Genomic DNA, 111,488 nt, shown 5'->3' with positions numbered 1-111,488 from the left:
GGGCTTATTCTTGCAGCTCTTTGTTAGCAAAACATTTGTTTACACCTTCAACAGAGCAACACAATGAATATCAACACTCCTTTTAGCTCTGGTTTGATCTGCACCAGGTCCTGAGCTCTTCACCTGCTGAATGCTGCAGACGAGACTGAACAAAAACAGCAAAACTGGTCCTTAAATATCAAAAAATGAAACGCTGCAGAGCTGTGAGGAGCTGCATAGTTGGATGATCCTGTAGCTAGGACTATAACAGAAGGTACAGGTGGTGTTATCACTTGTGTATGGGCATAGATACTTAACCCCTCAGGTAATAATACCGGTGGGTTTAGTGATCGACTGTGCGAGTTACAGGGATGAGTCAGAGCCGGTGTTTTGGCCCAGTCACTGGTCTGAGGCAGGCGTGTCTGAGCCCTGTCCTACTTTCCTCTGGCTCTCACACACACAAAGGTCGTCACAACATCACTGTGCTTTAGTAACCGCTGTTGCTAAGGAAGTTTTAATGAGAGCGAGGCTGATAGGGATTTGTCAAGGCTCCTTTTCTTCCATCCTCTGTCACAGACTGTACGATGTTTAGCTGCAGACAAACGGCTGAGTGTCGTACAAAAGTCAAGTAGGAAAAATAATAAAATACTCTTAGTGTTGAACCAAGGATTTACATTGATATAATGACTGTACTGTGACTTGTAATGTGTTTTTATTTGCTTCATGTTCTTTATTTTCAGAATAAAACATGTAATGATTCTACAGACACACTCTGACTCTCTCTCTGCAATTTAAAGAAATATTACAGCGTTTTATGAGGCCTCCCCTCATTTCCCCTACTTTCCTCTCTAGTTTCCCCACTCCTGTTTTCCTCTCGTCTCCCGTTTTCTCCATTCCTCCTCTACTTTTTTCTCCTCATCCCCTCCTCCTCCTCTCTCCTCTATTCCCTACATCCCCACTGTACTCTCCTCTCTTCCCTCCCCTCCTCTCCTGCTGGATTTGTTTTTCTCTCAGTCTAGAGCACATGAGGTTCAATGTGACCGGGCTGCAGAGGGCGGAGGGGGGGAGGAGAGCTGGCCATGGAGCCTTCTCATTGGATGAAAGTAGGTCAAGCCGGCCCACTCATGTGACCCAGCATTCCTCTCTGCAGTGTGTGTGTGTGTGTGTGTGTGTGTGTGTGTGTGTATTAAAATATTCAAACGCATAAAAAACTGAATGGATTCTTCAGAAAACAAACTTTTATTTTGGATCTTGTGACATTAAACTTCATTTAAAATGTGACAAACTCTTTTATTGTGACATTTAAGAGTTGGATCAGTTCTGTTGTTGTTTCAGTTTAATCATCATTTTAAACCAGTGAAGATCCATCAGCCGCAGTATTACTGAGCATTTAAATGAATGTAACCATGTAACTGTAACCATCCACAACCATTAATTAAGCAGTTTATTCACTGTAACAACTTTTATTGATTTATTTTCTCAGTGTGGGATGTGACACAGCAGCAGTCCTGCAGTAAATCCTCCTTTCATCAAGTTTAGTTTGTGTTTGTGACAGGTGTTCCTATTATTTAGTTTTTAATCAGAGGGTTTTAAATAGTAGAAGCACCTCTCTGTTTGATGCAGACTACGTCATACAGGTGAATCACCTGTCATCAACACGATGACCTTCATGACTGGTGTTCCTAATAAACTGACAGCTGAGTGAATATCAGAGTAAAGGGACTAAACTGTGGATGGTGGAACATGCAGCTGAGCTGGGTGAGGGAGGGGGGAGGAGGGAGGGGTGTGGAGGTAAGGAGGCGGGTGTTTGGCTCGCGCTTTGACGTCAGCAGTCCTCAGTTCTCACACATGGGATCGGTGCTCGCTCTGTCCACCTCCTGCAGCCCCGGTCAGCCACCGCCGCACGCGCCCACAGCACGTCCCCGCGCCGATTCATGTCTTTAATCTAACACGCGCTTTTTTTGATTTGGTTTCTTATTTTTCATGTAGAGTCCAGACCTGGACCTCAGCACCAGCACAGCTGATCACACTTTGCTTTTTCACGCAGATTTTTGCCTTATTTTTGTTCCTGTTTTGTTGTTGTTGTTTGGATTCACCGGCTCCAGATGCAGGGAGGCGTGATGGAGAAAATGTCCCGACACCCCATCCCGCTCAATCCAAGTTTCCTGCCCCCGGCGACGCACGGAGTTCTCAAGTCCCTGCTGGAGAACCCGATGAAGCTGCCGCTGCATCATGAAGGTGAAGTGAGGAGAGAAACGGCCTGCAGCCTTTATTCACGGTCTGTGTGTCAGCCTGTAGTTTCATGTGGAGAGAGCAGTTCATGGGGGATCAGAGCTACGTTAGTGTGTTTCTCTGCGCTTTCACTAAGTCACTGTAATGGAGGCTGCAGAGACACTTCACCTGTCAGCTCTGTCTGAGCCGCAGGCACAAACTTCTCACGCCCAGCAGGGCGTTCATGCTCCTTCACAGAGACCAATATGAGTTTCCTGCCTGTTAATGCTGATAGTGACACTTCTATCATATATATATATAATATATATATATATATATATATATGTGTGTGTGTGTGTGTGTGTGTGTGTAGCGATAGAAGAAGTATATACTTCTACATTTATATAAAATGTAATATTTAACAGCTTTGTTATATTTTTATCACCCTTAATTATGATCTGATGATCTGAATTTATGATATGAATTGTTGTGCAGCTGCAGCTTACAGTGTATTTGAAATATTATTTATTCGGATCATTCAGTCTGTTTAAGAAATAGTGAAAATCCTCCATCAGTATTTCCCAGAGGTCAAGGTGACGTATTCAGATGATTGTGTAGTCTGAGCAATGGTCCAGTTATCATATAAAACAAAGTAAAGTAGAAAATATTTACATCTGGAGAAGTGGAACCAGAGAATTTTTGGTGTTTTTACATCAAATGTTGTCAGACTTGAATTTCTGGTAATCAATTGTTTGACTTCTTGTTTCGGCTCTGCAGTGTTGCAAAACTTTGCACTTTTAGTTGAGCTTTTGATCTAAAACTGAAGTGGTTTAAATCAGCCTTTTCATATACTTGAGACTTTGATGAACTATATCCTAGCTTCAGGCAATGTCCAAACAATCTCAAGAAAAAAGAATATTCTCCTGGTTTGGTTTTCTGTGTTTTCCAGTTTGGATTAGGAATTCCTGATTACCTGTCAGGACTTGACAGGTTTTGCTGTTGATTAGGTGTCCGATATGTGAGTAGAAATCTGTCTGGAAAGAAAAACACTCGTAATCAATAATCATGATGTGGATTCCAATGGGAGAGATCCATCTGTCCATGGCAAGGACACAGGGTCAGGTATTTGGAGCTGATAGATTATAATATGTGTGAACACATATTTTAACCAAACTCTCCTGTGTAATCTCATTTTAAGTTTCCCTATAGTTCAAGTTGTTTCCAGTCATAATATCTTCCTCTTTATATCTACAATGCCTCTTGTTCGGTGGTTTTCAGTGCTCATGAAGAACAACACAGACCTCTTAGAAGACAACACAGACTTTAAGGTGTTTTTAATGGCAGCTTGATCCACTGTTTATTGGAGGAATAGGATGAATTCTTCAGCAATAATCCATCGCTGCCACTGTCAGTGGTAGATGGATTGGTCAACAAATCCATGACAACAACCAATTCCTAACCTTAACCACATTCTTTCAGGACCATGCTCTTTTTTTCAGCAAACACTGACAATGACAACTATGTTTTTGTGTTAACAAGAATGTAATATTAGAAAATACTCAAATAATATGTCACGTTATAATACTAGAACTAATTATGCATGTTTAAGCTAAGTCTGGATGATTGGACCTTCATTGGACTCGATCAATTCTTTGCTGGGCTTCCACAATAACCCAATAGTCATAGTTTTGTGGTTTGTGCTGACTGACTTTGTTCTCCCCCTGTTAGCTTTCAGCAAGGAGCAGGAGAAGGAGAAGAATCTGGAGGAAGAGCGCAGCGCCCCCCAGTCGGCCTTCCTCGGCCCCACGCTGTGGGACAAGACCCTGCCCTACGACGGAGACACCTTCCAGCTGGAGTACATGGACCTGGAAGAGTTCCTGTCTGAGAACGGCATCCCCTCCAGCCCCTCCCACCACCACCACCACCACCACCACGACCAGCACCAACCACACGCTCCGCCACGCCAGCCGCCAATCATGCCCCCAACCCCACCCACACCTGCGCCCTCAGTGATGGACCTCAGCAACCACGCCTCCACCTCCGTACACACGAGCGTCGTCTCCCCGAACTGCCTGCACAGCAGCCCGGCAAGAGCAGGTAACACCAACTCACACAAACATGAGTGATGAGAAATTGCCCAGAATTTGGTCATCAATTTCAAAGAAGCAGAGTATCATCAGCGTAGCAATAAATTTTTTGTGCTTTTGATTTAATTGTTCAAGAGAAAGCTCAAGTATGCAGAAAATAACAGGGTACTGGATGGATCCTTGTGGAACCCTACAAGATATACCAAGTAAAGAGGACAATAAAATACCCCAAATATCCTAAAAAGACCCGTCAGTACAGTTTAGTCAGTATTATAAGTAGTAAAAAAAACAACAATTTAAATTGTTTCGTTCAATCACCAGTCTGTAACTCGGACACATTCAGAGTACTATGACAAAAGTCTAAGACAACTTGCATTTTTCCAGTGTTTTGTCTGTCAAGCAACGAATCAACAAATTGATTAAGTGACTAATTGTTTCAACTCTAGTTTCAAGTGACTGCTAATAGACTTTAATAGCATACAAAAAACAATGGAAATGGCTGTCTGGAACTAAAGGAAACATACACTGATAAATGCACACACCTACAAGATGCATTTGAAGAAAATTTGAAGTTTAATGTGATTTGTAAGAGATGAAACTCATTAGTTTGTGCCTTTAAATGATCACATGCTCTTCACGAACAATTATCACTTGACAGTAAAGGAAGCTACCGGATCACCAACCAGTTTTTTTCTTGGCTACCAGTTGTCTCCTGCTGAAGACAAAATGAAAGCCATTTGTCACTTTCATGATGAGTAGCAGCTGCAGTAGGAGGACAGTCTTTCAGCTCCTTTCTCCTCTTTGAGTGATTAGCAGTGATGGATGAGCAGAAAACAGTCAGTCAGGAGGCATTCAAGGCCGGAGGGGGGATTCAGTCTTTGTTTAGAAAAATCAATCAGTTGAGTGTTGAAATAACTCAGTTGACCGACAGTTTGATCTGCAACTGAGGAGAATGCATCAGTTTAAATGAGACTGTTGCTTAAAGATGAAAAGATTTCTTGATTGGAATTAACCAGACATTAGCTACCACTTACTTAAAGCTGTAGCTGAAAATCGATTGATATCTGTTCAGATTAGATTTTTAACGTATTCTTTGACCAGAAAGTTCATGATTTAAATCTAAAATTTGTCCTTGTGCAGCTACTTGTGTTTATTTTTATCTAACATTTGACAACTTTGACTTCTTTTGTTAAAAATGTTTATATTCCCCAAGGTAATGTATTGAAATAGGTGATAGTTTTAAAATTGGCACTGAAACTCAGATATCACTTATTGAACTTGTGATGGATAATGTATAGAGGGACCTCCTGGCTGCAGCCCTGAATGTCAGGTGACTGAATCAATAAAACTTTTGTTTCTTGCCCTGAGGCAGACGTGTCTACCAACATTCGTTGAATTCAGGAATGAACACCTGCGGCAGTCTACCATTGAAAGTCATTATGACCATTTCATTCAGTTCACTGTTGATTTTAGACGTCTCTTTGCACGTGAGCCTGTAAATCCTCTGTTTGTGGGCTCTTTCACCACACAGAGAAAATACTCTTAACTCTGCTGAACAAATAGCTCAAGGTTCAAATCCCTGACCTTATCACAGCCAAAAGTGCTGTGCAACAGGGGAAAACAGTGCAAAGGTGAGATGAGCTCAGGTGTGCTCGGTTAAGTGCTCAGTAATGTAGGGGAGAGGAGGCTCAGAGTAGTAACACTCACTGGACACTGCGAGGAAAACATGTCCACCCCAAACGCCACGAGTGAAGAAAGTGTCAGATTCAACACCTCAACAGATTTCCTGGCCTCAGCAAGCATGTGTGTGCATGTGTGTGTGCATCAACATGCATGGGTGTGAAGGCGAGAACTTCCACTTTGACTCTCTTACTCCCTCCATGTTCCTCATGTTTATAGAGAAAGAAAACAAGTGGTCCTCTCACAGCATGCAGAGACATGTGACTGGACTGTGTGAGTGTGTGTGTGTGTGTGTGTGTGTGTGTGTGTGTGTCCCTGCATGAGATCAGTGTTTTAAGAACATAGTGTTCTCTGCAGAAGTAGGCCAGGAGGCGGCAACCCTCACGTCCACACATCCACACACACAAGTTTCCAGCTCTGTATTTACACTCAAACCAACTAATGATTCTGTCACACACACACACACACACACACACACACACACACACACACACACACACACACACACACACAGGCTTGCAGTGTATGAGTCAGTCTGGGATAGTCCTCCTGGCTCAGAGTGGAGTTCGCAGAATCAGCTGCAGGAGTTCAGCTGATGAGTGAGTTCTTGAAAGCACATCCCTCTCAGATGTCTCCTCCTTCACTGTAAAGTCTGTTTTTAATGTGCACTGTAGTTCTTTAAGCTTCTACATCACAGTGTAAGTTTCCCTGGACTGCAGCAGATGCATCTGAAAACAAACTCTGCACTGACATTTTTCTGCTTAAACACTCAAACACACAAATAAAGTAACACTGAGCTGAACAGATGTATGACTGAAGAGAGACTTTACCTTTTCTCTGAGTGTTTAACCTCCAGGATTAGATCCCAGTCGAAGTGTCTGAAACAGCAATGAGACCATCAGGGGGGAACTAAAACACAGAAGCTGAATTAACTGATTTATCATCTGACATATATTCATGTCCAGTATTCTTTCTCTCTAAGCTCTGGTTTTGGTCTCTATCAACTCCTGAGGGAAATATCAGGCTCTGGAAGGATCTTCTTTGGATGTTCAGTGATGTGTTTAACAATCTCTGCAAAGTTCTTGAAAGTTTTATGGACATAGATCATAAACTCTGAGTTAATTTTCTATCATGAATTTTGATGAAGATCTGATAGTTTTTTGTTTCTCCAAAATGTAATATTATCTTCATCTCTGGTCGTGACTCTCTACATGATACCACCACAGCATAGCTTCCCCCCAGCAGAGGCCAGCATTAATCTGCCGCTCTGACATCTAAATATAGCAGAGTAATCTATGGCATAATCTGGCATATTTGTATTCCCACATGGCCCCCGTGACTGTCCAGCAGATAAGAGGGCGGGAACAACCAGGGTTACCCAGGGTTCACCAGATAATGAAAAACAAACTGAGAGAGAGAGAGAGGAGGTGGAGAAACTAAAAAAGCACAAACATCCTCATCCTGCTCGTTAGGTGGAGTCACTGCACAACCTCAACTGTTTCCTCTTTTTTAAGTGAGAGTGTGAAAATCAACTCCGACCTGCACAAACGTGTAGATTTGAAGCCTCTAAAGTGACTTTTGAAATCAGTATCTCTGCTCACCTCTGTTTTTATCCTAACTCTCCTTTTAATTCATGATTTTGCCTTTGGGCAGATTCTTATTTTTGTCCCACTCTGCCTCCTCTTTTTTTTTTTTTTTTTTTTTTTTTTACAGTGGTTGAAGGTTGAAAAAAAAAGATGTATTTTCATGAGATTGCCCAAAAGTTTCTTGAGATCTCACAAGATGTAATTTTGCAAGATTTCCAGAAACGTTTGCAAGATCTTGTTAAACTTCTGCGAGAGCTCAAGAACCTTTTGCGAGATCTCAAGACCTCAAGAGCCTTTTTGAGATTTCAAGAAATTTTGACAAGATCTCATGAAACTTTTGTGAGATCTCGACATCAATGAGATTCTGCAATAGTTTCTCAAGATCTTGCAAAAGTACATCTTTTCTTTCTAACCCTTTTTTCCCCGGGCTCTATATCTTACCAAGTTCTTTTACTTACTAAAGCCTCTTGAAACAGTCCAAAATCTGATGAGAGAAGAGAGGAGCTGATAAAAATGTCACAGTAAAACACATTATGGATTAATGGAGGAAGTTTTTAGAGGCACGAAGAGCTGAAAGTCCTCCAACCTGAACTCCCATCTGCCTGAGGTCGTGTCACAGTGAAACCTAATAATAAGCTGCACAGACGATTTGTGGGGTCATTGTTTACAGCAGGATGGTCTAAGACATCAGGAACTACGACCCAGCAGCTCACGCAGATTAAATGTGCTCATGTTACACACGTTTACACGTGTCAGGATGTTTCCCAGCGTCACGTTTGAGGCAGTGAGGAGGCTGCTGCTGTTCAGCTCCCACCTGCTTCCATTGTCAGAAAATTCACTTCCTCCTGTTTCCCCGTCGTCCAGCCCCGAAGGGTTTTGTCAATTAACTTGTAGAGTGAAGCCTCATAGAACAGCTGGTGCGTAGTTCACTGACATCACCTCACAGGATTTCTGGGTTTTTCCTTTTAAACCTGTGGCTCGTTGAGTAAATCACCAAAATGTTGAACATTTTCTTTAACTTTACTGTCACAGCAGCCTGATGCCAGTATGAACAAAAAGCTTGAAGTTTAAATAAAACTTTACATCTTGTATTAAAAAATTAATTGTGTACCCTCATCCTGGGTCGAGGCAGCACATTTAAGTGAGGATCATTGCATCTCAGTCTCTGAACCCTAACCTTAACCTTTTTACAGACGTCATTCAGCTCTGAGACTACCTCCACTGCCAGGTTAAAGATGGGGTGCCTCTGTCCCTTTTATACAGAACAGTGAGGCAGAATAACAGCAGAATATTCCAAAAAACCTTTTCTTGTGTCAGAGTTTGGGCTTTGTCACATTTCTATTTACTCTGATAAATCCAAAATTCATTTCACAGATATTCACAAGAGCTGCAAATCACCATTATTTGACATAGATTGATCTGCCGACTATTTTCAGATGCCAGAAAATATTTAAAAACACGATATTAATCTATTTAAACCATCTAAAACCCCAAAATTCTCAATTTACTGTCTGGTCAAACCTTAATCCTAAAACCATGTCTGAACCTTCAAACAACCTGTTGACGCTCAAAAATAAAACTCTAATTTGTCCTCTCTCACACACACACCTGGCCCTGACCTCTGCAGGACCAGCTGGAGAGGAAAAACAAATAGTCTCTTCCAAGAACTGGTGGTAGGGCCCCTGCTGCTATGTAGGAGGGAGGTGTGGGGAAGGGGGGGCTGGTCTCAGTCACCTTCACTCGTGACTCCATTGAGACGTTTTGATTGGGTAGTGCTGGTGGTGGTGAGTGAGCGATAGGTTCATGAATCTGATCTTCGCATCTTGTCAGACCTATGCGAACATAACAAAGGCTTCAAGTTCTTTTCAAGTTCTGATCTTTTATCAGCAGGTTTGTTGAGGAGATGCAGGGCTTTTATTTTGAAGGACACAGCTCACAGTTTATTCCTGCATGAAAACCAAAAATATACATTAAATAGTTAGATATGAGAAAAATTTAAATAAATTAATTACATTTTTGGTCCAAATAATGAGAATGAAAAGGGAAACTGACAAGAAAAAAACCCAGAAACATCAGTTTATCAATACCACACTCCACTGACAAAAACAGGAATTTTTCTAAGCAGAAAATGGGGAGTTTGACCGCCTCAGTCTGTTTGTTTGTCTTATTGTGTGGTACTTTCACTTCAACACACAGTATCTGATTACTTCTTCCACCACTGAAAGTCACACAGCAACACAAAGAAAGTAACAGATGGAGGCAGTGGTATTCCAGCAGCTCCCAGTAAAATTCCTGTTTTTGTCAATGGAGTCTGGTAGTGATATGTAGCAATGTTTCTGCTTAAACAAAAAGGATCTTACTCTTCAATAAAAAGCTGTGTCTCTGTAGGAATCTCATCTATAATGTTGTCAACTTTCTCCTCCTCCTGTAAATAAATGATGCAATGGATAGTGAAAAATGTCTTCAGGCAAAACAAGCAGAGAAACTGCATAACCTCAACTTTCATCTTCAACATATCTGAGATCTTTAGCTCTTTGTCAAAGGGAGTTGGTTAGATGTACAGTATATTCACATATTTTATATTTTCACAAGGTTCATCTTCCCACCTCTAGGATTCATCCTTGCAACTCATAAAGGTTTACCTTCAGATCTGTCACCACCTGGTGGCTGCCGCTCAACACTGCAGCCTTACATTCTCTGATCAGTTACTGGAGCTGGAGAGTAAGAACCTATTGCTTTTAGTCGGATGTCTTATATGATAATGTAGTGTACTGCCCAGTTTTATTTTTCAATTAATGTCCTGAATTTTAAGCCTTTTCTCCTATGTCTTCTTTCGATGTTCTTCCATTGACATAGAGCCTAAGAGTTGAGTTTCAGGTTAAATTTGTAGTGGAGGAAACATGAGGTTAAAAAAATATACTGTACGTTGTTTTTTCCATCTCCTTACATTTTTACAGTTGTTTGTTTAACTGTTTTGAAAGTTTCTGACATACAAAGTCACCATTAGTTCATCTCCGTCTTTCTCCAGGCCTCCCAAACTCCAGAAACACTCCCAGCCCCATTGACCCAGACTCCATACAGGTTCCCGTTGGGTACGAGCCCGACCCAGCAGACCTGGCTCTGTCCAGTGTGCCGGGGCAGGAGATCTTTGACCCACGCAAACGCAAGTTCTCGGCCGAGGAGCTGAAACCACAGCCGATGATCAAGAAGGCTCGCAAGGTCTTCATCCCGGACGACCTGAAGGTAATTTGGAGTTGGTTCTGACAAGACGAAGGTGGTTGGATGCTGCTGGAGGTGTTTTTCTGGTTTGGGTGCAGCCCTGTATTTAGGTTTCAGTTTCAAGGGCAGAAGATGAGTCTATGACTGTGTTCTCTCCATTAATTGAAAGATAAAAGCCTCAGTAGAGAAAGTGTGAAAGTACTGAGCTGGCACTTCTTCCTCTGGCGTTGATTTTTGACTGTGACATACAGTCAGACTGAACCATTACTGCTGATTATTGTTGACTCGGCTTAAACCAGCATGGCATGCTGGGATGGAAAGAGCGGGTGGAGAGGTGCATTCGCTGTCTTTCGTTTGTCTGTCCATCAGCAGCCTCCTCTGCTCTCAGATCCCTGCTCTCCCATTGGCTGTGTCCTGCTTCAGAGAGGGGCGTGTCCTCTCCTCTCCCCGGTTAAGAGGCTTACATCAGACTGAATGATGAGCGCTGCTGATCGCCACCAGGTCGAGCTGAGAGGATTTAGCTTTTAATTTGTTCAAATAAAAAGTGGATCTCTGTGTGGCTGCGGTCCAGTAATGAGCGGCTGAAAGCTGATTGTGAAAGCAGCTCTGCAGAGACGCTGAGGCTCTGAGACACTGACGTGAGAAGTTATGAGGTGTGGCGGCTGTGTTAGCTGGTGTTTGACCACTAGGGGGCAAAAAAACTTACTGAGAAATTCTATGTTAAGTGCTGCAATTTTAGTATCGTAATCACACTTAAAATCACAAAAGATTATGTTGCTTTCATCTTTACTAAAAAGAGCACATTCTGCCCCATCTTTTTAGAATATTTCCAGGAGAATAAAAATAAAGCAAAATTTATCTTCTCAATCTTCTCAATCCATAAAATATACAGATAGTTGGAAATATTTTTTTTCAGCCTGATAAGGATCGCCACTCTTCTTCTCAGGCTGTTCACCACAAAAAAAAATTTTTAAAAAAATCCTGGAGTCTAACTTCTGACTAGGAACTCAGATATTCTGACTTTTGAGTACTACTGGAATGTACCAATAGCACAGAGTGCATCCTAAACTACTGAAATCTGTCTGTGTCGCACTGTTTACAGTGTATTGTCAAATCCCTGCTGACAGAACAAATGGGCAAAAAAACAAAACACAAGTCTCTGTCTTCTGTTCTCTCCTGTGTTTGCCTTCCTTTGAAGTAATCCCCCCTTTTATCATGTCTCCTCTCTCCTCCTTTGTGTCCTTCGAGCAGGATGACAAATACTGGGCCAGGCGCAGGAAGAACAACTTGGCAGCGAAGCGGTCCCGGGACGCGAGGCGGCTCAAAGAGAACCAGATCGCCATCCGAGCCGGCTTCCTGGAGAAGGAGAACTCGGCTCTGAGGCAGGAGGTGGCTGACCTGAGGAAAGAGCTTGGACGCACCAAGAATATCCTGGCCAAGTACGAGGCACAGCATGGGCCGCTGTGATAACACACACACACACACACACACACCCTATATATATATATATATATATATGAAGCTCATATATATATATATATATATTTAAACACCAACACACACAGTGAGAATGACAACCCCACCTCCTCCTGATCCACCAGAGACCCCCCTTTAACTTCCTGCTCCACAAATAAAGTCCTGATGACTCGACTCACAGCAGGTGAAGGGTTAAGATCCAAATAAATCCAAAATATACTTCAACTTTTCCTCCTCTGTGTTCTGACTTTGACCAGGAGGTGGAGGTTACTCAATGGACCAATGATAATTAAGTGCATAGTCCATTAATATAAACTCACATGTGCTCATTTTACAGGAGTATGCCCCCTGATGGTTATTCTCTGCTGCTGAAAGTGTTCGTCTCTCAACACTTTCAGAAGAAATCTATCTCAAAATTTGTTGTAATTTCTTTAAATGGACATTTTAGGTTTTAACAAACAAATGTGGAAATAGTGGGTTAGTTTGGGACTATTTTCTGCAGCGGATTAATCCACGTTGGTTTGAGTCTGTATATTTTATTGTTATATTTTGGCACTACTTTATTCCCTCTTTGCAAGCCAGGAGTCTTATAAACAAAACCTTTTCACCTCCTTTTAATATTCTCAACTTCACCAGCTGACATTTGTCATCCGTCTCCATGACAACAGTCACCCAGCAGCCGCTTAAAAATGTGCAGGTCACCTGCTGCATATCAAGCCCATTATTCAGATGAATGTTAAACACACACATACATAGACATGTACACACACCTGATTGGCCGTCCCCTCGGCCCTGTGAACTCTCCTCACGGACACAAAAACTTGACCTTTTACCCCACCCCACCACTCCTTCCTCAGTGTATGGTGACAGCACTTTACAACCACCATATGCCTCACTCTCTGCCAGCCCCCCTCCCCCTCACAAACTCTGCCCCCTAGCAGGTCCCCCCCAAAATGCACCTGTTCCATGTGTACATACCTGCCTTCGTCCTACCCCTCAACGACTCTGTATATGAATGTGTATGTACCGCCTCCTGCTCATCTATTGGTCGATCAGCCGCTTTCTTTTTTTTTTTATCAGGACCGGTTCACACCTTCTTTGTCCCTAATCAGTATTTTTATGGATATGTGAAACTATAAAAAGTACAAAGAAATATAAGATATCATAACTTTAAGATGCACTCGCTGATTTTGATATAGCACCGAAAGAAGCCAAGAAAAAATTTATAGCAACTAGAAATTTGTTATTTTTTATAACCCAATTTTTTTTATAACCCCTGAAAATGTATTTGTTATAATCCCCTGATTTGCTGTGACAACATCAGGGAGTGTATCTTTAAATGCTTAAACAAAAACAGTAAAGAGAGGAATCCAAAGAGAATTAGCATTTTTGCATTTTTGAAGCCCCCTGGTGGCTGACAGGGCCCCCCTGCAGCCTCGTGATCTGCTCCTGCCTCAGACTCTATATTAATTTACAACCAGGCTGGAAGGACTGCTTCAGCTCATGTACAGATCGGATCAGTTCACACAGAGGACGCTGCAGGAAGAGTTTAAAGACGATGCCATAGATGAAGTCAGCTGCTGTGCTTGTGAACTTTGTTGATTAATGTGACATTTTCCCTTTAGTTCAGTATCTTCAGTGTTTGTAGAATTGATTGATAATTGAACACCCTCCTCTCAGACTGTATCTACCTGTTCATCTGTCTGATGTTTGTCTCGTTGTGTTTGAGATAAGCTGTGTTTGTCACTGTGCATGTTAAAGTACTGACCTCGCTGTAGAAAATCCCAACACTGCTGTCTGGAAAAATCGACCTTCACTGAAAAGTGTAGCTCATTAGCTTCAGTCAGTTCATCTCATACAACTTTTCAGAAAAATGAAATGTATCAGGATTCACTTCAGACGACAGATACTCCTCTGCAGCTCTGCTTTTAGCTTTCAGAATTGTCATGAAACCTTTTGACAATGTTACAGCTTCATTTCACACTGCCTGCTCTGTTTAATGGATGATGGGAGTCATCCTTCTTGCAGGATGACGGAAGTATGTGCAGGGATTTCTGCAGTGAACCTGCTGTCCGTATGGCAGTGTTACAACAGTGTTACACCAACATAACAGATGCAGTAACAAAGAAAGAGCTGATTTTGTTGTTTGTTTTTGTCATTTTTCAGTTTGAGCTGCCTCATGCTTTCAGATCTCCAGGACAGAATGTTTTTGTCCGTTTAGATGTGATCAGTTGATTCCACCATCACACAGTGAAGGAAAACCCCACATCAGTCAGCTTTTTTGTCTTTGAATGTTTAAAAAAAAAAAAAGGTTTTTATAAGCTCAGGAGGTGGTACAATATTTGTCAAACTACTCAGACTTGTGTCTTTTCTTCACTATAGAAATCAAACCTGTTCCCTTCAGTGCAATAGATGGTTCTGTACAGCTTTGGCATGAACTTATTTTTATTTTTTTTTGTCATTTTAAGTGTAGCTCAGCAGTGAGTGCGCTCCCCGGTGGCCGAGTGTGACATGAATGTATATTTGAAACAGTGCGTTGAGTGAGTGGTGTTGTCTTATACTGTGGAACCACTTTAGTACTCTTTACTACAGACCAAAAGAAAACAGTATATAAAGGATATATTGATATATTAAAGGTTTTAATGTTTATACAGAGCTATTCTTCTTGTTTTTGTACAGTCTTTTTTCCTACATAGATATTTCCTGTGTATTTTGGAAAGGGTTACATAAATATAAGCAGTATATTAACACATATAAATAAAAATATATTCATACCTGTTACCAAAACGGCGAGCCCAACCAGTCTGGGCGATGCATGGGCATTATGAAAATCCTCTGAGGTTCATTTCCTGTCCGATCATTTCCTCCTCCCTTTGTAGTTGAAATACCTCACCACCCCCCACCCGCCACCCCCACCCTGAGCAGGTGCCACATCATACAGCTGAGTCAGTTCTTGGCTTTTTGCACCAGGTGCTCCACTTTTCATTTTTCAGCAAGGACAGAGTCACCTCTACCGTAGATGGTTATGTATGTATAGTTTCATGGCTGTATTCAGCCTAGAGGAATGTATTCACCCAACCTGAAGCACTTTTCTTTTCTTGTTCAGTTGTTCCTTTTCGTTCGCTGTGATTTATCTCTCTCCTGCATCCTGGTGTTCAGTTCTCTCTGCTTCTTCAGAGCCTCTGCAGCTCAGATCTGTTTGATTCTGTGTTCAAAGATATTTTTCCTATATTTGTCATTGATTATGTTTCTCATGATCAAAATAATAACAAATAAATAAAAGTTAAAATCCACTCTGTCTCAGATTTTTTCAGCTTTATCAGCTCTGATAAAGAAAAGAGTGAAAAAAGACTTATTGAAAATTCTGCAGCTTCAGGGGATTTTAAGACATTTATTAACATGTAGATTAATTGAAGCTTCATTAATTAATGTATTTTAGCCTTTTATTAATGTGAAAAGAGCCATAAAAACCACCACCAACTTTTTATGTTGTTATATTACATGCTGTACTTTTGTTGTGTACTGTACTATTATGGTGTGTGTTGTGCAGCCATAGCCATTATATAAAACAATATATTCAACATCATTTTATCTTTTGGTCATATGGCATTTGTTTGTAAACAACTTTTTAATCCTTAAATATGAAAATGCATCACCATACCAGAAAAAAACAACCTAAAACTAAAACTAAACTAAACATCTCCATAAATCTGGAGTCAGTGAAAATGATGTTCAGTGTGATTTGACTAAAAGTAAGTCTATCGATGACCACTTGGGGGCAGCACCTCCACACCAACTGTGATCACAGCAGCAGGATGTAATGAAGATCACCATGAAAGCAGTCAGTGTGAAGAGTGTGTGAAGAGGCTCTTCACTGTTGTGGAAAATACCAATGAAAATCCCTGATATGTTATTTTTGTGATACTATAATTCATTCACTGCCTTCACTCTTCTCACTCATCTCAATACATTTGTTCTTCTCAGTTTTTTCCAACAGATCAACAAATCTTTTCTCTCCATCATCTCTCCATTAGATGTCCTCAGAGTTTCCTGCTCTCTGTCTGCCTGCACACCTGACCCTTTTCCCTTTATTGAACCACACCTGTACCTTGTTCCTTCATCAGCCTCAGCTCATATAAACCAGGTCTCCTGCTCCTGCTCCATAGAGTCTCTCTCTGGCATAAACCTGTATTTAGATCTGTTCAGACTCCAATGTTTCAAACCACATGTCTGTGTACATGAATATAATTGATTGGTTTTGTGTTTGTGGTCACGAGTTTATCATTTTTGCTGTGACAGTCAGTACAACCTGCAGTTCATCAAATACTCCCAACATTTAATGTACTGATTCATTTCATGGACAGAAACCATTTCTTTTTGTGACAGGAATTTGTAGTGATGACAGCAGTATAACACTAATTTCTGCTTCTGTTTAGTTTCTCACAGCTTAGTTTGGGTAAGGGAAAAATCCTGGTCAGGTTTAATAGAGAAAAAATTCACAGTAAACCCTTAAACAATGTTCCCCATTTCTTCCTACGAACCTTTAACACAGAACGGTGAGGTTGAATTACAGTGCAGTGTTCCCTCCTTGAACAGGCTGTGGGAGTGACTAAACCACAGACAGGACTCTGAATATGAACTCAGTTTTCTTGTGTGATAGTTGTCCACTTCGTTCATCCACCGCCCACCTCAACCTGCTGCTTTTCAACACTGCTTCCATCAATGAATGTAGCATTTCATTCAAAGAATACATTTCCAGTTGAGATACATCAGTTTGAAAATTGTACTGACTGTCACCAAAAAAAGGCGAATTTATGTCCATGTCCATGAAATCACTGGATTATATTTCATGACGATTTCACTAACTGCTGTGGCAGCAGGTTGCATACTGAGGTGTGCTGAGGTTGTGCTCAGTGCAAGAGGACTGCAGGTCGTCATTAGAGAAGTCGTGGTTTCAAACTATCAATCAGCCTTTATCTAAATATAAAATTTGTCTCAGACCAGAAGCAGCTGGCGTAGACTGTGACACACTCGGTCCAACTTGGTCTGATCAGTCATGATGTTCTACAAAACAATAATCAGCTTAACAACTGTGTCTATCCCATCCAATATGTCTAAAAATATCCTGCTCAGTTCCAACAGATCCTCCACAGGTCCTCCTCTTTTTGTCTGAAGATGTGAAATGAGTGTCCTGTCCAAATATCCAACCCTGCAGCCAGAGTCCCGATTTAATCCCAGTGTGTACACAACACTCTTTTGATTCATTTTGTCTCATATTTTAACCTCTGGAACACACCACTAAGTTGGAATTGCCATTATGTAATACCATTTTCTCAAAGTGAAAGGGGTAGTACATCAGGATATTCTGCTAATCCCACAAGTTCAGACCATCACACGGCAACAGCAGAGGAATTTTTAGTGCTGGTTCAAAATCTGAAGGCCAGTTGGAAGACTATGACGTGTCTGTTGTGTGTTAACAGAAAAAATATTTTTTTTGTTTTAGGACAAATTAGTTAAAACCTAAAGTGTTTTATTTAAAACCTAAAGTGTCTACCAGACTCCGTTGACAAAAACAGGAATTTTAAGCAAGCAGAACACGGGCTGTTGGAATACCACTGCCTCAACCTGTTAGTTTGTTTGTGTTTGTGTTGACATCAGTAAAAGTACTACACAGCAACACCAACTAACAGATGGAAGCAGTGGTATTCCAGTGGCACCCCGTAAAATTCCTGTTAATGTCAGTGGAGTCTAGTAGAGATATATATTGATGCTTCTGATTAAACCAAAGGATCTTACTTGCATTACTAATAGTGGCAAAAACAAGAACATTAGTGGACCTACTTTGACATGACTTTGGTGGGGTGTACTGTTCTGGATCAATATTACACTGATCCCAAAGATTTTGGTCCCTATCAATCATTTACACACAAAAACATAAGATGAAAAAATACTAGAGTTTTCCTTTAAAGCTGTCACTGTTTATGACCAAACAAACCTTTAACAAGCTTTCGTAGCTCGCTCTGCATTAACCTGCAGAGTTACTGTAACATAAGTTTTATTCGTGTTTGTATTAAACACCACACTTCGGCTTCTTTTTTTTATTGATTTACACATTGTTTTTGGGTTGAATTAGACTTTTAATGCACATTTTTCAAATTCTGGTCACATTATTATCTTTACACAGTAACAGATTCAAGAAAGAAAAAAATATTCAACACCTGTTTTCAATATGCAAATTTTTTTTTACTTTGACAGCAACATTTTCAATCCAGATTTATATTTTTGACAAAGTAATATTAAACCAACACCATGAAACCCAATCACCTTCCAGGACCACCAACAGCCACACCACCACCACACTCTATGCTTTTTAACTTACTTTACTGTTGGCATTTTTAAAGCTCTCACTTTCTAGGATATCTGGAGATGGCATCTGCAGAGTGGTTTAAGAATGGGAACAACTGTGGTTGTAGATGAAAAGACAAACATTAATTTCAGTTCTGTGACAGAACAGAAACTTAGATGTAAATTATCAGATAGAATCGTCCTGTATGCAGATGACTCCTCAGAATTCATCAAGGTCTCACAACCTTCATCAGAGGAAGGTCTGATGAGGATCATGACACACTTTATATCACTGAAATAAGTGAGATTTCTTGTTTTCGTGAATAATGTCTGTTGAAATTAATTTAAATGTATTTTGCAGCAGAGATACCAGAGCAGAAACTATCTAAACTCTGGTGTTCTTGTGTAAAGACACAAGAATGTGTCTGATATACCTTACAATATACATTTTTTATACTTTTTATGCACAATAGTATTTCTGTTTGTGTTCTGTGATCAGAGAATTATTTTTGGGTTTTAATGGCTGCAAATGTGTTTCTGACACTGAAAAAAAACATGAGAGGGTGCAGACTGATGATTTATTGTTCAAGGACATGGTTAAAAACTGCTTTAATCATCTAAAGACCGTATGTTAAAGGAAAGCACCATGAGTCTGGATCACATCTGACGTCACAGACAAACAGACAGGGGTTGGTTAGTTGGTTTTGCCTGTCTGGTCCTCGGTCAGATCTTCGGCGTTGCGTGCTGCAGTGATCCCGCTCTGTGAGCCTCATGTAGGCATCAGATGAGCCATCAGGTCACGCCTCGACACGGTGACATGTCAGCCCCGTTGACAACCTGAGGCTTACGTAACCCCTCGCCACTGGACAAAAAAAAGCACAGGGGAAAAACAAATACATAATACATGGTTCTAATACGCTGCAGTGGTCAGCATATAATCCACAAACATGAAAAATAGGGGGGGTAATTGTGCAATTCATATTATGGATGGGATGCAGCCATTGGTGGGTTACTCAGCAGCCGTGTGCTTTTTTTCTTTTTTTTATGTAAGGGGATTTGTCCCTGCGAGGGCCTCTGTGGCACGAGTCCTCTAAAGAGTTGGGGGTTGGATCATCTGTCAGATGGTGCCAGAGCCAATGAGCAGAGGGGATGGAGCCTGACGTTGGGGATGGAGGGGCGAGAGTCTTTTTGGTCGAGGAGGATTTTGTCGTTTTAGGAAGGAAGAGAGATTAAGCCAGTTTGCCATTTTTTTTTTTGCACTCCACATCTCTGCATCAGGAAGCAGAGGTCCCTGCTTTGTAGTGAGGGGGGGCTCTAATTAAAATTTGACCTCTAGCCTCTGACCTTCAACCCTCCAAAAAAACATATGTTCAGTAATACCCTCAATTTCTGACATTTAGAATCCGTCAAAGAAAGAAAATTAACCTGTTCTGTACAGTCATTCTTACATTAAAAAAAACACATAAAAACATGGGATACTGTCACTTTAAGAAACACTCCCCAGTTTTGTCTTAACACTCCCAAATCCCAAACCTTCATGGGTCTATAACATCCCCCAAATTTAACCATAAACAAATGGACTTGTTGCAGAATGTAGTCCCCAGTTTTTCAAACTATGTGTGATAATTTGATGATCACAGATTTACTTGGAAATAATTGAAAAAGTAATTCAATAAACTGCCTAAGAATTGTGGGCAGGGCGTCTGGGGCCCTTGAGCCTTGGAACAGCTGCCCAGTTTGTTTAAGTAATACAGGCCTTACTCCTAGCTGACGAACACTAGCTGCTACAACATAATCAGGATGTATATCTCTATTAACTCAAATTAGGCATATTCATATTTACATTTTGTTCAGTTCTCTTCACCCTCCTGCTGTCACTGTTGGGAAGTTATTAATTCATGCAGAGATTTAAAAAGCCTCCGTTATTGAAGATTCATGTGTGTATTTGTGTATACATGGGTGGTTTTCTGTGACAAACCAACTCTAACTTTACTGAGACATTTCTATGTTTTAAAAATTTTAGGAATCATATTCAATCAAATGATTGGATTTTGAAGATTTTGAATAATGAGATATGTAGCAGTAGACTTTTCCTACCCTAGAGAAAAGCTGTATACTGTTTAGATCTAAGTGAAAATATGAAAATCACCAAAAAGTGTATTGGAGTGCTTTTCACATACATGCTGTTAATCCAACAAAAGTTTGAGCAGCAGTTTTATGGTATTGTCATATTGGGGATGATTTGGTGTAAACAGGGGGGAAAACAGCCACAGAGGAACAGGGGTCTCCTTTCATTAATCAAGTCTGTGTAGTATGACTCAGTTTATTCACGTTGACCACCGTTCAGCAAACTGAACGACGAGGAACTGGATCTGGCACCACCTCAGTCCCAGTTATTCATAAGCTCCAGTCTTAAAAGCTGAACAGGAACAACACAGTGACGAATCAAAGCTCCTACACCACAACCTCTGCTGTTTCTGTATTTGGCAAGAATCCAGCGTCTCGAGTTTCCCAGAGGAGAATTATCCCTTTGTGAATCTGACCCGTTGGACACTGTTGAGTCCTCGGCATCCTGCAGCGGGATGTGATTATGTTCAGGCAAGGTGGATGGAAGCTGATCGTGGGAATTCAGGGGGCTTTTAGGATTTAGTTTTTTCATCAGGTGTGGTTCACACCCTGGAAAAACAAGGAAAAACATTATTATTAAGACAGATTAAAGAATACCTCCTACACAAGTTCATAAAAAATTAATAAAGTTTGGTGCAAAGTTCAGCTAAAGCCCAAGGGAAAACTGACTAATGTGTGGTCTAGGTAGTGCAGTACCCTCCATTTAAAAGCTATGAAACCTTGAGGTTTGATTTTGTTGTTTTGTCAGCACAAATAAAAACTGTTTTCCAAAACCAGTTTCTGTTGATTTGCAAGAATGTCCACTGATTGAAATACGTCACCAACAACTGCATGGATTTTCATGAAACGTTTAAATTTGTTGAATACTTGAATACCAACTAATCTCATATCTAAGAGCCTACAATGTGTAGACATAACACATGAAATGTCCTTAAATTTGGTGTGCTATTTATACACCCATGATATCACATTGTGCTGTGGAGTTCCCTCCAAACAAACATTCTTTTAACACCATCCACAAAATCTCTGTTAACACCAACATCTGCTGCATCAACATCTGTAAACCTTAACCATCGCACAGAGGCCACCAAAGGGTTAGTCCTACTGTCCAGCATACGTCAAAGGGATGAGTGACGAACATGCATCTATCCATCCATTCATTATTTCCCTGTCCAGTGAGGGTTTATGTTGTCAGTGCACTTCATCTCGGTGATGGAGGGGGTGGGGTCAGGCAGGGGATTTACAGGCTGCTTCAGAGCGTCATGCAGCAGGACGAAGAGCTTAGAGTCTGGGACCTCAGGGTCCAGAGTTTGGGGGGAGGGGAGCTACAGACTCACAGTCTGGTGCTGCTGATGTTCTGCTGTGTCCACTCTGTATGTTAATGTTTTATATGTTTTACACAGGAGGGTTATCAGAGCTTCAGTGGTTCACAAACTGTTTCAGTGGTTTGAGCTCTGTGGATGGCAGGATCTGTTGGTCAGTTCACTACTTATGTGCAATCTGAAATATATCAATAGATTTTTGATGGATTGCCATGAAATTTTATACAGATATTCATGGTCGAATCCCAGCAACTTTGGCAATTCTCTGACTTTTCCTTTAGCGCCACCAACAGGTCACGGTTTGCACGTACTGTATGAAACCCCTAACCCTAACCCTAACCCTTTATTTCATGTCTCATGTCATGGGACCTCAAGCAACATGCCCTTACCAACATAGCCCCATGTGTTATTTTAAAATTTTAAACATACATACTTTGGTAAAAACCCCAACTGTTCATCTAGCATAACCAGCACAATGACATTTAATTCCTCCTAATTAGTTTTGCCAGTTTTGTTTTGAAGAAAATGAAGAAATTGAAGAAATGTTGTTTTTGCCTGCATTATGTTCCATGGAAACACTTCACTTAGAGTGAAGGAACTGCTTTAATTGTCTGTTCACTCACTGCCCACCCCGATCATGCTTTAGTTAGTAGGAGAACAAATTAACATCTTTACAACAGTGCATGTATGTTCATTGTTCATATGTTCATTCGTTTCTTTAATTCATTCATTCATTTATTCATTAACAGATTTATAGGCTACTTCTCAATGACTGAACTCATTTAAAATACTGGCACAAACTTGATTCAGTTCAGTTATTTATTGATAAGATGCAAACAACTAATGTTTAAATGCACACTGCATTTTCAGAGTCAGTCAGTTTAGTTCTAATGAACAAATACTAGACTTTCATGATACTTCTTATTTGTTTCCATGGATAAATGGAGGCTTATTTATAGTCAACAGCTGACAACACTTCCTAACCTGTTTTTTTAACGAGTTGAAATGTGATGTTACATAACCTGAAAAATGTTTTGGTCACTGAGGTTTAACTCATTCAACGACAATATAGCCACCACCCATTTGTAAGTCTAAAAGTCTGAGTCAGTTGTTTGAGCACATCTATACCATCTGATCACAGTACTCAGAGATCATGAGGCAGTGGGCGGTGCATGGATGATAAAGCTGCATGTACATAAACATTACAAAGAGGTTTAAAATGATTAACAAGAAACATGCCAACTATATTTGATTCATGATGTTTCTACTGTGAAAATAATTATCCTCTTTCCAAATGTTCTTCAGGATGGACAGAACATGAGCAGCTGTGCTGAAGGCAGCCAAAGCATACATGACATTTGTCTTGAACATTTCCACATGTTGGAAACCAAGAGCTGCATGTAGTGAATTTGCTTTGAAAAGTCAGAGCACAGCTTGAATTTTCAGAACAACTGAAAGCAAAGAAATTTGAAATTTGAGCACTGTTAACTTGTAAATAACAGCCCAGTATCTCAAAATAGTTTGGAGTAATGTTATAGTTTTAGTTTAGTTTTTAACCATTAATCATTGTTCATCAATCATTGTTAATCACTTTTCATCCCTGGTATTCATTTTATTTTAATTCATTCACTATATATCCTTGAATATTATTTGATAATATGTGAATTTTATTCTTATTAGTCTTAACATCAATGCTGCAACTAAGGCAGTAGAATTTTAAAAGATATGATGCAGTCACATCTAGATATTTAAAACATCAACAGTAAATGCTCACTTTAGTACCAGTCCTTAAAAATCAGAGTCTGAAGCTGCCATTTTAAAATGATGTTTCGACAATCATAAAAATCCGCCCAAGACAAACCAAAACCACACAGATGTAGATCTAGGTGAGTTAGAAAGTGTGTGACTAATGAACAAAGCATGACCGAATGCAGGCCTGAAACTAATTAATCAGGTTTTGATTTGCTGTTAATCTGATTAAAGGGAATGGGACCAATCAGCTGCTCAGACTCTGGGTGTTGTGACAATGGCCCTGATTTGTGTCACACACTGCGACGCATATCAGTAATAATTGATTTCCATGCATTTGCTAATGCGTGATGGATTACAGTTGGAACATACAGAACACTGGCACGACACACTCTGTACATGTACTGTATGGATGTATGGGATGAACAGATGCCCTTGACACACAATGAAGTGTAATATCTGAACATATGCAGATGTTCACATGCAGGGTGCTTTATGTTAGAGACGCACTAATCTTTTTTTGCTTCATCTTTTCATCTATTTTGACCCTCACTCTAGTTTTGTCCTCGTTTTGAAACCTCTGAGACAACATTTGGATCCTCATGGGATGCTGGAAACACAAGTGTTAGGACTTTTGTTGTTGTCATGGTCACTGTACCATAACTGATATTTAACAAAACAACAATCTGGCAAACAGATGTGTCAGTTTAACCCAAAGAAGCCCTCACACAAACTTCCCTCACCATCTCTATGGGGACCTTCCTCTACCCATCCCCCTAACAAGCAGCTAAACCTACTTCCAGCCTTTCCCCAATAATCAAGACTTAACCCCAAAGTAAACAGTTTACATTTTGGAGAACCATCTCCCCTGTCCCCACAATGCAGGAGTCCCCACAATGTGGTGCACAGTTAGGTTGCATCCCCACATTGTGGTGGGCTGACAGGTGTCCCCGTAATGTGCATTGTCATTTTTCGCTTATTGTTTAAACAGTAAGTTGATTAATTAATTAGTTGATTGACAGTAAACAGCCTCAGTGAGTGATGTCAAATGGTTGTTTCCAGTGTCTCAAATTTGAGGATTAAGATATTACTTTACATTAAGGATTAATGTAAAGTAATATCTTTGGGATGTCTTTGTTAGACATAATTCTACTACTTGCACCCCTTGTTTTGTGATGTAAACCAGGGGCCCAGACAACTGCTTAGGTTTCCTCAGTCACCACAGCATCCAAACAGGACTCAAAGATGTCCTTTTTTTGGGGTCAAAACCTAAAAAAAACAGTGTGATTTTGTTACTGTATAATAGTGAGATGAACTTTTATCTGTACTTCCTGGACCAAACAGGAATTATTTAGGTTGCAAAGATTAGAGTTGCAAAGATTAATCAGTTGGTCAATCAACAGCATCTTTTATCTTGTGTTTTTTCTTTGGATTTTGAACCATTGATCAGACAAAGCAGGCAATTTAAGACTTCACCTCAAGCTTCAGGAAGTCATGATGAGCATTTTGGTCTGATGATTATCAGAAGTGAAGTGTTGAACGAATTTGAAGGCAGTGGGGGTTCAGGGCAGGGGTGGGGTCATCCTTCTGGTTTCTTACCTCCTGCTGACCTCAGCAGCTCATCGATACCATCAAGGGAAGTTAAAAATTCAACATAAGAGTCCAGAACTAAAAACACTGGCAAAGAGATACAGCAGCACTTCATGGTTGTTAGTCCAAACCTTCCTCTTCCTCCTCCTCTTCCTCAGACCAGAGTACTCCTCTTCTCCCTCTCCCTCTCTCTTTCCCGCTCCCGGCTCAGGTCTGGCGTAGGCAGTTCGCCGTGGCCCGCCGCCGAGTTGTTGGGTTCGTGGCGGGACGAAGTGGGTGAGTTCTGCATGACCACCAAGCGTATGGGTGACTGGCTGGGCGGTGCCGGCGTGTTGTCAGGCGCATACTCCTTGGTGGGGTCTTTGCCCCGGCAGTCGTACAGGATGCAGGAGATGAGGAAGACCAGGAGCAGGATGACATAGCTGGCGACCAGGATGATGAGGTTCAGGGTGACGGGGTCAATCTCCAGGTAGAATTCCATGAAACCCATGGTGCCGCTTCATATCTCGCCTGGATCCAGAGAGGGAAGAGAGGATGGGAAAATCAGCAAAAAAAGAAAGGAAATATGGGGAAAAGAGAGAGAGATATTTGGGAGATGAAAGAGAAGAAACAGCAAAAAAAATACTGATGATAGACGAGGGATGGACAGCTGGCTGGAAAGAGATAGAGAGCAAAAGACAGCAGAGGACGACATGAGAGAGATGAAATGAGGAGAGGGATCAGCTGAGAGAGAGAGAGAGAGAGGGAGAGAGAGAGGCAGTGACAGCAGGCCAGGGTGGATATGAAGCTTTGTGCTTTAAAGGACGTTAATCCTCGCTGCTCCTCCAACCTTGAATTTCAGCAGCCAATGATTAAAGCTGCTCAGTTTTAATAACTTAAGCCACCATTTTGATTTTCCTAACTACACATTACATGTAGTGACAAAATTATACCCAACCAAAATGGAAGACAGGACTTCTAACACATACCTGTCAGCTTGCCACGAGTGTCGCTCTGGGGGATTTTGGGAGTCATGTAATATGTATTAAACAACTGCTTTATTATGTCACTCTGAGTGATTATTTTTACATTTCAAATTAGATTAAAAGCATATAAGGTCACAGAACAGGCTGCGGTCCAACTCGAAACATGCAATTTTAAGAGTATTGCTGTTAGTACATCCTGGTTATGACTTCTTTTGCCCTGAGTACAGCCTCACAGACAGAGCTTCCTCTGACTACAACTGTCATCCTTTCTCACTGGTGTTGACTGAAACTGAACCACAGTCCAACCTCAAATATTTAGTGTCTTAATTTGTTCTAATGACTAAATTCACTCCTGCAAATTAACAGTGTTCATATTGATTCATATGAACTGTTTGCTTTTCCTCGTTTCCCTCTCTCAATCATTTGGGATTTTATCTTGACATGACTTTCTCAAAATATAATGAAGAAATTGTGACCTTTTTTTGTGGCTTAATTCCAAAATATTTCAACTTTTTTTCTTGGAATATTATGACTTTTCCTCAAAATATGATGACTTTATAGTCTAAAAATACACAGTGTAACTAACTCTTGGAAAGTAGAAAACTGCAGCAATATCCTGTAATTTTGTAACAGCAACCAAATATGGGCAGGATGTTATGGTTTGCTGACTGATGCTGGACCTCTCCCTCCTCTTTCTCCTGTCGTTACAGTAGCTTGTGCTCATTTTGTACCTTGTCTGTGTCGTATTACTCAAACCTGTTGAGTAGCTGGTTTGAAGCATACTGAAATCTATTTCCCCACAGTTTTTATTTCCAGGAAAACAAGTCTCTCAATCAATATTTCAAGTAGACACATGCTCTGCACTTTAAACCCTATTATTTCAACCTCAATGAAGCATTATTAATGATACATTAGAAATGTTTTGTATTTTTATTTCATGTATGCTAAGTGCCTGCAGGTGGTGCTCTTTTCTCTGGCTTCAGTTGCCAACCTCTTCTGTTTTTTCAAACAAATTGTCACTGAGCACCAACAGGAACATGTATATACACATATACAGGATATATGATGTCATGTGACCCCCATCAGCCACATATATATAAACACACACAGGTTCCACATGAAAGTCCTGGTTCTCTGCTTTCAGTCAAAATGCTTCATCTTGTTTGGATTCATTCTGCATCTGTTCTGCATTATGCATCAGCTTCTACAAGCTTCTCATGTGTCTCTGCATCTACATTCACATGAAGCCTAAACTGCAGAAACAGATCAGTAAGTTCACAGTAAGAATCTGGGCCATGTGTTGCAGAAAGACTTTAGATTCAGTGTAGATGCACTGTCTCTGGACGTCTGTCCATCTTTAAACCTCTCAACCCTTCTCCTGTCTAAATAAAACATAGAAAAATGAAAAGAGGATATCCAGTCTCTCCAAAAAATGTTGTAAAATAACAGAATCAGGAAATACCTTTCAAGCCAGGGACACCTAAACTACTGTCCTCGAGAGCAGATGGTGAGCGCCAGGGGAAAAAAAAGGCGGGGTAAAAATAACAGAGCAGGAAAAATATAGCAAAGCGGATATTAGACTTTAGAGAGAGGACACCCAAACAAGCTGAAATGACTTGCTAATGGTATAAGTTCAGCCTGACCCACTAAACAGTAAGACAGGCTGTGAAAAGCAGAGATCACCTCTTAAAACTGAGACTTTTGAGGGAAGAGGATAAAGATGCAAAAATTCACTTTGAACATTTAAAAGAATCACAGAGAGAGAGGACTGTGCAGAGAGAGATGCAGCATGTTTTTTTTTTTATCTCAAAATCAGGTGATTTCCCTGAATAGAATCCATGAATCTGTTGGTCAGTGTCTTGAAAGATGAGAGGATGGAGCAGTTTTTATTGTGAGGTTGGAGAAAATGTCAGCAGTGGGACAAAGTGACCAGACTGCTGCCAGAAAAAACCATCAGTGTTATTAAAACCTGAAAAACACAGAGGATTAAAGACGGGAACAGAGAGGGGAAAAGACTTAACATGTTTTTCATAAAGTCCTGACACTCATTTTCACAAGCATGAAAGAAGCTCAAACAAATCTGACATTACACACTGGGTGGTTTCTTCTCCTCTAGCTGACAAATGACTGAGCTAGATTTTTGTAATTAACCAGGTCAAATGTTTTTTCTGATAAACCTTTGAACAGAGGATTTGCAGTAGTGGATCTTACTTGCAGTAAAAGTATGTGCAAGCTCTGCACATGCGAAAGAAAAGGTCTGATCTTGGCAGCATTCTTTAAATCAGTGGTTCTCGACCTGGGGTCAGGACCCCACAAGATTAACCTGAGGCGTCACAAGATGATTAACAAGTTAGGAAAATGACACCAGGTGGTTTCACCTCTTCAGGCCTCCAGAAATATTTCAAATTAAACAATCTGAGAAGGTAACAATCACATTTTGTTTGAAATGTTTACAGTTATATAAAATATGTAAATTCTGACAAAGAGCTCCAGGTTGAATTTCCCTTTTTAAAGTTTTAAAATGTCCTTTGTTTTAAAGGGTCACATGTCAAAAAGGTGTTCTGGTTCTGTTCTGGTTCTTTATATGCAGCTGGAAAGTTAAAATTAAAGTTAAATCAGAGTCAACAAGAACACATTGAGGTGCTTCGTGCTTGGATATTGTAGCAAATTGAAGGCACAGTCTCTCTCTATGATGTTTTGGATCAGTAAGGAGGATCTCTGTGTTTTGGGTCATCCATAAACTCAAGTGCAGTTTTCAAGGGAGTGAAAGGAGCTCAGGTCATCAGAATCAACAGCCACATAGACCTGGGTGTCATCTGCATAGCTGTGAAAATCAAAACGATAATTTAATCAGTTATTGAAATGAAACCATGTGAGAAGTTTAGTGTGGTACTGGTACCAACTCAAAGACACATGACAAGGAGCGACAGACAGAGTTTTCATGTCCTCTTCTCAGGGTCAGGGGATCATTACCTTCTCGAAATGAACCCACATTTTGAATTTCATGCCTGACATGTAATTAAATAAACATGGGGACCAGCTGTGTTAAAGATGACTGGGTCTCTGCACTTCCTGTGGAGTTCAACCAATCAAAACTTGGTCAGCTCAAACTCTTCTCATGGACTGACGTTAGGTCAACCATCAGTAGTCCTACTGTTAGCAGTTGTCTAGATGTAGGTATATTCGCAACCAAGCTGCATGTGTCCTTGTGTTTTTCTGATTGGGCTTTATGGTGTCAAGTTAAATATGGTAACACTCTGCACACTGTCTCCTGTATTGACATTGTGAATGTTGGTGCTCTATGGAATCAATCAATAGGAATTTAATTCCTGGAGCTGTGGATTCATATTTGGTATCTTTCCTAACTTTAACCAAACACAGAGCTGTTCATGGAGAAAAAATGGGATTTTTAAATATGGGACAGCCTTGCTCGCTGGAAGGCCACCCTGTCACTGCCTGTGTGTGTGTGTGTGTGGGGGGGGGGGGGGTAAACTCCTGTCAGGAATCAGGCTAATTCCTTGCACACTCTTTGCTGTTCTCCATCTGTAGAGGGTTTTTTTTCTGCCTGACAGACAAAGGAAAAACAGACGACAGATGGACCAAAAAAATTATCTGAAGGAGCGTAAACTGGGACGCACAGATAAAAAACTATTCATATCCAAACTACCCTCAACACTGGCTATATATCGTCTAGAATTTGGCACTATTCTACCTACAAACATGAAAGCTGGTGTAAGTGCACTTGAGTGTAGGTATGTGACTGTGCTGTGAACTTAGACACTACCTCTGTTTCTCCAGGGTTTCGAGCTCATCATTTTTTACATTCATCTCCTTCCTTCTACCAGCAACTGGTTTTAATCAGTTTCAATGAAAATCGACCCACGGATTCATCACAGCAGGTTGCATTAGGCAGAGTGCAACACTATGAATGTCAGACAGGAGAAAATGTCTGAAAATGCTGTCATCCCCACATTGTGTCTGATGGACATGTAAACTAGCACCTCGTCTCAAGATCAAGATCAGATCAAAATATTTTTATTGTCAATTTCTCTCTATGTTCAGGACATACAGAAGAAAAAAATGTTTCTCTCTCTAGTAAAAATAGAATAAGAACTAACTAAATGCAGAGAGAGAGGGGCCGTTGCATCCATTCACGCCATGTGTCAGGTGACATGTAAGGTATGCCGCCATCAGCGCAGACCACGTGTCCTCCTTCCTTGACCATGTAGCCAAGATGGTGAGTGTTGATGGTGAAAAGTGTCCATCATTCCACACGTAACTTTTGGACTGTTTTGACTCACCATCCCGGTACTTTAAGTGCACTGTGAAGAACTTGCACACTTAAAATAAGAAGTGTGTGTGTGGTATAAGTACAAGTACAAAAACTGAAACACAGCATAGTTCCATTATTGCACAACTTGGATGTTTCCCTGATTCATGAACAAGACCCCAAGATACTTAAACTCCTTCCACTGGGGCAGAAACTCACCCCTAGTGCTTAGTTTTGCCACAACCTCAAATTTGGATGTGCTGTTGAATGGGCCACCTCACACTCAGCTGTGAACCATTCCCATGTGCACACAGGCATGGATGGTTTATGAAACAACGGGCACAAATATGTAAAATTGGACACAAAACTGGAGACAAGACAAGAAATGAGAATGTCGTGTAGGTGTGATCGCGAACACATCACCATCACTCCACGCTGACCCTGCAGGCTTGAGAGTTAAGGTCCTGGACTCCTGATGGAGAGCATTGTGTTATTTAAAGGAAATGGAGTCACCTCTGTGCTTCAGTCTTCTTATCACAACCTTTTTTGGTGGCAATCAAAACGGGGGGTGCCATTCTTTTCAAACACAATGTGAACTTCCTGCGTTGAGGCAGCACCGCTCCGTGCACCCCTCCCATCTGTTACAGCACCCACCTCGGACAGGGAGCTGCAACACCCCCTATTATTTCAATAAGCCTTTAAATCTGTCAGCACACCACAAAATGAAAGAAACACATGCAGAGAAAATGTTTGGAGGGAGAGAAATGGATTTTTGAAAAATGAAAGGAAGTGCCTCTCCCTAGTTAATGGGGCCATTTGGGGGCCTTTTGGGGTCTCTCTGCGATTGTTGGCCCTGCTGGTTGGTCTCCCTCAGAGGCTAAAACCAGCTTCTATCACAGGATCTTTCCCACCACAGACCAGCTGGAGCCACTCAGCCCCGCAGACAACGCTCAGAACCACATCCTGTATCCACAACACGTTCACGATGTGTACGTGAACGTGTCCAACGTTTCACTACAAACAATCCCTGCTTCTTTTTTAACATCAGTGAAATTCAGAGATGTTAGTCTGTTGCTTCATTTGAAAATGTAACCTACCTTCCAGTTCCAGAGGTTTAACGAAAAAGGAGAGGCTGTCCTTACACTGAGACACTGACCTGCAAACTCCTTATCACTGCTCACACCTTCAATTTCATAATTTCAGCAGAGAGACATGACTCCCGTAAATGGACATGTGAGGTTTCCATCACATTCCAGTTTTAGCTGCAGAAAACAGGAGGGTTTCAGCACAAGTCTGTAAACGAGCTATGCTGCCTCCCAGCAGCTCTGACTGACAGCACCATCCACATCCAACCTCATTACCGAGTCACAGAGCCTGTCAGCAACAGCTGCAGTTTGTCTGCTGACAGGTAATTAAACCTCACCTCAGCACACACCCAGACACTCTCTGCCTGAGCTTTATCTCTAATGAGCTTTGCTTATTCTGTGTGTACAGTAGAGACCATTAAAACGGCTCCAGTTTGAGACAATCATTAGTTTAAACAGTCAATTCTTCATTAATGTTTCACCACAGACGCACATTAATGCTCTGTTGCCAAAAGACTCAACATCCTCTGAGAAACATATTGTAGGGCCTCAGAACAGTTATGACGGCTTGAAGTTGCCTCATTATTGTGTCACCGAACTGATTTTGTCCCATCTACTCCTTAAAAATAGGTATCTTCACTCATGTCTTTGCACCTCCACAAGTTAAACACCAGACCTATTTGAATCGAGGGAAAGAATCAAAGATGGGCACTGACTCTGGAACCAGGCTTCACTGTCTTCAGGCTTGGGCCAACTCCTCTGACCTTGCAGCTCCTCTGATGACAGTACAATCACACGCCTGCTGGGGAATTAGTTCAAAGTTTTGGTAAAGGGTGTGTAGGAACAGAAACTCCTTCCTGTTCTCTGGCTGATCCACTTTAATCGTGCCGACTCCCTGTCTCTTTGCGTGCCAGGCCCTTTCCGGCTGAGAGTCTGGGGTGTGTTTTAGGGGTTGGATGGGGGAGGGGGGGGTGACACTGCCACTGTGTTACACCTCTGGTCACTCAGCTGGTCAGTGTGTTACAGGATGGGAAGGGAGGGTCGGGATTTCCCCTCTGTACCCTCCTCACAGAGCCTGAGCCGATACAAAACAGTCTGAGAAACACAAAGAACCAGTGTCAGCGTTGATTCATTTGGCCACAGTTCAGAAAGAGGTTCAGTTCCCCATCATTTACCTCCAACAAAGAGGTAAATATGTCAGAATGGACAAACCACAAGAGTTCTGTTTTTATCCTCGCTAGTGACATAGCTCTGGAGATGGCAGTATGAGTCTGTCTGTCCATTGAAATTTTGTTCAAAGAAAGATTTTCCTAAGAACTAACTCCAAACAAACTAAATCCTAAGAACTCTGACGATTCTCCAACTTTTCCTCTAATGCCACCATGAGGTTGATGTTTTTAGCTTTTAATAAAATATCTCAACTACTATCAGATGGATTGGCATGAAATTTCGCTCTAATATTCTCATTGTACTGTAAAAACTTTGGTGATTCTCTAATTTTATCTCTAGTGCCATCTTCAGGTCAAGATTTTGATTTTGTCCAGTACTTTGGTTTATGACCACATAATAATCGATGTGTTATCATGATGGTTTTTGTGCCCCCTCTCTTATGCATTTTGTTTTTCCTCGTCTGTTGTCTGTCCATGAAATTTCTGTCAACGTAATCTGATTAATGGCACATTTGTTAGATCTTAAGTATAATATCACCTGTTCTGGTTCCTCCATCCTGTGGACATGAACTGTTTCAGTTGTAAAGTTGTGTTTTATCCAATGACTTCCCTTTATTTTCAGCAGGTCAAGTCATTACAGCATGCAAACCTCAGGACAGGTCGAACTCTCAGGCTGCAACCTGCAATTATATGTCAGACTTTAAATTCTTAATCAATGTTTAAAAAAAAAAAAAAAAAAAAAAAAAAAAAAAAAAAAAAGGCCATCCATCATTCCCCATTAAATACATTCTAATTTCCTTTTGGCATTTGAGAGAATTTTTGGCATTTTTACTTTTGTTCTAAAGACCTGGTTGGTTTTTGGATGAACTGACCGACAATCAGGAGGTTAATCTAGCTCCGACTAGGGGAGTCACCAGGAGAGGTGGAGCAGGATGTTGAGAAACGTGATCTTGATCTGATATTTAATCATCAGAGGGTGGTGATCTATGTCAGGGCTTCTCAACAGTGACTGTGGTTCCACATCCTGTGAGGTTGTGATTTTTTCCACTGTACTGTTTCTATTTTCACCCCCACAGCTCCTCAGAGGAGCTGAACCTCCTCACAAACAAGACTGAGGATCTGCTCAAGTGATACAACTCTGCATCCACCACTCTCTCTCTCTTACTTTTTCCACTCTCTGCTTGTCTCTCACCCCACCCCCCATCCCCATCTACCATCTATCCCCCCTCCCCTTCCTCCCACATTCCCAGGATGCTGCACTCCGGTGGAGATAAAGTTAGCACTGCAGAAGTGACAACGCGTTGTAACCGTTACCCGTCACCACCACCTCCTCCTCCAAATGACGCAACCCCAGTCTGCCACCCCCCCAACCCCCACCTCCCCTCCTTAGTTTATTATCTGGTCGTGTGTCTGTGGGATGCTAGGCAACATAAACACAACTAAATATAACAGCCGAGCTGCTATAACTTTCCAGCCCGTCCTCAACCTGCTCTGCAAACAGAAACCTCAATGAGTAAATTAAAAAGAAGAAATCAGGTTGGCACTTGAATCTTGACTTTAATAAAAACAAATATATTCCACTTATATATCTGTTGATACAGAATAAATAAGACTGAGCTACAGAGACAGTTTCAGACTGACCCTCAGTTCAACAGTTACACTTATAACTACATGTGAGCTCTTTAATATGGTGGAATACATGAAGTTTGGTTAGTTTTCATCACTTTGGATCATAGTGCACTAGTTTAAAACATACAAGGTGGCATGCATATCAAAGAATATCCCTGTTAGTGACCTCCCAACTCTGTCTATTACTTTGTGATTCATCCACATAGCACTCCTTTCATGTTTTCTACCTGTTATCCTGCAGCAGGTTGTATATTCAAAGTTATTTTCTTTATCCCATAGATTTTAAGTTCCATATTTCCTCCTCAATATGACTGAATCATAGAGTAACATATGGATGTCACTAACAGGGCCAATCAGAGATGACTGTATTTTGTCTCAGAAAGAGAAATGTCAGCAATAGAGTACCTTCTTAAATGTCTTTTATAGCTTATTAGCAGCATTTACTTACAGATAATGTACATCATCAGTGAGCTTTGTAGAGCTATGACTAACCTTCATCTACATCACATCAACTGGTGCCTGTAGTTTTTAGTCGAGTGTCAGAAAAGCAGGAAAAACGTAGCTCAAATATCCATGCAAACCATGAGTTTCGGTGCATTCATAGTGATAGGATGTTTGATAGTCTGATGTGGACCTCTGACCTTCAGAATAAAAGCAGTGGGGTGTTATATAAACTTATGGTAATGAAATGTGTTATTCTAACCCACTGAATGAACCACATATTGATAATCAATGTCATATACTAATATATGTGTCCTCTCTCTCTAGTCCAATTTTGATTGTTGATGCATATTTTACAGTGGCTTCACAAAGTATGTTGATACCTTTACTTTTTTGCATCAGATGTAATTTTAAATTGATTAAATTTATTGTTTTAGCATTTAAAGCAGAAATTATGCTTCTCCAAAAATGACTGATGTCCAGAAACTCAGCATATAGCATATTGGATATCATGTTTTTTTTTACACTGATTATTAGTCTGTGCTTTCATTTAGCAGCTCTGACAATTAAAAGCTGCATTAGTGATTCAAACTCCCAGTTTTTATTCTGACTGATATAAATATTCCTTAAACCATGTGTTCAGTTTAGAAATAAACAGATATCCATGGCAGTATTTTTTCTACCATATGACCTCTGGGGGACTCCAGAGCTCAATGTGATGTCTTCAAATGTCTTGTTTTGTCCAGTCATCAATCCACAACCACCTGTGACCCATAATAGGAAATCCAAGAAGCTGAAACCAGATAATGTTTGGCACTTTTGTTTCATAAGTGACGTAAACAATTGATCAGTTATCCAAATTGTTTTCAGTTGACTGTTAAACTCGTTGTGTCCACAGTAGAGCTTGGTAAAAGAAAGTTTAGTCCTCCTCCATCGTCCAACATGGAGTAGTCAAACTGAATGATCCTGCAGGCCACCATGTCTCCAAAGCCTGATCCTTTAAGGTTTCTGCACAGTTGCCATTGCCTGAGCTTCCAGGTCAGTGAGTTTAATGTCTGTGTCTTTACTGTTTGTGAACATGTCAGTGTGGTGCGTTCAGACTCACTGTCTCCCTGAAGTTTATCATGTGGACTGTATAGATGTCCAGAGCTTAAACTTGACTCTTCTAAAGTTCCTAACAGGTGTTTTCATGGACGGTGATCAGGCCACACAGTATCCGTGACTGGCCATGAGGGCAGTCTGGCTCTCCCTGCGTTTGTCCTTCTTCTTTCTCAGTCGAACCCTCCAGCAGATGGCGCTAGACCCCAGCAGTCCCACTCCAGCAGACAGCAGCACCAATCCCAGCACCGAGATGGTGGACCCGTGAGAGTTGAAGGTGTACGCCACTGCTGTGACCACAATGCCGGCAATGAAGACAACCACGCCAAATGGCACAGTGCAGCGGTAGCAGGACATCTCAGCGCCACCTGTGGCCGCTGTCAGCTGGACCTCATTGACATGGGGAATGTGTGTGGTCACGATGACGCCATGGTCCTTCCTTGGCTTGTCCTGGTTCAGCCTCTCAGCAGAGATTGATGTTGGCATCTTCATGGCGCTCCTGGGAATCCTGGGACCACCTTTACCGTGGAGGTCGTCTGGCATGGTGATCTTACTAGCGAGGAAAAGGTGGGCCATCTTGGTGCTGGTGTCAGCAATCAGCCAATCACAGAACAGCTAGCTGGAAACAGAAAATTAAAGGGATGTTACTGATTCTGTTTCTCTGACCTTAATGAAGAACTTCAAATATCAGCAGGCCTCTGGTCTAGCTATGGTTGCCTGCAATGGACATAAACTAAGACTGAAATCCAACACCACGGTCACATGACGTCAACGTCTCCACCACTAAGCTTCCAACTGGTCATTTCATTTAGCTCTGAGCTCTTCTACAAAAGCCTTTCTTCTTAGAAAGTTAGTGAGAGTTTGAAAGAGCGTGAGTAGAAACACAACGAGGCTGTAAAGGTGGACTGGTGAGTAGATGGGTTTTCATGTTAACGTCCCCGACAACCTCTGTAGTCTCATTTAGACACTCGTTAGCAACCGCCTTTTTTAAGACACGTAAAAGCTTCAAACATCAGGAGTGGGGGATTTACTGACCCATTTTATGTCGGAGAATAAAACCTGAAAATGTCTTGAGCTTGTGTTAAAACCACAGACCTTATTTCAGACATTTAACCAGAAACCTATCGACTTAATGATGACTAAACAGGAAGTAATGGATATCCAGGTTTTAGGACTCATTTCCTGTAGCTCTCTAATCTTAGTCTGTGCTATATTTTCAGATGAATAAGTAAATCATGACCAAACGTTATCACAAAAGAATATTTCCAAAGCAACAGAGTGCACTCCCACTCATCCACAATGACAATGAAAATACATCTCTTTCTCTGAGCTAGAGAAAGTTAGTCCGCCTGCTGCTGTGCTTCTGTGATGTTCAGCTGCTGTTAATCAAACTTTAATGTGAAACAGATGAATGGAAGAGACAGGCGTTTCATCAATAGTAAATTCAGAATATGTAGCAGGGAGGTGCCTCATTAAAAAACAGGGAAAATTAGGAATAATGGTCTCAATAAAGGTCCAGATTGACTGTGACTCAGTCCACAGTGTTCACCTCCATTTATCATTAGACAGCAACAAACTGTGTGGTACAACAATCTCAGGAACTACACACCAAGTTGTCTAGCTGAGAACATTTCACGTGTCATGTCTACGCATTTTAAGCTTTGTGATGGCGTACAGCCATAACGGAAACGTGTTGTGATAACACCGGAAAGGACTGAGGTGTTATTCATACACCAGACTGTGTGATCCATCATCTCTGTAGTGACGTATACCTGAGCTTACGTCCACCTTAACTGAAGATAATTTAAGATTTCAGGAGGAATGTGAATGGAGGGAGTCACTTTAACAACTCACGCAGTTTTGGGTGTAAATGATTAATATTACAGTTAATGAGCGACAGTGATGGAATGGGATTTTTTGCCCACAGTTTTGCCTCCACTGCTGGGCTGAAAAAAGCATGTTCATCTCCCCTAGGTTGTTTTAGGTGAATATATACTTATACTGTGTTTTTATTTACACTAATATTCCCTTATAAACCAGCTGGAATCAAACATCAGTGGAAGAGCTCTTTAGTAAAGATGAAGACATCAAGTCTCTATGAGGGAAACTAAACATGATTTCAGGAAATGTTTGTGAAAAAAGAACAATGTAATTGCCAGGTCGGTACAGATTCAGAGTTCATTGTGGTTTAAAATATCAACGGTAATGTTATTATGCAGAATGACCCACATTCAATTAGTGGATGGTTGTTATTAGTATAGCTATATTCACATTATAGTTTTACTGTTGTAGGTCGTTCATCTGTTTTTATCTGTAAAATCTTAATCTGCAAAGTAACTAGTAACTATAGCTGTCAAACAAATGTACTGCAGTAAAAAGTACAATATTTCTCCATGAAATTAAGTACTTCAAACTTGTACTTCTGCACAGCACTTGTACTTAGTCATGTTTCACAACTGATTTCACTTCAGTCTGAAAAAGAAAATTTATGGAGGTTCATCTGAGATCGAACAGTTTATATGGATGTGAATGGAGAAGACACACACACACACACAGATCTGATAGTTACTGCTGGTAAACCTGTCTGGCTGTCATCACTGCAGTTTAATAATGCAGCTTTCTCCTGCTCAGAGAAAAATAAAAGCACCTACTGTTGAAGTGTGCAGCGCTTCCATTCCCTGCAGCTCTTATTTTCTTATTTTTCCATCCACAGAGATGAACTCACACCCTCACGTTTTTCTCCTCAGTGTGGAGGCTCCACAGGTCGAGTCTCAGTCTTCAGTTTCCCTCTCTCTCTCTCTCTCTCTCTGTCTCCTCCCGGCTCGTCACTCTGCATCGTCCTGACTGCAGGAATAAATGGGGGGAATATGGCTATCAATAGAAAAAACGGGGGGGACCTCCCCTCCTAACTCCCCTCCACCACCACCCCACCCACCCCCTCTCCATACCACCTCCTACTGGACCAACAGGAAAAGTTTTAACTCTTTCCTCTCTTCAGCTGGTACCCTGTCTGTCCAGCTCTGTTTCACATCCATACAGATACATAACATCTCTCTGTGAAGCTTTACCAACTCACATGTACATTAATATCCCCCTTTAATTAATGTAATGGTATTAATGGAGTAACTGATGGAGGAGAAAAACAGATTGTGTGTGTCAGTTTCTTAAATCTTAACAGGTACATTCTTTTTTTCCATCATCATTTAAGTTGACATCATTTTAACATTTCGACATTATACAAAAGATTACAGTCTAGCTGGAACCGCTGACCATAGTTAGACCAGAGGCCTGCTGATATTTTAAGCTCTTCAATAAGGTCAATGAAATTGAATCATTAACATCCCTATAACTAATTTTACATGATCACAAGTCTTTTTTTTCTTTCTTTTTTTACTTTTGTTAATTAACTAACAGATGGAGGCAGACGTATTCCAGCAGCTCCTATTCTGTAAAATTCCTGTTTTTGTCAATGGAGTCTGGTTGTGAAATATAATGATGTTTCTGGTTAAACAAAAAGGATCTTACTCTTTAACAAGAAGCTAGATTCGATCCATAATGTTGTTGGGCACATAAAATAACATTCTGAGTCTGGCAGTGGCAAAAACAAGAACTTTAGTGGACATGCTCTGATATGGAATTGTCAGGTGCACTGTTCTTGTTCAATACTGCACAGATTCCAAGGATTTTTGTTCCAATCAATCATTTTCACCCAGGGAAAAATAAGACCCAGGTTCAAAAATACCAGAGTTATCCTTTAAAGCTGAGTCACTCCAACATTCAAAATGTAGACTTTTTACCCACAGCCCTTCCCACCTTTCCAGTCACCTGATTCCTCACAACCACCTGCTCACCTGTTCCCCATTCTCTCTCATGAGCTCCAGCCTTTACTCCTGGTTTCCATCCTGCCCGTTGCTGACCTTCCTCTACCAGCCTCTGCTTTACCCATAATAGAGGTGAGCTGAACTTTTTATCAGCGTCTCTGAGTTGTGACTCATTTCAGTGGGTTCACTGCTGGTTGAATTTGAAGTAAATTCCTGTAGAACAGAACTTAAATCCTCTGATGACTATTAGTAGTAATGCCATAAAACTGAAACTTTACATCTGATAATGGCAGTGATGGAGTCACTTTTCCTCTCCCAGAATCCTCCTGCTGGTCCCTGGGAGGCCTCCACCCTGCAGCTGAAAACCCACAGTCAGCTCCAGACCTGCAAACTGTAACATCTGGGAGGAATCAGCTGACAGAAACAGCTGAGGTTTGTTTATTGTGCTGATCCTGATGTTGTCCTCTGAGGCTCCATACGGCTCCGGTTTCACATCCACGGTGGTCCACTGAGGACCGTGAGGTGAAGAGAACTGTGAGCGTCATAAACACTGAATCCCATCACAGAACTGCAGAGTAACTGTGATAAATATCGTATCTGTTAAAGCAACACAACGTACCTTTACCAATTACCCATGATCCCCTTCTCATTCTGGAGCAGGAAGTGCTGTCACTGTAACAAACACACTAAACTCTGTTTCTAACTCTTGATATTTGCGTCAGTTTCCTGGCTGGATATCAGAGATGAACACTGGTTTTTAACTGATCTACAGTTCTCTAGAGGGAGATCAAACCTGAAAAACCAAAGTTACACAGAGAAACAGGTGTTCAAATGGCTCCATTTTTCCTGTTACACTGAACCATCACAATGATCAAGAAGCTGAGATTTAAAAGATTAAATAGTCACATAGTGTTGCTTTAAAGTAAAGTTTTTGTGACTGTAGATTTTCAGAAACTTATTTCTGATTGTTAAAAGCTTCAGATCGTTAATATATGAGGTGACCTGTTAGCAGCAGGTGGTTCTGGTTCTGGTCGACAGTTGACCTTGTTCAGGTCTTGTCTGTAACAGGAGGTTTTTTCTGCTCCAATATCCTCCCCCTCCAAACTTACAGCCAGCTCTCAGTGCAGCTGCAGCCTAAATAGCACAAAGGGAAGTTACAGTTGCACTTTTTGATGTAGTTCTGCTGACTTCACGCTAAAGTTTTCCTCAGATCCCAAAGAGGACAAGTTACTGAAAAAAAAACTCCCTGCTCAGCCACCGACACATGAAGCCTGGTTTCTGTGTGTTCAGGGTCTCTGTACTGCAGCAGTCACACTTATCGCTCATCATTCAGGTGGAAACTGTTTAATTACAGTTGGCCTTAAGGAGCACCTCTAACTGAAATAATTCTTGGCTTTGCAAAGGAAGCAACACATGTGAATGAGCCAATCTCTAAAAACCTTTAAAAATCCTTAAAATAGAAACACAACTGAGAGTTCACATACAAATTGTCCAAAAATCAAATATATAATGGTGTTTCTGGTCAAACAAAAAGGATTAATAAAGAGCTTTAATAAGAAGGTCTGTCTCTGTAGGAATCCTATCCATAATGCTGTCAGACACTTAGAATAACAATCTGTTCTTGATCAATACTGCACAGATTCCAAACATTTTTGTCCCTATCAACCATTTACACCCAAAAAACACGAGAAAATAAGACTCAAAAAAGGCTCAACAATACCAGAGTTATCCTTTAAGTTTCCGAGTTTACAGGCAAATAAAGTTGATGTCTATACAAAGGACAATTTGGCTTCTTAATGTTGCTGCTGCACAGAGAAGCTCAACCAGAATCAAAGTTTTCTAAAAGCGCAGTTTATCTGCCCCCTGCCCCCACCTCCGACCCCACCCAAAGAGTGAGTTGAAGAGGCTCAGCAATCAACAGAGAAAATCAGTGACAATGGAGGAAAAAAAATGTTTTATGAGCTTTAATGTGACTCAAATCTCCTGTAGTGTCCAGCTGGACACATCTGGCCTTATTTTCAAACTCTGAGCAGACTTTGCTTTTGCAGATGATCCTCTTGGGGGGGCCCAGATGAGGCCTTTGATCTGGAGAGAGGGGTCACCACAGGAAGGCCTGAGAGAGAGGTTGGAGCCCCCAAACATAGTGACCTGGAGAGAACTGGAGAAACCAAACAGAAAGTCAGTCACTTTATATCTGTCATCACCTTCCTTTGTGGTGATTATTTTAAATATTTGCACCAGGAGAGTAAGAGCTTGTCAGAGCTAATTTACATCCATGTTTTCAGGAGCCAGATGAATGAAAGAAGCTCTCTGTGCTCACATCGTATTATTTCCCTGAAGGAAATGTGGTGATGTTTGAAGAGGCTCTCTCTACAGTAATCAGGCCAAAATGAGATGTTTAATGAATGCATGGAGATTGATTTTCCTTCCTGACCCATTAGACGGATGTCCAGGGATGGAGGACAAGTGCTAAATCACTTCCTTCCCGGATCCATTTCTGGGTTAGGGATGATGTGAGTTATTTGCTTTGGATCCATTTCTCTGGAGACATCCTCCCCTGCTTCCTCTTTGCAGCAGATGGTTACAGACTGTGCATGTAAAGTGGTGAGGTTAGCAGCTATTGGAGCGCACAGGACTATGTTTGTGCTTTTCCTTTTCTGTTCCTTCCTGCATACAGGTGTGCTCAAACTGCAGCTTTGTAGTCTCACATGTTCTTCATTTTCGTTGGCTCAGATCAAAGTGGAAACGTTGACTTTGCATCTTGGTAGCTTCACACGGCCCAGTTACTAAGAACAAACCCACTTACAGAAGTGTGTAGTCATACCAGCAGCCCCCTGAGGCTTCAACTGAACAAACTGTTGAATTGATAAAATATGAAGAAAAAAAACTTTTGTGTCAAGAGATTCTTTCCACTGGTGGGGTGAAAAAATTTTAAGCTTTTCCTGAGGGTGGCGCCACAGAAATCCAACCTCTGCTTCAATAAAGTGTAAATCTGCTGTTGATCTGAATTTTTCTTACTGTCCTCAAGTTTAGACTCAAACCAACAATATGTTCGTTCGTCACTTTCTGATTACCCTTCTCAGTCTGTGGCTCTCCACTCCAAGGCCTTTGGTTCCCTCTGAAGACATAGATCACAGTTACATACTCTCACTGGCCACTTTATTAGGTACATCTGTTCAACTGAAAATGGTTCGAGGTATGAGTGCATTCAGAGGAAGAGGATATAAAATCAGAAGCTTTGATCTACACATGATGCTTATTAGTAGGAGACGCAGTGTTGGTTTGGTACTGCACATGAGATTTGTTCATAGGAAGAAACTTGTATCACATCTCCAGAATTCATTTTACCTCCACAAATGATCTCTAAACAATCCAAAGCTCCCTCTTTAAAAGTAAAAACACTAAAGGAAAAAAGTTAAGCACAACAACAGGAGCCAACAGTCGAAGAAAAACAGGCAGCGCAGAGGAGTGAAGGGGATGTGACAGAGGAATACAGGATGTGTGACTGTCAGCATGATTATCATTTGGTATTATTAGGATCAGAGGAAACTAAGGATGTTATTAGAGAGAAAAAGAGATGAGCCAAATGGAGAAAGAGTGACAGGATGTAAAAGACTGAAGCAGATCAAATAAAAACAGGGCAGGTCATAGGCGCTCGATGAAAGGTCCTGATTATGTCAGATAAGTTGACAAAAATGCACGACTAAAATAAAACCTGTTGATGGTCTAGAATTAGCTTTTGCAGTTCTGCAGTTCTCTCCAAGTCATGCAGTTCCTCTCCATGTTTGCACATGGAGAGGAACTGCAGAGAAAACTTAAGAGCAAAACAAAAATAAACCTGATTCAAAGCCACAGAGAAGACATAATGAAGGAGGAATGAAAACCAGATGAAGAGAGGAAGGAAGAGAAAGTGTCAGAGAGAGGAAGATACAGAGGGAGCTCCAGGTTTGGACAGAGGAGGAAGTGTTCCCATAATTCATTGTTTTCATGTGGGATTTATCATGTCAGCAGCGCGATTACCTCACTTCCTCCTGCTCAGCGTCAACACACCGGCTGCAACCCTGGAGAGCCAACAGGAAGGGCTTCCAGTTCAGAGGTCAGCAGGTCGCAGAAAACACTGCAGCTGTCAAATCGAGGTGTTGTAGAGACGTTTTGAAATCCATTCTTTAGTTAGGATCAGATTCATCTGCTATCAGTACAGGCCGTTCTCTCCAAATACTACATTTCCCATGACCCTTTGCTGAGGCTGGATTTGTTTTGGTTGCAAGCCTCTGAAATTCTGCGCACATTTCTGATGTTCACTGATTCAAACAGGTCTGACCCCTGTTTCACCCAGCTGGAGAATCAATCCACCAATCAGATCTTGGCAGGCTAAGATGGTTAAGATGGAGAATCTTATTGTGCATCTACCAAGCTTCAGTCATGGACAATAGCAACAGACAAATGGTGCCAAGTGTGAATGACTTGATTTATTTCCTCACATTAATTTCACAACCAATGTGTGTGTGTGTGTGTGTGTGTGTGTGTGTGTGTGTGTGTGTGTTAAATGATTTTTTTAAATTTCATTTAAAAAAAATTATGTTTACTTTTGAATACTTAGGATTCCATATTTGCTCCCGGTAAAGTGAAATAGTTTAAACTATCTGTGAATTTTTCTGACAGAAAATCTCTCTGGTGAAATCTGTAAATGTTATCAAGTTCCATCTGTTTTTCTATCCATGTCACAGTAGAATATTTCTGTAAAGAGGTTTTATATAATGTTGTTTTCTTTAATGTTCTTTATGTGGTTTAAGTAACATGCTGAGTCTCAGTCTCAGTGAACCCGCCGTATGTTTACACAGGTGCATTGCGACACCTGGCGGCCACATTTGGCGGCTTTTTCTCCTCCACAGTCAACATGGAGCCGCTGCTGCTGCAGAGTGAATCTGTTATTAAAATATCTCATGTAAGTCCTACACATGTCGAATTAATGTCCTGTCATAAAGTGAAATAATGTGCAGACTGGTCCTGATACGATACTGGAGAACTATGGGAGCTAACTGTCTGATTTAACACCGTACACCAGCTCTGCTGACCTGTGTTCTGACTGCAGTTAGCTAACTAGTACCAATCAACTAGTTGACTCACTTTTCATGTAGACTTCACACAGACCCGCCGAAATCAAGAGCAGTATATGTAGTTATGTTTTTAACTGAAGATGTTTGTGGATGTTCAGTCATTTATTTTATTTTTCACGTTCTTCCAACAATTGAAGGTTTTTGTTGTCAACTACTCAGGAAAACTCTGCTGTAAAGAAACATCCTGCCATTTATTAGAAGTAGACTAGAGGGTGGGTGGTATCATTAGGATCGATCAATATTACCACTCTTATCATTACTAGTTCGATCCAATACTCTCTGTCTGGAGTCCAGGCTGTGGTCTGTCTGCTGCCACCTGCTGGAATAAAGCAGCACTGCAGATGTGTGGACGTCACTCTACATTAAAACTGATGAAATAATTGAGAGTGGGAGCTGAGAGGAACAGGAGACTGATCACATTTCTGCTTCTCCCAGCAGACTGAAGACTCAGGTCGAGGCCAGAACAGTCAGAGGAAAAGTCTTCAAGCAACAAACTCAAAGTTCTTCAGCAACATATTCCTGTGGTCAGTTTGATATATGGACATGATAATGCTACATTTAGAGGCTTCTGCTGAACAAAAACTAATTGTAGGACTAACAACAACTGATCTGACAGAAGTTCTTAACATTGTACTAATAATAACAATAAAGCTGATGGCTGTAATGTTTCCATTTATATGTCTGACAGTAAACCAGATCCATGGAGGCCCATTCCTGCAACCCACAGGACCAGACACCACAGGACACTCCCAGAGATCATACAGAACTGAAAGCTGCTGTAGTTGGAGTTTATGAGGCTCCATCTCATCATGTCCAGGTACAGTTAACATTATTTAATGATATTATTAATATTATTAACATTAACATTTGTTTTATATTGATTATATGAGTTCAGGTTCCTGGTGGCTCCAAACACTGTTAATATACTGTTGACTCTTCATTCACTCAGAAACACAAACAGTGTAAATCATTGTTTTCAAGCTGGCAGCTTGTTCTCTGCAGTAATATGTGAGATAGTATGAACAAGTCTGAACCGTTCTCCATCAGGTCTGCTTCAAAAGTTAGGCTTCAGGTCGAGGTATGGATCTGAAGTAGGAGAAAGGTTAAAGTGTTACTTCAGTTTAAAAAATCTTTTTAGAAAAATATATAAAAACATATATTGTGATTTTTTTAGTTACAAATATCATTATTATTAACATGTTTTTTCAACAAACTTTTTTGAGGTAGAAACAAAGAAATTAGTTAACATGCTGTTAGACATGCTTTTTAAATGACACATGGGTTTTGGTAACAGGAGTGAGAAACAAGAAACTGTCTTCTGCTTTGAAGCCTATAAAACATTAAAAACAGTTGCTGAAATTGACCATAACACATTCTGAATAGTGTGTGTGTGAATGTGTGTGTTACTAGAGTTGCAAGAAGCAAATTGAGAGAGAGAAAACCTCTCTTCATTTATCTAACTTATTAAAGAAAGAGCTCTGAACTCACAGGTGAAGTCAGTTGAAAATGTTCTACAGTTACTCACAGCCCTCAGGTTGATGTGCAAGTGGCCCTCTACCTCAAAAACAGAAAATCTAAAAATACAAATAAACAAATAATGATGCAATTAGTGTTGCAAAAGGAATATTTTGCAACTCTAGTGTTGCAAAAGGAATATTTTGCAACACTAGTGATCATACAATGTCATTATGACTTTATAACTCCCTAGGGGGTTAATCATCACTGTACAACACACCAATTCATAGACATATTTTTTAAATTCACATTTTCTATAGTACTGTGCACTGTCTTAGGCCACCAATAGCTTTGTTGTTTTAGCAAAGTTTTAATGACCACCCTTGTTTATTTTCAGTGTCTTTATTAAGATACAAACTGAAAATACAGGAGATATGTACACAGAATTTAAAAAAACACAACATTTTCAGAACAAAACGGCTTCTACAGCAAAAGCACATCTTGAACTTTTTTGAGGAGACTGTCTTGAGGTTTTCTGAAGTGATCATCTGGTGTATTATACCAGGCTTCTTTTAGCACTTCCCAGAATTGCCTTTTAAGTCTTTCTCTGTCCAGGTGATCCCATACTGCCTCTATAATATTCGGGTCTGGACTCTGTGGAGACCAGTTCGTGACTGTCTGTGTTTTATCAGCTGTTCTTCTCTCCAAATATGATTTCACTTAAATACCACATCTTGAGTATCCAGTTTGTTTGTGGATTTCCCTTTGAGAGTGGCCTGGCTGATGCAAAACAATGTCTGTCAAATTCTGTGATCCGTGGCATTGAAAGGTGGTCTTATATCAGCAAGTTTCAAATGAGTTAAACTTATACATGTGTAGGTAATGCTCAAGCATGTCTTGCACAAACCTGGTGTAATATGCCTTTTTCACAGCAGTCATTTGGACATGAAATAGTAGGACAAATACAGGTGTTAGCAATGACATTAATTAGGGTTCCTTTCCATTTAGATTCAAGAGAGCCAGGTTAGTGCTACTTTTTTCTGTTTGAATACTGCATACACATTTCCTGTATTTACTGATTGTATTCTAATAAAGAGAGAAATAATTATATATGACCATTATAGTATTGCTAAAACAACAAATCTAATGGATCTAAAGACCTGCACAGTATTGTATCTTTTGGAAACATTTGGATGGCCTCTCTGATTTCAGAAGGTTAAAGATTATTTTAGATGATTTTACTGAATCTTTCTGAGTTTATAAGCCACATGAATTCCACTGTGTATCCTCCTCATGACCTTGAGAGTGTGGAGGCTGCTGCTTCATTGCAACAGTTTTTAGTTTGTAGTTTGCTTATTGTGCAAACAAGAAAGGTTTCCACATGTTCACTCAACAATTTCAACAAAAACTTGTGTAAGCAGTTTTTCAGTAAAAACAGATTGACTCCTTTTCTGTTCTACTTGCCAACAAATTCCTGAATTCCTGAAAGATGCAATTGCCCAGGGTCATGCAGAGAAGGTGCCATCAAATGATCATCACTCAACAAGCAGACTTGGCCAACTCTCTTCTAGGTGTCCTGCTGAGGTTCTGCCAGGAACAGATTGCAATCATGACAGATGAATGGATGACCCACCAAGTTCAAGATCATGAGGAGGATTCAAACTTGCTGAGATTTCTGTGGTGGCCAGATGGTGACACAAGCCAAAGTTTAGAACAATATCGAATGAAAATGCACCTGTCCAGGGCCATCTATTCCCCAAGCTGTACTAATTTTGTTCTGCAAAAAACTGCAGTTAGACAGAGAATTTGATGCAATCACAGTTGACACCATTAAACCAAATGTTTCTGTTGATGACTGCCCTAAATCCATAGCAACAGAGAGAGTAGCTTGTCAAGAATCTCAGTGAACTGTGTGCTAAAGGAGGATTTAAACTAACAAAGTGGGTTAGCAATAGCCATGTTGTCCTGGCTGCTATGCCAGAGGAACACAAAGCCAAGCACATTAGAAACCTGGACCTGGGCAGAGAAAAGCCACCTGTGGAAAGGGCTCCTGGGATGTACTGGAATATTGAAAATGACACATTTGGATTCCAGATTACAATCAGAAACAGGTGTCTCACCAGATGAGCTATACTTTCTACTGTCAGGACATTTTACGACCTGCTAGGTCTTGCTCCCCCCTGTGTATTAAAGCAAAACAGATTCTCAGAGATCTTTGCAAGGCTAAGTGCGGATGGGATACAACCATCCCTGGTGAAGTCTCCAAACCATATGAAAAATGGTTGACTGAACTGGGACAACTTAAGCATTTCAAGGACAGCAGATGTCTGAATCTTGGGGATTTTGGCCAAGTGGAAATAATGCAGTTGCACACTTTTGTGATGCAACGGCATTAAAGTGAGGTTGGACCACTTTGAAAAGTTGGGGTGTAATCTTCACTTGCCTTACTAGCCATGCAATCCAATCTTGAGGTTGCTAGCAGTTTGGACACTAACCCCTGAAATATGCAGATTTCTATTCTGTTGCAGTACTGTGATCAATCACAAAAGGAGCTTGAACAATCAGTAAAAGAACTTCACCATGACAAAATCCATAGAAATCTACTCCAAGAAGGAATACAGTGGATATTTAATCCAGCATCTGGCGCTCGCCATAGAGGTGCATTGGAGAGACTCATTAAGTCATGAGGCCTTGTAAACAGTCTAATGTAAGGTGGAAGCAATAATGACAGATGGACATACCACTACGGTAACAAATGACTTTGAATGATGTGGAACCTTTAACACCTTATTACCTACTTCTTCTCAAAACTAACCCTGTCATGCCTTCGGGGCTGTTCACTAAGGAGGACCTGTGCTCTAGAAGGAGATGGTGACAGGTACAAGATGTAGCAGCTCTTTTCTGGAGGAGATGGGTCAGAGAATACACTCCAATCATGCAACAGAGAAATAAGTGCAATGCACATACAAGGAATTTTCAACCTGGAGACCTCGTTGTTATTGTGGATGATTCTGCTCCCAGAAGGTCCTTGGTTTTAGGATGGATTTTAAAGACCTTAAGTTACAGTGTTCTAGTTAAAACTATAACCAGTGCTCTATAGAGACCTGTCAGTCAACTGTGTCCACTCCTGTTTAAGGAATTTTGTAATAATGATTACAGTATCAAAATGTATTTTTACTGTTAACATGTAAGTTGTACTTGACCAAGGCGGTTTGCCAGCATTGTGAAATGTTGTTGCTGTAATACTTATCAAGAGTGTGTGAGCGTTGGCACACACACCACACAACAGTTTTATTGAGCCATGATGTGTTTTAATTCCAATTTCATGTACTCTTCCAACATCACCATCATGTTACTGCTGTAACTTAGAGTCCAGTGATACCAACCCCTTCCTCATGTTTTAAGTTCTTTTTATGTCTCATGTGAGCTCGTTCAAATATTGAATTATTCCAAAGTTTCCTCTTCTACTATTCTGCAAAAGCATTGAGAACAAACTTAGTTCTGAGTTTCTTAAATTTACAATCATCCCTTACTACAGTGCTGAAGAAGGGAACAGAATCTTCAGTCAGTTCAGTTTTAAGCTAAATACATATATGTGTATTTGTAGATGGTCAGAGAGGTGTGACATCACTGAGCCTTCTGTAGATATAAGTAGTGAAGCTGTGAGAGTTTGTCAGACTGAAGGAGAAGCAGCAGTTTGTCTCTGTTTCCTCTGAAGGTGAAGACACAACGTCTCTTCAGTTTGACCTGCAGGTGAGTTCAGACAGGTGAACATCCCACCAACAGACATCACACATGACTTAGATGTAGAGTGAGCACTAATATCATCAGCTCCTCCAGGGTCTCACACAGGTCCCCTGTGATTTTTAAAAAAAAATTAAAATGTCTTAGTCAAAAGCTATATTTCCAAAATAGGTTGAAATAAAGTTTGTGACAGTTTTTTGATATCGCAGTAAATTACACTAAATTTGAGCCACACAGTAAATTTACTGACTGAACTCTGTTTTCTTCTCTTCTTATTTGATTGTGTTTTCATGGCTTCCAGACAGACCCACATCAGGAGTTTGATCACCTAATTTCAGCAGACAATGAAGGTAAGTCATACTCAAGCATGACTCCATAAAGGTGCCTTTTACCATATGCAGAGGGAAACAGTCCTGTCTCTGTATCACACAGAGAGAGGCTGGGACACACAGTAGACCAGTTTGCAGTGGGGACAGTTGATTATTCGCCTGGTGTGGCTACAGGCACTGAGGGCTGCTGGTGACTCTAACAATGCTGTTGTCTGACTTGGTGCACTGAGATTTACACTCAGAAAGATTCCTGAACCTTTCTCAGTCTGTTTCTGTATGGTCCCTCAGTCCTCAGTTTTCCCACATCATGCCACGAAACTAGAAGTCAACATGATAAAAATGTAAAGGTTTCAAACCTTACTCCAAGTCTAGATGACGACATCTCCTCTGTTCCAGATGATTCCACTCATCATCCTCCTCTTTGCTCCGCTGTTGATCAGCGGTGGTGATCTCATCCACCCGATGGACTGCAGCGACATCCATAAAGACAAGAGCAAACCCAGTGGAGTGTACACCATCTATCCAGTTGGTGGAAGGTCTGCTGTCCAGGTACACTTCACCTGTCTGGGACACATGTGCTTTCATGTTTAGATGATAAAGATGTTGTTCTGAGATGAGTCGTCACCATGTGAAGACACTGATCGTCTCTGACAGCAACACAGTCAACAAGCACAGATACAAGTGGAGATAGCTTTAGCATCAGCAGCAGTAGTAGTACAGGTTGTAGTACATTTGGATGTAGATTCAGCTGAAGGATCACATTTACTAATGAATGTCTTTGTGTGTAGGTGTACTGTGACATGGAGTCAGTTGGAGGAGGGTGGACGGTGAGTACTTCATCAAGTCACAGCTGAGTTGTTTTCAGTACAAACACTTGCTGTTGGACTGTCACAATAAATCTCATACCTGTAAAAACACTGTTTTGGAAACATGACCTGTCCCCCAGGTGTTCCAGAGGAGGATGGATGGCTCAGTGAACTTCTACAGGCCCTGGGACCAGTACAAGTTCGGCTTTGGTAGCGCTGCTGGAGAGTACTGGCTCGGTGAGAAACTGATCCAAACAGTCATGAGACTACATGAAACTCAGTGTGATAAAATACAAATATAAAACTCTACTGTGTAAATCCAGAAACAGGACTGTGACAAAGTTTGTAACTCAAGTCTTCACATCAGTTTTCTTCATCAATCTCAGTGACAAAGAAGTTTTCATTGAATTATGGACAGATCTCAACAAAATGTTAATCTGTACTCAGTTTGTAAATGTGTGTGTGTGTGCAGGTCTTAAAAACATCCACTCCCTGACAAATGAGAGAAAAAACGAGCTGCTGGTCGACATGGAAGACTTTGATGGAAAGAAAGTGTTTGCTCGGTACTCCTCGTTCTCTGTTGGTACAGATTGTGACGGATACAAACTGCAAGTGTCTGGATTCATTGATGGAGGGGCGGGTGAGTTAAAAGGAGAAGTTAGAGCACAAGGACACATGAACAGTTGTTACCACTGTCACTGAACAGACAAAGATAAACCAGCTTTGAGTCTACAGACAGATCTGAGGTCCACCCAGACCCCAGTTTATAAAAGAGTCGTTCAGTCGGATAAAGTTCTGTACTGAAGTTCTGTACTCTGTAATGATCATTTCATGAGCACTGAAAGCTGCTGGGAGGAGAATCATTTCTGTGATAGAGTGAAAATGTTTCAGTCCTACACATGAGGAGCTTTCAGCTGGGCTTTAGTATCTGATCTGAGCTCAGACTCTGACGTCTAGAAGCTGAGTTGTTGAAGCAGCTCTGAGAGCTGCAGTAGTAACAGCATGAACAGGACCTGGTAAAGTGGTAGCATAACAGCCAGTAGTCCTAAGTACTATTAGTATTAGTAATGTAATGTGATTATACACCTGTGTTTCTGTAGGAGACTCCCTGAGTTATCACAATGGACAGAAGTTCTCCACCTTTGACAAAGACCAGGACTCTTCAAGCTCCAACTGTGCCAAAAGCTACCTGGGGGCGTTCTGGTACAACGACTGTCACCATGCAAACCCCAACGGTGTTTATCGCTGGGGGGCTGATAGCACTTTAAAGCATGTTGGAGTGGAGTGGAAGCTTTGGAAGGGCTGGAACTACTCCCTGAAGACCATCAGCATGAAGATCCGTCCTGTGCAGTAAATCTCCAGGACCAGCAGAATATCAGATGTTGATCTCTTTCTCTCTTTTCTCTCATCTCTGGTGTAATCTCACATAATCAATAGAAACAAACAGACACATAGACTCTGATCAGATGCTAATAGCTGCATTAACTTCCAACACAGTTTGTTAAAACATGAATCAATAGTTGACATAAACATTTCCAGCTTAGATAAAGTCAGAGTTTGACTGTGTGTGTGAGCAGCTGCTGTGTGTAAAGTCTTGTGTCAAACAGCTGTTGGTGTAGAGAAGTGATTGGACCGGTGGCTCTCCTATACTACTCAGTTTCAACACAACCTTTGGTGGAGGTTTGAACCCTGATGTGAATCATTATCTGCTGGACAATGACAATAAATCAGAAGCAAAGCAAAAACATGAAGAGACCTGATGTCCTCACTTTGTCCCCTGTGTCTCTCTGTCTGGTTCTCTGTTGCTTTACCTCCTGATGACACATCACTGCCCTCTGCTGGTCACACTGACAAACTACAACTATACCTTCTTCACATAATACACATATTAATACTTAATATTGTGAGAGGTATGAATTCTGGTATTAATTGTTATTTTAATGTAAATACTCTAAATATACACTCAGTTACAAAGAAATGGATTTGGATGGAGTTTCCTCACACTGTCACACAGTTTGTAATGTACAGATGTGAACTGTATAAAGTTTATAATAAAGTTCAGTTTTTAATTCTGTACAGTCTAGAGACAGATGTTTGGGAGGGATAACTATTATCCCTCCCAAACATTTGAGTTTAGTTTTTTCAGAACTTCTCAGTAATTCACTGAATTTGTCACATGGTCACAAAAAGTTATGAATTTAGTGTAACTTAAAACAGCAAACAGTCCAAGAAATTTGAACAAATCAAAGGATGTCAGTGATAATATGACAACAGATTAAAGTCAGGGAATAAAAATCTCAGAAGTCACTGAAACATGACTGACTGCAGCCTTAATGTGCAAGATGTGATACACTGATACATATCTGTGGCTAATTTTCAATTTTTAAAAGATTTAAACAAAAACAAATGATATGAAAATGTTTACATTGGTTGAGAGTTGACAAAAAATTTTAAAGAAAAAATACTGACAAACTGACTCCAGAGAAAATATCTAGGTATACCTGAGACACCTGTAGACACTTGAGACACCTGTACACTTTTATGTATAAAATCATCTGAATGCATCTGAGACCCTTGGACGCACCTGTGACACCTGAATGCAAGGAAAGTGGTTAGGAAAGACGAATTTCTTGATTATTCAGTCTCAGTGAACCCGCCGTATGTTTACACAGGTGCATTGCGACACCTAGTGGCCACATTTGGCGGCTTTTTCTCCTCCACAGCCAACATGGAGCCGCTGCTGCTGCAGAGTGAATCTGTTATTAAAATATCTCATGTAAGTCCTACACATGTCGAATTAATGTCCTGTCATGAAGTGAAATAATGTGCAGACTGGTCCTGATACGATACTGGAGAACTATGGGAGCTAACTGTCTGATTTAACACCGTACACCAGCTCTGCTGACCTGTGTTCTGACTGCAGTTAGCTAACTAGTACCAATCAACTAGTTGACTTACTTTTCATGTAGACTTCACACAGACCCGCCGAAATCAAGAGCAGTATATGTAGTTATGTTTTTAACTGAAGATGTTTATGGATGTTCAGTCATTTATTTTATTTTTCACGTTCTTCCAACAATTGAAGGTTTTTGTTGTCAACTACTCAGGAAAACTCTGCTGTAAAGGAACATCCTGCCATTTATTAGAAGCAGACTAGAGGGTGGATGGTATCATTAGGATTGATCAATATTACCACTCTTATCAATACTAGTTCGATCCAATACTCTCTGTCTGGAGTCCAGGCTGTGGTCTGTCTGCTGCCACCTGCTGGAATAAAGCAGCACTGCAGGTGTGTGGACGTCACTCTACATTAAAACTGATGAAATAATTGAGAGTGGGAGCTGAGAGGAACAGGAGACTGATCACATTTCTGCTTCTCCCAACAGACTGAAGACTCAGGTCGAGGCAGGAACAGTCAGAGGAAAAGTCTTCAAGCAACAAACTGAAAGTTCTTCAGCAACATATTCCTGTGGTCAGTTTGATGTATGGACATGATAATGCTACATTTAGAGGCTTCTGCTGAACAAAAACTAATTGTAGGACTAACAACAACTGATCTGACAGAAGTTCCTAACATTGTACTAATAATAACAATAAAGCTGATGGCTGAAATGTTTCTATTTATATGTGTGACAGTAAACCAGATCCATGGAGGCCCCATCCTGCAACCCACAGGACCAGACACCACAGGACACTCCCAGAGATCATACAGAACTGAAGGCTGCTGTAGTTGGAGTTTATGAGGCTCCATCTCATCATGTCCAGGTACAGTTAACATTATTTAATGATATTATTAATATTATTAATATTAACATTTGTTTTATATTGATTATATGAGTTCAGGTTCCTGGTGGCTCCAAATACTGTTACTATACTGTCGACTCTTCATTCACTCAGAAACACAAACAGTGTAAATCATTGTTTTCAAGCTGGCAGCTTGTTCTCTGCAGTAATATGTGAGATAGTACGAACAAGTCTGAACCGTTGTCAGGCTTCAGGTCGAGGTATGGATCTGAAGTAGGAGAAAGGTTAAAGTGTTACTTCAGTTTAAAAAATCTTTTTAGAAAAATATATAAAAACATATATTGTGATTTTTTTAGTTACAAATATCATTATTATTAACATGTTTTTTCAACAAACTTTTTTGAGGTGGAAACAAAGAAATTAGTTAACATGCTGTTAGACATGCTTTTTAAATGACACATGGGTTTTGGTAACAGGACTCAGAAACAAGAAACCGTCTTCTGCTTTTGACCAACCATAACACATTCTGAATAGTGTGTGTGTGAATGTGTGTGTTACTAGAGTTGCAAGAAGCAAATTGAGAGAGAGAAAACCTCTCTTCATTTATCTAACTTATTAAAGAAAGAGCTCTGAACTCACAGGTGAAGTCAGTTGAAAATGTTCTACAGTTACTCACAGCCCTCAGGCTGATGTGCAAGGGGCCCTCTACCTCAAAAACAGAAAATCTAAAAATACAAATAAACAAATAATGATGCAATTAGTGTTGCAAAAGGAATATTTTGCAACTCTAGTGTTGCAAAAGGAATATTTTGCAACTTTATTGTTGCAAAAGGAATATTTTGCAACTCTAGTGATCATACAAGGTCATTATGACTTATGACATCACACCAATTCATAGACATTTTTTTTAAATTCACATTTTCTATAGTACTGTGCACTGTCTTAGGCCACCAATAGCTTTGTTGTTTTAGCAAAGTTTTAATGACCACCCTTGTTTATTTTCAGTGTCTTTATTAAGATACAAACTGAAAATACAGGAGATATGTACACAGAATTTAAAAAAACACAAAATTTTCTTGCTTCTACAGGCAAAAACACATCTTGAACTTTTTTGAGGAGACTGTCTTGAGGTTTTCTGAAGTGATCATCTGGTGTATTATACCAGGCTTCTTTTAGCACTTCCCAGAATTGCCTTTTATGTCTTTCTCTGTCCAGGTGATCCCATACTGCCTCTATAATATTCAGGTCTGGACTCTGTGGAGACCAGTTCATGACTGTCTGTGTTTTATCAGCTGTTCTTCTCTCCAAATATGATTTCACTTGAATACCACATCTTGAGTATCCAGTTTGTTTGCGGATTTCCCTTTGAGAGTGGCCTGGCTGATGCAAAATTATGTCTGTCAAATTCTGTGCTCAAGCATGTCTTGCACAAACCTGGTGTAATACGCCTTTTTCACAGCAGTCATTTGGACTAAATAGTAGGACAAATACAGGTGTTAGCAATGACATTAATTAGGGTTCCTTTCCATTTAGATTCAAGAGAGCCAGGTTAGTGCTACTTTTTTCTGTTTTTGAATACTGCATACACATTTCCTGTATTTACTGATTGTTTTCTAATAAAGTGAGAAATAATTATATATGACCATTATAGTATTGCTAAAACAACAAATCTAATGGATCTAAAGACCTGCACAGTATTGTATCTTTTGGAAACATTTGGATGACATCTCCGATTTCAGAAGGTTAAAGATTATTTTAGATGATTTTACTGAATCTTTCTGAGTTTATAAGCCACATGAATTCCACTGTATATCCTTCTCATGACCTTGAGAGTGTGGAGGCTGCTGCTTCATTGCAACAGTTTTTAGTTTGTAGTTTGCTTATTCTGCAAACAAGAAAGGTTTCCACATGTTCACTCAACAATTTCAACAAAAACTTGTGTAAGCAGTTTTTCAGCAAAAACAGATTGACTCCTTTTCTGTTCTACTTGCCAACAAACAAACTTTTACCCTGATTACAGTTTTAACCAGTGGCATCAGTAAACCGTATTTCTATTGAACAACTCAAAAACCCTCTTGTAAACCAGTACCACCACATTTGCCAGAGTGAGAGTATGAAGAAAAACCCCAAATGTCAGCTGAAGACCACAAATTTATGCAGGTGGTATCAAGTGTGACCTGAAAGTGCCATTTCATAATAGTGATGTCATCATGCCCAACAACTACCATATAGCTGAACCCTGAGGTCATTACCTTGCTTAGAAATTCATAAAGATGATGCCGGTGAGGAAGAGTACAAGGCTTTCATGAAAGATGCAATTGCCCAGGGTCATGCAGAGAAGGTGCCATCAAATGATCATCACTCAACAAGCAGACTTGGCCAACTCTCTTCTAGGTGTCCTGCTGAGGTTCTGCCAGGAACAGATTGCAATCATGACAGATGAATGGATGACCCACCAAGTTCAAGATCATGAGGAGGATTCAAACTTGCTGAGATTTCTGTGGTGGCCAGATGGTGACACAAGCCAAAGTTTAGAACAATATCGAATGAAAATGCACCTGTCCAGGGCCATCTATTCCCCAAGCTGTACTAATTTTGTTCTGCAAAAAACTGCAGTTAGACAGACAATTTGATGCGATCACAGTTGACACCATTAAACCAAATGTTTCTGTTGATGACTGCCCTAAATCCATAGCAACAGAGAGAGAAGCTTGTCAAGAATCTCAGTGAACTGTGTGCTAAAGGAGGATTTAAACTAACAAAGTGGGTTAGCAATAGCCATGTTGTCCTGCTATGCCAGAGGAACACAAAGCCAAGCACATTAGAAACCTGGACCTGGGCAGAGAAAAGCCACCTGTGGAAAGGGCTCCTGGGATGTACTGGAATATTGAAAATGACACATTTGGATTCCAGATTACAATCAGAAACAGGTGTCTCACCAGATGAGCTATACTTTCTACTGTTAGGACATTTTATGACCTGCTAGGTCTTGCTCCCCCCTGTGTATTAAAGCAAAACAGATTCTCAGAGATCTTTGCAAGGCCAGGTGTGGATGGGATACAACCATCCCTGGTGAAGTCTCCAAACCATATGAAAAATGGTTGACTGAACTGGGACAACTTAAGCATTTCAAGGACAGCAGATGTCTGAATCTTGGGGATTTTTGAAATAATGCAGTTGCACACTGTTTTGATGCAACTGTATTAAAGTGAGGTCGGACCACTTTGAAAAGTTGGGGTGTAATCTTCACTTTTGGACACTAACCCCTGCATCAATGAAATATGCAGATTTCTATGCTGTAGCAGTACTGTGATCAATCACAAAAGGAGCTTGAAAAATCAGTAAAAGAACTTCACCATGACAAAATCCATAGAAATCTACTCCAAGAAGGAATACAGTGGATATTTAATCTAGCATCTGGCGCTCACCATGGAGGTTCATTGAAGAAACTCATTAAGGTACGAAAACAAGTTCTTGATGATGAGGCCTTGTAAACAGTCTAATGTAAGGTGGAAGCAATAATGACAGATGGACCAATCACTACGGTAACAAATGACTTTGAATGATGTGGAACCTTTAACACCTTATTACCTACTTCTTCTCAAAACTAACCCTGTCATGCCTTCGGGGCTGTTCACTAAGGAGGACCTGTGCTCTAGAAGGAGATGGTGACAGGTACAAGATGTAGCAGCTGTTTTCTGGAGGAGATGGGTCAGAGAATACACTCCAATCATGCAACAGAGAAATAAGTGCAATACAGATACAAGGAATTTTCAACCTGGAGACCTCGTTGTTATTGTGGAGGATTCTGCTCCCAGAAGGTCCTTGGTTTTAGGATGGATTTTAAAGACCTTAAGTTACAGTGTTCTAGTTAAAACTATAACCAGTGCTCTATAGAGACCTGTCAGTCAACTGTGTCCACTCCTGTTTAAGGAATTTTGTAATAATGATTACAGTATCAAAATGTATTTTTACTGTTAACATGTAAGTTGTACTTGACCAAGGCGGTTTGCCAGCATTGTGAAATGTTGTTGCTGTAATACTTATCAAGAGGGTGTGAGCGTTGGCACACACACCACACAACAGTTTTATTGAGCCATGATGTGTTTTAATTCCAATTTCATGTACTCTTCCAACATCACCATCATGTTACTGCTGTAACTTAGAGTCCAGTGATACCAACCCCTTCCTCATGTTTTAAGTTCTTTTTATGTCTCATGTGAGCTCGTTCAAATATTGAATTATTCCAAAGTTTCCTCTTCTACTATTCTGCAAAAGCATTGAGAAAATAATTATTAACAAATGGAACAAACTTAGTTCTGAGTTTCTGAAATCTACAATCAACCCTTACTACAGTGCTGAAGAAGGGAACAGAATCTTCAGTCAGTTCAGTTTTAAACTAAATACATATATGTGTATTTGTAGATGGACAGAGAGGTGTGACATCACTGAGCCTTCTGTAGATATAAGTAGTGAAGCTGTGAGAGTTTGTCAGACTGAAGGAGAAGCAGCAGTTTGTCTCTGTTTCCTCTGAAGGTGAAGACACAACGTCTCTTCAGTTTGACCTGCAGGTGAGTTCAGACAGGTGAGCATCCCACCAACAGACATCACACATGACTTAGATGTAGTGTGAACATTAATATCATCAGCTCCTCCAGGGTCTCACACAGGTCCCCTGTGATTTAAAAAAAATAAAAAATAAAATGTCTTAGTCAAAAGCTATATTTCCAAAATAGGTTGAGATAAAGTTTGTGACTGATTTTTGATATCGCAGTAAATTGCACTAAATTTGAATTGCACAGTAAATTTACTGACTGGACTCTGGTTTCTTCTCTTCTTATTTGATTGTGTTTTCATGGCTTCCAGACAGATCCACATCAGGACTTTGATCACCTCATTTCAGCAGAAACCTGACAATGAAGGTAAGTCGTACTGAAACATGACTCCATAAAGGTGCCTTTTACCATATGCAGAGGGAAACAGTCCTGTCTCTGTATCACACAGAGAGAGGCTGGGACACACAGTAGACCAGTTTGCAGTGGGGACAGTTGATTATTTGCCTGGTGTGGCTACAGGCACTGAGGGCTGCTGGTGACTCTAACAATGCTGTTTGACTTGGTGCACTGAGGTTTGACTGCAGCTATAGAGGAGCATTATATTTACTCAACACTTGAGTCAGAAACGCGAACACAGCAAAAAAGGTGGAATAAGTCCAACAGCTACATTGGACAAATACAAAACCAGAACATCCACAATTTTACAAGTTGACCTAACGCACAACTTTATGTTTTACGCAGTTTAATTCATATGATAATCTAACTGTTCTACTTATGTTTCTTTTACACTGTTCAACTTGTTTGTATGAGCTGTAGCTATATTTGCTCTGTGGAGAAAGCCCAGGTTTACCACGATGACTCTAGATGAGTCCTGCTGCTTTCATGCTAATCTTCTCAAAGATTCCTGAACCTTTCTCAGTCTGTTTCTGTATGGTCCCTCAGTCCTCAGTTTTCCCACATCATGCCACGAAACTAGAAGTCAACATGATAAAAATGTAAAGGTTTCAAACCTTACTCCAAGTCTAGATGACGACATCTCCTCTGTTCCAGATGAGTCCACTCCTCATCCTCCTCTTTGCTCCGCTGTTGATCAGCGGTGGTGATCTCATCCACCCGATGGACTGCAGCGACATCCATAAAGAAGACAAGAGCAAACCCAGTGGAGTGTACACCATCTATCCTGTTGGAGACAGGTCTGCTGTCCAGGTACACTTCACCTGTCTGGGACACATGTGGTTTCATGTTTAGATGATAAAGATGTTGTTCTGAGATGAGTCGTCACCATGTGGAGACACTGATCGTCTCTGACAGCAACACAGTCAACAAGCACAGATACAAGTGGAGATGGTTTTAGCATCAGCAGCAGTAGTAGTACAGGTTGTAGTACATTTTGATGTAGATTCAGCTGAAGGATCACATTAACTAATGTCTTTGTGTGTAGGTGTACTGTGACATGGAGTCAGTCGGAGGAGGGTGGACGGTGAGTACTTCATCAAGTCACAGCTGAGTGGTTTTCACTACAAACACTTCCTGTTGGACTGTCACAATAAATCTCATACCTGTAAAAACACTGTTTTGGAAACATGACCTGTCCCCCAGGTGTTCCAGAGGAGGATGGACGGCTCAGTGAACTTCTACAGGCCCTGGAACCAGTACAAGTTTGGCTTTGGTAGCGCTGCTGGAGAGTACTGGCTCGGTGAGAAACTGATCCAAACAGTCATGAGACTACATGAAACTCAGTGTGATAAAATACAAATATAAAATTCTACTGTGTAAATCCAGAAACAGGACTGTGACAAAGTTTGTAACTCAAGTCTTCACGTCAATTTCCTTCATCAATCTCAGTGACAAAGAATGTTTCATTGAATTATGGACAGATCTCAACAAAATGTTAATCTGTACTCAGTTAAGTAAATGTGTGTGTGTGTGCAGGTCTTAAAAACATCCACTCCCTGACAAATGAGAGAAAAAACGAGCTGCTGGTCGACATGGAGGACTTTGATGGAAAGAAAGTGTTTGCTCGGTACTCCTCGTTCTCTGTTGGTACAGAATGTGACGGATACAAACTGCAAGTGTCTGGATTCATCAATGGAGGGGCGGGTGAGTTAAAAGGAGAAGTTAGAGCACAAGGACACATGAACAGTTGTTACCACTGTCACTGAACAGACAAAGACAGCATGAACAGGACCTGGTAAAGTGGTAGCATAACAGCCAGTAGTCCTACTACTGTAAGTAATGATAACACTTATAACAGTACTTAGAATATAATAAACTTTATCTATATAACACCTTTCAAAGGCCAGCTACATAGTGCTTTACAAGACAAAATGCAAATTAAAGAGAAAAGAAAATGGAACAGTTAAAAATTATAGAGTAATTTAGGAGGGACAAAGAGCAAATGTGTTGCAAATGAGAAAAAAACGAACATTTTTAAATGGTTAAAAATGATCAATAAAGAAAACAAAAAGAACCAAGAGAATGACCATGTTTGTTAAATGTTTTTTCAGTTGTGACTTAAATGCTGTAAGAGAAAATTTCAGAACCTAAGCCCTGAGAAGTGGGTCTTTAAGAGGGATCTAAAAGATTAAAACGTACTATTGGTATCATCATTAGTAATGTAATGTGATTATACACCTGTGATTCTGTAGGAGACTCCCTGACTTATCACAGTGGACAGAAGTTCTCTACCTTTGACAAAGACCAGGACTCTTCAAGCTACAACTGTGCCAAACTACGCGTAGGGGCGTTCTGGTACAAGAGCTGTCAGTATGCAAACCCCAACGGTGTTTATCGCTGGGGGGCTGATAGCACTGTAGGTAATTTTGGAGTGGAGTGGTACCACTGGAAGGGCTGGTACTACTCCCTGAAGGCCATCAGCATGAAGATCCGTCCTGTGCAGTAAATCTCCAGGACCAGCAGAATATCAGATGTTGATCTCTTTCTCTCTTTTCTCTCATCTCTGGTGTAATCTCACATAATCAGTAGAATCAAACAGACACATAGACTCTGATCAGATGCTAATAGCTGCATTAACTTCCAACAGTTTGTTAAAACATGAATCAATAGTTGACATAAACATTTCCAGCTTAGATAAAGTCAGAGTTTGACTGTGTGTGTGAGCAGCTGCTGTGTGTAAAGTCTTGTGTCAAACAGCTGTTGGTGTAGAGAAGTGATTGAACTCTCCTATACTACTCTGGCTCTCCTGTACTACTCAGTTTCAACATAACCTTTGGAGGTTTGAACCCTGATGTGAATCATTATCTGCTGGACAATGAAAATAAATCAGAAGCAAAGCAAAAACATGAAGTGACCTGATGTCCTCACTTTGTCCCCTGTGTCTCTCTGTCTGGTTCTCTGTTGCTTTACCTCCTGATGACACATCACTGCCCTCTACTGGTCACACTGACAAACTACAACTATACCTTCTTCACATAATACACATATTAATACTTAATATTGTGAGAGGTATGAATTCTGGTATTAATTTTAATGTCAATACTCTTTAAACATACACTCAGTTACAAAGAAATGGATTTGGATGGAGTTTCCTCACTCTGTCACACAGTTTGTAATGTTCAGATGTGAACTGTATAAAGTTTATAATGAAGTTTAGTTTTTAATTCTGTACAGTCTAGAGACAGACTTGTCCTTTTGACACAGTTTCTTACTGGTTTCCATAATTTATTAGTATTATAGTATTAGTAATTCACTGAATTTGTCACATGGTCAAAAGAGTTATGAATTTAGTGTAAATTCTTAAAACAGCAAACAGTCCAAGAAATTTGAACAAATCAAAGGATGTCAGTGATAATATGACAACAGATTAAAGTCAGGGAATAAAAATCTCAGAAGTCACTGAAACATGATTGACTGCAGCCTTAATGTGCAAGATGTGATACACTGATACATATCTGTGGCTAATTTTCAATTACCTGGACAGAACAGTCAGAGGAAAAGTCTTCAAGCAACAAACTCAAAGTTCTTCAGCAACATATTCATGTGGTCAGTTTGATGTATGGACATGATTTAGAGGCCTCTGCTGAACAAAAACTAACTGGAGGACTAACAACAACTGATCTGACAGAAGTTCCTAACATTGTACTAATAATAACAATAAAGCTGATGGCTGAAATGTTTCCATTTATATGTGTGACAGTAAACCAGATCCATGGAGGCCCCATCCTGCAACCCACAGGACCAGACACCATAGGACACTCCCAGAGGTCATACAGAACTGAAAGCTGCTGTAGTTGGAGTTTATGATGCTCCATCTCATCATGTTCAGGTACCGTTAACGTTATTTAATGTTATAATTAATATTATTAACATTAACATTTGTTTGATATTGATTATATGAGTTCAGGTTCCTGGTGGCTCCAAACACTGTTAATATACTGTCGACTCTTCATTCACTCAGAAACACAAACAGTGTAAATCATTGTTTTCAAGCTGGCAGCTTGTTCTCTGCAGTAATATGTCAATAGTACGAACAAGTCTGAACCGTTCTCCATCAGGTCTGCTTCAAAAGTCAGGCTTCAGGTCGAGGTATGGATCTGAAGTAGGAGAAAGGTTAAAGTGTTACTTCAGTTTAAAAAATCTTTTTAGAAAAACATATACAAACATATATTGTGAATTTTTTAATTACAAATATTATTATTCACATGTTTTTTTTCAACAAACGTTTGAGGTAGAAACAAAGAAATTAGTTAACATGCTATTAGACATGCTTTTTAAATGACACATGGGTTTTGGTAACAGGAGTGAGAAACAAGAAACTGTCTTCTGCTTTGAAACCTATAAAAAATTAAAAACAGTTGCTGAAATCGACCATAACACATTCTGAATAGTGTGTGTGTGAATGTGTGTGTTACTAGAGTTGCAAGAAGCAAATTGAGAGAGAGAAAACCTCTCTTCATTTATCTAACTTATTAAAGAAAGAGCTCTGAACTCACAGGTGAAGTCAGTTGAAAACGTTCTACAGTTACTCACAGCCCTCAGGTTGATGTGCAAGTGGCCCTCTACCTCAAAAACAGAAAATCTTGTCTCTTATAGCTCCTATAGTCAATGCCTTTTTGGCTGAGATACAGAATACCACAACAAATAATGATGCAATTAGTGTTGCAAAAGGAATATTTTGCAACACTAGTGATCATACAATGTCATTATGTCTTTATAACTCCCGCAGGGGTTAATCATCACTGTACAACACAAGAATTCATAGACATTTTTTTTAAATTCACATTTTCTATAGTACTGTGCACTGTCTTAGGCCACCAATAGCTTTGTTGTTTTAGCAAAGTTTTAATGACCACCCTTGTTTATTTTCTGTGTCTTTATTAAGATACAAACTGAAAATACAGGAGATATGTACACAGAATTTAAAAAAAAAAATCAGAACAAAACGGCTTCTACAGGCAAAAGCACATATTGAACTCTTTTGAGGAGACTGTCTTGAGGTTTTCTGAAGTGATCATCTGGTATATTATATTAGGCTTCTTTTAGCACTTCCCAGATTTGCCTTTTATGTCTTTCTCTGTCCAGGTGATCCCATACTGCCTCTATAATATTCAGGTCTAGACTCTGTGGAGGCCAGTTCATGACTGTCTGTGTTTTATCAGCTGTTCTTCTCTCCAAATATGATTGCACTTGAATACCACATCTTGAGTATCCAGTTTGTTTGTGGATTTCCCTTTGAGAGTGGCCTGGCTGATGCAAAACAATGTCTGTCAAATTCTGTGATCCATGGCATTGAAAGGTGGTCTTATATTTCCAAGTTTCAAATGAGTTAAACTTATACATGTGTAGGTAATGCTCAAGCATGTCTTGCACAAACCTGGTGTAATATGCCCTTTTCACAGCAGTCATTTGGACATGAAATAGTAGGACAAATACAGGTGTTAGCAATGACATTAATTAGGGTTCCTTTCCATTTAGATTCAAGAGAGCCAGGTTAGTGCTACTTTTTTCTGTTTGAATACTGCATACACATTTCCTGTATTTCCTGATTGTATTCTAATAAAGAGAGAAATAATTATATATGACCATTATAGTATTGCTAAAACAACAAATCTAATGGATCTAAAGACCTGCACAGTATTGTATCTTTTGGAAACATTTGGATGGCCTCTCTGATTTCAGAAGGTTAAAAATTATTTTAGATGATTATACTGAATCTTTCTGAGTTTATAAGCCACATGAATTCCACTGTATATCCTCCTCATGACCTTGAGAGTGTGGAGGCTGCTGCTTCATTGCAACAGTTTTTAGTTTGTAGTTTGCTTATTGTGCAAACAAGAAAGGTTTCCACATGTTCACTCAACAATTTCAACAAAAACTTGTGTAAGCAGTTTTTTTTTTTTTTTTAGCAAAAACAGATTGACTCCTTTTCTGTTCTACTTGCCAACAAACAAACTTTTCACCCTGATTACAGTTTTAACCAGTGGCATCAGTAAACCGTATTTCTATTGACCAACTCAAAAACCCTCTTGTAAACCAGTACCACCACAATTTGCCAGAGTGAGAGTATGAAAGGAAAACTTCAAATGTCAGCTGAAAACCACAAATTTATGCAGGTGGTATCAAGTGTGACCTGAAAGTCCCACTTCGTAATAGTGATGTCATCATGCCCAACAACTACCATCTGAACCCTGAGGTCATTACCTTGCTTAGAAATTCATAAAGATGATGCCTGTGCGGAAGAGTACAAGGCTTTCATGAAAGATGCAATTGCCCAGGGTCATGCAGAGAAGGTGCCATCAAATGATCATCACTCAACAAGCAGACTTGGCCAACTCTCTTCTAGGTGTCCTGCTGAGGTTCTACCAGGAACAGATTGCAATCATGACAGATGAATGGATGACCCACCAAGTTCAAGATCATGAGGAGGATTCAAACTTCCTGAGATTTCTGTGGTGGCCAGATGGTGACACAAGCCAAAGTTTAGAACAATATCGAATGAAAATGCACCTGTCCAGGGCCATCTATTCCCCAAGCTGTACTAATTTTGTTCTGCAAAAAACTGTAGTTAGACAGACAATTTGATGCAATCACAGTTGACACCATTAAACCAAATGTTTATGTTGATGACTGCCCTAAATCCATAGCAACAGAGAGGAAAGCTTGTCAAGAATCTCAGTGAACTGTGTGCTAAAGGAGGATTTACACAAAGTGGGTTAGCAATAGCCATGTTGTCCTGCTATGCCAGAGGAACACAAAGCCAAGCACATTAGAAACCTGGACCTGGACAGAGAAAAGCCACCTGTGGAAAGGGCTCTTGGGATGTTTTGGAATATTGAAAATGACACATTTGGATTCCAGATTACAGTCAGAAACAGGTGTCTCACCAGATGAGCTATACTTTCTACTGTCAGGACATTTTACAACCTGCTAGGTCTTGCTGCCCCCTGTGTACTAAAAGCAAAACAGATTCTCAGAGATCTTTGCAAGGCTAAGTGTGGATGGGATACAACCATCCCTGGTGAAGTCTCCAAACCATATGAAAAATGGTTGACTGAACTGGGACAACTTAAGCATTTCAAGGACAGCAGATGTCTGAATCTTGGGGATTTTGGCCAAGTGGAAATAATGCAGTTGCACACTTTTGTGATGCAACTGCATTAAAGTGAGGTCGGACCACTTTGAAAAGTTGGGGTGTAAACTTCACTTGCCTTACTAGCCATGAAGGTCCTTGGTTTTAGGATGGATTTTAAAGACCCTAAGTTCACCGTGTTCTAGTTAAAACTATAACCAGTGCTCTACAGAGACCTGTCAGTGAACTGTGTCCACTCCTGTTTAAGGAATTTTGTAATAATGATTACAGTATCAAAATATGTTTGTACTGTTAACATGTAAGTTGTACTTGACCAAGGCAGTTTGTCGGCATTGTGAAATGTTGTTGCTGTAATACTTATCAAGAGTGTGTGAGCCTTATATTCATCTGTTGATGTTGGACTGTTTGTTTTAAACTAAATATATATATGTGTATTTGTAGATGGTCAGAGAGGTGTGACATCACTGAGCCTTCTGTAGATATAAGTAGTGAAGCTGAGAGAGTTTGTCAGACTGAAGGAGAAGCAGCAGTTTGTCTCTGTTTCCTCTGAAGGTGAAGACACAACATCTCTTCAGTTTGACCTGCAGGTGAGTTCAGACAGGTGAGCATCCCACCAACAGACATCACACATGACTTAGATGTAGTGTGAACATTAATATCATCAGCTCCTCCAGGGTCTCACACAGGTCCTCTGTGATTTTTACAAATCAAAATGTCTTGGTCAAAAGCTATATTTCCAAAATAGGCTGAGATAAAGTTTGTGGCTGATTTTTGATATCGCAGTAAATTGCACTAAATTTAAATTGCACAGTAAATTTACTGACTGAACTCTGGTTTCTTCTGTTCTTATTTGACTGTGTTTTCATGGCTTCCAGACAGATCCACATCAGGACTTTGATCACCTCATTTCAGCAGAAACCTGACAATGAAGGTAAGTTGTACTGAAACATCACTCCATAAAAGTGCCTTTTACCATATGCAGAGGGAAACAGTCCTGTCTCTGTATCACACAGAGAGAGGCTGGGACACACAGTAGACCAGTTTGCAGTGGGGACAGTTGATTATTTGCCTGGTGTGGCTACAGGCACTGAGGGCTGCTGGTGACTCTAACAATGCTGCTGTCTGACTTGGTGCACTGAGATTTGACTGCGGCTAAAGAGGAGCATTATATTTACTCAACACTTGAGTCAGAAACGCGAACACAGCAAAAAAGGTGGAATAAGTCCAACAGCTACATTGGACAAATACAAAACCAGAACATCCACAATTTTACAAGTTGACCTAACGCACAACTTTATGTTTTACACACAGTTTAATTCAGATGATAATCTAACTGTTCTACTCATGTTGCTTTTACACTGTTCAACTTGTTTGTATGGGCTGTATCTATGCTTGCTCTGTGGAGAAAGCCCAGGTTTACCACAATGACTCTAGATGAGTCCTGCTGCTTTCATGCTAATCTTCTCAAAGATTCCTGAACCTTTCTCAGTCTGTTTCTGTATGGTCCCTCACTCCTCAGTTTTCCCACATCATGCCACGAAAACTAGAACTCAACATGATAAAAATGTAAAGGTTTCAAACCTTACTCCAAGTCTAGATGACGACATCTCCTCTGTTCCAGATGATTCCACTCCTCATCCTCCTCTTTGCTCCGCTGTTGATCAGCGGTGATGCGCTCACCTACCCGATGGACTGCAGCGACATCCACAAACAAAACCAGAGCAAACCCAGTGGAGTGTACACCATCTATCCTGTTGGAGGAAGGTCTGCTGTCCAGGTACACTTCACCTGTCTGGGACACATCTGCTTTCATGTTTAGATGATAAAAATGTTGTTCTGAGATGAGTCGTCACCATGTGGAGACAATGATCGTCTCTGACAGCAACACAGTCAACAAGCACAGATACAAGTGGATATAGTTTTAGCATCAGCAGCAGTAGTAGTACAGGTTGTAGTACATTTGGATGTAGATTCAGCTGAAGGATCACATTAACTAATGAATGTGTTTGTGTGTAGGTGTACTGTGACATGGAGTCAGTAGGAGGAGGGTGGACGGTGAGTACTTCATCAAGTCTCAGCTGAGTGGTTTTCAGTACAAACACTTCCTGTTGGACTGTCACAATAAATCACATACCTGTAAAAACACTGTTTTGGAAACATGACCTGTCCCCCAGGTGTTCCAGAGGAGGATGGACGGCTCAGTGAACTTCTACAGGCCCTGGGACCAGTATAAGTTTGGCTTTGGTAGCGCTACTGGAGAGTACTGGCTCGGTGAGAAACTGATCCAAACAGTCATGAGACTACATGAAACTCAGTGTGATAAAATACAAATATAAAACTCTACTGTGTAAATCCAGAAACAGGACTGTGACAAAGTTTGTAACTCAAGTCTTCACGTCAGTTTCCTTCATCAATCTCAGTGACAAAGAATGTTTCATTGAATTATGGACAGATCTCAACAAAATGTTAATCTGTACTCAGTTTGTAAATGTGTGTGTGTGTGCAGGTCTTAAAAACATCCACTCCCTGACAAATGAGAGAAAAAACGAGCTGCTGGTCGACATGGAAGACTTTGATGGAAAGAAAGTGTTTGCTCGGTACTCCTCGTTCTCTGTTGGTACAGAATGTGACGGATACAAACTGCAAGTGTCTGGATTCATCGATGGAGGGGCGGGTGAGTTAAAAGGAGAAGTTAGAGCACAAGGACACATGAACAGTTGTTACCACTGTCACTGAACAGACAAAGATAAACCAGCTTTGAGTCTACAGACAGATCTGAGGTCCACCCAGACCCCAATTTATAAAAGAGTCGTTCAGTCGGATAAAGTTCTGTACTGAAGTTCTGTACTCTGTAATGATCATTTCAGGAGCACTGAAAGCTGCTGGGAGTAGAATTATTTCTGTGATAGAGCCACTTAGAGTGAAAATGTTTCAGTCCTACACATGAGGAGCTTTCAGCTGAGCTTTAGTATCTGATCTGAGCTCAGACTCTGACGTCTAGAAGTTGAGTTGTTGAAGCAGCTCTGAAAGCTGCAGTAGTAACAGCAGTAACAGGACCTGGTAAAGTGGTAGCACTGTAAGTAATGATAACACTTACAGTAGTTAGAATATAATAATCTATATAACACCTTTCAAAGGCCAGCTACAAAGTGCTTTACAAGACAAATCCAAATTAAAGACAAACAAAAGAAAACAAAACAATTAAAAATTATAGCAAAGCAATTTAGGAGGGAAAAAAGAGTATATGTGCTGCAAATGAGAAAAAACAAACGTTTTTAAATGGTTAAAAATAATCAATAAAGAACTAAAAGAACCAAGAGAATGACCATGTGTGTTAAATGTTTTTTCAGTAGTGACTTAAATGTTGTAAGAGAAAATTTCAGTAATGTGATTATACACCTGTGATTCTGTAGGAGACTCCCTGAGTTATCACAATGAACAGAAGTTCTCCACCTTCGACAAAGACCAGGACTCTTCAAGCTCCAACTGTCCCAAAATACGTCTGGGGGCGTTCTGGTACAAGAGCTGTCACTATGCAAACCCCAACGGTGTTTATCGCTGGGGGGCTGATGACAGTATAGATTATCTTGGAGTGGAATGGTACCACTGGAAGGGCTGGAACTACTCCCTGAAGGCCATCAGCATGAAGATCCGTCCTGTGCAGTAAATCTCCAGGACCAGCAGAATATCAGATGTTGATCTCTTTCTCTCTTTTCTCTCATCTCTGGTGTAATCTCACATAATCAGTAGAATCAAACAGACACATAGACTCTGATCAGATGCTAATAGCTGCATTAACTTCCAACAGTTTGTTAAAACATGAATCAATAGTTGACATAAACATTTCCAGCTTAGATAAAGTCAGAGTTTGACTGTGTGTGTGTGAGCAGCTGCTGTGTGTAAAGTCTTGTGTCAAACAGCTGTTGGTGTAGAGAAGTGATTGGACCGGTGGCTCTCCTATACTACTCAGTTTCAACACAACCTTTGGTGGAGGTTTGAACCCTGATGTGAATCATTATCTGCTGGACAATGACAATAAATCAGAAGCAAAGCAAAAACATGAAGAGACCTGATGTCCTCACTTTGTCCTCTGTGTCTCTCTGTCTGGTTCTCTGTTGCTTTACCTCCTGATGACACATTGCTGCCCTCTACTGGTCACACTGACAAACTACAACTATACCTTCTTCACATAATACACATATTCATACCTAATATTCTGAGAGGTATGAATACTGGTATTAATAGTCATTTTGATGTTAATACTCTCCAAACATAAACTCAGTTACAAAACCAGATCTTTTTTTCAAATTCAGAAATGGAATTGGATGGAGTTTCCTCTTGACTGTTACAGCAATTTCCACAATGTCAAATAAACCAATAAAACAAATCTAAATTTCACCACAGGAGGCAACTGCAGCCTCAGCCCTGCTTGATCCGGAACTGGTGACTGGAAACGTTAATCGTCTTTTGAACAAGATGCTGATTTGGACCAATGGCCACTCACCAGCAGACCCAAAAGAACCTGAGAGAACAGGTAAGGGAGACACAGAGTCACATGGGAAGTCCTTGGGCTGTAAACTGTTCATTCAACTGTGCAACATATCACATGCAGTTATTTTAATCAATGGTCCCTGATACATATTGATGTGTCATGAATAAGCTAAATAATGTGCAGACTGGTCTTGATGTGATAGCTCCTCCATGTTCTAAAAGGAGTTAGCAACTATCGCACACACTTTTAGGTTCCAGATGTTTCTACACATATGATCAAATACAAGGAGCTTTATCTGATCCCAGATCAGTTCAACCACTGAGTGACTTCTGCAGGTGAGGGAGTTAAACTGTTATTGTTGTTACTAAATTGCTAATAGTCAGTGATATGGAAGACATTAATTTATTTCCTTTAGTTTGATGTGTCTGTCCTCACTGCCTCCTGAAGCAGCTCAGAATCTGATAGATGGTATCAAGCGCTTTGTACATCTCATCTGCTTTTTTGGCTCCTGGAATAACAAGAAGTTAAAATCAGAAATTCAACTCTTTCAAAAAAAGGATGATAGAATCAGGAAAGGACACAAATGAGGGGATTTTAGATGACAGGATAGTGCAATGGGTGTTCAAATATCGAAATAATCTCATAAAGGAACACTAGAACTACATAGAAGACTTGAACCTGCTCAGGGATGGCACATCACCTGAAGGGCCCCCTAGAACTTCCTCAACAACAGCAGTATCGTCAGGACCTCTAAAATCTCTTAAATAACACTAGGTCCACCTAAAAGGACCACTAATAGCTCTCTGGTGATCGATAGAACTGCCCAAAGGAACACTGGGAGTCCCTGGTGACTTCTAAAACCTCTTAAAAGAACACCACAACTAACTAAAGAACCTCTAGAAGCTCATCAGTTATTCTAAGAGCAATTTACAGGATCCCTTAAACCTAATCAAAAGCATTAGAACTACCCAAATGGACACTAACACTAGAAGAAACACAGATGGGACCTCTACAACTCCCAGGATGCCTAGAATCTCCTCAGTGTCCACTAGAACTTCCTCACAGGCCCCTAAAACCTCCAAACATACTACTACCCCAGACTCAAATGCAGCACAATTACCGCTCAGTGTCAACCTCCCTGATGCAAAAATGGTCGCGGTGATGCCAGGAATCACACTGCAGAAGAGGCCAGGAAACAGCTCTGGTTCATAACTGTGGAGGGTGAAAAACCCACAAAACCTGACTTAGTATCTGATGATTCTGATCCAGATGCGTTCAGATGGAAGGCTCATGTGAACTCAGCAACAGTGTCCAGACCTGCAGTGCTGATGGTGGGCTAGCATCAGTCGCTCCAGACTGACTGGGAAGGTGCTGCAGGTGGCCACCAAGTTCTGGATCTTAAAGTTCAGGAAGGAGACAGGAAAGCCGAGCCTCTGCACAATGCGAGCATACCTCCTAGTCGCCACCCGTGACTGATCCTCACTGCTCAAACATAAAGAGGTGAAAGGTGCTCGTATACTGTCCTGAAAACTGTCTTGTAGCCTTAAAGTCACTGAGGATGAGTACAGGCTGACAGGCAGACAGACCTGTTGGCTCCAGAACAAACAATATTTCCAGATTCGTAGATTGTTGCTGTGGTACGTGGCTCACGGATCCTCATGATGAGCCCCCTGAAAGTCTGAAACACAACAGGAAATTGAGAGGTAAATAAATAAAATAATAATAACTAGAAAAAACATGTAGACCTGTTGAATATAGAGCCAGAAGCTAGTTCTCTGAAAGACTGGAGGACAGGATTATTATGAAAACTCACACTTGAATGAATTTCTCTCTACATGCTTAATATTAACAGTTGCATACTGGACATGATAAATTCAGTGTAGTACGTGACAAAAGATTGATTAACTGACTGCTTGTTATGGATTTGACAAAGAGAGATAATTAAGAAGTCACAACCCTACAAACTGACAGAAACATCCTACGTTGATATTTTTGTACCTTTGGTTTGTACTCAACATTCCTCGCTTTGTGAGCAATTATGTTTAGGTCCAGACGACAGCCCAGCTTCACTGTAGCGATGACGTTCCTGCACACAAACACACTGGACGTTGTCTTTTACAATAACATATGAATGTTGTGTTAACACCCACAGATTTACTAAGGGGAGTTTTAAAGCTACAGTACAATCGTCTAATAGAAACAGGAGGATAATGTGATATGATCAGAAACTCCAGAACTCTTGTTTCCAATGTCTTGAAGCTGAACTTTTATCATTTACAAAAAGTCCCTTAAGTTCTCAGAAAAATTATTATTATTATTATTATTATTGAAAAGTCATCTGATGAGGAAGACTGTGATAAAACTGAAAGCTCCAGAACAAGTTTGTTTTGTTGTGACCTACTGTATCTTCACAGGCATCATGGAGGTCGTGGGACAAATGCAGGAGCCCCTCTGCTCCAGCAGGGATAACACACCTGGGACCTCGGACACTTGTGTGGAATTCTGGGAGCTGTAGTCCAGACAGGTGCAGTTCAGGCCAGTTCTGGTGTCATTCTCTGCTGTTTGTCTGGTGTCATCTGAAGCAAACCAAAGACCATCAGCTTTGCAGAACCTTATCTCCTCTTCTTTGAGGAGACTCTGATAAGGTTTATGTCAAGTGGTAAATCCAGACTCTAGGCTTTAACCCTCCAGAGTACAGGTACAGCTTTCTATGCATTTATTCTTGTATTTGTTTGACCCTTTTTAAACTTACCCCATATGTATGGTGTCCTTCTATTTGGGGTAATTTTTTTAAAATTCAAGTTTCACCAGAAGTATTGGGATGGGGTTGCAGAAAATCACTGAGTGGTGTCTCGTGAAAAATCCATAAATTCAGAAACCAGAACATGTAGCCTTTATTTAACACAAGCTAAGCAATAATTTTTTCATTTAAAAAAGTCTTAGGCTGCCAAGAACCCAAAACACAAGGAAAAATGATACATGCATTATGTAAATAGACATAAATCTTTATAAATATTTTTATTATGTTCAAGATCATAAAAAAATTTCATTATTTTTACATAAGAAAATACAACAGGGCAATCTAAGAAATAAAACTGCCTTTTTCATTGAAACTTTTTGACTGACCTTAATACATATGCAATTTTCATTTATTTATTTTGTAATTATTTTCCTTTCAGTTGATTTCTTTATCTGTGACTTCTGTATTTGTATAATATTTTTGTGTGCTCATCAATGCACCTTGTGTGTAGCTGCTGAATGATTTCTGAATATCTGTTGATACGCTTCAGTGGATACAACCCCAGTTTTTGGATCATCAGTGTTGTACCTGTGTTTTTCTGTCTGGTCTCGTACGGTGTCAGAAGCTCATCAGGCAGTAAGCTGAGACACACCTCCTCCTCTTCAGTCAACTCCTCCTCATCCTCCACCTTCGAGGAGTCCTGCAGTGAGATTCAATGACTTACACCACCTACAGATCAGAACCTAAAGGAGGTCCAGTGAAATTCTGTTTTTACTGTCAGCAACCCCCATGTTCAGATTCAGACCAACACTGAATGTCTCCTGTATCTGTTTTGCATCAATTGTTGCTTTCACTTAGAGAGTGAGTTTTAATTTTAGAACTACTTTCTGAAGAAGTATAGTCCCAGGAACTTTACTCGTTGGCAAGTCTGAGGCCTGTGGATTATTCAGAGCAGGTCATTTAGCCAAACTGACCCTTTAACATCTTTTTCTCTCTACATAGTGAGGATGAGCTGCAGCCTGTACTCACATTTGCAATGAGGTTATCAAAGAACTGTTCCAACGCGGCTTCATCCATGACTAAGGAATACTTCCAGGACCACTCAGGGACCTGGTTCTGATCAATGAGTAAACAAACTACCATTAAACTGAAGTTATTATGTATGATCAGCCGACTCTAGGAGGTCATGTGTACAATATCTGTTTATATTCAAGTGGGTTAAGTAATCAATGAGAACTCTGTTGCTAGGTGACTGAGACGTTGCTTCTTTCAAAATAAGTGAGCGATTTAGTGTTTTTTATGAACAGACTGTGAATTCTCTGAAAAATTCCTCTTATGATGCTGTTAAACAGACTTTTGTTGAAAGCTCTTTGAATAACCTTGTGTCTGAGTGGTGCAGTTTAAATAAACTTTCCTTGACTCACACTGTGTGTATGTCATTGTTGGTACAGTACAAATTTCCAAAATTGCTTTTTTGAGCTTTAATTACAGCGCCGCCATCTGTCCGATCAGACTTATGTTTTCTAGGGAAGCACATGCACATTATCTCCAGTTATTAGACCAGCAGAAAAATACTGATGATAATAACTTAGGGGTGAAAAATTTCCAGTAAGTTTCTGGAAAATTTTTAGAAACTTTCCACAAAAGATGGGGAATTTTGGAAATATTCCCAGTTGGAAACTCTCCACAGGAATTAACAGAAATACATAACAAAACTATGGAAATGTAAGGGAATTAACAGGAATTTACAGGAAATTATGGGTAATTTATACAGTTAAGCTAGGTAGCACCATGATAGCTATTCTCTTAAATTGTCAATGAAATATTGATAGCTAGCTAGTTCAACTGAATTTGTATTAAATCTGGTTGTTTTAACTGAGAATGCTGCAAGATCTTTTTTTCAGCTACAGTAAAGTTCCCTGTTATAGGCTAACCTGCAATCTTGCAAATTTCCAGTTTATTCCTGTTAATTCCCATAGAAGGTTTCCAACTTTGAAAATTCCTGGAATTTTGGAACCCTAATGATGATAGATAATCATGATGATGAATTTTTCTGCAGCTGTTTGATTTCCACCACAGATGCATCTGAAAAGCTGCAGATAAAACGTGTAACCATCAGCCTAAGTTCTGGAGGACAGGTGCTCAGATATATCATGGACACATCCAAACATGGTGGTGGAAAAACCCCCCTGCCCTGCAGGGGGGGTAGACACCAGTCAGAAGTGTTGGGAACCATCATCAGTTGAAATGATGAGTAGTCTCTGAGCACAGTGAGTCTTATTTCTGCTGAGGCCTGGATGTTTATCCAAACTGCAGATAATTACACCGCCGGCTTCTTAACAACATAAACAGCCTCCTTCCTGTCTGCAGTTATCTCTCTGCCTCCAAACATCAAGGACTTCTTCTTTTTTTTTTATCATCAGAGAAACTAAAAACCCCTCAAGTCCTGAGGAGGTGGAGGAGGCTGTTTGCAGAGGTTGGGGTTCATCTCTTCCTGTTATGTTCCACAGATACTTCACATGATTATTTCCATTTTTGGGAGATTTTCCTTCTGCTACATTTCACAGGGTTCATTCTTGTTTTTCCTCCACCCTTCCCTCTCTCCTTCCTCCTTTCCTTTATCCATTCACTTTCCATTTTTTCCCTCTGCTTTCCCCCCTTTTATTGGTCCCTTTCCATTTCCATTCCTTCCATTTACTCTTCCCTTCATTTCTACATAATTTATTCACATTCTTCCTTTGCCTTCCTGCTTTCTATTTCTTTTCCTCTCCCCTCTGTTCATCCTGCTTCTTCATTTTTTCCTTTGCTTTTTCTTTTCCCATTACTTCTTTTCTTTCATTAATCTCTTTCCATTTTCCCTCTTTCCTCCCTATTTTTAATAACCCCCCCCCCCTGTTTTTCTGCAGCTGAAATACTACTATTTATAATAATAACAATAATAATGATGATGGTATCAGCTTGTTTTTTTCACCCAGTATTAAATCGAAACTGCAGTACTTTTACTCTGAATACTTGATTACATTTCGGTTCTAATACTTGTTGTTTCCTCCGCAGAGGGTGTGAGGACGTGTTGACCACTTCTTCCGCTCGTTCTCGGCCTCTAATTGGCCTCCTCTGAGTGAGAGTGGGAACAGTATTGAGGCCCGGCCCCGGCTCCAGATGTGGGACTGGGCGTCTGTGCGGTGCAGTTAAACCGCAGTGAAATCTGAGCCCGCTCCGGCCTGCCTCTCTGTATTTTGGGATGTTTTACATGGGGCAGGACAAAGACACGTTACCAGGCGGGAGCCCAGTCTGAGCAGATGTTCCTGCCCTGGGAAAAGAAGAAGAAGAAGAAAGAGAAGAAGCGACGTTATTTGTGCAGAAGAAGAAGACGGTACAGTTTCCTCCTGCTGCGAGTCCTGTGTTTGAAGCTCAAACGATTTAACGGATTAATTACTGCAGTGAGGTGAAGGACAGCTGACTGGATGCGTTTTAATACTAAACCGAAACCGACGTTTTGAAGGACAGAGTTTGTGCTGGTAGGTTTGATGAGTGAAAGTTTTCCTGTGTTTTTGACTGATGTGTTGCTTCTGATTAACCAAGGCAACACAGCAGCCACGTGTGGCTCTCTGCACTTTAACAGCCAGGAGGGAGGCTGCAGGCTCAGCTGAGTCCATATCCGAGGATAATGTCAGTTAAAACCATCAGGTTACTATGGCAATACCATCTCTACCTAGTTACCAGCTGGTTAACCAGCCTAACCTGCAGCTGATACCTGGATAACCAGTTAACTCAACTGACAAGGTGTTGTCTCCAGGGCAGGCAGGTGAAGAAGTAATGAACAAGCTAATATTAGAAGCCTGCAAACAAATTAACAAGTTAATGTTACGAGCTAGCAATTGACTAACTAATTAATGCAAAGCACCAACTAACTAACAGGTTTAAGTTTCCAGTCAGCTACCAGTTAACTAACTAGCTAATGTAACCAGCTAGATATCATCAAAATAAAAAGCTGCTCACCAACTTAATTACCTAATGTTACCAACTTATATGTCGCCAGTAAGGTACCAACTAACTAACCTATATTACCAGCCAACCAACGAAACTAACGTGGTGATGTTTCCAAGTAAACTAGCTACCTATTAGCTTAACTAACAAGTTAATGTAATGAGTTAGCCGACCATGTAATGAACTAACTAATTATGTGAGCTACATACCAATTTACAAATATTACAGTAACTAACACAAACTATCCAGGCAGCTAACCAAAGAACTAACCGGTTATTGTTAGTCAACATTTAGTGGTTAAACTGACTGAAGTCAGTTGAACTCACTGAATTCATATAGGATGACTCTGATTGGACAGAATCTGCGTGGAAGCTGGACTGTTGGACTGTTGTGTTGTTGTGTACCACCTGTATGTTTGTGTTCAGATTGTTACCTGACCCGCCTATCACCTATCACCCCCGATCCTTCACAGATATGGCTGAAGATGTCTGTGGATTCTGATAACTCCTGTGTTTTGCTGTCATCGCGAGACTCCAGGACGTCCTGCGTCTTCCAAACAGCTGATGAGAAAGATGATCTCCCGGGAGTGGGGGAGGAGAGGTAACGGACTCTGAACAACCACTGACAGATTTACGATGTTCAGATCGATCGTTGCTTCCTTCTCCTACTTACTATGTTTTCTGAGCATCTGTCTCATTCTGCTTCCTGATCTGCTCTGAAGATGATCGGAGCCACCCCGATAAATATTAAACATGTTGAATATTTCCGATCAGAAATCATGTTGTCCTGGGGTGTCCTGGGGGGGACACCGGGCAGACCCTAGCATGCTCTCGATAGCCAATCAGGAAGCAGCTGAGTGAAGATGGAAACACAATAATAACCAAGAGACGTCATCGTCCGCCATGTTTGTTTTCTCTGACATGGTCACATGTCGAGCTGTGAGAGTCCAGACTCTGGTTGTTGGTGGTGACTCTGTTAGTGTGTGGTGTGGCTGTGTCGGTCTTCTCTCTGCATATCACACACTATAAGAACACAACTGTGAAATCTGACATTATCTGTCGATGTGTGTGTGATCTCTCACATTTTCTACATCAGTTAAGATTTTAAAAACCTGTTAGTGTGAGTCAGGCTTTATTTGAATAGTATTCAGCTGCTTTAAGACTCTGTTTCATTCAGTTTCACTCTTGGACCTGACTCCAGATGAATGATGGTGTAGCTGCTGGGTGTTTAAATAAGGAGCGGTTCACTGTTTGTTTCTGCTGCAAACAAGTGGCCAGAAAAAGCCACTTACTGCAGGTATAAAGGAGTTGATGTGACCTCTGACCTCTGGGAGAAGCCTCATGTCTTCTCTTTCCCTGCAGCGTCCTGGAGATGCTGAGCTACTCCAAGTTCTCGGACCTAGAGACGTGGCTGTGCATGCCGTCCTCGCTGCTGCTGCCCAGGGTTCTGGACTCCAACCGCACTTCCTCCGCCTCCTCCTCTTCCTCCAACTCCTCTTCCTCACATGCATCCAACCACTCCTCCAATTCCCCGCCGGTCTCCTCCTCCTCCCCTTCCTCCTCCCCAGCTTCCAACTCCCGGCACTCCACTTGCAGCGAGCCAGGAGAGGCCGACACACCGCTCAGGTAATGTCTGTGGTTATCATGAGATTTAAAGACTGCACCAGGTGATTTCGTTTGTTTTACATCAGTGCTGATTCATTTCTGAATGTTTACAGTTTTTAATTTGAGACAGTCGTTGGTTTCCATGAATTTGAGCACGGATTAATCATTAAAAAAAGAATTGTACAGTGCAAACTTAGCAACCGCCTTTTTTAAGACATGTAACAACTTCAAACATCAGGAGTGGGGGATTTACTGATAGATTTTATATCAGAGAATAAAACCTGAAAATGCTGTGGTTAAAACCACAGACCTTATTTCAGACATTTAACCAGGAACACACTGACTTTGGGACGAGGGAACAGGAAGTGCTAACATGCTAACATGCTAACTTACTTCCTGGTTTCAGGACTCACTCCTGCAACCCTCTACAGTTTGCATTTCTTTATCTGCAGCTGTAACTCGGCTCCCTCTGCTTTCTTCTCTACAAACTGTACATTTAAAAAACTCTAAAATATATAGATTGATTTTAAAACAGTTGCTCACTGTAGTTTTATTTAAACAGGAGGAGACAGAGGATTTGTTGGGGACTATTTTTAGCAGCAGATTAATCAACATTTGGTGCTGTACTGCCAGTGATGTGTTTTTAATAGTTTTTGGAAACTGTGGAGGAATAACATACAAATGCAGTTGTTGTTGCTGAGGCCTGTGCACAGACTTGGACGACTCCTATCACAGAGCACCGTCAGATCACTTGTTTGAACGTTTTACAGTAAATTCTTCACAGACTGGAGTTACAGGAGAAGATAATGGTTCCAATGGCCACCAGATGTCTTTGTAATGATGTTTGAGCAGAGAAACTTTAACTCTGCACCAGTTACCTAAAAAAGCGATCTGTTGAAGCTGTGGTCAGTTCACAGACTGCTCCTCCCTCTCCTCCTTCACCTCCTCCTCCCTCCTCCATCCAGCAGAAACATTGTTCCTCAGTTGTTGTAGCTCGTAAAACATTTGTCTGGCACCATGGCGATGGCAGACATGCAGGGAAAGATAAGCCAAGAGCCAGCAGGGAACCCGAGGGGGAAACAGTGGTGTTTATAGACTTGGGGGGAAATGAACTACTAATATAAGGAAGTGTGGTCATTATGACTGGGTGTTGTATGGAAGGAGGAGGTGGATGTATAGTGGTAAGAGATTTGTTTGGACTGTGTGGTCGGTCCTCCTCTGTCCCAGGACACCATATTCAGCAGGCTTCACTCACGCTTCATTTAAAAAGAGGTGAAGGTTCAACGCTGGTTGTAGGAGATTTTAGATTCCTCAGGAGGGAACCTAAAACTAAAGGAGGCCTCTTCAAAGACCAGAGATCTGAGTGGCTCTGAGGTTTTAAAGATGTCTGACAGTTATTACCAGGAGGGATGATGTGTCTGTGCAGGTTTTCAGTCATCCAGGTCATGGTAGTCTTGTGAAGTCTTGTTACTTTCATTTAGGCGGCACATCATCCCTCCTGGTCTTAAGTGCTAGAGTCGAAAGCAACTGGACTTCTTTTAGGTTTAGCCTGATTATAATCTCTTGGTCTGTTTGTTTTCGGAGAGGACAAGACCTCTGAGGAGAATTCAGCTTCCACTAAAAACCTCCTGAGCCATGAACACTGAAGGAACCTGAACCTACAAATTAAACATAACTTCTGTCACCCAGCTGGACATTGTATGCTCTTGTGTAAAACCCTGTAGAAGTGGTTTGGCTTTAAGAGGTCAGACCTCCAGCAAGCCACAACAACAAAGGTTTGCAAGAAAACAGTTACAGCTGAAAGTGGCAACACACACACCTGAAACAAAACCACAGATGCAAGTTTGATACCAATACATCGCATGAGGATCAGAGTTTATCCACTGTCCAAAAAGTTTTTTCATATCGTCTTGAATATCGTTACCCTGAAATATTGTGTGATATTATTTTAAGGCTATATCACATCTCAGGTCTATACAGGACAAACTTTTGGTTCAAGGAAAGACAGCAGAGACTGACTCTACAATCAGCACTGATTGCTAAACATCAGGTTATTGTTTTTCATGGTATGATGAAGCTGGTCCTAAAGGATCTGTAGAAAGAGTGTGTGTGGTGATCAAATCCTGCAGTCTGGTTTACTTGTCTGTAGGTGGCGCAGTTTGAAGGTAGATGATGTTGGCTGAATCTGGTACACTAAAGCAAGACGTCAGCGAGCCAAATCATATAGATAATGGATTTCCCACTGCCATTAAATGCAACACAAGCCACTCTCCCTCCCCGGTTTGGTTGAAGGTTTCCTTTCATTTGACACAAAGGCCTCCTGACTGATCAGCCTTCACTGGATAAACTCTGTTATCTGAAGCAATTGACTCTTGATTCCCCTGAATGAGTGAGGTAAGGTTACACCCCCACTGGGCACTGAACACCAGAGAGGACCTTTTCCTTCTTCTGTGGACCTCCAGTTCAGGGATGTGTGGTTACTTTTCCTGCTTGGATCCTAAGAAAAACTGGCATTCATGTGCCACTTTGACAAAACACGATGGTGGTGGAGAAGCTCTGAATCAAGGTTGTGTTTTTGTGTGACGCTGACGTGAAGTGTGTCGATCAGAGATGCTGACTTGGGCTCAGCTGTTGGACTTTGTCTTGTGGAGGAAAAAGAGGGGAAGCCGTCGAACCAGAGGGTCATGGCGGAGCCGCAGTTACACTGTCTCAGAGGCCAGGTATCAGGATAACAAATCATCTCAATATATTGACTGTGTTTACAGAGGATTCTTCATCCATGGTTGTACGTCCATTGGCAGCCATTTTAGACATTCATCCTGTGAAACTATTACAAGTTACTGTTATTAAAATATCTATTTTCTGATATAATATTGTATATTAGTAAAAAGGAAGTTGTCAAAACAATCTTCCCACAGTCTGTTGAGTATTTGTCCAGGAGCTTTTGATTGTATTACATGGTCTTCATCAGCAGGTGAAGTTGCCTAGTTATCATGGAACTGTTAACATTTCCATATTTTCTGAGCCCTTTAAAGACTGTGTGGCCAACATGGAGTATTTCATAATAGATGCAGAGTCTGTTCTTGATTAATTGTGTGGTCATTGCAGCCTCCTATAGCCAAGATGACTTTGTGAAATTGTTTTGTTCAATCAACAGCTAAAAACCCAAAGATAATCAGCGTAAAATGGAGCCAGATAATTTTTTACTTAATGAACTGATTATCAAAATAGTTGCAGACCATTTTTCTCTAGATTGACTGAAAATCCACTGCCAATACTGAGTGCTATCTTTCTAACAGATGTGCAGCCTGTGTACTGGTGTCTGTAGAGTTAAAGGCAGGTCAGCTGACAGTGGAAACACTGACTTTAATAAAATAAAGAAACCATGTTTGATGTGGGTGGAGTATTGTGGCTGGTATGATCTGGTGCATCACCAGACAAAAAATCATTTAAAATGATTTAAGTGGGGGAAACATCATCACTGTAATTTGGGTTATTGTAAACCCTTTGTGCTTTGGTAACTTGTGACATAGCTTGATGATGAGACTAAATTTCCATTTTGTTTTCACTTTATCTGACGTCCAGTTCCTGTTGGACGTCTCCTGTTCTGTGTGCGAACTGTGCTTGATGACTTTCCTGTGCTCCACCCTCCTGCAGGTCGTCGGAGAAGGAGTCCACCTTCCTCACTCCTGCGCTGAGGAAGGAGATGCCGTTTCTGGCCACGCCCCTCCTCCCCATCCTCTCCTCCACCCCAGCCTCCCAGAGCGGGGTCAGCATCAGGAAACGGCGGCGGCTTGCTGCCAGTCCTGGGGGACTCCACTGGAACTCTGCAGGTGAGACCGGACTGTGAGACAGACACCTGACAGGAACCAATGAAACTTGGATACTGATGAGTTGAAGGCAGGGTCAGTGTGAAGTGGTGGACGTGCTGTCATGTCAGGAATGTTTTTGACACACATGCTCCGGCTGATGGTCTTGTTTATACTGTCTAGAGGCTTTGCTTCCTGTGTCCTTTAGCTCCACCCTTCTTGAGAATGATAATGAGCTTCCTGTTGAACAGATTACAGCCAGTCCCCTTGTCCTCAGCAGAACATGCATCAGGTGTTGTGAGCCCTTCAAAAGACAAAAAACCAACCCCTCATCACAGGCTTTACATGTCCACAGACTGTGACTGTTACCCATATTCCACGAGGCACGTTCTGGTCTTTTTTATAGATGAAACTGTCTAATACTTGACAAGTTTTGGGCAAAAATAAAAACTAGGATCTTGTACTTGGCAGTGCAGCAGTGTTGGAACAGCATTTAAAGGTGTATATGTTTTTGCTATTGCTACATTGCCAACCTTAGCATTAACAGTTTTTAACATGAGAAAGGTTTTTGCAAAAAACAGTAAACCTTTATTGCGTCTTCATGGCCTGAAAACACACACTGGCCCATCTCGTGCATGGCAGTAACGGTTTCAGCCAAATCAACTTACATCTCCACCTACTGTTCTGGTGTACTACTGCTTTTTCCATCATTTTTCCAGCTCAGAACTGGACTTTTTAAAAATTGTTATGGTGGAAACAGCCTTAGAGGAAATGAGCCTATCCCGTCTCGTCACTTTCTGATAGCAACTTGCTGCAGCGTCCAGACTGTCCTGACAAAGCAGTGCTGTTCAGAGGACATATTCTAACCTCTTGGATTTTAAATGCGAAAATGGCTGAAGCTCTTTCCCTGAGAGCACCTGCTCTCTGCAAGAGACCACCTTCAGCAGCTGAGAAAACCTACAAATAGCTGCTTTAACCCATCATGTTGGTTGGGTGCCCCAGTTAACCTTTGTTGCATGACTGTCCCCCGCATTCTCTATCTGTATCCTCACTGCTACTGTCAAAAAAAAAAAAAAAAATCTTTAAACCGTCATGTAGAGGCTCAGTGCTCAGACAAGAGTATTTTGGTGCCTGTTTTTCTCAGAAATGTCTCCTGGGGGAATTTGGAGAAATGATTTCAGTATTTCTAAAACCCTTGCTGCAGCCCTGGTGACAGTAACAGTTTCCATCCTTGTTAATTTAGGAATTACCAAGAGACCAGTTCAACTGTCCCTTCTCCCAGTAAAACTCCTGCTACAGTTACACTGCTGTTTATTTTCTCTTTGTTTTCCCACTCTCTCCTTTACATTTTTGTCTCATGTCATTCATCATGTTCCTGACGTCTTCTCTGCCCCGAGGCATTTTTAAGCCTCTTGAGGAATCGGTTTCCTCTCGTGTTGGTTTGGTGTTTTTGTGTAGTTAGTTATCACGGCTGTGCAGACTCCTGCTGGCTGCTGTCAGTGTTTGTTTCATGTTTAATGTGATCATGAATCTGGTGATAACATGGTTTCAGACTCCAGGTTGTGACGCTTGCTGACCATTTGTTTTGCTGTCTTTCATTTTCTCAAAAACATGATGTTGAAATGCAAAAAAACCCAACAACAAACAAATCAACATTTCTCCATTCTTATCACCAGTTGGCAAACCGTTTGAATACCAAGCATATTGTCAACTCAGCTTCCCATGACGGAGATACGACCTCAGAGCTTTCAGATCTCTGTGGTACGTCACGTGTGAACTTTACTCTGAACTCCTTTCAGTTCTTCGTTGTCACGAGAGCAAAGAGCATCAGCCTTTTAAACATATCTATGAAAATGAAATCCATAAATACACGAAACAACGAATTGTCCTTAGCCAAGTTCTGCACATTCCGCCTTGACATTTAAGACCTTCAAGAAATGGAGCAGACTCCATGATACTTTCACAGGAAGTGGGGGACGGATAGGGAGAGAGAGTGGACTTGTTGGTAGGTGTGCGCTGGAATTAGTATTTAAATGGCAGGCTGGATGCATGATTGAAATTTGTCCATTTGACCAGGAGCCACTGTATGCACGATTCTCAGACTGATATCCAAACATTTCCATTTTCTGTGTACATTCATCTCAAGCCGTCGTCTCTTCATGTCACCTCCCTGCACATATGTCTCTTCGAATCTTCACATCATCTCAGGTTCATCTGGTAAAAGAGACAGAAATCTACATTTATTCAAGTTTTCACAGAATTCAGTCTGACCTTTGTCCACCAGAGGGAGCCATGACTCCAGCTGTGTGAGGAGGAAGTTCAGAGTCAGTCCTGGTCTGGTTTCAGTGTTTAGCCTAAATCACTGTTACTGAAACACTCACTGAACTTAGCTGAAGTAAAAATGTTGTATCACATCAGATTCACAGGAACATGTTTTCATAAAATAATGCCAGATATTTTTATTTAAACTTTCTTTTACCCTTTGTGAGACATCAGACCTGCAGCTGAGATGTTCTTTTAAACTCACAACTGAATTATTTTCATTAATTATTTGAATACAGACTTCATTTAATTGATTATACTCTAGAATGAAGCCTAGTTGTAGTTATGAATAAAGTATGTGAGGAATTTCTTACAGTAACATTATCCTGCACCAGCTGAGAAGAACCAACAGAGCTGTGGTAGAACACCATATTGGCCCAAATATAGGACGGTCCTGATAATAAGATGCAGGGTTGTCTTCCTGGTTCATTGTCACACAAGGCTCCAGAAACTCCTGCAGGTTAAACTTGTATGACACTCGCTAGCCACGCAACATTAAGGTTACAAACAACCCATAATGCAACACTCTCTGCAGAAGACCATGTTTAATTGTTACTCTCCTCATTCAAAAAGAAAATCTGATGTTGCCTCGTCCTCAAATATAAGACTACCGCCGCATTTCAAACCTTTTTTCCAGAGGAAAATATCGCCTTGTATTTCAACTAATACCATAGCTGCAAAGCTTTTGTCAGTGGCAGTACGGAAATAAATAAATCCAATAATAACACTAATGCACTTGATTCAGCTCATTATGAAGGAACCATACACAGTTTGTATCTGATTTAACTTGTTAACAAACATCTACAAATATCTAACGAAGCAAAAACAGGTCATTTTAGGACGGTTGGACGAGCTAGTATTTGTGAAATGTCTTTGTGAACTGATTGTCCTTCCTTTCTGTTACATACCATTTCTAAATACCAGGGCTGTTTGAAATCATTCCCTCCCTGACTGGAATAATAAGGACGTGCAGTCCAGGCAGATCTGGGCCCCCTGTGTCCTTCAGGTCTCCTGGTTCTAACAGAGCAGATGTCCATTTAGAAACCACTGTTTCTCTGTTATTATAAAACCTTCTTCACATCTTCTGCTTCATCACTCTGCTCTGCAGCCGTCGGCTCTGTCCTCCTGTCCCGTCCTTCACCACCCTGCTGTCAGTCTGGCAGACGGTGCTATCAATTTAGGATTTTATGGGCTTTTGAAAATGTATGTGTGTGTGAGTCAAAGTCAGGTCAGATATAACTTTTCAATCTTTTTCTTTTTCTCATTTAAATTCAGCTTTTAATGAGCAGAAACTCTCATTTATCAAAAATGGAAATGAAGATACTCTCTGGGAAAGTGTCGCTCATGGTCAAAAACACCTCATAATTAACGTAAACCTCATTATATATTTCAGATCATGGTCGAATGGTGTACGTTACCCATGATCCCCCTCTTCTTCTGGAGCAGGAAGTGCTGTCACTGTAACAAACACACTAAACTCTGTTTCTAATTCTTGATATTTGCGTCAGTTTCCTGGCTGGATATCAGAGATGATGGTTTTTAACTGATCTACAGTTCTCTCTCTCTCTCTCTCCGAACACTCTTCTACTTCTATTATCCTACTGTAGTTAGCATGCTAAACAGCTAGCCTCAGCCCAGAGTGACAACAGGTGTTCAGGGAGCAGAGTGAGGAGTGACAGAGGCTCCACTCTCACTGCTACAAGTCACTGAACCATCACAATGATTCTGAAGCATTTAGCATCATTTCTATGTGGAAAAATTGCAATAAATGGAAAGTCTGGAGTATTAATTCTTGGGATTGGTCAGGATTCAGACCAAAATGTAAGATCAATGCTGTTTCTGGGACCTCCTTCCTGATCCAGATCGTCTGCAGGATTAAAACATCCCAGGTTTTATCTCTGGGCTCTTCTCATGTAGTTTTAATGCAGCAGCTCAGGTAGTCAGCCAACCTGCAGCCTGTCACCTGATAACACACACACACACACACATACTCTGAATGAACGGAAACATGAAACCACCTGAAGGAGCGGAACAAGATGGAGGTCCTGTGGTTGAAACTGGAGCGAGGCCAGTTTTCAAATTTGTTTGTTCAAATTTGACTTTTAGATTTGAACATTTTGAAGCTGCATTAGGCGAGTTTCCCCTCTGACCTGCCGCTGCTTTTCCTCTTTCATCTTCTACCTTTGAATTTTATATTTCATCTGACTGACTGAGTGTTTGGCCTTTATTATTCAGCAGGGAAAACTTGAAAAGGAAAATGCAGAACTTCTACAACCAGTGACAGATTTGAAGGAATATCTGCATTTTTCCTTCATAAATAATCGGTATTGATAATAATTGATGACCTGATGTGGTTACAGTTATTACAAACATATTGTTCCTGTTGTTTGTGGTGTACAGTAACAGCAGGGTGTCTCTGGTTTCTCTCATCCAGGTTCAGTGCAGCGCGAATTCTGGTCACCTGATCTGTCTCCTGGGTCGAGGGGGAGTGCAGCAGCAGCAGCAGGTGGACGAAGAGGAGGAGGAGGAGGTGCAAAGAGCCTCCCCCTGGTCGAGGTGGGCGGGGCAACACCGGCCCGTGCTGGCGAGCGGGCGGCCCTGAGGAAAACGGTTTCGGTTGATGACCGACTGCTGCAGCCGCCAGGCGGAGAGGAGCGACACCTGAGGCTGCTGAGTCGACTGGAGAGAGGCAGGAAGAAGCTAAGAAACATCCATGTGAGTACCTTCATATATTCTTATTTTAGCTTTTATCACAATTTAAAGTTTCTTAAGCTTTACTTAATTTGAATTTGAATAGATTTTTCTCAACAAAAAGGAGAAACAAACATTTTGTTTTATCTAATTCCTCACAGGTAACGTTTGATCATAATTTAGATGACATTTAGTTTGTTGGGATAATGTTTGTGTTCCAACAACATTAGGGTATATCAAGTCAAATTAGATGTTTAAATGTTTTTCTGTTAGTTTCCACTTTCATACATTTTATAACCTCATCAGCCCAGCAATGATCATTGAGAAAATACCAAAAACTCATACATTTAACAGTAATACTTCACATTAACAGCCTTACAGTGTGTTCCACAAGGGAGAGGAGTATTCCTCCATTTCCTTTCCATTGCAGTGCCTTTATTGTGAAAGATCTACAGGAATGATCATTCCATTATTGGATGTAGTAGTCAAAGTCAAATTACCTAATTATGAATTTAGGAAAGTGGAAAAAAATTTATATAGCGGAAATATTTAGACTGCTAATTAGATACAACACAACTGAAATGTGTCTGCACATTGTCGCCCCCTGTGGCAAAGAAAGGTAATTACAATCGTGTTTGAGCTACAACAAAGATGACAGAACATTATGTTTACAGTTATCTGCAAATGTGGCATTATTTTACTTTTACTTAAATATTAGCTAATTTGGATAAAGTCTTGATCATTTTATTGACATATGAAAGTCAACGGTTTTAAATTTCTGTTATTATGTTTTTATGACTAAAATGTGAATGATACGAAAAAAGGAAATATATAAACTAATAAGATATGACCCACTTGAAATTTGTCTGCACATTGTCGCCCCCCTGTGGCAAGGGAAGGTCATTACAATCGTGTTTAGACTACAACAAAGATGGGAGAACATCCACAGTCTCGTGATATTGTCTCGTGTTGTGGGTAAACTCATGACTTCCTGCAGATATTTCACATTAAAAGCCTTCCAGTGGTTAAAAGGGTAAGACCCACGCTTTTAATTTGACACATCCACAAGAAATGTTGGGTTTCATTGATGCTAAAGTAAAAATGGCTAAGTGTATCATAGTAGTATTAATTAGTGAACGAAAACATGATTCATGGTAAAGAGAGAACTCTTCAGTGAACGTGTTGTTTGTTGGGTTATGGTTGTCCTCTCAGGATGATTTGTGTTGTTTTGTTGTGTTGTGGTCCTCTGGGTCCTTGATTTGCTGTTGTGAGCTGGATTGTCAACATTCACACTTTTTCCAAGAGCAATTGTTCCCTGTTGACCCTCTGTGGTTAAACTCTCTCGGCCTCTAAAGCAACGTCGAGTTGTTGTTTTTCGTTCTGTCTGTGTTTTGTGTTTCATTGTGCAGCTCTGAGCATTTTAACTCTGTCCTAACCTGGACTCATTGAACCTCTCCAGTTACACTTTCATGTTGTAGTGAGTCACAGCTGGCTCTGCAGCCTGTCAGGCTGCACCAAAGATGGACAACTGAATCAGCTCAAATTTAGCTTTTACCAACTTCACAACTTAATAGTGTAAAAACTAAAAGAAGAACAAAGATCAGATCAGTTTGACGTCAGACCTGTGACCATGTGGAGGAAGTACAGTGTGCTCAGGAGCAAGTCAAATACTCTTACAGACACAAGGACAGTTCTGAATAAAGACCTGAATGCCTGTTAAAGAATCCAGTGTACTTTAAATTGATCTTCTCAGGTCAAGTTTACCACGTAGAAAGTCAAGAGCGCTTCATTTAAATGGTTAAAGTCGTGAGAACACTGTTGCTAAGTGACTGAGTGAAATAAAATGAAGGACACTTTATTCCCTTTTTTTAAAACAGTGGAAAATTTTGTACTAATATCTTACTGTGAACAAGAAAAGGTCTGATTCGAGAGCCTAAATTGACTGTAGCTCCATGTGAGTCCCAAACGTTTCTGCTTTAGTCCAGACATTTGAATCAACTGACCACAAGAAACTAAGCCCATTAGAGGGCTCAGTTATTCTGACAACAGTTTTGCTTATTGAGTAATTAATTATTTGTTATTTGTCAAACAAAAATACCAAATAGTTCCAGCTTCTCAATGTGAAAACTGTTTCTTCATCTTCCATGATAGGAAACTGAAATTATCTGGATTTTTCTTTGTCTTCTTTGGTCTGAGGTTTTAACACAAGCTCAAGACATTTTCAGGTTTTATTCTCGGACATAAAATGGGTCAGTAAATCCCCCACTCCTGATGTTTGAAGCTTTTACGTGTCTTAAAAAAGGCGGTTGCTAACGAGTGTCTAAATGAGACTACAGAGGTTGTCGGGGACGTTAACATGAAAACCCATCTACTCACCAGTCCACCTTTACAGCCTCGTTGTGTTTCTACTCACGCTCTTTCAAACTCTCACTAACTTTCTAAGAAGAAAGGCTTTTGTAGAAGAGCTCAGTTTATTTTCTGTAATAATCCAAAACCCAATGAAAAAATCTCATTATCCATTTTTTTTGATTGTCTAATTAGAAACAGCACCACCTAGAGTCAGAATGAGTCGCCACTCATTAGGTGTGTTATTTATAGATCTGTACATTTCCTGTTTGTCAGATCTGTGTTGTAGACAGTCAGTGGATCTCTGTGATATTCTTGGTGATACTCCAAGCAGAGTCATACAGTCGCTGATGAATCAGTGATGTATGTGTGAATGAGCCATGGTGTGGGCAGGACTGAGTTAAACAGCCCGACTGTTCAGTTCCTTTTTTAAGACTGAGTGGGTTTTAGGAGGATGTGACTATGTTTTGTTTTTGTGGGTCATAAAAGGTCCAGTCTGTGGCAGCTGATAACTTCTGTCAGTGTTTCTATAATTATATATGATTCCACTTGTCAGGATGTTGAACCATCTGCAAATGAGGCATTATCAAATGAAATATTTGCAAATTTGCAGAAATCTGAACACTGGATAAAGTCCTGACATTACTTTATTGACATGTTGGAGCTGGAGTTGGGTTTTTAAATTCAATTCAACTGAATTTACATTAAATCTGGTTGTTTTAACCAGAATTATGCTGCAAGATGTTTATTTTTTCAACTACGTTTAAGCTCCCGGTCATTGGCTAACCTGTGATTTTGCAAATTTCCAATTTATTCCTGTTAATTCCCATGAAAAGTTTGCAGTCCTATCTACAACTAATAATATGTTTTCATCAGCCTCAGTTGTGAATCGATGCTAACAGTGCATGTGACTTTGTTAAACTGTAGAGGTGGTATGTTCATGTTGGCGTTGGAGGATCATTACAGCCTCCTGTGACTTGACTCTTCTCTCTAACTTTGAGCCTGATGTGAGTTTTATTGTTGAATCAGGGTCTGAAGGTTTTTCTCTCTGACTGGATGTTAAAACACAGCAGTTCATCATCCACACTGAAGTAAATTCCTCTGGTCTGGTTGTGTATTTCACTGTGTGTGTTTTTGTGTTGACTGATGGCTCCAGTTCTCCTCCTGCCTCTTCTGCAGACTGATTGATTTAAGTCTCTCTCTCTCTCTGTCCTTTCTCTAACTCGTTTTCCCGGGTCTCTGTGGCTCAGCTGTCACGCTCAGCGTCCCAGTGAATCATGGTCCGAGTTGTTGTGTGATCTGTGTGACTCACACGAAGGACGATGACGGTGAAACTCATCATCACAGCAGCCTCGCTCTGTAATCTCCCGTCCTTTCCCACGTTTCCTCCCTCAGCTCCTCATCTGTGGCTTCATGACAGAACTCAAACTGTCCAACAGTGAATGTTCAGATTTCACCTGATAATGTGTTATAGTTGTGTTTGAACCTAAAAAAAGACAAACATTTAAACATGGATGTCATGACAGCTCCTCAAAAGCTAAAACATGTGGATTGCCCCTGGTGGCTGGCTGCAGTAAAACTCATAAACCCTGTCCAAAGATGGTTTCTGTTCATTTACATTGTTGAATCACACTGAAGTTTGTCCAGGTTTGTTTTCACTAACTTTCTAAGAAGAAAGGCTTTTGTAGAAGAGCTCAGAGCTAAATGAAATGACCAGTTGGAAGCTTAGTGGTGGAGACGTTGACGTCATGTGACCGTGGTGTAGTTGGTTTATAGCCTAACATTAGCTTCTTACTTCTGGAGATCGGATTTAGGCTTCAAACAACTTACACTTTTGAAGATAATCTTGTTGAACAAACGTTTGTTGATCACAGAATTAACTTCCTATAATAATCCAAAACCCAATGAAAAAAATCCCATTGGCCTTTGGTGAGGGAACCAGGCTGGTGCTAACTTCAGGGCTGGACTACAGAAACACATCACTGTACCACTCTATTAAAAAGTCAGTGAAACATTGTGATTGACAGCTGTGATTGATTTGTGATTTGTTGGGTGGGTGTATGGGCAGGACTTTAGTTTAAACTGAAATTATCTCAGTTTTTCTCACATATAAAAGTAATTTAGAGATGTCTAATTTAGTGGAATATCCATGTCAAGGAAACCTGACAACCTGTGATTTATGAGACTCTCGATGACAAAGTTATTGTTGAGTTATCTTAACTTCCTTGTCAAAAGTCAAAATAAAAATGATGAGTCAAGATGAATTCAAACACCTTTGACTCTGAATGGACTGAGTCCTCAAGACAGGTGTCCTTTGAACTTTGTCCTAAGCAGAGCAGAGCTGTAGACCGGGGGCAGATGGAGAGTTTCTGTTGTTCTTTAAGCTGCCAGTAAAAGTTTCAGTATGAAAACAGACACACAGCTGGTGTCCTCTCTGCCTGGTCACATTCTGCTCCGTTGTCTCCGTAAATAATAGATTTCCAGGCAACACAGGCAGCCCCAGCGACAGCGCAGAGACAGAAACATCCCTGTGTTTTCGCTCGTCTTCGTCCTGTCGCTCAGGTTCATCGATGGAAAATCCTCGCAGAGGCAGCGGCAGCTCTGGGGTGTTTACCTCGCTGTCGTAAAACAGAGGAATTGTTGTCTTTTGTTTTGTGTGGAAAGTTTGGCTGCAGGGCAGAGAGGAAGCAGCAGGTGGTGGACAGGCAGCAGAGCCTGAAAGACGAGCGCTGCATTGTGCAGGACGCCAGTCTCTGTTTCAGAGCTGCTGAGGCTGAATCCTCCTGGGATGATTTAGATTCTCTCTCTGTCCAGTCATCTGTTGGTTCATCACATTTGTCCACACAGGACTTCATATTATTCCAGTGATTCACACCTGTTTACTGGTGTATTAGTGACCAGATAATAAGCTGTATTTATTGTGTAGATCTGAATGACGACTTATGATGGAACCACAAAACTAACTCTGATGGAAGTCACATTTCACTCCATGTTGAACTGTCTGTATGACTTTTGATTGTTTATTTGAGTGTCTTCCACCTTTCTTGTTGCCCAGCTCATATGGACTTACAATACACTTAAAAACTAACCTTGACAAATCAAAATGAACACTTCCACAAGTTCAGTTATCCCACTGGATACAGAGTCTGTCTCTGCTGCGTCACATTTTCTATAAAACCACGTTAAATTGCAGACTCAACATATCAGCATCAGACAAATCAGATCAGAGTTCTTCACCTGAACCTTTTCAAGCAGACATTTTCTTAAGTCAGTAAATGGAGGGCAATAAAATACAAAATGAAATTCATCCTCAACCACCCCTAGATCACAAAAGACACGCAAACTTTCCTTTACATCTGTTCACCTCAACTGCCAGAGTTCAGGTACCAGTTCTTAGCTCAGCTCACAAATATCTTTGTATTCTCTCTAAATATAATTTTAGGTTCTGTATTGTAATTGTCTATAATTTGAATGTAATTTCTTACAGATTTCTTGTTTCTGGTCTTCTGTATACACCTTGAATAGTTTTTGTTGAACTCTATAATGTTACACTGTAGGTTATTCCTAAAGATGAAATTAAAACAACAATAGAGAGTAATGTCTCAACCTCACGTGATCGAGGATAACTATGTCCACAAAGCAAATCCCCAGCCTCAACTGCTTTACACGACACACCTCCAACCCCATATCACCTTCAATAACTCATTTAGCAGTAAATTTATACATTATTGTGTACGTGTCAAATTATATTTGAATTTGAATCTGGAAACAGATTCTCTCTGCTCTGACTGTTGCTGAACAACCACTGAATCAGACGTAGTTACAACCTCCTCTACCTGGACTCTACCTAAACGTGATGTTGTGTATATATAGTAGGTCCAGCCAGATTGTTTTACAGACTGTAACAGAGCCACATCTTGCACACTGGGTGCATTATCTTTGAGCAATCATCAGTGTGTCACGGCTTCATTTTCACTGTTATAAGAACTGTTGTGAGGACTCTGATCTCTGCAGGGACAATAAAGCTCAGCAGATGTTGGCAAAACCACCAAATTCTGACAGATCAGGACTCCTCTGGAGCTCTAAATACTGGTGGAGGTCATTTGGTGGTTGATGTTGGTGCTCCTCTGCTCCAGCAGGGGGCGAGCTCACCTCCTCCTCACCTCTCACCTCAACACTGCTGCCTCAGGACACTCCTGCTGTTCGTCTGATTCTGGCAATAAGGTCCAGTAAATAAATAATTGCTGTTCATATTGCTCCTCACTGAGTGGAGCTTAAAGCTTTTAAATCTGGAGTGGAAAGTTTGAGAGGAGCTTTGACAATTTAATCAGGCAGACTCGAAGCCCCCGGCTGTTTCCCTCCCCTCTACCTTCACCTTTTCCATCAGGAGAGGGAAAAAAACTGTGTTTTATGGCCCGAGGAGATTCAGGCAGTAAATTGAGCTGCTGGCTGACGGAGCTGATGCAGATAGATTGACTGTGAAACATATGATTAATCATAAAAAAGGCTGAAGATGATGAGTTCTGAGAAAAGGTTTGACTGTGCTGCTGTCAGCTGAGCCGGCAGAGGTAATCATCTTCTTGGAGCTGAAGAGGCGGTGGTCGTTCTTTATCTTTCTAATAGATATCGTGACCCTGGTTCGTGAGTCAACAGGTCCATTTCCATAGAACTCAGACAATCGGCTCATCTCTGCCACAGACTGAGAAACACTCAGTCCAATCCCAGACAAAACCGCCTGAATTTAGACACACAGGAGTTATGATTCTGTCATATTTGATCTTTTATTTCTCTCTGGTTTGAACCACACCAAATCCAGTGTCCAGTGACGAACTCAGGTCACAGGCAGTTTGACTAAAGTGTGATGTTCCTTCCTCAAACTGTTTGGTCTCATGAGGTCCAACTTTTTCTCTGATAAAACAGATTCTAGATTCACTGCATGAAACTCCTACGTAAAATTTAAATTATATGTTTTTATATGTTCGGCCTTATCACAAGCGATCCATCACTTAAGCCTCTACGTGTTTTCTCATTTTGGGGTAGAAAATGTGCTTTTAGAAAAACTAGAATAATTTCATAGTTACAGTTTTGTACCTTTTCCACTTTTGTCTTGGTCTTTGTTGTAGAACGCATACGCAGAGATTTTTTTTTTTTTTTTTTTTTACACTGCTGAGTACAAGTATAAGGTGTAGCAAGTCCTTGTATGTATGCGCAGGGTCTCAGGACAATAAAGTACAGATCTCGGTTGAGCCTTAATTTATTTACAAGTGTTCAAATATTAAACCTAAATCAATAAAGGTTTCAGATATTACAAGCTGCAATTTAAATTCCAGTCCTAATCTGACTGATTGATCATAGAGCAGACAGATTAATGTTGCGCTGCAGGACAGATGAGGTGATGCGAGGTGAAACAACGTCTGTAACCAGGCGTCTGTTCACTGTCATTAGGGCCATATGGAATAGAAATACATGTTCCATACATAGAATCCAGCACAGGAGGGATTTGTGCGTGTGTCCTGTTTACTCTTACATTTTTCTCAGGCCGAACTCGCCGCCGTCTTTTTGTACACTAACACTCACAAACACTTACACAGTGGTGTATTTAGCAGCCATGCTCCCGCGGGGCTAATCATATCAGGGCACAAGTCAAGCAAGTCTTTCTGAACATCCATTAAGCTGCTTCGCTGCACCAAATCCTCCATGAATCACCCCACCATGAAATATTAGCCCCATAAATTCAGCCTGCCATCTTATTAAGCCTAATCCCTTAAAAAAACATGGCGTGGAGCGGATGATTGGTGCCTCTGCCTCCCCCCACCGCCACCCAAACCCACCTCAGGAGTGTGTGTCCGCATGATATGAGAGGACTGCATAAACAAATGTGAAGGGCTGCAGTCGCACTCTCGACATTTCCTGATGTTTTACTGCAGGACCGAAGAAATCCTCAGCTCCTGCTCTGCAGCAAACACACAAAAGCAGTTAAATTCACTCGAGTGTTACGAGTAAAAGTCCTGATGGAGAAGAAGTTTTTAATACTATGGGTTATGAATATTTTCAATGATGATTCATCTGCCAAAGGTAATTTATTGAAGAGTAATTAATTAGAAAAAAAGGAAAAAATCCTGTGGGTCCCAAGAAGCCAAGATGACATTTTCAAATTTCATTTATGTAACCAAAACCAAAGATTTTTCATTTACAGTCATATGAAACTGATAAAAGCAGTCAATCTCACACTGGACAATTTGAAACCAGGCAGATACATCACCCTTGTTTTTTGCTGTAAAATTGTCTTGTGCAAAGGAAAATAAACAGCTCCACTCAACAAGAAGTCTTCATAAAACCACTTGAAAACCTGAAAACCTGTGAAGAGCAGATCCAGATCCAGGTCTCTCTGACTGTTACTGATGTTTTGGTAACTGGCAATGAGGCTGTGAAATCAGGAAGTAAAATGACTCATTTTTTTGTTTTTCCCATGCATATTTAAGAGTAAATCCTTTTTGTTTAACCAGAAACATCACTCTATATCACTACCGGGAGTTGCATAGTTTGTTTATGTTATTGTGTGGTACTTTTACTTCAGTAAAGTATCTGATCCACCACTGAAAGTCACACAGTAACACAAACAAACAGATTGAGGCAGTGGTATTTCAGCAGCTCCTGTGTTCTGTTTCGTAAAATTCCAGTTTTTGTCAAAGGAGTCTGATAGTGATATAAAGTGATGTATCTGGTTAAACAATGAAGACCTGAGCCTGATTAATTTCATCTTAGAGTGATAAGTCTAAAGCTTGGTTATGATTTAGTGCCAGTGTGTTGCACGTGGCTCGACTCCTCTCCCTCCCAGTCTGGACTGATTGTACCCAATCAATGCCCATGCCAGTCAGCTTGTCACTCACCCAGTGGATGAGCCTGCCAGGCAGCGCTCGGAGGTGCCAGAGCCGGCAGTCACTGCCAGGAGGGACGGCTCAGCCTCCCCTCCTGGCGGCCCCCCCAACCACCGTCTGGAGGCTCCTCGCCCCGGCCATGAATGCTGGCATTGCTGCGCTAATTAACCCGGGGAGAGGCCAACAAGCTCGCTACAGTTCGGCCTCTGACAAATATCAAAATAAAGCCTTGTTCAAATTAGCAAGGTGAAGTGAGAAGTAGTGGAGGGGTGTAAGAGAGAGGGCAGGAGGGGGAGGTAAGATTCAGCTGTCTGTGGTCAGACTCGATCAGCCATGTGTGTGAGAGAGCGAGAGAGAGAGAGGGGTTATATTCGTTCAAATTAGTGGTACAGTGGTGAAGGTGCCAGGTAGATGGACTGTGTGTGGTGATGCTTATATTAGCTCACCTTAGAGCAGCTAATCATTGTTTTCATCAGGATGGTCAGAACTGAAAGATCTGAAGGTAAAGTGAGGAGGTTCTCATGAACAGTTTTTATTTCACAATGATGAATAAAAACCTGAATCAGATCAGGATTTGCTGTGACTCCCCTGCCTTTAAGCCTTTTAGCTCCAGGTCTCCTAAGTACACCTGCTCTCAGGTACTCTGCAGGTAGGTTGTTGGGGGGTGGAGGGGTCCAACCATCTGCTGAAGGACTCCTTGTTCTTCTGGTCTCTGAAGATGAGTTCTTCATGACTTGTCTTGAATCAGGAACCGATCAGATGCCTCGTTGGACTGATGACGGAGAAGAATCTGAACATCTAAAGGAAATAAAACTTTTTGCTGTATTTCTTTATCCTGACAAGTTCTGAAATAACTTTGCACCTTATTCAGATGTTTTTTGGAAAGAAATAAAAACAGAAAGGAGAAGATATTCAAGAATCTGGAACCAGTTTAGATTAGTTCCAGCACTGGATATAATCCTGATTATTCTAAGACACGATCAGTTATTGGGATGCTTTGTCTGGATTACCAACAGAGCAAATTAGGAAGCTGCTCCAGGATTATTCATTGTGATCACCTGCTCGTCCTCTCTCCTGCATGTTTGATGTTCTTCATACATCTCCAGCCGACTTAGAAACTGGAAAAAAGCTGGACCCTCTGTTTTCTTTCCGTGACATCTTAACACACTGTTGATTGATTGGTGATTACTTATTCTAAAGGAACTCATCTTTTGTGATCATCAGCTGAGATGGACATCTACTTCCCTGCCTTTCTGTCTTTTGTCTCGTCTGTTGTTATCACAGGAGGGTTATCACAGGAAATATTCATTTTCAAATGTCAGATGTTTTTTGAATGACTGTGATAAAGCAGCACCATCATTCCTGTTTCTGCGATGACGACTAAAAGGAACAAACAATCTCAGAAACCTCATGCGATCCTGTGAGATTGTTCAGGTCTCTTCCGTAGGATTTGAGGTTTTCAGTCTAGAAATGTAGACGATGAGGGAACCTGAATGAATACACAGTTTGTGTTTATTTATTGGTGTCAGCAGCTGCTTAAGTTGCAGAAATCCCTTGTAAGAGATCAGTGACTCTGGCAGGTTAACCAGCCTTCATGGAGACAGTTTATTCTCCAGGAATAGTCCAGCTGGCTGGTGAAGCAGTCCGAGTGGTTGGTGGGTTAGGTAGTCAGTGTGGCTCTAATGGACAAAAAAAAGGTTAAATTTCCTGTCTTGGAGTGTAGAGAGAGACGGTGTGTGTTCTTACATAAGGTCTGGTTCTGCTAACAGTCGTCTCTCTGTGGACTTGCTTGATCCCTGGGGCCTGGGACGTCCCCGGGGAACTCCAGTTACTACTGAAATGAAGTCATCACACTAACACACTCTCGGTCTGGCTGGCAGTTCGCCATTGTGGCCTCTGACTGGGACCTTTATGACTTGGGAATTTGAGGGAACAGAGAAAAGATAGAGAGAAGACCTTAACACCTGGCATGAAAAACTGCACAGACATAAAATGCAATATATAGGTTATTTCTTTACCTTACACCAGACACAAAAAGTAGAACAGGAAAGGTTAGGCTCAACCCTTCATCGTCTTGTCCACTCCAGCCAATCACTCAACAGCATTAATTCAAGCCTGCTGGTGTCCTCTGACATTAAAGCGTCAGCGTGGGACCTTTTGACATTAACAGAAATACCAATGGAGCGAAAGGGGAAGTGAAGACGGCAGCTGAATGAAGGTTTGATTTGGCTTCAGGTCAGCGGATACGAGAGGCCTCTGGTCCTTTGTTCTCAGACTGGAGTCCATCAAACACAACAAGTACAGACTTTATTTTTGTTTAATAGATGACTTGTGTATATTATCAAGAGCACCCTCCCAAAGTTCCTCAGAAATTTCTTCTCCAGGTTCCACTTCCCAAAATGATTTAAGGGAAATTAAGGAGTCTAAACATAGGGAATGAATCTGAGCGTACATGTTTGACATCACTCCTTTCAAAGCAGGTACTGGCTTAAGAAATGTGTTCAATGATGTATCAATGGGTAGATTGGACCCTGAGGGAATGTCCTACTAATGCAACTACAAATCTGTAAGTACCTGAAAGAGTGTTGATTGAGTAAAGCTACATTTTCAGATAACTGTTGGAAAGATGTCAATATATTGGTCTTTAAACAATTTAATGCCTAAATCAGACCAAATTGTGAATGCACAGTCCACCAAAGATGGGGGGAAAAATATCGTCAGGAAACAAATTGGTCTACTGGTTTAAACCTGATGTTGGACACGTTGAGACCTCAGATTGGCCCGTCTGCAGAGAACCGATGTCCTTGTGGCTTTGTGTCAGTTCACAAGGCAAACAACAAGAAACAACCTCAGCGAAGGACTGTCCTTGCAGGCAAACATCCTGACAAGAGATTGAAATGTACTTTGGACTGAGTTAGAGCTCTTTAGAAAGAGGAAGAAAAAAGGGAAGGTGACATATTGAACTCTGAGGCTTTAGCAGAGACAGATGGAGTGAGAGGAGGGCAGAGAGGAATAAGCCAGTGACGAACAGAGATGAAGCCAGTTGGCAATGAGCCAAGTTCACTGGTGCCACAAAGTTCTTTACTTTTTCACAATCGGACGACCTGAAAATATAATGCAGCTGCAGCACTAGCTCTTTTCATGGCAGCACAACATTTTACCTGGAAAAATGATCTGATGAGTAAAGCACTAGAAGGACAAACAACACATAACTCCAGTGTAAAAATTCAACCGTGGCTCACAAATGTTCAGGCAGAAACATTCAAGACTGCAGTAATTTTCAAAGTAACTTCAGTGTAAAATTGTTAAAGGAACTGACTTAACAGGGACCTCTGATGTCTCAATTTTTAATTGGTTTAAAAAAGTGGGGGTTGTCTTATATTCAAGGACGTGTTGACAAAATCAGATTTTCTTCAATGTAACACCAGCGTTTCCAGTCTGTTTATAGTGAGTCTTTCAGAGTCAGTAAACGGCACTAAACGTGTTCGGTTTGTGTGCTTTAACTTTCTGGAGGATGGTGAGATGTGTTTTTCTGCCACAGAGGAAATGAATTGATGATGAGTGAAAATGGGTTCTTAGGGTTCAACAGCTGTCACAGATGAGGAGCTCAGAGAGACTTAAGTCTGAAAAACTGTCAGAGAAAATCTGACCTTCAACAGTCTGAGACTGACAGACAGGATACAGTAATGTGGGTTTAACGTATGACTTTATTTATTTATTTGACTTTTATATTTCACTTCTACCAGAGAAAAGATGGTTGAAGAAGATGATTAGGACTCTCTTCTCCTTGGATTAATGGGAAACTTTCCCAACAGGAAAGTGAGAGTGTCTTATCATCAAAAAGTCTTTTCTTCAGAAAAAACAGTTAGAAAAGGGGGTTTCGCTCCCTGTAGTAATGCACACAAGGCAAGAGGTCAGGGTTAAAAAAACCGAGTAACTCGTAATTACTACACATCTTTCCTGTATAAAAATAAACCAACATACCTCATAGGCTGCTTATTACTTAAGAGGGGTTAAATTTTGAATATGTTGTCCTTGTCTTTGTCTTTGTCTCTTTTCTTCTATGTAAAGTTTGCTTACATGTTTTAATCTTTAGTTTTAAGCCAAAGAGCTCATCTAATGCTCTGCTTCCTTGGTGATTTGCTGGCAAGGTCTGTTTTCAATCAATTACATGCGTGAAATTTAGAGATTATTTCCACCTCCAAGACTACTGTATTAGAGGTAGGAACCAAAATAGCACAGTAAACAATGAAAAACTGAACTGACAATGTGAGGAAGTTACAGGGGGGTTGCTCTACAACCAGTGTCAGTATGGTCATTCACCACACATCTCTATAACCAGTGAATGTAGCTATGCTAACATTAGCACATCAGCATGATAAAGTTAAACAAACTCAAAGCACACCCACAACCTAATGCAGCAGTAACGTGTAAGTTAAGTCGTAGATTAGTTTGATTGTTGTTGTTGGGATTTACTCTTGTCTCTGTCCACACATTTGTATTGGACTGTATCCATCTTTGTTTTCTCAGCTTCATGTAAGTCAGGATCAACTTGTTTACCTGGACCAGTTTGAGTTCGCACTAACATCCTGTTTGTAGCAGAAACTGTTGACTTTGGAAATTTTCCATTTTGCTGATTGAATGATAAGGTAATGTTTGATAGATAGACAGACAGACAGATAAAATACTTGCTAGTTCAGTTGTTGCTACTTTGCACATAGCAGTTAGCATTGACTGATAAAACAGTCCAACAATACAAGCTGAGTCTGGTTTGTCCTAAAATGACCACTGTCCAGCTGACCTGGACTAACCTTACATTGTTTTACCTAAATATTATTAAAGATCTAAAGAATCAAATGATGTCCACCAAATAATCTTCTTGAACGCTGAAGGATTTGTGGAGTAAAACCTGTCTTGTGTTTTATCAGAGTCAGACTTTGACTTCAGGAGTTTGTGATTTACAAGTGGTTTTGTTGTTGTGTGTTTGACATTGAAGTCCTGCTGTGTGGTGTAGCTGCTCTCTGGCAGCAGTGAGCAGTCAACAGATTTCTCCCTGTGGGTTGAGTGATAATCTCATTTTTGTGGCTAGAGGCAGCGGGAGGGCACAAAGCATCCTTCTTCACCAGAGAACGAATAACGCCAAATCTTCCTCCCGCTGCTCTCATCACGGTCCACAAACAGCAGAACAGAGCACACATAAGTAAAGTCAGAGATATCAGTGAGAGCAGAGCAGAGAGCAATGTTTGAGGACATTTTCACTAATAACCACCTGTTTCCTGTCTAGTTTGTCTGTCTGTTTCCTGTCCATCAGAGAGCAGAGCCGCACAATCACCGTGGGAAGAGAAAATCTGAATCAGAGTTAAGACACATTGACAGACAGTCATGCTGTTTTTTAGGCAGCATTCCTATCTGAATTGTACAAAAATAGTCAAGGGTGTAGATTTGATTTTGATGGGTGGTTGGAGCATAAAAGTGGTGGAAGCTGACGACACCTGACGACAGCCTTCATTTATATTACAGACACACTCATAAACAGGACTGAACAATTTGGAAAAATACCTATTTGCGATTTTTCTGACAGATATTATGATTACAATTTGATTTGTGATATAATTTTTGAAAGTCAAGCTTCAGTTCAGAAACACTGATAATTTGGATGTTTGTGGTTGATGTCTGTCCATCTGTAATTTTACAGACTTACAGACGCCTGTAGGAGCTTTTCTTGCTCTTAACGTAATGAGCTAATGTTAGCGTTCTTCCATGTTTTTTGTTAGTGGGCGTTTACACAGCCACTTTGGCCACCTCTGATTGGTGAGCATGTCTGTTAAATTTGATGAATCATTCAGCTGTACTCATAAAGGCAGTTTGCCTCTCCTCCTCTAACTGAGCTACACAGTCCGTTTGCTGCTGTTACCTGATGAAATAACTCACTGATGCAGCCATATGACCAGTGATTCAACATTTCTCTATTCAAAACAAGGTTACAATGGATGGATGGGACAACACCGGATTTTGGATTTTCCTACAAATATTCATTAACATGTCTTTACACATTTGCATGTCAATTTATATCTTTCAAAACTCAAAAAGGTCTTCAATCAATCACGTGAAGTTCCTGCATGTTTTAACCGTTTGTATGTCCTGTAAATGTGGCTATGAGCCAGCATGAGAAGAAGCATGAGAAATAAGAGTTGACAACATGGCAGTGACCTGCAGAGATCTCGCGAGTTGGCAAAGTTCTCTGTGAGGAAACGCCAGCAGAGGAGGAAAATGGGCAGGACACAGATGAGAAGGATCCCCGCAGGGCGCTGCATCCTTTCTGCATCTTCAGATGTTTCCAGAGTTTGGTGAGGGGACCTTTGGTGAGGGCCAAAGTGAGCACTTGCAATTTTCCATTGCAGCATCGTCTCCAGTTGTCAAGGCGACAGAGTATTTTCACTCCACGCTGCCCAAACCCTGCCACCCCTCCATCGCATCCAACCATCCCCTTCATCTTCCCACTGAGAAATTGCACTTTACTTTCGAGGGCTCGAGGGTTTGTCGGTCTGTAGTCGCAGCACAGGTAGTGGCTCATACTCAGACCTAAATCTGTTTATACACCAGACAAGTATGCTACAACCCAAAAAACATAAAAGCAGCCACTTCCCAAACCGTTCATGTTCCTCCCACTGAAAACAGACTGTTTCATTTTACCAAAGTAGTTTTTTTATTGATATTTTCACACAGAATAAATGATGTGAACGCTACATGATGGTTTGATTAAGAAAACAATGCTGAAAAGTGACGGAGCGGAGGATTCAAAGACCGCTCATCGTGTTAGTGAATGGATGAACGCTGCAGCTGAATCTGTGATATCTGATTTGTCAACACAAACCTCCCAGACACTGATAATAGCTGCATCTATAAAACCTTTGTGTATCTGTGGTGTGACAATGTGTTTTCCTCAGTGTGGAGGGGATAGATGTGTTGTAATAAGCGTCAATTCTCTGCATGATCCTGCATAGAAATTGATGATTTTCTCCTGTGTTTCCTTCACAGAGTCTGGGAACCACAGGAAGATACGACACCAGGAAAAAGTAAGTCTCCTCTCGCTGTGTTTATCAACAGGAAGCAGTTTGTTTCTGAATCATTCAGTCTTTTACTCTCTCTGTGTTTTCTGCTCTTTGTCACTGAAATACGCAGTGGAAATATATTTCCCGGAGCCCTGAGAAATAAGTCATAATTCAATAAAACAGGAGTCATGACCTCTCCTGTATTTTCCTGAGAGAATGATAAAAGAAACCAGATTATGTCAGTGTTCCTATTGTTTTCTATTTTCACCCAGTGAAATGAAATACATTGGATATTTTTAGATGGGTAAAGAAACTGTGGACTCTTAAGTAAGCTCACAGTGGTTTGGATAAATGTGTTTGTTTGTTTTCCCCCACTGGTACGATTCATTTGAAACGAAACATCAATACTCAGGTGTGGACTAAAACAAGACCTTCTAAAGACTTATATCTCAGCTGCTGGATGTGGTTTCTTGCTGGGAACGGGTGGTGGTGATGGTTGTTACTACTTCAGCCATCGTTGTACCAGTTTGAATATTTCCTCTGAGCAGCACTACCTCTTCAGGACAGTCTGGATGCTACAGTGAGTCACTGTCGGAAAGTGAGACAGACGGTTAGCTGGTTAGCATGGTAACTTATGTAGAGGAAAAGATAGATAGAAGTAGAAGTGGTTTAGATGAGCTCAACATGTTCTTTTAGACTGGTTAGCATTAACAGCTGTTAATGCTAATGCTGGCTATGTGGCGATGGGTGGATGTAGGCAGGCTCAGGTTGTTATTCTAATTATTCTAATTAACTTTTGCTAGTAGTCATCTGGAGAATAATCTGTAACTATCTGTAGATTATGTAATCAATTAATTGATTAATTGTTTTGTCTATCAAATGTCAGAGAATGGTGAAAAATACTCATTATAACTTTCATTTTACAAGTCAGTTAAGCTCAAAGAAAGGACCACATTTTCAACTGTGACAAGCTGAACCTGCATATTTTGCTTACAATTATGTGACTGTTGTTGCTGTTGCAGCACCACAGTGAAGCACATTGTCTTCTTGATGTTCAAAGTGAAAAGAGCTTCTTCAGGGTCGTCCTCCTGTGTTTACTGTCTGCAGTGTTCTGGCTTTTATTGAGAAATTTGAACCAAAGTTAAAACACAACAGTTCATCCACTGATTCAGACCTTTAGTTCCAATGAACTTTCTGAAAATCACCTAAAACCTTTTTAATTCATCCTGCTGTTAGTGAAAAGAGGATTAAGTTTTGTTGTGTTGAAACTGTGTCCTACACTATTTAATCGATCATTCTCTCTGTGAGTGAAAGGTCGACACCACAGAAAACGCCACTGTTATGTAATATTAAAGAACTCGGATCAGGATCAGGACCAGCAGAAACTGATGGAGGCATCCATAACTGAAAAACTTTTTATCCTTGACTCAACACCACCCACTCTGGAGCCTGTCTTTCACAAAAGAAAAACAGTTTCATAAGAAATAAAACTTTCTAGACACTCAGATGCTGCAGCCTGACAGTAAAATGTGTCTTTCACTTTGACGAAACGCGACGTCAGGTTGAACAGACCCAGAGGTTCTTAATCGTGGACTCTTCACTTTTCTCCTCCCTACACTGCGTTACTTAAATCTTGGTTGATTGTAATTGTTAGAGAGCTCTCCTTGAGTCAAGTTGTAGTTTTTTTTTTTTTGTTCTTATTGAATGGTTTGTATCCAGACAGCACTAATGGATTTTTATGGCCATGAGCTCTTTGAGGCGATGAATGAAGAAGATAAAAAGATCTTTTATGCAGCAAGAAAATCTCAGAAAAGCTATTTCAGTACACTGCATCTTTATATTCTTCATGATCTGCTGCCGCCTCCGTCCTTCACTGAAATCACTGAACTCGATTTTCTCCTTCAAAGACCTAAAAATCCAGTTCCTAAATCAATTTTTTTAAGTTTCATATCTTGGTGATATTTCCTCTAAATAGTGTCTTGTTCATGCAGAATAGTTTTACATTAAGATCATTTGTAGCAGGAATCTTATGGAGAGTTAAACCACTTGTCTTTTGCAGCCTGTCCTACATCCTATTCATGAATGATTGATAGGGACAAAAATGGACAATTGTCCTCATCAGTGTATGTCCATTAAAGTGGACATAGGCTCAGGTGGATGTAGTCAGGCTCAGACTTATTCAAACATCACTTTCTATTACTCCTTTGACAAAAACAGGAACTTTACTGGGAGCTGCTGGAATACCACTGCCTCCATCTGTTAGTGTGTCTGTGTTACTGTGTGACTTTCAGTGGTGGAAGAAGTAATCAGATACTTTACTGAAGTAAAAGTACCACACCAGTGACGCAAATAAACTGACAGGTGGAGGGAGTGGTAATCCAGCAGCAACTTGTTGAAATTCCTGTTTTTGTCAGTGGAGTCTGGCTCTGAGAAAACAGCTGTTCCTGGTTAAACAAAAAGGATCTTACTCTTTAATAAAAAGGTTTATCTAGACTTAGACTTAGACTTAGACATCTCTGTATTCAGATCCTTTACATGAGTAAATCAACCTCACAAACTGCTTTAAACCTGAACCTTGACGATCACGTCGACTGTGGACAGTTACAGAGACGTTTGTTGATTGCTGATGTGGCCTGCCTGCCTGCAGCCTGTGAGGTGTGTTTGTGTGACTTATGAACCATGTGTCTTGTCAGTGTGTAAAATACTGATCTGAGTGCATTCTGTTTGGATCTCCTCAGTTCACTCTGCTGAGCTCCAGAGACTCCACAAACTGCCTTTTCATTCTGCTCAATGGACCTGACACTTGTATTTTTTAGCATACAGTACTCATGTGTGTGTGAGGTTTTGCTCCACTGAAGCGAAGCTGACGTTAAATTAATCGTCTAGAGGAGGCAGAATGAGGACAGACCGAGGTGTGGGAGGATTAACCATTGGATACTAACTGTGTGTGTGTGTGTGTGTGTGTGTGTGTGTGTGTGGAGATGAAGAATCAATACCTGCCACAGCCGGGTGTTCAGTGGTAAAAAAAACAACACACCAAACACACCTCTCATCTTCTGCAGATCATTTAAGTCTTATTTAATATTGGTACTGTTATTACTTCTCCTAAGTTGAATTAAAACAACTCAGAAACAGATGAAATGCTAATAACAGTTGTGTTCACAGTGACGACTGATTGATTCTCACTCATCCCAGACCATTATAAGAAATGTCCAGCAGAGGGAGAAATAAAAACTCCTCCTCTCATTTCGTGACTCTGGGAAACTGAAATGCTCCCACACGTCAGATCTAAAAGATGCTGAAGCATCCACAGTCCACAAAGGCTTCATCTCTCTCATCCCTCCTCTGTTCTCCCTCTCCTACAAACACCAGCGTCCGCCATCTTAACTATACTAGATCCATAGATTTGAATAGGGAGCAAGTGGGGCTCAAAGGATAATGGGTAAGCATGGGACATTCTTGTTTCCCTTCCCTTTGCTCCCCCACAGCTGGAACAGTTTTGCCGAGAAGACCTATTGTGTGTTACTGTCCAGGTCCACGACAGTGTTTTCAGTGCTAATGTCAGCCTATACGCTGACGACTCCACGTCTTTATTGTTATTGTTGTTATCGTCTTCAGTTAACAACTCAGCCTCCCTCTGTCTCTCAAACTGAAGCAGATTCTGCTTCATCTAATGATTTATTTCTCTATGGATGTGGAGGAAGTGGAACGTGTTGTGACGGGACAGAACATGTTTAGTCAGATGGAGAAACACTGTGATTTTCAGGGCGGCAGATTCAAGGATCAGAACGTTCTGCAGCGTCGACGTCTTTAACGCTGCTCACCAGTTTCATATATCTGCAGCTCCACTGACACTCTGCAGAACACAATGTATAACACACACAGAGTACAACACACACACAGAGTACACACACACACACACACACACACACACACAGCCTCATCAGCATATTAGACATTTACCTCGTGGGGTTTATTGAAGTGGAATTGTTCGAGTGTGTAGACTCACTTTGCAGTGTACAACACACATACACTGAGGGGCCCCAAGGTGGTCATTAAGAATAATGGCCTCTGGCTATGTGTTGCCATGGCAATGGAGAGGACGGAGGAAAGGCAGGTTTAGTGGAGCTGATGAACGGCGGAGAAGCTGCAGCTCTGCGTCTCCTCTGAAGAAGTTTTACATTTACATTTTTCACTGTTTAAATATTTCAATCTGTGTCAGCAAAAATTCAATTCAAAAGGTTAATATTTCAGTATAAACTGAGAATAATCAGGTCAAACTAACAGTCTGCATTCACCACATTGTTTCTCATCTCCGTTTTAAATTGTTACGACAGTGGAAAATGTTCTAATGTCAAAGGTTAAACGCTCAGAGGAAATAATTCAATATAAACGACTGAATTAGAGACAGATGTAAATCAAAGGAAAATCTACAGGACTGTGGTGACTCAGGATAGCCTGTGAATATTCTCATTCATCCAGGTCATAGTTATCTCAAGGAAAGTTTTAATCGAAAGCAACTGGACTTAGTTGTAGTCTAGAAGACGTTTCACCTCTCATCCAAGAGGCTTCATCAGTTCGTGTTCGCAGCTGACCAGGCTGGGACTGGTCCAACATTAAGTGATCAGTGTGTTGATTCTACTGGATTCTACTTTATTCTCTATTATACTCTAGTCAATCCTGAAGTTAGCATCGCCCTGGTTCCCTTCACAAAAATCTAGTGACAGTCACATGACGTCAACGTCTCCACCACTAAGCTTCCAACTGGTCATTTCATTTAGCTCTGAGCTCTTCTCCAAAAGCCTTTCTTTAGAAAGTTAGTGAGAGTTTGAAAGAGCGAAAGAAAGCGTAGAAAACACAACGAGAAAAATGATGAATTAATGAGCAGATTCTTAGTTGCAGCTTTACATTGCTTCTTCATGTGATTATTTCCTGTATGAAAGCATCAGTTACTCAGTGACAGGTGGTGAAGGTTAACCATGTTGTTTTGTTTTGGTGTAAATGAATTAAAACACTAAATGAACGTATCGCAGCTCCACCTGGTTGTTAATGTTACTTATTTCCACATTTTCCTCTTCACCTGAAGCTTTAAATGGCTCGTCTGTGGGAGGAAAATTAGTTTCCTGGTTCAGTGAATGAGAGGATTTAATGTGACAGAGATCAGATCAACATGCAGGTGGTTTCTTAACACGTTTGTGTTTGTTTCATTCATCAAACAGTTTATGAAACCTGCTGATAATAATAATCAGCAGCTTCATGAGGAAACTTTAAGAGGAAACTCGTGTCTTAGATTTTTCAGTCACTCAGGGACATTTTCAATTCTCCTGATTCTCCTGTTTAAAATCTCAGTGTTTATTTGTTTCCTCCAGAATTCATGTTGAGGACAGAAAGAAAGATTTAATTATCTGTCTGTTGATACCACACACACACACACACACACACACACACACACACAGACACTCACTCACAGGTAGAAGTGTGTGTTTGAAGTTGTGTAATTTGTGCTGGATGTGAAAGGAGGAGGCGCCTCTCTCCTGTGTGAGGTGTGTTCAGTACGAGCAGGATGGAGGGTGTGTGAGGACAAACCTCTACAATACACACACACACACACACACACACACACACACACACAAACAATAACTGCAGCCGTGAGTAGTGTCGGTCGTGACTGAAAGTTTTCTGACTCATCGCCTCATTAGAAAGATCTCTCTCATTTCATCTCTCTCTCTTTCAGTACTCTTTCTCTCTCTGTGCAGCTTTCCTGTCATTCCTCCCCCCTCTCCCTCCCCCTTCTCTCCCTCTTCTTATTCAGACTAAGGTGTGTGTTGTTGTGTAGTAATTTACCACCTCAAGTCATGTTTGCATTTTCCTGAAAACTGGTTAATAATTGGATCAGAGGTGAAGGCTGATGCAGGAAATAAACCTGCAAATTACATTTATTTTTTTACCTTTTATAAGCATCTGAAATATCAATAGTTTATTATTGAGTCATGCAGTGAGTTTTATTTTTGATTTGAAGGTTTTAATGCTTTTTATCACAGGTTTTATTTTCAGAGTTTAGCAGGTGCAGTAATCAGATGTTGTTCTTATTCAAAATAAAAGTCTGTGATAGGAGCTGCAACAATGATTCCATTAGTCAACTGATTAAAGTTAGAATTAAACATTTCTGTCATTTTTAAAGCAAAATAACCAAAGTTTTATCTGGTTCCAGTTTCTCCACTTTGAGTGTGTGATTCATTTCTTTTGATTCACTAAAATAACTGAACATTTTTACTTAATTTGTGACATTTTTTGGACCAAAAATCTGTGGAATCTGCACAGCCTGGCTTTGTCTTCTTTCAGCTCCTGTTGATACTCTTATTGTATGACTCTCAGATAATGTTTAAATCTCACTCTCTGCTTTTACTCTCTGCTTTGC

The 111,488-nt window shown here is 40.7% G+C and overlaps 8 protein-coding genes and 1 long non-coding RNA gene across 17 annotated transcripts; 6 read left to right on the top strand and 3 right to left on the bottom strand.

Moving 5' to 3' along the window:
• The first annotated feature begins 1,809 nt into the window (after positions 1-1,809).
• On the top strand, positions 1,810-15,531 carry LOC108874723 (hepatic leukemia factor). 2 transcript variants are annotated; one of them, XM_018663246.2, is made up of 4 exons: positions 1,810-2,217; positions 3,919-4,287; positions 10,572-10,786; positions 12,011-15,531. In XM_018663246.2, the coding sequence occupies exons 1-4, from the start codon at positions 2,085-2,087 to the stop codon at positions 12,227-12,229; spliced, it is 936 nt and encodes a 311-aa protein (XP_018518762.1). In that variant the 5' UTR covers positions 1,810-2,084; the 3' UTR covers positions 12,230-15,531. The 2 variants fall into 2 exon arrangements, with proteins under 2 accessions (XP_018518762.1, XP_018518763.1); XM_018663247.2 differs by having other exon boundaries at positions 1,811-2,217; positions 12,014-15,531.
• Positions 15,532-20,897: 5,366 nt separating this feature from the next.
• LOC127139189 (small integral membrane protein 36) lies at positions 20,898-25,861 on the bottom strand. Its single transcript, XM_051066299.1, has 2 exons — positions 25,381-25,861; positions 20,898-21,259 (listed from the first exon to the last, which is right to left on the bottom strand). The coding sequence occupies exon 1, from the start codon at positions 25,859-25,861 to the stop codon at positions 25,526-25,528; it is 336 nt and encodes a 111-aa protein (XP_050922256.1). The 3' UTR covers positions 20,898-21,259; positions 25,381-25,525.
• Positions 25,862-34,397: 8,536 nt separating this feature from the next.
• On the bottom strand, positions 34,398-38,885 carry LOC108874721 (transmembrane protein 100). The gene is made up of 2 exons (XM_018663245.2): positions 38,680-38,885; positions 34,398-36,647 (listed from the first exon to the last, which is right to left on the bottom strand). The coding sequence occupies exon 2, from the start codon at positions 36,602-36,604 to the stop codon at positions 36,131-36,133; it is 474 nt and encodes a 157-aa protein (XP_018518761.1). The 5' UTR covers positions 36,605-36,647; positions 38,680-38,885; the 3' UTR covers positions 34,398-36,130.
• Positions 38,886-50,096: 11,211 nt separating this feature from the next.
• Positions 50,097-52,811, top strand: LOC108874720 (microfibril-associated glycoprotein 4-like). The gene is made up of 7 exons (XM_018663243.2): positions 50,097-50,174; positions 50,467-50,515; positions 50,891-51,043; positions 51,283-51,321; positions 51,441-51,537; positions 51,773-51,940; positions 52,401-52,811. The coding sequence occupies exons 2-7, from the start codon at positions 50,510-50,512 to the stop codon at positions 52,652-52,654; spliced, it is 717 nt and encodes a 238-aa protein (XP_018518759.1). The 5' UTR covers positions 50,097-50,174; positions 50,467-50,509; the 3' UTR covers positions 52,655-52,811.
• On the top strand, positions 50,099-71,213 carry LOC108874717 (microfibril-associated glycoprotein 4). Of its 7 annotated transcripts, none has more exons than XM_051066298.1 (7): positions 50,099-50,174; positions 68,025-68,080; positions 68,771-68,926; positions 69,166-69,204; positions 69,324-69,420; positions 69,656-69,823; positions 70,563-71,213. In XM_051066298.1, the coding sequence occupies exons 2-7, from the start codon at positions 68,075-68,077 to the stop codon at positions 70,814-70,816; spliced, it is 720 nt and encodes a 239-aa protein (XP_050922255.1). In that variant the 5' UTR covers positions 50,099-50,174; positions 68,025-68,074; the 3' UTR covers positions 70,817-71,213. The 7 variants fall into 7 exon arrangements, with proteins under 7 accessions (XP_050922255.1, XP_050922254.1, XP_050922253.1 ...); XM_051066297.1 differs by having other exon boundaries at positions 50,099-50,188; XM_051066296.1 differs by lacking the exon at positions 50,099-50,174 and adding an exon at positions 59,539-59,629.
• LOC108874719 (microfibril-associated glycoprotein 4) lies at positions 59,538-62,902 on the top strand. The gene is made up of 7 exons (XM_018663242.2): positions 59,538-59,615; positions 59,911-59,966; positions 60,651-60,806; positions 61,042-61,080; positions 61,200-61,296; positions 61,533-61,700; positions 62,249-62,902. Exons 2-7 carry the CDS (start codon positions 59,961-59,963, stop codon positions 62,500-62,502), a joined length of 720 nt encoding a protein of 239 aa, XP_018518758.1. The 5' UTR covers positions 59,538-59,615; positions 59,911-59,960; the 3' UTR covers positions 62,503-62,902.
• An 810-nt stretch (positions 71,214-72,023) lies between the features above and the next one.
• LOC108874715 (uncharacterized) lies at positions 72,024-75,524 on the bottom strand. The gene is made up of 8 exons (XM_018663225.2): positions 75,411-75,524; positions 74,970-75,081; positions 74,043-74,217; positions 73,640-73,727; positions 73,228-73,319; positions 72,959-73,123; positions 72,762-72,853; positions 72,024-72,149 (listed from the first exon to the last, which is right to left on the bottom strand). The coding sequence occupies exons 1-8, from the start codon at positions 75,522-75,524 to the stop codon at positions 72,073-72,075; spliced, it is 915 nt and encodes a 304-aa protein (XP_018518741.1). The 3' UTR covers positions 72,024-72,072.
• On the top strand, positions 74,038-75,522 carry LOC127139191 (uncharacterized). The gene is made up of 3 exons (XR_007809192.1): positions 74,038-74,165; positions 75,004-75,133; positions 75,384-75,522. It is a non-coding gene; the product is annotated as an uncharacterized LOC127139191 (long non-coding RNA).
• A 2,002-nt stretch (positions 75,525-77,526) lies between the features above and the next one.
• LOC108874716 (uncharacterized) lies at positions 77,527-105,125 on the top strand. 2 transcript variants are annotated; one of them, XM_051066316.1, is made up of 6 exons: positions 77,527-77,754; positions 78,841-78,968; positions 79,730-79,993; positions 83,630-83,805; positions 88,538-88,818; positions 105,057-105,125. In XM_051066316.1, the coding sequence occupies exons 2-6, from the start codon at positions 78,853-78,855 to the stop codon at positions 105,096-105,098; spliced, it is 879 nt and encodes a 292-aa protein (XP_050922273.1). In that variant the 5' UTR covers positions 77,527-77,754; positions 78,841-78,852; the 3' UTR covers positions 105,099-105,125. The 2 variants fall into 2 exon arrangements, with proteins under 2 accessions (XP_050922273.1, XP_018518742.1); XM_018663226.2 differs by having other exon boundaries at positions 77,527-77,899.
• The last annotated feature ends 6,363 nt before the right edge of the window (positions 105,126-111,488 follow it).

This window comes from Lates calcarifer, linkage group LG23 (assembly GCF_001640805.2).
Source record: "Lates calcarifer isolate ASB-BC8 linkage group LG23, TLL_Latcal_v3, whole genome shotgun sequence".
NCBI classification, from domain to species: domain Eukaryota; kingdom Metazoa; phylum Chordata; class Actinopteri; family Centropomidae; genus Lates; species Lates calcarifer.
Note: the sequence above shows the minus strand (reverse complement) of the source record. Positions and strands in the feature narration are given on the sequence as shown.

Excerpts from the sequence above, each read along its gene's own strand:
- LOC108874717 (XM_051066298.1), top strand. Across the intron at positions 68,927-69,165 it reads GAGGAAGGTCTGCTGTCCAG|GTGTACTGTGACATGGAGTC; the intron begins GTACACTTCACC and ends GTTTGTGTGTAG. Across the intron at positions 69,205-69,323 it reads CAGTAGGAGGAGGGTGGACG|GTGTTCCAGAGGAGGATGGA; the intron begins GTGAGTACTTCA and ends CCTGTCCCCCAG.
- LOC108874723 (XM_018663246.2), top strand. The coding sequence starts at position 2,085 with ATGCAGGGAGGCGTGATGGAGAAAATGTCCCGACACCCCATCCCGCTC. Across the intron at positions 2,218-3,918 it reads GCTGCCGCTGCATCATGAAG|CTTTCAGCAAGGAGCAGGAG; the intron begins GTGAAGTGAGGA and ends TCCCCCTGTTAG. Across the intron at positions 4,288-10,571 it reads CAGCAGCCCGGCAAGAGCAG|GCCTCCCAAACTCCAGAAAC; the intron begins GTAACACCAACT and ends GTCTTTCTCCAG.
- LOC127139189 (XM_051066299.1), bottom strand. The coding sequence starts at position 25,861 with ATGGGTTTCATGGAATTCTACCTGGAGATTGACCCCGTCACCCTGAAC.
- LOC108874719 (XM_018663242.2), top strand. Across the intron at positions 60,807-61,041 it reads GAGACAGGTCTGCTGTCCAG|GTGTACTGTGACATGGAGTC; the intron begins GTACACTTCACC and ends CTTTGTGTGTAG. Across the intron at positions 61,081-61,199 it reads CAGTCGGAGGAGGGTGGACG|GTGTTCCAGAGGAGGATGGA; the intron begins GTGAGTACTTCA and ends CCTGTCCCCCAG.
- LOC108874721 (XM_018663245.2), bottom strand. The coding sequence starts at position 36,604 with ATGGCCCACCTTTTCCTCGCTAGTAAGATCACCATGCCAGACGACCTC.
- LOC108874716 (XM_051066316.1), top strand. The coding sequence starts at position 78,853 with ATGTCTGTGGATTCTGATAACTCCTGTGTTTTGCTGTCATCGCGAGAC. Across the intron at positions 78,969-79,729 it reads CCGGGAGTGGGGGAGGAGAG|CGTCCTGGAGATGCTGAGCT; the intron begins GTAACGGACTCT and ends CTTTCCCTGCAG. Across the intron at positions 79,994-83,629 it reads GAGGCCGACACACCGCTCAG|GTCGTCGGAGAAGGAGTCCA; the intron begins GTAATGTCTGTG and ends ACCCTCCTGCAG.
- LOC108874720 (XM_018663243.2), top strand. Across the intron at positions 51,044-51,282 it reads GTGGAAGGTCTGCTGTCCAG|GTGTACTGTGACATGGAGTC; the intron begins GTACACTTCACC and ends CTTTGTGTGTAG. Across the intron at positions 51,941-52,400 it reads ATTCATTGATGGAGGGGCGG|GAGACTCCCTGAGTTATCAC; the intron begins GTGAGTTAAAAG and ends GTGTTTCTGTAG.
- LOC108874715 (XM_018663225.2), bottom strand. The coding sequence starts at position 75,524 with ATGGTAGTTTGTTTACTCATTGATCAGAACCAGGTCCCTGAGTGGTCC. Across the intron at positions 73,320-73,639 it reads ATGTTGAGTACAAACCAAAG|ACTTTCAGGGGGCTCATCAT; the intron begins GTACAAAAATAT and ends GTTGTGTTTCAG. Across the intron at positions 72,854-72,958 it reads GCCCACCATCAGCACTGCAG|TTATGAACCAGAGCTGTTTC; the intron begins GTCTGGACACTG and ends CACCCTCCACAG.